Source organism: Mangifera indica, chromosome 19 (genome assembly GCF_011075055.1).
Source record: "Mangifera indica cultivar Alphonso chromosome 19, CATAS_Mindica_2.1, whole genome shotgun sequence".
NCBI lineage: Eukaryota > Viridiplantae > Streptophyta > Magnoliopsida > Sapindales > Anacardiaceae > Mangifera > Mangifera indica.
This window is the reverse complement of record NC_058155.1, coordinates 7,773,440-7,888,926: the sequence shown is the minus strand read 5'-3', so window position 1 is coordinate 7,888,926 and position 115,487 is coordinate 7,773,440. Positions and strand designations below refer to the sequence as shown.

The 115,487-nt window shown below is 30.8% G+C and overlaps 10 protein-coding genes and 1 pseudogene across 12 annotated transcripts in view; 5 read left to right on the top strand and 6 right to left on the bottom strand.

Annotated features, from left to right (window-relative positions):
• Positions 1-13,187: 13,187 nt before the first annotated feature.
• LOC123202884 (metal transporter Nramp5-like) lies at positions 13,188-17,247 on the bottom strand. Its single transcript, XM_044619036.1, has 13 exons — positions 17,098-17,247; positions 16,877-16,955; positions 16,739-16,779; positions 16,562-16,640; positions 16,350-16,454; positions 15,319-15,428; positions 14,791-14,972; positions 14,621-14,690; positions 14,316-14,489; positions 14,094-14,198; positions 13,865-13,996; positions 13,673-13,768; positions 13,188-13,529 (listed from the first exon to the last, which is right to left on the bottom strand). The coding sequence occupies exons 1-13, from the start codon at positions 17,245-17,247 to the stop codon at positions 13,188-13,190; spliced, it is 1,665 nt and encodes a 554-aa protein (XP_044474971.1).
• Positions 17,248-25,429: 8,182 nt separating this feature from the next.
• LOC123203542 (metal transporter Nramp5-like) lies at positions 25,430-29,562 on the bottom strand. Its single transcript, XM_044619940.1, has 13 exons — positions 29,270-29,562; positions 28,938-29,016; positions 28,798-28,838; positions 28,630-28,708; positions 28,415-28,519; positions 28,050-28,159; positions 27,636-27,817; positions 27,474-27,543; positions 27,195-27,368; positions 26,977-27,081; positions 26,742-26,873; positions 26,551-26,646; positions 25,430-25,913 (listed from the first exon to the last, which is right to left on the bottom strand). The coding sequence occupies exons 1-13, from the start codon at positions 29,363-29,365 to the stop codon at positions 25,605-25,607; spliced, it is 1,578 nt and encodes a 525-aa protein (XP_044475875.1). The 5' UTR covers positions 29,366-29,562; the 3' UTR covers positions 25,430-25,604.
• A 12,353-nt stretch (positions 29,563-41,915) lies between these two features.
• LOC123203543 lies at positions 41,916-45,378 on the bottom strand (annotated as a pseudogene).
• Positions 45,379-51,825: 6,447 nt separating this feature from the next.
• Positions 51,826-55,134, bottom strand: LOC123202883 (metal transporter Nramp5-like). The gene is made up of 13 exons (XM_044619035.1): positions 54,982-55,134; positions 54,776-54,854; positions 54,638-54,678; positions 54,474-54,552; positions 54,264-54,368; positions 53,979-54,088; positions 53,428-53,609; positions 53,263-53,332; positions 52,987-53,160; positions 52,781-52,885; positions 52,555-52,686; positions 52,363-52,458; positions 51,826-52,164 (listed from the first exon to the last, which is right to left on the bottom strand). Exons 1-13 carry the CDS (start codon positions 55,132-55,134, stop codon positions 51,826-51,828), a joined length of 1,665 nt encoding a protein of 554 aa, XP_044474970.1.
• A 7,529-nt stretch (positions 55,135-62,663) lies between these two features.
• LOC123203626 lies at positions 62,664-63,507 on the bottom strand. Its single transcript, XM_044620067.1, has one exon. It carries the CDS (start codon positions 63,379-63,381, stop codon positions 62,845-62,847), a length of 537 nt encoding a protein of 178 aa, XP_044476002.1. The 5' UTR covers positions 63,382-63,507; the 3' UTR covers positions 62,664-62,844.
• A 6,074-nt stretch (positions 63,508-69,581) lies between these two features.
• LOC123202882 (cyclin-A1-1-like) lies at positions 69,582-73,710 on the top strand. The gene is made up of 11 exons (XM_044619034.1): positions 69,582-69,608; positions 70,177-70,451; positions 70,635-70,695; positions 70,778-70,867; positions 71,261-71,476; positions 72,098-72,174; positions 72,269-72,294; positions 72,399-72,511; positions 72,857-72,943; positions 73,360-73,509; positions 73,642-73,710. The coding sequence occupies exons 1-11, from the start codon at positions 69,582-69,584 to the stop codon at positions 73,708-73,710; spliced, it is 1,191 nt and encodes a 396-aa protein (XP_044474969.1).
• A 2,881-nt stretch (positions 73,711-76,591) lies between these two features.
• Positions 76,592-80,434, top strand: LOC123203055 (cyclin-A1-1-like). The gene is made up of 11 exons (XM_044619218.1): positions 76,592-76,941; positions 77,432-77,882; positions 77,966-78,102; positions 78,488-78,580; positions 78,682-78,815; positions 78,917-78,992; positions 79,094-79,170; positions 79,261-79,294; positions 79,661-79,810; positions 79,917-80,051; positions 80,133-80,434. The coding sequence occupies exons 1-11, from the start codon at positions 76,735-76,737 to the stop codon at positions 80,196-80,198; spliced, it is 1,560 nt and encodes a 519-aa protein (XP_044475153.1). The 5' UTR covers positions 76,592-76,734; the 3' UTR covers positions 80,199-80,434.
• A 2,277-nt stretch (positions 80,435-82,711) lies between these two features.
• Positions 82,712-88,784, top strand: LOC123202809 (chloroplast processing peptidase-like). Its single transcript, XM_044618952.1, has 7 exons — positions 82,712-83,116; positions 83,866-83,940; positions 86,438-86,500; positions 86,581-86,661; positions 87,597-87,683; positions 88,071-88,138; positions 88,380-88,784. The coding sequence occupies exons 1-7, from the start codon at positions 82,886-82,888 to the stop codon at positions 88,480-88,482; spliced, it is 708 nt and encodes a 235-aa protein (XP_044474887.1). The 5' UTR covers positions 82,712-82,885; the 3' UTR covers positions 88,483-88,784.
• Positions 88,785-98,215: 9,431 nt separating this feature from the next.
• LOC123203596 (amino acid permease 3-like) lies at positions 98,216-101,469 on the top strand. Its single transcript, XM_044620032.1, has 7 exons — positions 98,216-98,370; positions 99,136-99,259; positions 99,399-99,632; positions 99,722-99,815; positions 99,895-100,109; positions 100,256-100,395; positions 100,472-101,469. Exons 1-7 carry the CDS (start codon positions 98,365-98,367, stop codon positions 101,123-101,125), a joined length of 1,467 nt encoding a protein of 488 aa, XP_044475967.1. The 5' UTR covers positions 98,216-98,364; the 3' UTR covers positions 101,126-101,469.
• Positions 101,470-105,057: 3,588 nt separating this feature from the next.
• On the bottom strand, positions 105,058-111,078 carry LOC123202960 (auxilin-related protein 2-like). 3 transcript variants are annotated; one of them, XM_044619108.1, is made up of 9 exons: positions 110,194-111,071; positions 108,941-109,173; positions 108,597-108,769; positions 108,380-108,515; positions 108,191-108,288; positions 107,368-107,433; positions 107,198-107,287; positions 105,980-106,156; positions 105,058-105,536 (listed from the first exon to the last, which is right to left on the bottom strand). In XM_044619108.1, exons 1-9 carry the CDS (start codon positions 110,757-110,759, stop codon positions 105,498-105,500), a joined length of 1,578 nt encoding a protein of 525 aa, XP_044475043.1. In that variant the 5' UTR covers positions 110,760-111,071; the 3' UTR covers positions 105,058-105,497. The 3 variants fall into 3 exon arrangements, with proteins under 3 accessions (XP_044475043.1, XP_044475042.1, XP_044475044.1); XM_044619107.1 differs by having other exon boundaries at positions 108,597-108,841; positions 110,194-111,067; XM_044619109.1 differs by lacking the exon at positions 107,198-107,287 and having other exon boundaries at positions 108,597-108,841; positions 110,194-111,078.
• A 1,852-nt stretch (positions 111,079-112,930) lies between these two features.
• The window catches only part of LOC123203359 (pentatricopeptide repeat-containing protein At1g77360, mitochondrial-like), a 3,272-nt gene continuing 715 nt past the window's right edge, over positions 112,931-115,487 (top strand). The window contains exons 1-2 of the mRNA XM_044619701.1: positions 112,931-113,077; positions 113,922-115,487. The exon at positions 113,922-115,487 is cut by the window's right edge and continues 15 nt beyond it. Coding sequence (XP_044475636.1) covers positions 113,954-115,393 — 1,440 coding nt within the window. The 5' untranslated portion in view covers positions 112,931-113,077; positions 113,922-113,953 and the 3' untranslated portion in view covers positions 115,394-115,487. The remainder of the gene's footprint in view (positions 113,078-113,921) is intronic.

Here is a 115,487-nt window from a genome sequence, read left to right as displayed (position 1 = left end):
AACCACTATCTCTTCTTTTTTATCTTCAAAAACAAAAACAGGAAAGAAAAAACTGAATTCTTTAGATTAAAAATTCTTCAAAGTAAGGATATAAAAAAAAGAACAATTCATAAAAACTCAACCACATCCACTTTATATCTTAAAAAAAATGACGATCAAAGAAGATCATTTAGTATGATTAAACTGAAAAAAAAAATTTATATATAATTGAAAAAAAAAAATGAAAAAAGCTGAGAAATAAGGTTGGCCTGACGCCAACCCTTGCTTTTATATATAAGAAGGGTTAACTTATGTTTTTATATATATATATATATATATATTATAATATTATAATATAATATATTATAATAATATTATAATATAATATATTATAATAATATTATAATATAATATATTATAATATTATTATAATATAATATATTTTATATTATTATATTATATATTATATTATGATATTATTAAAAAAAAAATAAAAAAGGGTTGGCAGGACGCCAACCCTTTTTTAATTTTTTGTTTAAAAAATATGAAGACGCCAATCTTTTTTAATTTTTTTAATTAAATTTTTTTTGTTTAAAAAATATAAATGCCCACCCTTTTTAATTTTTTTAAATTAAATTTTAATTTAATCTAAATTTAAATTAATTTGATTTGATTTGATTAATTTGAAATTTGATCCAAATTTAAATTAATGTAATAAAAAACAGAAGAAAATGATAGTGATAATTTTATAATTTTTTATGTAACTCTCTATCATGATAAGAAAAACAATACACATACGAGCATTGGATTGGAATACGGAAGCATAAAAAATAAAAGAATTGAATGTAATAAAAAAACAAAAAAATAATAAATTCACTGTACCAGGGGGGTTGGCGTTAATGCCAACCTGTTCTTCATCTGGAATTTTTTTTAACTTACATTTTGGTATTTTATAACCATCATTATAACATTAAACAATATTATAACAACTTTAAACAATAGAAACAACATAAAATAATAACATTAAACAATCTAACAATATGAAATCACAATAATAGAGTTACATAATATATATTATATATTATAATAATATATAATATATAAAATATATTATATTATAATAATGTAATAATATATAATATAAATTATATATTATAATATATTATAATTAAAAATATTATAATATAATAATATTAATATTTTAATATTATATATTAATATATAAGGGTTGGCAGACGCCAACCCTTATATAAATATACGCCAACCCTTATTACCTTTTTTTTTGTTTTGTTTTTACTTTTAATATTATAATATATAATATTAATATTATATATATAATATATTTTATATATTATAATATATAATATTATATATAATAATATAATATATAATATATTATAATGTATAATATATTAATATATTAATAAAATGGTGATCAACCATTTATTTTATTTTATTTCATAAAAGGATACGCATGTCAATCCTTGCATTATATCTTTTATAAAGTGATGAGACCCATATCAATAAAAAAACTATAGTATTATATTATAATATATATATATATATATATATATATATAAGAGCAATAAGGGTTGGCGTTGATGTCAACCCTCACTGTTCCCAGCTTTAAGTTTTTTTTTACTTTTTTTTAGTTAAACGTAAATTTTTTTTTTCAGTTCAAATCTTTAAATGTTAATTTTTTTTCTAGTTAAATCCTACTAAATAGTCTTCTTCGATCATCTTTTCTTTCAATATACAAAATGGATATGGTTGAGTTTTTGTGGGATGCTTTTTTTTTTTATATCCTTACTTTAAAGAATTCTTAATATGAAGAATTCAGTTTTTTTCTTTCTTCTTTTGTTTATGAAGATGAGGAAGAAGAGAGAGTGATTCATTTATCATTTTGAAAGAAGAGGAAGAAGAGAGAAAAAAGTTGCAGAGAAGAAGAGAGAAAATTTGTGCATGAAAGATTAAAGAGGGGTATTTTGGGGAAGGTGAGTACTGTTGTGATATATTTGTTAAAGCTTTAGGATATGTGACATTTTTGTATACACGAAATAAAATAGTGGTAAAAATTTCAATATCCCTTTATAATAATAGTGGATAGTCTTCCTTAAGCCGACGTTGTTTAGCTTCAAGACAGCGTAGCAAGCCACCTCTCTCTGCCCTCGTTTACCTTTAGGGGGCGTTTGGTTTGGGTTTTTGAAGATTACCTTGGTAATCTATCTTTTATTCCTTTGTTTGGTTTGTCAATAATAAAAGATTATAGTAATTTTCTATTACTAATGCTGACGTGACAGATAATATAGGTGGTAATCTGATTACCACATTCACCTTATGTATTTAAAGATTACCAAGTTAATCTTGATTTTATTATAATTATATTATTATTTATTAATTTTTTGAGACAAAAATAAATTTATTTTTAATTAATATGAAAAATAATATAAAAAATATTTAAAAATAATTATATTCAAGGACATTTAATTAAAATAATTTACTAGTAATATTTTATTATCTTTAACTAAACAAATTTTATTAAACATAGTAATTACTTATATCCAGTAATATTCTAACTAATCTATCTTTAAGGTAATCTTTTTATTTTGGTAATAAAACATTACCTAAACCAAACGCCCCCTTAAAACCATAATAATATATTTTCTTGAGATTGCTCTAAATATACTATACATACATATTTTTAAGATGGATAACATTTAATTCTATGATTATATATAATTTATATACTCATTTTATACATTCAAAATGTGTAAACTTTTGTTAGAAATAGAGAAAAAATAAGAATACAAAATCTAATTTGATTGTGCTTTTGATTAATATAATATTATTTTATTATAAAAAAATGAAATATTATTATAAAGATAAGCTAACTTGAATATTACTTGATATAAATTATTACTATATTTGATAAAAATGGTAAGAATAAATAATAATTATGTTTGGTTAGATGTAATAATAAAATAATAAAATATTATTTTACTTAAATTTCCTTAGATATAATTTTTTAAAAATATTTTTCATATAAGTTATTATATTAATTAAATATAAAAGTATTTTAGTTCTAAAAATTAATAATTAAATATTGAACTGTTTAAAAATTAAGATTATTTTTCTAATATTTTAAAATCTAAGGTGAAAATAGTTATAAGATTATTTTTTTAATATTTTATATTATTTATTACATTACAATTGTTAATAGAAAATTATTGAAATATTTTATTATTCACAAAATAAATAAAGTAATGTTAATAATAAAAAATAAATTATTAAGATAATATTTTATTAATTCGAACAAAACACCCTCTTAAAACTAATAATTAAAACTATTCCTTTGGAACCATGTTATTAAGTGATGATGATGACAAATTTCAAGTTTTTGTGTAGATAGTTTTGCATATTTTCCTCAGGACAACCAATCATGCGTTTTCTTTTATAAAGCTTTTGGTCGTTGCTTGTTCATCCTTCTCTTGAATTCTATCATTGTAAGAATTTTGATGGATTTTCAAGAGAAGATAACTTTAGCCTTCTTAGTTTATATAAACACAGGTTACTCTTTTTAGTTTGTTCTTCGCTATTCTAGTTTTTCAAGCAAAATGAGCTTATGTTATTTTTGAGTTGCTTTTGTGGCTCGTTGTTTGTTTGTTAATATATTATTTTACTTTAAAAAAAAATTCAAGCATTCAAAAATATGTATGATAGTTTATACAACGTTAACTATAGACTTTCGAATCAATTTTAAACCAAATCATGGTTAGTTATTTTTTTTTAATTCCATTATTTAAATCATATGTTGATGCTGAATAAAACTATTATTTTTTTCTACAAGGCAAAGGACTATTTTTCACCCCAATTTTAGTTCAATTTCAAAAAAATATTTAAATTAGTTGAAAAATCTAAATATTCATCCATAGATTAACTTTTATTAGAATTTTTTATTAGAGTAAAATGTAAAATCATCATTTTATTATTAAATACAAAAACCTTAAACATTTATATAATTTTCTTCTTTTAACTTAAAAAACTTATAATTTTCCCATTAAATTGAATTTTTAAAAACATTAACCGGATGTCGTTCCCACCATCGGCCAATGTTCTCACCATCTTCTTCTCTAGCAATTGACGTTCATCAGACCAATCTTTTTTATTCAATGAAAAGATGAAGATGAATCATTTTCGTTCGATTGACAGAAGACGACATTTATCTCTTTGTCGGATAAGACGAAATCAGTCATGTGGAACATCGGTCAAGGGAGAAGAAAATTTTGGGACATTGATTGATAGCGAAAACGATAATTAGTCATCAAAGATGGAAGAAATTATCTTTAAAAGAGAGGATAATTTTTTAAAGTTTAATAATAAAAAGAAATTATTAATTTTTTAAATTAAAAAAAATAAAATAATATAAATTTTTAGGATTTATAAATAAAATAATAATTTTATTTTTATTTTTAATAAAAATTTTTATCAAAAATTAAAATAATTCTTTCGCCTTTCCATATATTTGGGTTCGGAAAAACTTGCAAGGGGCACGTGCTTCGAGGTTTTACCCCTTTTATTTATATATAAATGAATGACGTCTTGGAAATATACATGTACCGAGACTTCATTCCTGAATATTTTGGTCAATAATTCTCGATAGCGAGAGAAAATGACATAAAGTATTATAAAAATCTAGCTTATTATTAGATAATTGAATACTCTACGGAATTGACATATTGGTAGAATGTAGCATCAATACCAGTTAACCTCATCGTGATTCTGTAAGAATATAAATATGCTACTGCAAATTTTAAATACAATACAAGAATAATTTTGTTAATCATATAATATTAGTCAATGATGTTTGGTATAATAACTAGGCCAAAAGACTTATTCCCACATGCCGATTAATTGAATACAGAGATAATATTTAATTAATAACATATTTTTAATGAATTTGTTTTGTCTAACCGAAGAAATGATAATTAATTTTCCTGCCCCTTGAGGTCCACCAATAATTGAAACAATGAGATTTGGTGTAACTGCAACGCACCTCGTCATCCAATTCCTTAGTTTTCTCATTTTCATGTCCAGGAATCTTTGAAAACCGCACAACCCAGAAGCTAAATAAAAATTTTACAAAGAGATTTGTGATTAATGAAGTTCAATTTCTTTTCGATATTTCTGTTGACCAGCATAATAAATTGTCCAGCATAAGTTACTGTGATGGCGGATCTTTGCCCTGAGCCAAGAAGGGCAATGGCATAAACAGTTGAGCTCGATTTTGCCAACACATTCCGCACAGAAAGAATCTGAGTTCCTGTTAGTATTTACTATATAGATCATGTTTAATGCTACCAGAGTCGATTTCTTTTTTCTTTTTCTTTTTTTGGTTCAAATAATTTAGACCTTAAGGAGGAAAGCAGCAGAGTGGAGTATAATATTATTGCATTGATCCTTGGTATTTTCTGAGAGATTTGGGGCTGAGCAAATTGTGCCTGTTACTGACACCATTACAACATTGGTGAGGAAATATCTACACGCATCCTGGATAAAACAAGACAGATAATGGAGATATTACCACCAAAACATTTATATCTTAAAGATGTCTATATATATTCAATGTTGATAGTATTTTACTATGACTTACGTTTATGCCACGGACAGAACTGAGCACTTTTCTGGAGGGCACAAGAGCTGAGTGCAGAAACAGATTGTGCCTACATATTATTAAATGGGTTTTGTCAGTTTTAATGGTTTTGATGTTCAGAGAATTATGTGAAGTCTAATGGATCATACGGCATGACGGTGGTTCCCAATAGGGCGATGGTGTCGCTTACAGCGCCTTGGCCACTTAGCTTGGGAATAAACAGGCCCTTGAAGACATCAACTACAGGAGGCTTTACATAACCCATTTCTCCAAAGAAACAACCGGCTATTATGAATACAAGTATTGCTATCAATATTTCCAGCTTTCTCATCTATTATATTTAACCATTCAAAAAGAGTGAGATTAAACTTGAGCAACTGCCGTTTTGGTTTTATGAGATTATCTAGTCATGACAAGTTATCCATCAGCTAAGTTGACTTAATTATAATTTTTAAGGCTCCAAAATATAAAAACTATACACAATTGGAAATAAATTAAATCAGTTCAAAGAGGAATAAGGTCATTGATTGAAATATTAAATATGAACTGTTAAATTACCCCATATCTTTGCAGCCCCAGCAACAAGAGAGTTCTGAACCCAGTGAGGAGAACTCCAACCCATACTGAGATGTGAAAGAGCATGTTTAATGCAAAGGCTGTCCCAATCACTAGGAAGAGAAAACAAAAACAATACAATATTAGATTTATTTTGTATAAATTGAATTAAAAAAAAACAATAATAAAACCTCAGGATCTACACATAGATTATAAAATATTGAATTAAATTCTTTAGGGTTATAGGAATACTTGAAACACTAAGCAATTCGAATACGCAAAGCTGCCGAAATTACCTTTTGATATGACTTAATCTTCTATTTTAGAAATCTTTTTCAATGAAATAAGTTATAACACAATTATATTGTATCAAGTCTGAAGAGGGGGACCTAGCCAATATATATAGTAGGTTAATTGCCCTATCAAGGTTCAATAAACCTCAATATCCATAATTATATTATTCACCTAGATTATAACTTTTAAATGTATTAGACTTATATTTATTGATTACTTAAACTCATATGTAAACAGAGATTAGACTTTTTTTAATTATTCAATTTTATTAAATCAAAATCATAATTAATGTTAGTCTATATTAGGAAATTTTTAACATTCTTCCACTTGAGAAATATTAATTATTTTTATTTTATTTTAAGAAAAAAGAAAACAATTTTCAACTCTTGGGTAATCAACATTTTAACTTTAAATGACCATAATTTTAGAAAACAAAATAGTCTAAAAATAAATTATATTATAATAAACAATCTAATTAATATGATCATCAATAACGAACCAAGACATTATTAATGTTCTCTATCGATATAAGATCATTTTTAATAACAATTACTAATAATCAAATCAACACGAATTAGATCTGAGAGTGTGGCAAAAATAGTACCCAATAAGGTCATCATAAGCAATGTTATGTTTTGTCAGTCCTCTTTATGATTTTTTTTAACCTTATGCCTCAAAAGAAAACAAAAGAAATCTCTTTGCTTTCAATAAAACTTATATATTTTAACCTTACTCGAGACTCACGAAACATACATATACAACTGTTATACTTAAAATAAATCTTATCTTGAGACACATGTTATACATTAACCTTATATATACACATACATCCATCGACAAATAAATATACTTATATGATCATGATCAATAATAAATATAAATAAATAACAATATAAAACTACCACTAACCCTAAATATCCAAAAACCTTAAACAACATTATGTTTTTAACATCACTTTATGAACTACAAGTTTTATTCTTTTGGTTAGGGGTTTAAACTTATATTTACTATATATTTTTTTTTTTTGCACTTTACCTGAATGTCTTATCTCTTTATTAGATTCCTAACTGTAAGATATAATAGATTGAGTTGTGATTTAAATTGAATGGATTGATGAATTACTGGAAGGTTATTTTGATTGGATTGTATTCTTTTATCACTGTCTGATAGTGCTTAAAATATTTTGGAGTGGATTACTATGAGGTTTATTGGACAAAAATATGCATAAGATAATGCCTCATTGAATAAATGTGGGAAATTTATGATAAGTTTTTGAAATGTTGTTTATTGATGGTCCAGATTTTTTTTGTGTTGTACTGCTGGAAAATTGTTGATTTGGAGAAATTATTGAGCTGCTAGTTTTTAAGTTGTGGTTAATGTTGATTGATTACAAGAGTTTATTGTTTTAAGGATGATTTTGTTGTGTTTGTGATTAAATTCTTATGCAGATTTTTGGCTTAGTGTTGTTGGATAAAATATCAAATTGGAAGAATTGTTGATATATTGTTTTGATGTTGATTTTCTTGCATTTATAGATATATTTTTTTTGTGCAGATTTGTTGATATTTAGTTGATGTGTCTATTTGAGATTTCATTAATAATATTTAGATTATTTATTTTGGTCTTGGATATTTTAATTCTGTTTGCATACTAAACAAAAATTGAATTGTTCTACAACTATAAGTTTCTTACTGTGCTCATAGTGATATTTGAAATGTCCTTCATCAATTATACCAACATTTGAAAAATCCAATGAGTTCTCACGTGTTCTTGTTGATATTTTATCATTTTATTGTTGAATTTCGAGTAAACATTAAGGATAATATTTGTCTTAAGTATGGGGGGAGTCTGTAGTTTCACTTAAAGTTTGGTTTGCAATTCCTCAATTTAGTCTTTGGATTTCCAATTTATTTTATTCAGTTTTGTTTTTACTTCATGCAATTTTATTTTCAAGTTTTCATTTGACTTTTATGTTACAATTTTACCTATATTAGTTTAAATTAGACCCACATTTTGCCTATGCTTTCTTTGACTTTGGACTAAAAATTTCAAATTCACTTTTTGGCACTTCAAAAGATACATTTATGAAAACTTTTCAGGTGATTTGAATGATTGAATCACCTTTAGCAATTGAACTCATTTTTTGTTCTTAAAAGACAAAAAGTATGAATATATTCATGATTAGTGATGAAATTACAATTGTTACATTTATTGTTCAGATTTTATTGTGTATGCAGTTGTTATTTCGAGATTGTGTTTGCTTACTTAGAGAGAGTTTATCTATATTTAGGTATATTTTCTAGTATTTCACGAGTCCTAGAACTTGTCACTCAATTTTTTGAGATGAAATAAAAGTTGCATGATAAAAAACATAATATAAACATATGTTTGTTTGTTTGTTTAACCTAAAATGGCCTCGTTACTCTAACTAACCTTTTTAAATGTTTCATGTCTTGTAAGCCTTAATTTTACTTGTGTTTTATTTATAATCTTTGCATTTTCTTTGTTTTCAACCCTTAATCACCCACCTAGCCAAAAATATATTAACTGTACCTTTTGCGTGGGTTATATTGTTGATGAAATGAATGATTTTGCATGAGATTTTTGGATCAATTGAAAAGGAAGAATGAAGAAAAATTAGGAAATCAAAATGTTATTTCTCCATGTACACCATCCTATGTATAAAGAAATAAGTGTGAGAGATGTTTGAAAGAAATATATATATATATATATATATATATATATATAATATATATATAATATATATATATATATTATATATATATATATATATGAAAATGAGAAAAAAGAGAAATATGAAAAAAGAAACTAAACCAAAAAAAAAAGAGAAAAAAAAAAAAGCTGTGTACACATTATTAGTGCAATTCACATTCATATTTCTCCCTTGATTGCTATCTTGTGATCATGTAGATCCCCATTTTATTCATTAATAATCTATTCATGTTTATTTGTTAATATTTTTATCCTTTTATTATTTAACTGAAACCTCTAATTACGTTACAACCTAAATAAAGACCTATCGATCTTTATGAAGTAAGTTTCGTCTTTTCTAAATGTCATGAAGACTTCTAGTCTTAACTGGAGATGAACTGCTACTTGGAGAACTCGAATTAGAGTTTGAGTTGCTGCTGCCTGCATGAGAATTGCTATTGCAGTTTGAGTTGTTGCTGCCTGCATGAGAAGATGTGGCTAATGGTGACTGTATTGTAGGAGTAGTTGAGACTGAGTGACCCTTTGCTACAGATTGACCCATTGCTGTATCCTCATGGACTACTGTTATATCTTCAATATTATTTTTACCCTTATCATTGTCACTGCTCCAGTCCCAAGTTGCTACCTCATGAAAAAGAACATCTCTACTCACCACTAATTTTTTGGTTAATGGATTGTAGAGCTTATATGCTTTCGATTCTTCACTATAACCCATAAAAATACATTTCTCACCATGATCATCCAATTTCTTTCTTTTGCTATCAGGTATTTGAGCATATGCGATACACCCAAAAATCCTCAAATGACCAATGCTAGGCTTATGTCCGCTCTATGCTTCTTGCGGTGTCATATTTCAAACACTTTTCGTTGGACATCGATTGAGAAGATAAACCAAACAAGCAACTGCTTCAGCCCAAAATTGTTTTGGTAATCTTCTCTCATTGAGTAGAGTTTTTGTCATGTCAAGTATGGTACGATTCTTCCGTTCTGCAATTCTATTTTGTTATAGGGTGTATACAGTTGTTAGTTGATGTCGTATACCATGTTCCCTGCAAAACTCTTTAAATGCATTTGAAGTATACTCTCCACCTCTATCAGATCTTAATGTCACAATCTTACACTTTCTTTCATTTTCTACAAGAGATTTGAACTGTTTAAATATAACTAATGTAGTACTTTTTTCTTTCAAAAAATAAACCCATACCTTTCGGCTGAAGTCATCAATAAAACTTATGAAGTATTTATTTCCACCAAAAAAATAAGGTTCGATTGGTCCGCAAATGTTTGTGTGTACAAGTTACAAGTGTACATGTGTTCTCCATGAAAACATACTGGGAAAAGGAAGACGAGATTGCTTACCAAGTACACATCCTTCACATACACGATCTGACAGTTCAATGTTTGGCAATCCATGCACCATACCAGTTGAAGATAACAACCTTAGTCCGTTGAAATTAAGGTGCCCAAATCGTAAATGCCATTTCTCTGACTTACTTTCAGTTATTCCAAGAAAACAAGGTTCACTTGTAATATGTAAGTGTAGAGGAAACATACGATTCTTTGGCATTTGTACCTGAGCAATAAATTGTCCATTTGTATCTCTTAGATGGAGTTGATTCTCTTTCATATGGATAATATCACCTTTCTCAAGCAACTGACCAAGACTAAGAATGTTGCTCTTCATACTGGGAATATAGTTGACATCAGAAATATACATGATTTTTCCATTTTTTTGATAAACCTGAATTTTTCCTTTTCCCTCAACTAGTAACTTCGAGCCATCTCCAAGACTTACCGATCCACCAACTTCTTCTTTGAGATCCACGAAGCATTCTTTTTGGCTATACATATGGTTGGTCACTCCAGAATCAAGATACCAGACATCCGTTTGTCCAATAGATTCTTTGTGTACTATCAACAAAGTTGGTTCTTCATCAATATCATTGGAGGCTTCAACTAAGTTGGCATGATCTTCAGATTTGCTGGAACACTTAAAAGAGTAATGTCCAAATTTTCGACAATGAAAACATTGAACATTTGCTTTACCTCTGCCATATCCTCTGCGACCTCTACCTCGTCCACGAGAAGATGCCCCTCCATGTTGAGAAGTATGCCTTCGAATATGTTCACTGTTTGAATTGTCAAAAGTGAGTTTTGATTCCAATGTTTGATCCGTTGAACTTAACTGAGAATTCTTTCATATACGTTGTTCATGAACTCTCAAATAACCTAAAAGTTCCTCTGTACTCATCGTTTCCAAATTCTTTGACTCCTCTATAGCTATTACTACATGCTCAAAATTATGAGTGAGAGATCTCAGTATCTTCTCCATTACACGAACATCTTCAAGCTTTTCTCCATTCCTCTTTATTTGATTGACAATTGCAATAAGTCGTGAGTAATAATCTGAGACTGATTCTCCTTCTGTCATGTGAGCTGCTTCAAACTCACCTCTGAAAGTCTGCAATCTTACCTTATTTACCTTATTTACTTTTTCAACTCTTGTATAAATTGTCTCGAACGTATCATCTTCCAATCCTTGGTACAGCAGAAAAAAAGCCTTTTATTTTTTTTTCGTTGATCTCTTAGAGTATTCTTCTGGTCAATAGTGTAAAGAGCTTCAACTTCTAGACTTGGTTCGACATAACCATTACAAACTATCTCCCACAACTCTTGTGAACCGAACAAGGCTTTAAACTGGATACACCACCTTTCATAGTTTTCTTTTGTTAACTTAGGAACTTGAAGCTAGACCAAGTTTGATGCCATGAGAAAAAAAAAATGAAACAAGGAAGAGATCCTAAAGCTCTGATACCACTTTGTTGATGTTTAATTTTAAAGAAAGAAGTTAAATAGAGAACTTAAGAACTGATGATTTATTACTCAACAAAATACGAACTCATACATCATTATTTGATCAATGACTCTTTTTATAGAAGAGTTGTGCAACTAATAGATGATAACAAACATAATACAAAAACAAGCCTAAATAAATGGTAGAGATAATAGGGAAGTTGGTAGAAAAAACAGAGTAGCCAATTGAAGACTCGGTTTTGCTGTTATTTTGAAGACTTGGTCTTTATCATGTGCACACAAAAAATATCTTTTGATTTGTTACTTCCAACATACACTAGATAAAGACTTGGGAAAAAGGCTTATCGCAATGCGATGAGGGCATCAAGTAATAGGCGGGGGAGAGTATCATGAGTTGCCAGTCGACAGTGCAGTAGGACAATGCTCTAACATAGCTTGCATGCATACATAAGAAGTAATCCATGGGGTAATAACTTGTTTTCAATGTCAAACCTCATTTTGGGTGTGTCCAACCCACATGTTAAGCAACATAGCCTACCCAACCCAAATGCTGGAATGTGCCAACAAATTTTTATGGGGAAGTAGTCTAGAGGTGTATAAAATGTGTTTAAAGAATTTTAGGACTTGTGATATTTATCTTGTATAACTAGTATCTAGACTTTTCTTAGGGTCAGTTGTGCATTATCTTAGCTAGATATTTCTTAGGTTTGTGCCTATATAAAGGGTCAATTGTATAGCATGTGTATCAAGTTGGAACAAGCACAAGAAGTAATAGAACTATTATTTCTAACATTCCTTTTATGTTTTTTTTTATTTGGTGTGCGACATTCTTTTGTATAATAGGGATGAGGAAGGTGGACTTAACTCAAAGATTTAGCTAAATGTCACATAGGAGCAATAGGAAGTGATCAACCTACAATATTGTGCATACAAGACCAATCTTTTTGGCTAGCTTTTTATAAGACTATGAAACACAGATATTTATAGATCATAAAGAGATTACATATATGAGATATTCAAATCTTTTAAAATATATCACGAATATACAAGACAAAACACCTTTCAACATTATAGTTTAATTATTGGCTCTATCACGAACTCATTATTTGCCATTTTCTATAATTAATTACAGAAACCACCTTCCATTAGAAGGTGCAGTCCTCTACGGTGGTGGTAGAGGGATATCGGCTAAATCCTCTATGTAAGGTACATGACCCAATTCCATCTGCCTATTAGGGTATACAAGCCCATTCTCCAAATTGGTTTGGGCAACTGGGTCTTCCTTTGTGGGCTCAATAAACGTCACAACAGTGTCTTTTCTGAAAGCCAAATAGATGATTGCTAATAGATAAATGGCCATAAGAGGAAACACTATGATGCTGATGAACACATTTCCCACTTTGGGCAAGTCGTTGTGGATTAACCAACCTACAAATCCTGTGCTCAAGTAATACACATTGATGCCTATAATTCCCAGGCCCAAGATCCATGAAATTACAATGATCTGCATGCGAATTGTTTCAGAAAAAAGAGAAGAACATCAAAACATGATTCTTAGAAGATTATGTTTTATACAAGCCTCAATACGGTTGGCTTTAATTGGAAAGCTTTACCTAAAAGACAAGAAAACAGAAAAACGAGACTTACATAAATAGAGTTCTTGTGGGGTCCCATCTTGGTGCTACTGCTACTAAATTTGAGAAGAGGGATGAGAGCAAATGGCAGTTCAAATGACAACATCATCTGCAATTCAAACTCAGTAAATATTTACGTTTTGGTATGATACAGAAATAATATTATAATTAATAACCTATTTTAAATGAATTTGTTTTGTCTAACCGAGGCAATAATGATTAATCTTCCTGCCCCTTGAGGTCCACCAATAATTGAAACTATGAGACTTGGTGTAATAGCAATGCTCCTTGTCATCAAATTCCTCAGCCATTTTCTCATTTTCATGTCCAGGAAACCCTGAAAATCACACAACCCAGAAGCTAAATAAAAATTTTACAAAGAAATTTGTGATTCAAGAAGTTTATTTTTTTTGTTTTTCCATATTTCTGTTGACCTGCATAATAAATTGTCCAGCATAAGTTCCCGTGATGGCGGAGCTTTGCCCTGAGGCCAGAAGGGCAATGCCATAAACAATTGAGCTCAATTTTCCCAGCACATTCTGCACAGAAATAATCAAGTTCCTGTTAGTATTGACTATATTGATCATGTTTGACGCTACGAGAATTGATTTTTTCTTTCTTTTCCTCTTTTTTTGTTTTGTCAGAATAATTTAGACCTTGAGGAGGAAAGAAGCGGAGTTGAGTGTAATATTATTGCATTGATCACTGATATTTTCTGAGAGATTTGGGGCTGAGCAAACAGTGCCTGATACCGACACTATCGCAACATTGATTAACAATGCTACAAATAAGGCTATTCCACTCTCTATAAGGAAATATCTACATGCATCCTGTATAAATCAAGACAGAATTAATCAGAATTGGGCACTATTTGTCTTGAGCTATTACCACCAAAACATTTGTATCTTGAAAATGTATGTATTTATTCATTCAATGTTGGTAATATTTTTCTATAGCTTACCTTTATGCCACGGACAGAATTGGGCACTTTTCTGGAAAGCACAAGAGCTGAGTGCAGAAACAGATTGTGCCTGCATAATTAATAAATGGGTTTTTTTTTGTCAGTTTTTAATGATTTTGATGTTCTGAGCGTTAGATTCTGAGAAATATGTGAAGTTTGATGAATCATACGGCATGACGAGGGCGCCCAGTAGGGCGATGGCGTCGCCTGTAGCACTTTGGCCACTAAGCTTGGGAATAAACAGGCCCTTAAGGACATCGACTGCAGGAGGCTTTACATAACTCATTTCTCCAAAGAAACAACCAGCCATTATGATTACAAGTATCGCTATCAACATTTCCAGCTTCCTCACCTACCATATTTAACCATTCAAATAAAAGAGTGAGATTAAACATGAGAAACTACCCTTTTTGTTCTATGAAGATTAACTATAGGCGTGACAAGTTATCCATCAGCTAAGTTGACTTAAAGATAAATTATTTTAAAGCTCCAAAAATATAAAAACAAGGCACAAATGGAAATAAATTAAATCAGTTCAAAGAGGGATAAGGCTAGAATAGTTACAGAATGCATACATACAATAAGTGGAAGGATAAGCTGAAAATTTTATAATATCACCTTATTCAATGTTGATTTTGATGCTTGACCAGTAATAGTAAAGGATTGAGTGAAATACTAAATATGAACTGTTAAATTACCCCATATCTTTGGAGGCTGAGCAACAAGAGAGTGCTGAAGCCAGTGAGGAGAACTCCAACCCATACTGGGATGTGAAAGAGTATATTTAATGCGAAGGCTGTCCCAATCACTGAGAAGAAAGGAAAAAGCAATACAAATGTTAAATGAAATACTCAAAAGGTTGAATTTAAAGTGTTTTCTTTGAATTAATTGTTTTGCTTTTAGAAAACTAATGATAGCATGATATTGTCAGGTTTAGCGCTTCTGTCTGGAAGCCCTACAGAACCACTCCAGAACTCAGAACTTGTAGTAGTTTTTTCTGAAATGAATGTAATATGTATCTAGGGCTGGATTCGAGTCAATCAAACTCGGCTCAAGCAAACTCAAGTCAAAGAATTAAATATTTTCGAATTTGTGCTTGAACTCAAATTTGAGAGATGTTCAGCTTCTCAAACTCGCAAACTTGAAAAATTTTAATACAAATCAATTAAAATTAGGGTTAGATTCGAACCGAGCCTGTTTGAGCTCAAGCTCAAGCTCCGCTCGAACAAGCCAGCCCTAGCCAAGCTTGGTCGAGCTCGAGCTCGAGCTACTCGCCATATTTTCTAATTAAAAATTTTGATACAAAATGACGTCATTTTAACCAATATGTATTAAAATGACGTGGTTTTAATAACGAAAAATGAGTCAAATCGAATTCGAACCAAGTTCAAGTTTGGTTTTCACAAGCTCGATGAGCTCGAGCTCAGCTATATGTGAACCGAGTCTAGCTCGAGCTCAAATGAGCTCGAGCTCGGCTCGGTTCGAATCTAACCTTAATTAAAATGATGTTGTTTTGATAAATTTGTATCAAAATTATGTCATTTTTTAGTTTTTTTTTTCTCTACAAAAGTATTGAGTTGTGTTTAATACTTAGTTTAGCTCGATACTATAACCAAACTTGAGTTTGACTCTTTTCAAAATGAGTTGAGCTATACTTAATTTGAATCAAACCTTAAATATATGAAATGTACGACAAAGAATTTAAAGATGATTTAAGAATTCTGCATGCCTTCTGGGATATCAGCGGCTATGACAGCTAATTCGGCCAGCAACCACAGGCAGTACTTGACAAATCTTGGGTACTCAGCCTTGCATAATTCTGATAAATGTTTGCCTGAGAGTTCAATCAAATAAGTTCTTGTTAATTACTAAAGAAAAAGTAATCAATTAGTTAATATTCATCAACTTAATTTGACTTGTAATTTTGGTTTTGTGACTTACCAGTGCTTACACCAAGATTTGCAGCAAGGGACTGGATTATAAGAGCAAAGATCAATCCGATAAGAACTACCCATAATAGCTGAAAATGACAAACATGTTAGTTTTCTTTTTCCACCTTCAATTTGAAGAAGAGAAAAGCTTCTCTTCTTTATTTTCGAAGAATTTTGTTTCTTATACCTCATATTGGTGACTAGCTCCTGCTTGCAAATCAGTTTCCACTGTAATATGACAGCATAGAAAAGTTTGTTAGTCACAAACAAAGACCCAGAAAGAGAAGCAAACATTCACAGAGACATCAGAAATGTAGGAGCCTACTGTTTCCTGGGTCAAGATAAGCCAATGATACAAGGAAACCAGGGCCTACGAACGCCAAAAACTTTTTCCATCCAGGTTTCTAATCATTATCAAAATCAAGTTCAAGAGAACTTCATCAGGTATTGATATCCTCACAAAGTGTAGGAAAATATCAGTTAATCATCATACATATATCTATATCGTGAATAATGGGTTAAGACAAAATAAACAAACGTAAAGACCTGCTGATCGACAAAACTTTTGTCATCGTTGTTGGTAGTGACATTGGGAGATGGTGTCGTTCCCTCTGCATTGATAGCAGCTATGCGGTTGCTCCCGCTGCCCCATGGTTGAGAAATTTCTGGTTGTTGTTGTTGATTCCGGCTTGCCATCTCTCACTTTCTGCTATTTGTAAGTCTCTTGTTCATTACCAAATTACTACTTAAAAACATACAAGTGCAACTTTGAATGAAACTCGACTCCCATATTTATAGTAAATAATGGTTAGTCTTCCTTAAGCCGCCGTTTGTTTGGAACGGATGACAAAATTCAAACATATATACATAGACATATAATTACTAGGGGCCAATTAGTTTTGTCAATTAGAGTAATTTGGTTCTAGAAATTTAAAGATTATCTTGATAATCTATATTTTATTATTTATATTACCTTATTTGGTTTGTCGTAATAAAAAATTACGATAATATTTTATTACCAATGTTAATGTGACAAATTACCAAATACACATTAGGTATTAAAATATTACTAAGATAATCTTGATTTTATTATAATTATATTATTATTTATTAATTTTTTGAGACAAAAATAAATATATTTTTAATTAATATAAAAAATAATATAAAAATTATTTAAAAATAATTATATTTAAGAGCATTTAAGTAAAATAATTTACTAATATTCTTTTATTACCTTTAACCAAACATAATAATCATTTATACTCAATAATCTTCAAAGTAATTTATCTTCAAGGAAATCTCCTTATTTTGGTAATAAACTATTACCCAAATCAAATACCCCCTTAAGCTCATACCAAGTTCTTTAATTAGAAATGATACTTAATTTGTCATGTTGGTAATGTTGATGCAACTCTTTATTTTCTATACATAATACTTTGTACATAAGTTTATACATAAACAATGATATATCCCTATGTGATTGAGTATTATTTTATCTTTAATTTTTAATTATCTAATTATATGATGACACGTTGTTATTTATGTACAAAAATTATGTATAAGCTTGTACATAAAAATTGTATATATAATATTATTTTTTTTCTTAATATATAGTGGAAAGGTTCATGCTTCACATTTTGTCAGTTTCAATCATTTATCATTTCTTAATATATATGTATGTATGGATGTATAAATATGTATTTATATATTTGAATGTTTATTATTATTGTTGTTGTTAAAAATATTGATGCTAAAGTCCCAACTTAATTTTCAAAGAATTTTAAACATCAATAAACATCATCATGAATGCGATAGAAAATTTGGTTTTAATGGTGATGCAAGTAGTTAGATTAAAAAATAATGCGATAAATAATTTATTATAACTATATGGATAACAATACTAGTGTTATGAATATTTATAATAAGGTCAAAAGACTTATTCCCATCGTATCTATAGTAAAATCTTAAAGTTTCATCATCTAATTATTAAAAACTCAAATATCTATTATAAATAAAATTATGTTAAAATTTTTAGTTAGGGTTATGGATAAAATCATTATTTTAATAATAATATTAAAAAATTATATAATTCATTACATTTTCTTCCTTAAGTTTTAAAAATTAACAATTTTACTCATGTCAAAAGTTTTCAAGTTTTGAAAAGTGATATTTTCACCCCCCCAAACCAAGGGTTTTCCTTTTTTCTCTTTTTGGCTATCATCTCAAATTACCAGTAACTTCCCATTTCTACCCTAAACCAACGCCGACATGATTGCCCATGAGATCTTTATTTCTCCGACACGATTGCTCATCGATGAAGAATCATCTTTATTGATTGTTGATTCCACAAAAATCGATGAAGATATGTCTTCGTTGATGACAAATTGTGTCAGTGAGAAAAAGATCTGATGGTCAAAATTTTGTTTACGGTTTAGGGTTGAAAGCGTCGTCACTAGTGGTTGAAGAGAAGAAGAAAAGAATCTTAAATTGAGGGGGGGAGAGAATATTAATTTTTAAAGTTTAAAAAATTATGATAGAGATAAAATTATTAATTTTTAAAACTAGAAGGATAAATACCCAGTCCAAAATTCATATCACTGCTTCCTGAACCCACTTTAAGACAATTACATGCTGACACATCTCCGAAATTATACGTAGGTTTGATTAATTAAATAACCACGCATGCATGCTCCCTGCTCGCTGGGTAGGGTTAGCCACTCAATCCACATTACTCATCTTCGATTGGTGGCATGCCCCATTTTCTTTGAGAACATTTATTAATTTCTGATTCAGTGAATCCATACATCATCCCGAGCTTTTATATATAATACTTGGTTTCTTGTGGTTTAGCCTTTGGAGTTATTTCTTTCAAGAATTTGTGGCCGGCACTCAAAATCCATACATTGCCATTATTTATTTCTTTGATATTTTGAGCTAAAGGACATCAAAATAAAATTCTGCAGGATGTTACGTGAAACAAGGATACTGTCCAGTCTAGGTTGGGTATTGTTTTATTAATAAAATGAAATATGATTATAAAAGTAAAATTTTTGAAAAATTATTATATATAAATCATAAATTATTACTATATATTTGATAAAAATATGTTAATAATAACTATTATATTTAGTTTAACATAAAATGTCTTCAGCTATAATTATTTTAAAACGTTTTTATGTTACTTATCATATTAATTGAAAATGAGTAAAAATTAATAAATAGGGTAGAATTGTAATAAAATTAAAATTATCTTAACGACTTTTTAATGCTCAAAGTGAAAGTGGTAGTCAAATTACTTCTTAGGATGCGTATGGTTTGAGTAATATTTTATTACTAAATATAAAAAAATTATCTTAAAAATATATTACTTAGAATATTACTGAGTATAAATTATTACTATATTTAATAAAATGTGATAAAAATTGATAGATATAAATAATTATTGTGTTTGATTAAAGATAATAAAAATAATATTAAGATATTATTTTACTTAAATGTCTTTGGGTATAATTATTCTAAAATATTTTTCATATTACTTGTTATATTAATTGAAAATAAGGTTATTTTGTTCTAAAAAATAAATATATAAGACAATAATTATAATAAAATCACGATTATCTTGGAAATCTTTTAATACTTAAGGTGGATGTGGTAATTAAACTACTTCTTATATTACTTGTCATATGATCATTGGCAATAAAAGATTATCGAAATATTTGATTATCTGATAAATCAAACAAAATAATATCGATAATAAAAAATAGATTACCAAAATAGTTTTTTAATACTTGAAGCAAACACCCTTTTATATTATTTGTCACGATACCACTGGTAATAAAAGAATATCAAAATATTTTATTATCTGAAAAACTAAACAAAGTAATAAAAAAATAAATTATTAGAGTAATCTTTAAGGGGTCGTTTGGTTTGCAGTGAAAAAAATTATCTTAGTAGTTTATATTTTATTACTTACATTACATTCTTTGATTTGTTAGTAATAAAATATTATAATAATTTTTTATCATTAATAGTGATGTGACAAGTAATGTAGATGATAATCTGATTATCATTACCAATGTAATGTTATTTTATTATAATTTTATTCTTATTTATTAATTTTTTACACTAAAATACCCTCACTTTTAATAGATATAACAAGAAATATAAAATATATTTTAAAATAATTATATCCAAAGATATTTAAGTAAAATTATATCTTAATATTGTTTTATGAGTAATACTATATATATCAACTTTGTATACATAAATATGTATACACTTATCTACATCATTATATGATTGAATATTATTTTATTACCTTAAATCAAACATAATAATTAGTTATACCAATATATTTTTTTATTAAATCAATAACCAATAATAATTTTTATTAAACATATCGATAATCTTCAAAATAATCTATTTTTATATTAATATTTTATAAAATATTTTCTAAACTAAACACCTAGATGGACTTTCAAATCAATTATAAACCAACCCGTGGTTAGGTATTTTTTCCTCCTCCACATAAAGTATATGCGGATGCTGAGTAAGCCTACCATTTGATTCACATATATTCGGGGTTTGGCAAACTTGCATAGGGCACGTGCAAACTTGCGCAAGGCAGGTGCTTGAGATTACTACCACTTGATTTTATTTATAAATGGTTGACGTCTTTGAAATATACATGCACCATGACTTCGCCTCTCATTATTTTGGTCAACGACTGAATAATACTCTACGGTCGATAACGAGAGAAAATGTATAATAAAATCCATGGATAAGTGTAAATATATTTTGAAGATTTGACTTGCAATTTGTTAATTGAGTACTCTAAAGAATTGACATATTGGTACCGCCCGCAATATGGTATAGGCCCCCCTTTTTGCATGGATGTCACAAAATTGTTGATCATGTCAAGTTTGTGGATCATATCAATCGTGTCAGAAGGTTGGTGAATTAGTTGGATATGATTGGTTAAAAATATTAATAATTAAATATTAATAAAAATTAATAATATTTGAAAATATAATTTAATATATTACTTGTAGAAGTACGTAAGTTGAGCCGGTAAAGCCAACGGTGATATAACCTAAGAAGTCCTAAAGCGTGTTACAAACCCTTTAATCCTAGTAGTATGAATTACTGTCATCTCTAATTAGTATTAACTATTGTTAAAATATATTACTTTTAATTATATTCTTTCTGTTCAAATATAATTTTTAACTGTATGCTTTCCTCTGTATTGGCTCCTAGTAGTGTGTCAATGCACATTCAAGCCTCCTAGAGTCCATATTTTGTGTAAATACCAAGGTATGTCCTTTTCTGTAGGTTCAAAAGAAGTTGCAACAAAGTTTGAAGGTTGTCAAAGTGAAGGAGCTGTTAACATAGGTTAATTTGTATCCAAAATTTTACTCTGTTGTATAATTGTTTATACATATGTATGCATGTATGTTAATTGATTACAAATGAATCCTATAAAGGTTTATGTGGTGTTTCTATGTGCCCAAAAATTTTAAATTGACTTTCGTTGCCCTTTCAACACTCCTCGTAACCCAATAGTGGTATTAAAGTCACATTTGAGTGATTTTCATACAAAATTTATTATGTATGCTTGAATTCAATTGAAATTGTTGTCTTCTTATTTTGGTATTGAATTCTTGTTAACTATGTAACAATTGGTGAGTGCACTGTTGTATGCTCATTCGATATAATCAAGGACACAAATTAAAGTCTCACAAGAGTTGCAACTTTCAAGATAAAGAGAGTTTGACTTTAACAAAGATTTCGAACTAGAAAAGAGCTTTGACCTGGACAACCCAAACTTTTACTAGGGCATAAAAAAACAACATGAAGCAATAGGTTGAGCGTGAACTATAATTACTATCTTGAAGAATTTTTATATTATGAATTATAACCATTTCCAAGGATTCAACAAGCTCCTTTGAAAAACTTTCAAGCACAATTTAAGATAAGGATATTTAAAACTTGGTAATTGAACTGGTTCAAAGAATTTGTAAACCAAATCAAAATTTCGATTTGAAGAAAATTTTGAACTAAAACTGAATTGCTTTTTTATGAAAAACGAATCAATTTAATAGGATAACAAAATTGAATTTTTGGTTATTCGATTTTTGAATGCATATTGTATTATGATAGAAAATACTAGGAGAGACTAACAGAAAATGGAGATTGTTATCCAATATCGGTTGAAATTTTGGCTGAAAAAACTTGACTATCATCGAACATAGACTGAAGAACAGAAGGAAAAAAAATGGAATTAGAGTAGTAGAAGACTCGAAGAAGACAAGATCAAAATGCTAAAATCATTGTCGGTGAACTTGGGAATAGAAATCAATTGTTAAAGGGCCAAAGCACTATTTCCCACCCAAGGTTTAGTGAAAGGGTAGATTCTCATCCGTTAACTTTTAAAAACTTAAATACCCATCTATTAGTTAAAATTTACTGTTGAAATCAAGGGTAAAATGCTCATTTAGCTAAAAATATTTAAAAACTAAAAAATTATCATATTCTGCCCCTTAGGTTTAAAAACTAACATTTCCCCCCACCAAAGGTTTGAAAATTGGCCATTCTCCCCTAAGGTTTGGAACTTTTTCTAGTTTCTTTCGGTGAGCTTCTCTATCACCGTCGCCATCTCCATCTCCGTCAATCTCTTCCTCCTAGCACTCTCTCCCTCACTGACGCTCCCTCTCCCTCCAAACGTCGTCGATTTCCATCATTGATGACTAACAACTTTAAAACCCACGAGTGGGTTTCAACCATAATGACGATCGATGACAACCAACGCTGGAGAGACCAAATGTCGACAGAAGAGACACTGGAGAGATGAATCGCACGACAAAAGAGATGTCGGAGAGACAAATCATGCGATGAAAGAGACACAAGAGAGACGAATCACTCGATATCTCTAGGGAGGCAAATAGAACGATGACAACGCCAAAGAGATGCTTCTACTCGTGGTTGAGATTTGTCGGCCTTCTTCTTTGGCCGTCAACAGAAGATTAATGGGGAAGACCGACTCTACTCATTGGAAGAAATTGGAAAAAAGTTCCAAACCTTAGGGGAAAATGCCAAATTTTCAAACCTTGGGTGGTGGGAAATATTAGTTTTTAAACCTAGGGGGCGAAATGTGATAATTTTTTAGCTAAATAACCATTTTGCCCTTAATTTTAATAGTGAATTTTATTTGATGGGTGGGTGTTTGGGTTTTTGAAAGTTAATGGGTGGGATTTTATCCTTTCACTAAACCTTGGGTAGGAAATAGTCGTTTGGCCTTGTTAAAGAAGGCTCGAAGAGAAATAGATATGGAACAGAGTCGTTGAAAAACTAAGTTTATATCATTTTACTTCCTTAATTTGAAAAACTAAAAATTCCTCCTAAAATTAAGTTTTGAAAAGTGACATTTTTCCCTTATCTAGGATTTCCAATTTCGTTGGCAAATTTTTAGCCAACGATGGCCGATCTCTCTCTCTCCCATTGTCATCTCTTCCTTTGGTACTCAATATCGAACTGACGATGTCTAGATTTAATAGAATTCAAACAAAGAGTTTTAACTTTTCGTCTAGATCTTCATCATCTAGATGAAGTCGACTTTGTCTAGACTACGATGACAATCTAGATGAGGTCGATCTCCTCATGTAGATTGTCGCCATTATCGTTCAAACAAAGTTAACTTTGTCTAGATAACACTCTTTATCTGAATTTTATTAAATTCAGACATCGTTGATCTGATATTGAATATCAGAGAGAGAGAGATGACACCGGGAGGGAGAGAGATCAACCATCATTGGTCAAAAATTTGTCGACGAAATTGGAAACCCTGGGTAGAGGAGAAAATGTTACTTTTCAAAACTTAATTTTAGAAGAAATTGTTAGTTTTTTAAATTAAGAGGTTAAAATGATATAAACTTTAAATATTATTGTTCAAATGACGATTTTACTTTTAACTTTAATTTAATTTTAGAGAAAAATAATTAATATTTTAAATTATGAATAGGTGTTTGAGTTTTTAAAAGCTAGAGGTGAGAATAAGTCTTTTGGCCCAAACACAATAGGGATAAGAGAAAGCTAAATCACGTGGTTTAATTTAAAAAACCAATGGAAAACGTGAAAACCGCATATTTAATGTAAGGAAAATAGTGCCACGTCCACAAAAAAATTTAACGTTTGACTTTTTTTATTGTATGTTAATGGATAATTACTATAAATTACTTTTTATTAATTTTTAAAATTAAAAATCGATTCAATTTAAATAATCAATTTTCAGATTTTAATAAACCGAAAATACAGCCAAATTTTTTATTATTATAATATTTTAACATGATAACCTTATCAATTTTATAGTTATTTTATTTTTCGATTTGGTTTAGCTTTCAGAGTATTTTGAACAACAAAATAAATTATGAATGTAGAATCTGCAAGTAAGGAAATCTTGTATGAAATTGACTTGTGTATATTTTGGTACAAAAATGAAGGCCTTTCATGGTAAAAAATGAGGACATTAGGCTGCAATAAAAACACATCGACGTTGGCCATGAAGAACACTAATGGGTAGCTTTTAAAAATATTATTTAATAATATTAATATTATCATGGAAACTGAATTTAGTGATGTAACTTCTACCACAATGAAAAATCACGTGTTTTAGGTAACCTTCTATTTTGTAAAAGTATAAAAAAATAATTAAATAATGATATATAAAAACAAACTAAACACTATCTTTCTCATGCATAAAGGGATCCACCGAATCACACATGAATTGGGCCAAAAGCCCAATTCCTTTTGTTATCTCTTCATAAGCCGGCGAAACAATGATATTTATAAATTATAAAGAAATTACGTATACGTAAGAGTGAAATCTTTTAAAAACATTTCACATATATACAATACAAAATACATATCATTATGGCTTAATTATTAGTTCTATCAAGAACTTATTATCTATCCCTTTTGATAGTTGATTATTGAAACCATTTTCCATTGGAAGACACAGTTCTCTATTGTGGTAGAGGGATATCGACCAAATCTTCTCTCTAAGGTACACATTCCAGTTCCAATTCTATCTGCTCATTAGGGCATGCAAGCCTATTCTCCATGTTAGTTTGGGCTACTAGGTGTTCCTCTGTTGGTTCAATAAATGTTACAACAGTATTTTTTTTGAAAGCAAAATAGATGATTGCTAATAGATAAACGACCATAAGGGGAAACACTATAATGCCGATGAACACATTTCCCACTCTCGGCAAGTCATTGTGGATTAGCCAACCTACAAATCCTATGCTCAAGTAATACACATTGATGCCTATCATTCCCAAGCTCAAAATCCATGAAATAACAATGATCTGCATGCGAATTGTTTTAGAAAAATTAGAAGAATATCCAAACATGATTCTTAGGGGGCGTTTGGTTTGAGTAATGTTTTATTATCAAAATAAAAAGATTACATTGAAGATAGATTACTTAGAAGATTATTGGGTGTAAATGATTACTATATTTAATAAAATTTGATAGGTATAAATAATTATTGTGTTTGGTTAAAAATAATAAAAGATTACTAGTAAATTATTTTACTTAAATACCCTTGAATATAATTATTTTTAAATATCTTTTATATTATTTGTTATATTAATTAAAAATAAATTTATTTTTGTCTCAAAAAATAATAAATAATAATATAATTATAATAAAATCAAGATTACCTTAATAATCTTTAAATACCTAAGGTGAAGGTGATAATCAGATTACCACCTATATTACTTATCACGTCAGCATTGGTAATAGAAGATTACTGTAATCTTTTATTACTGACAAACCAAACAAGAGAATAAAAGATAGATTGTCAAGGTAATCTTCAAAAACCCAAACCAAACGGCCCTTAAAAGATTTTGTTTTACATAAGCCTCAATATGGTTGACTTCAATTGGAAAGCTTTACCTAGAGGACAAGAAAACGAAAAAAAAAAAAAAACACCAAACTTACATAAATAGAGTTCTTGTGGGGTCCCATCTTGCTACTACTGTTGCTAAATTTTAGAAGAGGGATAAGAGCAAACGGCAGTTCAAATGACAGTATCATCTGCAATTAAAACTTAGTAAATATTTTGTTTTTAATTTGATGCAGAGATAATGATATAATTAATAACATATTTTTATGAATTTGTTTTGTCTAACCGAAGAAATGATGATTAATCTTCCTGCCCCTTGAGGTCCACCAATGATTGAAACAATGAGACTTGGTGTAATTGCAATGCACCTTGTCATCAAATTCCTTAGCCATTTTCTCATTTTCAGGTCCAGGAAACCCTGCAAATCACACCACCCAGAAGCTAAATAAAAATTTTACAAAGAAATTTGTGATTAATGAAGTTCAATGTTTTTCATTTTTTTTCCCCATATTTCTGTTGACCTGCATAATAAATTGTCCAGCATAAGTTCCTGTGATGGCGGAGCTTTGCCCTGAGGCAAGCAGGGCAATGGCATAAACAATCGAGCTCGATTTTCCCAACACATTCTGCACAGAAAGAATCTGAGTTCCTGTTAGTATTACTATATAGATCATGTTTAATGCTACAAAAATCAATTTCTTTTCTCTTTTTTTTTTTTTTTTTGTCAGGCAATTTAGACCTGAAGGAGGAAAGAAGCGGAGTCGAGTGTTATATTGTTGCATTGATCCCTGGTTTGTTCTGAGAGATTTGGGGCTGAGCAAACAGTGCCTGTTATGGACACCATCGCTACATTGATTAACAATGCTACAAATAGGGGTATTGCATTCTCTATAAGGAAATATCTGCACGCATCCTGTATAAAACAAGACAAATAATAGAGAGATATTACCACCAAAACATTTATATCTTAAAGATGTCTATGTATATTCAATGTTGATAGAATTTTACTATGGCTTACGTTTATGCCACGGACAGAATTGGGCACTTTTCTGGAGAGCACAAGAGCTGAGTGCAGAAACAGATTGTGCCTACATATTATTAAATGGGTTTTGTCAGTTTTTATTATTTTGACGTTCTGAGCATTAAATTCTGAGGATTATGTGACTTTAATGGATCATACGGCATGACGGTGGTTCCCAATAGGGCGATGGTGTCGCCTACAGCGCCTTGGCTACTTAGCTTGGGAATAAACAGGCCCTTGAAGACATCAACTGCAGGAGGCTTTACATAAACCATTTCTCCAAAGAAACAAGCAGCTATTATGAATACGAATATTGCTATCAACATTTCCAGCTTTCTCATCTATTATATTTAACCATTCAAAAAGAGTAAGATTAGACATGAGCAACTGCCGTTCTTGTTTTATGAAGATTATCTATAGTCATGACAAGTTATAATCCATATTTAAGTTGACTTGATGATCAATTTTAAAGCTCCAAAATATAAAATAAATACACAAGTGGAAATAAATTAAATCAGTTCAAAGAGGGATAAGACCATTGATCGAAATATTAAATATGAACTGTTAAATTACCCCATATCTTTGCAGGCCGAGCAACAAGAGAGTGCTGAAGCCGGTGAGGAGAACTCCAACCCATACTGGGATGTGAAAGAGTATATTTAATGCGAAGGCTGTCCCAATCACTGGGAAGAAAAAAAAAAACAATACAAATGTTAAATGAAATACTTTAAAGGTTGAATTTAAAGTGTTATCTTGAAATTAATGTTTTTTCTTTTAGAATTCAAATTATAGCATGTTATTGTTAGGTTTAGTGCCTCTGTTTGGAAGCACTTCCTACCCAGACAGTCCCAAACTCAGAATCTCTAGTAGTATTTTCTGAAATTAATGTATCGAATGTAAGACAATGAATTTATAGATGATTTAAGAATTTTGGATGCCTTCTGGGATGTCAGCGTTTATGACAGCTATTTCGGCCAGCAACCACAGGCAGTACTTGACATATTTTGGGTACTCAGCCTTGCATAATTCTGATAAATGTTTGCCTGAGAGTCCAATGAACTAAGTTATTGTTATTTACTAAAGAAAAAGTAATCTAGTAGTTAATATTCATCAACATAATCTGACTTGTAATTTGGTTAGTTTTTTGACTTACCAGAGCATACTCCAAGATTTGCAGCAAGGGACTGGATTATAAGAGCAAAGATTAATGCGACAAGAACTACCCATAATAGCTGAAAATGACATGACAAACATGTTAGTTTTCTTCTCTTCTTTATTTTCGATGTATATTATAATATTTGAAGAATTATGTTTCATATACCTCATATCGGTGATTAGCTCCTGCTTGCAAATCAGTTTCCACTGTAATATGACACCATAGAAGCGTTTGTTAGTCACAAAAACACAGACCCAGAAAGAGAAACAAACGTTCACATCAATAGTAGGAAGAGAGAAGCTTACAGCTTCCAGGGTCGATATAAGCCATTGAGACAAGAAAACCAGGGCCTACAAACGCCACAAACTTTTTCCATCCAGGTTTCTAATCATCCCAAAGTATCCAAATCAAGCTTAGGAGTACTTCATCAGGTATTAATATTCTCACAATTGTAGTAAAACATAGAGAAATATATCTGTCAGACTCTGTTAATTATCATTGGTTATCTCATTTCAGTTCAGGCGCCAATTAAAATGAAAGTTGTGAATTTTATGTCCAGATTTAAAGCCCAAAAATATTATCATATTATCTATGTCGTGAATAGCTGAGTTAAGACAAAATAAACAAACGTAAATACCTGCTGATCGTCAAAATTTTTGTCATCGTTGAGGTTGCTCCCGCCGCCCCATGGTTGAGAAATTTCTGGCTGATGTTGCTGATTCGGGCTTGCCATCTCTCACTTTCTGCAATTTGTAGGTATCTGTTTTACCACCAAATTACTACATAATAACACAGAAGTGCAACTTTGAATGAAACTCGATTCCCATATTTATAATAATAGTGGATAGTCTTCCTTAAGCCGGCGTTGTTTAGCTTGAATACAGCAAAGCAAGGCACCTCTCTCTGCCCTCGTTTACCTTTAAAGCCATAATAACCTATTTTCTTGAGATTGCTCTAAATATACTATACATACATATTTTCAAGGTGAATAACATTTAATTATATAATTATATATAATTTGTATACTCATTTTATGTATTCAAAATGTGTAAACTTTTGTTAGAAATAGAGAAAAAATAAGAATACAAAATCTAATTTGATTGTGCTTTTGATTAATATAATATTATTTTATTACAAAAAATAAAAGATTATTATAAAGATAAGTTAATTTGAATATTACTAGGTATAAATTATTATTATATTTGATAAAAAATGGTAGGAATAAATAATAATTGTGTTTGGTTAGACGTAAAAATAAAAAAATAAAATATTATTTTACTTAAATTTTCTTAGATATAATTTTTTTTAAATATTTTTCATGTTAGTTGATATATTAATTAAATATAAAAGTATTTTAGTCCTAAAAATTAATAATTAAAGATTGAATTGTTAAAAAATTAAGATTATTTTTCTAATATTTTAAAATCTAAGGTAAAAATAGTAATAAAAAACTCTTTATATTATTTATCACATTACAATTATTAATAAAAAAATTATTGAAATATTTTATTATTCACAAAACAAATAAAATAATTAATAATAATAAAAAATTATCAAGATAATATTTTATTAATTCGAACCAAATACCCTCTTAAAACTAATAATTAAAACTGTTCCTTTGGAACCATGTTATTACGTGATGATGATGACAAATTTCAAGTTTTGGTGTAGATAGTTTTGTATATTTTCCTTGGGACAACCAATCATGTGTTTTCTTTTATAAAGCTTTTGATCGTTGTTTGTTTGTCCTTCTCTTAAATCCTATCATTATAAGAATTTTGATGGATTTTCAAGAGAAGATAATTTTAACCTTCTTAGTCTATATAAACACAGGTTAGTCTTTTTAGTTTGTTCTTCGCTATCCTAGTTTTTCAAGCAAAATGAGCTTACGTTGTTTTTGAGTTGCTTTTGTGGCTCGTTGTTTGTTTGTTAATATATTATTTTTACTTAAAAAAAAAATTCAAGCATTCAAAAATATGTATGATAGTTTATACAATGTTAACTACAAACTTTCGAATCAATTTTAAGCCAAACCGTGGTTAGTTATTTTTTTTTTTAATTTCATTACTTAAATCATATGTTGATGTTGAATAAGACTACCATTTTTTCCTATAAGGCAAAAGACTATTTTTCACCCCAATTTTAGTTTAATCTCAAAAATATATTTAAATTAGTTGAAAAATCTAAATATTCATCCATAAATTAATTTATATTAGAATTTTTTATTATAGTGAAAGATAAAATCATCATTTTATTATTAAATACAAAAACCTTAAACATTTATATAATTTTCTTCTTTTAACTTAAAAAACTTATAATTTTCCCATTAAATTGAATTTTAAAAAATATTAATAGGATGTCATTCCCACCATCAGCCAATGTTTCTACCATCTTCTTCTCTAGCAATCGACGTTCATCGGACCAATCTTCTTCATTCAATGAAAAGATGAAGATAAATCGTCTTTGTCCGATTGATGGAAGACGACATCGTCTTCATCTCTTTGTCAAATAAGACGAAATCAGTCATGTGTAATATCAGTTAGGGGAGAAGAAAATTGTGGGAAAATTGATTGATGACAAAAATGATAATCAGTCATCGAAGATGAAAGAAATTATCTTTAAGAGTAAGTGTCGTTTTTTAAAATTTAATAATAAGAAGAAATTATTAGTTTTTTAAATTTAAAAAAATTATAAATTTTTTAAATTAAAAAATAAAATAATATTTTTATTTTTATTTTTATTTTTAATAAAAAATTTTAACAAAAATTAAACCATAAATAAATGTTAATTTGGGTGAAAATAATCCTTTCGCCTTTGCATATATTTGGGTTCGGAAAAACTTGCACGGGGCACGTGCTTCGAGGTTTCTACCCCTTGCATTTATATATAAATGAATGACGTCTTGGAAATATACGTGTACCGAGCCTTCATTCCTGATTATTGTGGTCAATAATTCTCGATAGCGAGATAAAATGACATAAAGTATTATAAAAATAAATGAATGACGTCTTGGAAATATACATGTGCCGAGACTTCATTCCTGAATATTTTGGTCAATATTTCTCGATAGCGAGAGAAAATGACATAAAGTATTATAAAAATCTATAATGAAATACTCTACGGAATTGACATATTGGTAGAATGTAGCATCAAATGCCAGTTAACCTCATCATGATTCTCTAAGAATATAAATATGCTACTGCAAATTTTAAATACAATACAAGAATAATTTTGTTAATCATATAATATTAGTAAATGATGTTTGGTATAATAACTAGGCCAAAAGACTTATTCCCACATGCCGATTAATTGTATACATAGATAATATTTAATTAATAACATATTTTTAATGAATTTGTTTTGTCTAACCGAAGAAATGATAATTAATTTTCCTGCCCCTTGAGGTCCACCAATAATTGAAACAATGAGATTTGGTGTAACTGCAACGCACCTCGTCATCAAATTCCTTAGTTTTCTCATTTTCATGTCCAGAATCTTTGAAAACCGCACAACCCAGAAGCTAAATAAAAATTTTACCAAGAGATTTGTGATTAATGAAGTTCAATTTCTTTTCGATATTTCTGTTGACCAGCATAATAAATTGTCTAGCATAAGTTACTGTGACGGCGGATCTTTGCCCTGAGCCAAGAAGGGCAATGGCACAAACAGTTGAGCTCGATTTTGCCAACACATTCCGCACAGAAAGAATCTGAGTTCCTGTTAGTATTTACTATATAGATCATGTTTAATGCTACCAGAGTCGATTTCTTTTTTCTTTTTCTTTTTTGGTTCAAATAATTTAGACCTTAAGGAGGAAAGCAGCAGAGTGGAGTATAATATTATTGCATTGATCCTTGGTATTTTCTGAGAGATTTGGGGCTGAGCAAATTGTGCCTGTTACTGACACCATTACAACATTGGTGAGGAAATATCTACACGCATCCTGGATAAAACAAGACAGATAATGGAGATATTACCACCAAAACATTTATATCTTAAAGATGTCTATATATATTCAATGTTGATAGTATTTTACTATGACTTACGTTTATGCCACGGACAGAACTGAGCACTTTTCTGGAGAGCACAAGAGCTGAGTGCAGAAACAGATTGTGCCTACATATTATTAAATGGGTTTTGTCAGTTTTAATGGTTTTGATGTTCAGAGAATTATGTGAAGTCTAATGGATCATACGGCATGACGGTGGTTCCCAATAGGGCGATGGTGTCGCTTACAGCGCCTTGGCCACTTAGCTTGGGAATAAACAGGCCCTTGAAGACATCAACTACAGGAGGCTTTACATAACCCATTTCTCCAAAGAAACAACCGGCTATTATGAATACAAGTATTGCTATCAATATTTCCAGCTTTCTCATCTATTATATTTAACCATTCAAAAAGAGTGAGATTAAACTTGAGCAACTGCCGTTTTGGTTTTATGAGATTATCTAGTCATGACAAGTTATCCATCAGCTAAGTTGACTTAATTATAATTTTTAAGGCTCCAAAATATAAAAACCATACACAATTGGAAATAAATTAAATCAGTTCAAAGAGGGATAAGGTCATTGATTGAAATATTAAATATGACCTGTTAAATTACCCCATATCTTTGCAGGCCCAGCAACAAGAGAGTTCTGAAGCCAGTGAGGAGAACTCCAACCCATACTGAGATGTGAAAGAGCATGTTTAATGCAAAGGCTGTCCCAATCACTAGGAAGAGAAAACAAAAACAATACAATATTAGATTTATTTTGTATAAGTTGAATTTAAAAAAACAACAATAAAACCTCATACTCTACGCATAAATTATAAAATACTGAATTAAATTCTTTAGGACTATAGGAATACTTGAAACGCTAAGCAATTCGAATCTGCAAAGCTGCCGAGATTACCTTTTGACATGACTTAATCTTCATTTTATAAATCTTTTTCAATGGAATAAGTTATAACACAATTATATTGTATCAAGTCTGAAGAGGGGACCTAATCAATATATAGAGTAGGTTAATTGACCCCATTAAGGTCCAATAAACTTTAATATCCGTAATTATATTGTTTACCTAAAATATAACTTTTAAATGTATTAGATTTATATTTATTAATCACTCAAACTCATATGTAAACAGAGATTAGACTTTTTAATTATTCGATTTTATTAAATCAAAATCATAATTAATGTTAATCTATATTAGGAAATTTTTAACATTCTTCCACTTGAGAAATATTAATTATTTTTATTTTATTTTAAGAAAAAAGAAAACAATTTTCAACTCTTGGGTAATCAACAATTTAACTATAAATGACTATAATTTTGGAAAACAAAATAACCTAAAAATAAATTATATTATAATAAACAATCTAATTAATATGATCACCAATAACGAACCAAAACATTATTAATGTTCTCTATCGATATAAGATCATTCTTAATAATAATTACTAATAATCAAATCAACACGAATTAGATATGAGAGTATGGTAAAAATAGTACCCAATAAGGTCATCATAAGCAATGTTATGTTTTGTCAGTTCTATTTATGATTTTTTTTAACCTTATGCCTCAAAAGAAAACAAGAGAAATTTCTTTACTTTCAATGAAACCTATATGTTTTAACCTTACTCGAGACTCACGAAACATACACATATAATTGTTATACTCAAGAGAAATTTTATCTTGAGACACATGTTATACATTAACCTTATATATACACATACATCCATCGACAAATAAATATACTTATATGATCATGATCAATAATAAATATAAACAAATAACAATATAAAACTACCACTAACCCTAAATATCCAAAGACCTTAAACGACCTTATGTTTTTAACAGCACTTTATGAACTACAAGTTTTATTGTTTTGGTTAGGGGCTTAAACTTATATTTATTATTAATATTTTTTTTGCACTTTACCTGAATGTCTTATCTCTTTATTAGATTCCTCACTGTAAGATATAATAGAGTGAGTTGTGATTTAAATTGAATGGATTGATGAATTACTTTAGGGTTATTTTGATTGGATTGTATTCTTTTATCACTGTATGATAGTGCTTAAAATATTTTGGAGTGGATTACTATGAGGTTTATTGGACAAAAATATGCATAAGATAATGCCTCATTGAATAAATGTGGAAAATTTATGATAAGTTTTTGAAATGTTGTTTATTGATGGTGCAGATTTTTTTTGTGTTGTACTGCTGGAAAATTGTTGATTTGGAGAAATTATTGAGCTGCTAGTTTTCTTAAGTTGTGGTTAATGTTGATTGATTACAAGAGTTTATTGTTTTAAGGATGATTTTGTTGTGTTTGTGATTAAATTCGTATGCAGATTTTTGGCTTAGTGTTGTTGGATAAAATATCAAATTGGAAGAATTGTTGATATATTGTTTTGATGTTGATTTTCTTGCATTTATAGATATATTTTTTTTGTGCAGATTTGTTGATATTTAGTTGATGTGTCTATTTGAGATTTCATTAATAATATTTAGATTAATTTATTTTGGTCTTGGATATTTTAATTTTGTTTGGATACTCAACAAAAATTGAATTGTTCTACAACTATAAGTTTTTTACTGTGCTCATAGTGATATTTGAAATGTCTTTGATCAATAACACCAACATTTGAAAAATCCAATGAGTTCTCACGTATTCTTGTTGATATTTTGTCATTTTATTGTAGAATTTCGAGTAAACATTAAGGATAATATTTGTCTTAAGTATGGGGGGAGTCTTTAGTTTCACTTGAAGTTTGGTTTGCAATTCTTCAATTTAGTCTTTGGATTTCCAATTTATTTTATTCAGTTTTGTTTTTACTTCATGCAATTTTATTTTCAAGTTTTCATTTGACTTTTATGTTACAATTTTGCCCATATTAGTTTAAATTAGACCCACATTTGCCTATGCTTTCTTTGACTTTGGACTAAAAATTTCAAATTCACTTTTTAGCACTTCAAAAGAAACATTTATGAAAACTTTTCAGGTGATTTGAATGATTTAATCACCTTTAGCAATTGAACTCATTTTTTGTTCTTAAAAGACAAAAAGTATGAATATATTCATAATTAGTGATGAAATTACAATTGTTACATTTATTGTTCAGATGTTGTTGTGTATGCAGTTGTTATTTCAAGATTGTGTTTGCTTACTTAGAGAGAGTTTATCTGTATTTAGGTATATTTTCTAGTGTTTCACAAGTCCTAAAACTTGTCACTCAATTTTTTGAGATGAAATAAAAGTTGCAAGCATTAATAAAAAACATAATATAAACATATGTTTGTTTGCTTGTTTAACCTAAAATGGCCTCATTACTCTAACTAACCTTTTTAAATGTTTAATCTCTTGTAAGCCTTAATTTTACTTGTGTTTTATTTATAATCTTTGCATTTTCTTTGTTTTCAACCATTAATCACCCACCAAACCAAAAATATATTAACTGTACCTTTTGCGTGGGTTATATTGTTAATGAAATGAGTGAATTTGCATGAGATTTTTGGATCAATTTAAAAGGAAGAATAAAGAAAAATTAGGAAATCAAAATGTTATTTCTCCATGTGCACCATCCTATGTATAAAAAAATAAGTGTGAGAGATTTTTGAAAGAAATATATATATATATATATATATATATATATATATATATAAATGAAAATGAAAAAAAAGAGAAATATGAAAAAAGAAACTAAACCCAAAAAAAAAAGAGAAAAAAAGAAGATGAAAAAAATATTAAGTGGAAAAAAAGAAAAGAAAAAAGTTGTGTACACATTATTAGTGCAATTTACATTCATATTTCTCCTTGATTGCTATCTTGTGATCATGTAGATCCCCATTTTATTCATTAATAGTCTATTCATGCTTATTTGTTAATACTTTTATGTTTTTATTATTTAACTGATCCCCCTAATTACATTACAACTTAAATAAAGACCTATTGATCTTTTTGAAATACATTGCATCTTCATTAATGGAGATAAGTTGTTTTATTTTGCTTATGGGGTTTAGTTGATTCCATTTAGAGACTATAGGGGTTGCTAAATACGTATATGTCTATCTGATGTGCAAAAGTTTTGTAGTGATTAATCACTACATGTATTTTTAGTTTGATATTTGTACTTTTGTTTTCTTTGGATCTAGGATTAAGTATTTCTTCCACTTAGAGCTTTTGAGGAGAAAATTTTGGTTTTCAATTGCATAAAGTCATTTTGAGAATTTAATCACCTAAACCTTATTGTTTCTTCTACTTTGCCCTTCGATTTCACTTTGGTTTCATTTTGCTTGGGGACAAGCAAATTTTTAAGTTTGGGGCAGTTTGATGTGTGCATGAAATACACATAAATATGTTTATAATAGTATGTTTTAAAAATGAATTTATGGTTCATTTTATCAAATTCTTTAATTTTATTTAATTTTGATGGCTTGATCTTATTTTTTCATTTTGAGATGTTCAAGTTTTCTTAGAGCGAAAACTGAAGCTTAAAGAATCAAAAGGGAAGAGTTTATAAAAAAAAGATAGTGGTCAATTATGGCTAGTCTTATGGTCATAATAGTTCCCATAATTACGTGACAAAAATAAAATAAAAAACAGAAATCAGGGTTAAGTAGCTTACTATATAAAGCAAGTTTCGTTTTTTCTATTGATCAATCACCAAAATACAGCAGCCCGAGGGATTTTTAGAGAGAGATTGTTTCAAGAAACAAGGAGAATAGTGAAAATTCAAGATTTAAGATTAAAAAAAGAAGACCCAAGAGAATCAAAATTTGAAAACCTTAGAGTTTTTTTAATCTCTCTTAATGTCTTCTTTTACTTACTAAAATGTCTCTGTCTTCAACTTTATCTTGTAATTTGAACTTTATTGTCATGAATAGCTAATTTCCTTCACTAGGGTTTATGATGAATCTATAAATTCTCAAAGATTATATAATAGGTTTTGATTATTGATCAATGGTGATTGTTTGATTCAGTAATTGTGTTTTTCGCTTCTTACTTAGTGTTAAGGTCCAATACTATGCTTGTTTATAGATTGAAGTGTGATATTGAAAAATACATACTTAATTGATTCATGTATTTGCTAAACCTGGGGTTTTACTTAGCGATAAATATAAATATTTTGTGGGTATATTGATTGTCATAGAAATTAATGAGTTTTGATTACATCATATCATAAAAGTAGGTAAACTTAATCTTAACACGCCTAATTAAACTTGAGAGAGAAATTGAGTAAAATAAAATAATCAACCATCAACAATTCATCTTATCGTTGGTTTTAATCTGATTCTTTAGTGATTTTTGAGTAATTGATAGTGAAATCATAAACCCTATGTTTCTCTATATTGGTGTTTTACTTTAATTTTGCTGAGTGTTTATTCATTTTTATCAATTTTGGCTAGTTAGTTTGCATTTCAATTAATTTTAATTCAATTTCTCATTATAGCATTTTATTTTTTTAGCTAATCTTAATTAAAAAAACGAATTAGTACTCAACAACCAATCCCTATAAAGCTGACATCTTTCTATATTACTTGATTGACTCATATATTTGCGAGTCATAGACAACAATTATCTATGTATTTAAATTATATACAAAAAATGTATACACATAATTTTATTAATATTCAATAGTGGATTCCGTACTACAGAGTTAGCACACAATTTTATTATGTTTAAAGGTGATCACAGGCCTTTTTTTCTTCTAACTAAAATTTACCTAGGCATGCACAATCTTGTTTCACATGATTAATGCCATTAGAACACAACTCTTTCTTATATAACATGCTTTCAAAACTTATGATTTCAAGAAGCTAAAACCCATTCACAATTAACATGCAAGCATTCATCATAACTTGTCTAAAAAATCATCAAAGGTCTACCAATCAACATTACATTTGGATAACACTTGAGTCAATCTCTTAAACAACTAAGAGGAAGGCCAACTTACTTGACTTCTAGAGTACAAGCAAATTCTTTGGATGGTTGATGGTTTTTTTATGACCGACAACTCCTTTTTGGTGACGAGAAGTCTCTCCTCTAATTGCTCTCTCGTTTAGGTTTGACTGAGTGTGTGAAAAAAAATATAAAAATTACGCGACACATGAGTTTGTATGAACTCTACAGGGGTGTGTGTCGTGTCACATAATTAAGACAATACCTAATTTTTTCGTGATTCTAATCTTATATGAAAAATTTCAAACTTGTTGATGATACACGATCGTGTATACCTCTATACACAGGTGTGTATCACTTTGAAAAACATTACTTAACTCAATTAAAAGTAAAGAAAAAGACTAAAATACCCTTGAGTTTTTCTATGGGTGTTACAACTTTCAAGTTTAAGATTAGCAAAATAAATTATGAATGTCAAGAGTGTAGGCAAGAAAATCTCTTATGAAATTAAGTTGTGTCAATTTTGGTATAGAAATGAAGACCTTTTATAGTAAAAAATAAGGATGTTAGTCTAAAAAAGACATATGAATGTTGGCTATGATGAATACATTAACAGTTAGCTTTTAAAAATATTATGTAATAATATTAATGTTATTAGTAAAATTAAATTCAACGGTGTAACTTCCACCATGATGAAAAAATCACTTGTTTTAGGTAAGCTTTTATTTTTCATAAATTAAAAAAAAAAATTAAAATGATGATATATAAGAACATACTAGACACAATCTTTCTCACACGTAATAGAGATTTACCCAATAACACATGGATCGGGCTTTTACTAATTCTTGTGTATATAGGTCCAACCGTTTTTCTTATCTCTTTATAAGCCCACAAAGCAATGATGTTTTTAAATTACAAGGAGATTACATATATGTGAGACTCAAATCTTTTTAAAATATTTCAAATACATACAACACAAAATACCTTTCAACATTATAGCTTAATTATTAGTTTTATGAACAACTCATTGTTTGTCCCTTTTGATAGCTAATTATTGAAACCACCTTCCATTAGAAGATGCAGTCCATTACCATAGTAGAAGGATATGAGTCAAATCTTGTAACACTTATAGGTATTTCCATGGGCATTATGTTCTTTTTCTTTATATATTAATGTGGTTTAAGTATGTATTGTAGGGAGTGAACAAATATTTATCTCAAAGGTGGATGCCCGTTCATGCATGGTGAAGGGCAAAAAAGTCTTTTCAGGTTTAGCACACAAAAATAATTAAGTGTAAGGTGATGAACATCATGCACACTAGAGTGTACGTTTGTTTATTAGATGCGTCGAATTTGAATTTGGTCGAGATAAGTTTCTTAGTGACTTCAGGGTGTATTTTAATGGAATAGTAAGATGAATGACCATCCATGGAGAAGGAACAACAATTTGTGTTGTTTAATTCACATAATAAAAAAGGGTGTTGGTTGTTTGACTAACTTTTATATGATATTTCATTCAACCAACTAAATAGAAACCTTGAGAGAGATTTTAGGCAGTCAAAGGGGCAACAAGAGAGAAAAGGAACGTCAAAACCATCTAGCCATGCGAAGAGTTTGCTTGTCAATAGAGGAAAGGTAAGTAGATGACCCTCCCTCTCTAAGCTTTTGAATATGCATTTGGCTATTGTGTTTTTGGCATTTGAGATATTATGAATTCATGAGGAGAAATTGTGGAATTATGGTAATAATCTCTATGATTTGAATTATTGGTGGTGTATGTATTTGTGATTTTTGATAAAGAACGACCGCCTAAGGTGCATGAAGACTGTGTTGGTATATTTTAGATTGTTTGGATTCACTTGGTTAAGCTAAAAAATGTGGAAACTAGTAGGATTATGATTTTTAGACAGTGATAAATGCCCATTTATCTTTAGACAAAAGAAGAATTTCTTGTTCATATGATGAATACCTATTTCAGAGATCTCAGCTTGAAAGATTGCTCAATATGGGATGAACGCCCGTTCATGATAGGTTAAGGTGAATGATGAGGTTAGAAAAGGAATAAGCATTTAGGGCTTAAAGTAATTAGTTAATATACGTCATTAGTAAAAAAAGGGTGAATGCCTATTCATAGCAACTTGTACATATGTTCATGGGCTCAAAAAGATAAGCGAGGAGCAAAGGAAGATGATGCTCTTTCACTAATGCAAGAAAACTATTTTACCCTTGTGTTATGTGTTAAAATGGGGAAAAAAGTTAAAAAGGTTTGCAAGAGGCAAAATTAATAGTTGGCTAATCTGAAGTGCTTAACTATATGAAAGACGACACAAACCCTAATCAAGGTGGATTCAGATAAAAAATAGAGAAAGTTAAGAAAAGTGGTGTACACTAAGATAATTAGTAGTTGTGTATGAAAGTGATAATATATGTGAAAACAATAGGACTGTATGAGAGATATATACCCTTGAGATGTATCATGCGCTCGACATCACAACATATTAGCTACTTATTTTCAATTCATGTTTGCATGGTAAAAGATAGTGGCATAAGTTAATTTCCTTATGTGATCAATAAAATGCATTATATATGGGTATATGGTAAAGGTCATCCTAAGATGATAATTCATATAACAATCTCATAGTTATGTGTATGTGGTAAGGGAGGGACAACGACTAGTTTTCTCATGTGACCAAGTTATCATAACTAGTTAGCCCAATAGTCCAACTGGTATGTGTGTGAGGCAAAAGAGATAGTAGACATATAAGATGTCAATTGCTTTCATGAGGGCATTAGATATGTTGAGTATAATTTAGACTTTAGTTGTTTGTGTGATGTGGCCTATGTATTTAGGGCACGAAGGTGGTGAGAAGAGATAGATGGGCATAGGTAGGTGCCGGGAAACATTCGCTAGTAACCATATAAAGACATATTGATAGAACATTGGGTTTATTAGTTATATTGTATGCATAATGTCGAGATGTCAACTATTTATTGAGTGTTTTTTATTTAAAGATTCCTTTTTTGTGGTTTTACAAGTAGCTAGGCATGTAATAAAGCTAGTGGTCCAATTCAAATCGTTGCATGAGGTTAAGGGGCATTTTTGTCATTTGTAAATTTTATAAGTTTATGTTGATTTTTCTAAATTTCCAATTTGAGACATGGATTGTAATTATGCACTTTATTTTGTGATGTTGGATTTGTTTCAGACACTTGAGACTGTGTGATTGAGTTTATTTTATTTACATATTGAGGTATTTTAGCTTACACCTTTTTGTATGCAAATTTGAGTTAGTATAAACAAACATGCTCTTTATTTTGTCGTAATTGATAAAAGTTCAAGTTGTATATATCTCTTTGGATTATATTTTAGATACGGGTATATGTCATGAGAATTGTGTTACAAATCCTCTTTATAAGGTACAAAACCCAATTCCAACTGCCTATCAGGTTATGCAAGCTCATTCTCCATGTTACCTTCGACTACTGCGTCTTCCGTTACAGGTTCAATATATGTCACAACAGTGTCTTTTCTAAAAGCTAAATAGATAATGGCTAATACATAAATGGCCATCAGAGGAAACACTATAATGCTGATGAACACGTTTCCCACTTTGGGCAAATCGTTGTGGATTAGCCAACCTACAAATCCGGTGCTCAAGAAATACACATTGATGCCCATTATTCCCAGGCCCAAGATCCATGAAAGAACAATTATCTGCATGTGCAGTGTTTCAGAATTATTAGAAGAGGATCCAAACATGATTCTCAGAAGATTATGTTTTACACGAATTGATTCAGAAAAAGAGAACAACATCGAAACATGATTTTTAGAAGTTTAAGTTTTACATAAGCCCCAATATGGTTAACTTCAATTGGAAAACTTTACCTAGAATAGAAGAAAACCAAAAAAAAAAAAAGAACTTACATAAATAGAGTGCTTGTAGGGTCCCATTTTGTCGCTACTGTTGCTAAATTTTAGAAGCGGGATGAGAGCGAACGGCAGTTCAAATGACAATATCATCTATAATTAAAACTCGGTAAATATTTAGATTTTAATTTGATGCAGACATAATATTATAATTAATAACATATTTTTAATGAATTTATTTTATCTAACCGAAGCAATAATGATTAATCTTCCTGCCGCTTGAGGTCCACCGATAATTGAAACAATGAGACTTGGTGTAACTGCAACGCACCTTGTTATCAAATTCCTCAGCCATTTTCTCATTTTCATGTCCAGGAAACCCTGAAAATCACACAACAAGAAGCTATATAAAAATTTTACAAAGAAATTTGTGATTATTGAAGTTCAGTTTTTTTTTTTTTCCTTTTTGTTTTTATATTTCTGTTGACCTGCATAATAAATTGTCCAGCACAAGTTCCTGCGATGGCGGAGCTTTGCCCTGAGGCAAAAAGGGCAACGGCATAAACGATGGAGCTCGATTTTCCCAGCACATTCTACACAGAAAGACTCGAGTTTCTGTTAGTATTTACCATATAGATCAAGTTTAATGCTACCAAAATCGATTACCTTGAGGAGGAAAGAAGCAGTGCCTAGTGTAATATTATTGCATTGCTCAATGGTATTTTCTGAGACATTTGGGGCTGAGCAAACACTGGCGGTTATGGACACCATCGCTACATTAATTAACAATGCTACAAATAGGGGTATAGCATTCTCTATGAGGAAATATCTACACGCATCCTGTATAAAAAAACAAGACAAATAATAGAGATATTACCACCAAAACATTTATATCTAAAAGATGTATATATTTATTCAATGTTGTTAGTGTTTTCCTATGGCTTACGTTTATGGCACGGACAGAATTGGGCACTTTTCTGGTGAGCACAAGAGCTGAGTGCAGAAACAGATTATGCCTGCATTATTATCAGTGGGTTTTGTCAGATTTTTATGATTTTGATGGTCTGAATGTTAAATTTTGAGAATTATGTGAAGTTGGATGGATCATACGGCACGACGGTGGTGCCCAATAGAGCGATGGTGTTGCCTACAGCACCATGGCCACTTAGGTTGGGAATAAACAAGCCCTTGAAGATATCAACTGCAGAAGGCTTTACATAACTCATTTCTCCAAAGAAACAGCCGGCCATAACGAGTACAAGCATTGCTATGAACATTTCCAGCTTCCTTATCTAATTTATTTAACCATTCAAAAAGAGGGAGATTAAATATGAGAAACTACCGTTAAGCTCCAAAATATAAAAACAAAACACAAATGGAAATAAATTAAATCAGTTCAAAGAGGGACAAGAGCAAAAATAAATAAATAAATAAATAAGAAGACAAATACCCTTGAAGAGAAACGTAAAATCTGCATAGATAGTTACAGAATGCATACATTCAATAAGTAAAAGGATAAGCTAATGAAAATTTTATAATTTCACCTTATTCAATGTTTATTTTGATGCTTCACTCGTAATAATAAACGAAGGATTGATTGAAAAAATTAAATATGAACTGTTAAAATACCCCATATCTTTGCAGGCCGAGCGACAAGAGAGTGATGAGGCCAGTGAGGAGAACTCCAACCCATACCGGGACATGAAAGAGTATATTTAACGCGAAGGCTGTCCCAATCACTGAGAAGAGAAAAAAAAAAAAAAGCAATACAAATGTTAAATAAAGTACTTGAAAGGTTGAAAAAGTGTTCTCTTGGAATTAATGGATTTGCTTTCAGAAAACTAGTTATAGCATGTTATTGTCAGGTTTAGGCTTCTGTTTGGAAGCACTTCCTGCAGAATCACTCCCAAACTAAGAACTTCCAGTAGTATTTTCTGAAATGAATTTATCGAATGTAAGGCAATGAATTTTAAGATGATTTAAGAATTATGGCTGCCTTCTGGGATATCAGCGGCTATGACAGCTGCTTCGGCCAGCAACCACAGGCAGTAGTTGACAAATCTTGGGTACTCAGCCTTGCATAATTCTGATAAATGTTTGCCTGAGATTCCAATGAACTAAGTTATTGTTATATACTAAAGAAGAAGTAACCAAGTAGTTAATATTCATCAACATAACTGTACTTGTAATTTTGGTTAGTTTTGTGACTTACCAGTGCACACACCAAGATTTGCGGCAAGGGACTGCATTATAAGAGCAAAGATCATTCCGACAAGAAGCACCCATAATAGCTGAAAATGGCAAACATGTTAGTTTTCTTCTGGCACCTTCAATTTGAAAAAGATAAAAGCTTCTCTTCCTTATTTTCGATATATACAATATATATATATATAGTATTTGAAGAATTTTGTTTCTTATATATACCTCATATTGGTAACTAGCTCCTGCTTGCAAACCAGTTTCCACTGTAATATGACATCATAGAAAGTTTGTTAGTCACAGACACAGACCCAGAAAGAGAAACACACATTCACAGAGACAGCAGAAAGAGAGGAGCTTACAGTTTCCTGGGTCCATATAAGCGATTGAGATAAGGAAACCAGGGCCTACAAACGCCAAAAACTTTTTCCACCCAGGTTTCTAATCATTATCAAAATCAAGTTCAAGAGAACTCCATCAGGCATCGATATCCTCACAAGTGTAGGAAGATATCAGTTAATTAACATGGTTACCTCATTTCAGTTCACACGCCCAATTATAAGAAAATTTGTGAATTTTATGTCCAAAAATATCATCATATGTGGTGAATAATAGTTAAGAGAAAATAAACAAACTTAGAGACCTGCTGATCGTCAAAACTTTTGTCATCGTTGTGACTAGTGCAATTGGGAGATGGTGTCCTTCCCTCTACATTGGTAGCGGCCATGCGGTTGCTCCCGCCGCCCCATGATTGAGAAATCTCTGGTTGTTGTTGCTGATTCAGGCTTGCCATATCTCACTTTCTGCTATTTGTTTGTATCTTGTTTACCACCGAATTTCTACATTAAAACACACAAGTGCAACTTTTAATGAAGCTCAACTCCCGTATTTTTATAACAGTGGGTGGTCTGTCTTAAGCGTTCGTTGTTTACCTTCAAGACACCTCACTTTATTCTCCTAGAGAGAAAATAACTATTATTCAATCGTACGGTACCTCAATAATTATATTTATTTTCAGTCTTGAGATTCTAATTAAGCCTGACAAAAGTTGATACAGTCCGCCAGCTCGATACCATGTGATATAAAAAGAAAATCGAATAGGGTTATAATTTTCAACTTGTAAAATAGTTCAAATTACAATTAGATTAACCCCTAAAAAAATGAATTGTATTTAAGCTAATACAAAATTAACTAAAATAACTCAAACTAATCGAAAAAATAGTGACACTACTATTAAGTTATTATTATCATTGGTAACACTACTATTGAAAATTGATACTTAATATAACTGAAACACTTGTTTGCACTAAAGATTGATTGTTTAGCAAAGAGTAATATTACATATAGACAATTTTTTATACACAATTTAAGTATACATATAATGTGTTATTATATGATTAGATATTACTTTATCTTTAATTCAAAATCATCCAGTTATATATAACAAATCATCTGTGTACCCAAATTATACCCTAAATGTGTGTATGTATAGTTTTATTGTTAGTGAAATTGGTAACTCTATTATTGAATTATTATTATTATTATAGTTTCAAATATGATTTACATATTTATTTTACATAATTTCCTTTTTATGTTAATTCAGAAAATAATGACTTTAATTTAAATGAGTTCACAGAGGATATTATTAATACTAATACAAATAAAAAAAATTCTTCAATCAATAAAGACAATGCTTTTATATTAGGAATTTTTTTATTAGAACTTAATTTTAGTTTTTCCATTAGCTTAATTATGGTAGTTACTTTAAATTTACTTTTAAATCCATAGTTTTACTCTTTAAAACATTATATAGGTTAACTGGATGTTTACTTGGAAAAGCTAGTTTTAGGCCTTTTGATAAAAAATTATCATCCTTTACTAGAGACATTAATTATATTATAATAACTCTTTTTGATAGATTTTTAAAAATTATTTGTAGTTTATTTGTTTTTCTCATTGTTGTGTTGTAAGTATACTAATTTGAACTTATTATATTTGGTGTGTCGTGTTCATATATATATTAATAGTTTTAGTATTTATGAAAATAACATTCATCATATTGATTAAAAATTAAAATTTTTAAATATTTAATAATTAGTTATTAATCTCATTGGTTATTGATAACAATATTTTGAAAATGAAATTGTACATTTATTTGAGTTCTTATATATTTTTTTATCTCTATATTTGATCATATAAAGAGAATAAATAAACTATTAATACTAACCTGAAATACATTAATTTTGTTTTGACAAATTATTATTTTGTGTGGTTTTTTGTAAGAATCATTTTATTCCACGACATATTACAAAGTGTATTATTTCGCAACAAATCATATCATTATATGTTATGTTTTCAGATGACTTTATCTGTTACATAATTTGGGTTAATGTGGATCGGATCAGGTCAAGCTAAAAATATTTAGGTTTGGTTTAGGGTTGAAAAATTTTGACACGGTTCTATATTGATGCACATATTTGTGGTTATAACACAACATATGCCTCAAAAATAATGTTTCTTTTGAGTATAACAATTGTGTGATTTATATTAGTAAAATTTATATGTACAACATGTGTCTCCAAAATAAAGTTTCTCCTGAGTATGACAATTGTATGGTTGATTATATTAAAATAAATGTATACAATGTGTTTCAAGAAGATGGTTTATCTTGAGTCTGACAATTGCATGAGTATGTTTATTTAGATATCTTGAGACTATTTTGGTGAAACATATTGGCTTCATTAGAAGCTATGGATTTCTCTAGCTTTTATATGAAACCTATTGATTAAAGAGAAATTATAATGAGAACCAACAAGTGATAACATATTTTTCTAATCACTTTTATATATTATTCTTGCCACACTTCCAATCAGTAATCCATGTGATATGGTTGTGAGTAATTGTAATCATGGATGTCATATATTGTTGCAAAACATATAGATTGTCTTGGTTCTGTATTAATAATCATATTGATTGGATTGTTTGGCTGAAGTGTTGTTTCTGAATTATGTTTTTTCTTCTTGAAATGAGTGGCCATTTTAAAAATTAAAATTTTGTTTACTTGAGAACAAAAAGTTTTCTTTTCTTAATAAAAAAATTGATAATTAATGTTGTCTATATGGAAGAATGTTGAGATTTCTTATATGTGCATACATTGATTATGTTTTTCTTTTATTAAAATAGAATCATATAAATGTATAGTCTAGAATCAGTTTATTGGGCATTGTCTAATTGAATTGTAAATGTGTATTACACTTTATATAGAGTCTTATAATTTAGGTGACAAATGTAAGTTATTGTAATTTATTGAGTTTTTAATGAAAGGGTCTAATAATTTACTATATAAATACTAAGTTCCCTTCCCAAAATAGTCAAAAACCATATATATTTACCCATCCACAATTATCGCTTTTGGTTCATGGTGTTATTAGAGTGAAAGACTGGTTCCGCAAATTAACAATTGATTAGATTTAAATTGGTTCTATATCAACCACCAGGTTTGCTTGCATCCCTGGAATTTTTAATTTTATAATTCTATAAACTATATGCATATAATGATTTAATATTTGTCATTGATATTAGATTGATTAGATTATATATGAATATATATGTTAGGATTCATTTGAATCAATCGAACAATTAGGTGACGAACATTAACATGCTAAAGTTTCAAATCAATTATAAATTAAATGTTGGTGTTGAGTAAACCTACCATTTGTTTCACACGTATCTGGGTTTTGGAAAACTTGCTTAAGGTACGTGCCTTGAGGTTGCTGCCATTCACATTTGTTTATAAATGAATGACGTCTTTGAAATACGCAAATTGTCTGACTTTGCGTCTGATTATTTTGATCAATAATATTCGTTGATGAGAGAAAATAATATAGTAAACTCCTAGGATGTGTAGATCTTGTTGATGATTTTGATCAATAATATTCGTTGTTGACTTTGTGTAAATAATATAATAATAATATTGTTGATTCTTCTGAAGATCTGATTTGTCGTTGGTTCATTGAGTATTCTAAAGAGTTGACTTGTTGATAGCGTCGCATCGATAACAGTTGGCCTCTCATGATTTTGTACGAATGTAAATATGTTAATGAAAATTTTATTTTAAATCAAATAAAGAAATAATTTTGTTAGTAATGTTCATTAACGATGTCTGCTCTAATTAATACTGTAAGAATATATTTTAAATTATACGGTTTCCTATTTTATGTACGTATATACTTTTCCATTTGTTATTTTATATTATCACTTTATATAAGTTAACGTTTTATATAAATTACGGTATCCCGTCAACACTTTTATATACAAAAAATACAATTATTCAACTATTTTATTATAATATCGTATCGATTTGATGTTAATATAACACTTCATCAAAAAATATTATAACCAAAATGAAACCATTATTACATTTAATCTTTTTAGTATGATTATAACTTGATTTATGAAAAAAAAAACCCTAATTATTGAAATCACTAAAATACCCTTTATTAAAATAGCTTAGCGAAAACAAACAAAGATGTTAAAAATCAAAATGTGAAAATACAATCATCCAATTATAAGAATGTGTTACACCTAAATTATTATAATTTTTTAGAATATTTTTATAATAAAAAAACTTAATATATTCTAAATAGAAAAAAGAGCAAAAATAGTTAGGACAATTTCACTTTGTATACTCGATTAACCAAAAACAAGTGTAATATAAACATGATAAAAGAGACCTTCTACAATATTTACAAGGTCCCTTTTATAGTATTTATATTACACTTATTTTAATTTTTATAATTGGATGATTGTATTTTCACATTTTGATTTATGTAAACTTGAGTTGTTGGTTGTTTCCTTATGATTGTATTGCTAACGTGCTTCTAGATTATTTATTCCTAGTAGCGTATGGAAGCTCAAAGAGAGTGATCATTGTGTTGCTAGAGAACTAATACATTGTATAACTGTATGAAAATCTGTCAAAAGCTCCTTGTCCATTACTTCAATAGGGTTTTTATAATGTCTTTTCTCAAGGTGGAAGTAGACTGTTAGATTGTATCCATATTTGGTCACCACCAAGTTCGCTACTTCTTGATCCGCGTTGATGTTGATGGCTCAGATTCTATTTCCTATTCTTGCTACTACATATCTATATTTTCTAATGCAATTAGGAAACATATCCATTTTTTTCTTCAATTTTGTGTTCTCTCTCTTGATTTTTCCCCTTTTCTCCTAACAACAAATAAAAAAAAAGGAAATAATAAAATATTTTATAAACCTTAATCTCTACCTAAAACGGAAAAAATGATAACTTTAGACATAAGGAATATACTTAATTTCTAAGTGCAACATAGGTCACCTAGTAGTACATCTGTGCACAATCGAGCCTTCTAGAGTTCATGTTTTGTGTGGATATTGAGGTGCTTCCTTTTCTTTAGGTTCAGGAGTGGTTGTAACCAAGTGTGAAGGTTGTCAAAGTGAAGGAGCTACCAACATAGGTTTGTGCTCTATACTTTTTTTGGTTGTATAATTGTTTATACATATGTATGCCTATATGTTAATTGACTATGTTTGAATCCTGTAAGAGGGTGTTTGGTTTGGGTAATGTTTTATTACCAAAATAAAAAGATTACCTTGAAGATAAATTACTTAGAAGATAACTGGGTGTAAATTATTACTATATTTAATAAAATTTGATAGGTATAAATAATTATTATGTTTGGTTAAATATAATAAAAAATTACTAGTAAATTATTTTATTTAAATGCCCTTGAATATAATTATTTTTAAATATTTTTTATATTATTTGTTATATTAATTAAAAATAAATTTATTTTTTTCTTAAAAAACTAATAAATAATAATATAATTATAATAAAATCAATATTACCTTGGTAATCAGATTACCACCTATATTACATGTCACGTCAGCATTGATAATAGAAGATTACTGTAATATTTTATTACTGACAAACCAAATAAAGGAAGGTAATCTATCTTAACTGAAACCAAACAACCCCTAAGGGTTTATAAGGTGTTTCTATGTGCTCAAAAATTTTAAATTGATTTCTACTACCCTTTAAGCACTCCCCATAACCTAACGCTGGTATTAGAGCCACATTTGAGTGATTTTCATATAAAATTTATTATGTATACTTAAATTCAATTGAATAGGTTATCTTCTTATTTTGATTTTGAATTCATGTTAAATATGTAACAATTGGTCAACATATTGTCTTATGTTCATTCGATATAAACAAGGACTAGGACTAGAGCCCCACAAAAGTTGCATGCTATGAGCTAAAGAGAGTTTGATTTTAATAGGGATTTCGAGCTAGACAAGCTAAAGAGAGTTTGATTTTAATAGGGATTTCGAGCTAGAAAAGAGTTTTGACCTAGACAACCCAAACTGCAACTTAGGGCATATAAAAGGATTTCAAACTAGAAAATAGCTTTGACCTAGACAACCTAAACTTCAACCTAGGGCATAAAAAACAAAATGAAACAATAGGTTGAGATGTGAGCTAAAGTCACTATCTTGAAGAATTTTTACTCTATGAATTAAACAAGTGTCGAGGATTCAACAAGCTCCATTGACAAACTTTCAAGTTTAAGATCAACAAAATAGAGTATAAATGTAAAACCTGTAAGGAAATCTTGTATGAAATTAATTTGTATTTATTTTGGAACAAAAATTAAGGCCTTTTATAGTTGAAAATAAGGACACTACGTTGTAATAAAAACACATGAACGTTGACTATGATGAACACATTACTGGTTAGCTTTTAAAAACATTATTTAGTAATATTAACATTTTCATTGAAACTAAATTCAATGGTGTAACTTCTACCATGAAACATCACAAATTTTAGGTAAGCTTTTTTTGCAAAAGTACATAAAAAAAAATTAAAATAGTGATAGATAAAACAAACTAGACACTATATTTTTTGAGCGCAAAGGGATCCACCAAATTACATATGAATTAGGCTTTCGGCCCAGTTTTTGTTTGCACAAAACCAACCCCTTTTATAATTTTTTTATAAGCCCATGAAGCAATGATGTTTATAAATCACAAGGATATTACATATATGTGGAGACTCAAATCTTTTAAGAATATTTCACATGTATACAACACAAATACTTGTCAACATTATAGCTTAATTATTAGTTCTATCAAGAGCTCATTGCTTGTCCCTTTTTATAATTAATTATTGAAACCACCTTCCATTGGACGACGCGGTCCTCTACTGTGGTAGAGGGATATCAACCAAATCATCTCTATAAGGTATACAGTCCAATTCCATCTGTCCATTAGGGTTTGCAAGCTCATTCTCTATGTTAACTTGGGTTACTGGGTGTTGCTCTGTGGGTTGAATAAATGTCACAACAGTGTCTTTTCGGAAAACTAAGTAGATGAGTGCTAATATATAAACGATCATCAGGGGAAACACAACAATGCCGATGAACACATTTCCGACTTTGGGCAAGTCATTGTGGATTAGCCAACCTATAAATCCTGTGCTCAAGAAATACACATTGATGCCTATCATTCCCAAGCTCAAAATCCATGAAATAACGATGATCTGCATGCAAATTGTTCAAGAAAAATTAGAAGAATATCCAAACATGCTAGAAGATTATGTTTTATACTAATTGTTTCAGATTATTAGAACACCGGAACATGATTATTAGAAGATTAAGGTTTACATAAGCCTCGATATGGTTGACTTCAATTGGAAAGCTTTACCTAGAAGACAAGAAAACAAAAAAACCAAACTTACATATATAGAGTTCTTGTGGGGTCCCATCTTGCTACTACTGTTGCTAAATTTTAGAAGAGGGATAAGAGCAAATGGCAGTTCAAATGACAGTATCATCTGCAATTAAAACTCAGTAAATATTTAGTTTTTAGTTTGATACAGAGATAATATTATAATTAATAGCCTATTTTAAATGAATTTGGTTTGGCTAACCGAAGAAATGATGATTAATCTTCCTGCCCCTTGAGGTCCACCAATAATTGAAACAATGAGACTTGGCGTAATTGAAATGCACCTTGTCATCAAATTATTTAGCCATTGTCTCATTTTGATGTCCAGGAAACCCTGAAAGTCACACAACCCAGAAGCTAAATAAAAATTTTACAAAGGAATTTGTGATTAATGAAGTTCAATTTATTTCCCCTATATTTCTATTGACCTGCATGATAAATTGTCCAGCATAAGTTCCTGTGATGGAGGAACTTTGCCCTGAGGCAAGAAGGGCAAGGCCATAAACAATCGAGCTCGATTTTCCCAGCACATTCTACACAGAAAGAATTGAGTTCCTGTTAATATTTACTATATAGCTCAAGTTTAATGCTAACAAAATCGTTTTTCTTTTTTTTTTTAAAGAATAATTTAGACCTTGAGGAGGAAAGAAGCAGAGTCAAGTGTAACATTATTGCACTGCTCAATGGTATTTTCTGAGAGATTTGAGCGAGAGCAAACTGCGCCTGTTACGGACACCATCGCGACATTGATTAACAATGCTATAAACATGGGCACTGCACTCTCTATGAGGAAATATCTACACGCATCCTGTAGAAAACAAGAAAAATAATAGAGATATTACCACCAAAACATTTATATCTTAAGACGCATATATTTATTCAATGTTGGTATTATTTTACTACGGCTTACGTTTATGCCACGGACAGAACTGGGCACTTTTCTGGAAAGCACAAGAGCTGAGTGAAGAAATAGATTGTGCCTGCATTATTATTAGATGGGTTTTGTCAGTTTTTAAAGATTTTGATGTTTTAAGCATTAAATACTGAGAATAATGTGAAGTTTGATGGATCATACGGCATGACGTTGGCGCCCAATAGGGCGATGGTGTCGCTTACAGCGCCTTGGCCACTGAGCTTGGGAATAAACAGACCCTTGAAGACATCAACTGCCGGAGGCTTTACATAACCCATTTCTCCAAAGAAACAACCAGCTATTATGAATACGAATATTGCTATCAACATTTCCAGCTTTCTCATCTATTAGATTTAACCATTCAAAAAGAGTAAGATTAGACATGAGCAACTGCCGTTCTTGTTTTATGAAGATTATCTATAGTCAAAACAAGTTATCCATCAACTAAGTTGACTTAATGATAATTTTAAAAGCTCCAAAATATAAATTAAATCAGTTCAAAGAGAGATAAGGCCGAAAAAAAAAAAGACAAATACCCTTGAAGAGAAACGTAATATCTGTATTGATAGTTACAAAATGCAAACATACAATAAGTAGAAGGATAAACTAAAGAAAATTTTATGATATCACCTTATTCAATGTTGATTTTGATGATTGACCAGAAAAATAAACGAAGGATTGATTGAAATATTAAATATGAGCTGTTAAATTACCCCATATCTTTGCAGGCCGAGCAACAGCATAGTGCTCAAGCCAGTGATGAGAACTCCAACCCATACTGGGATGTGCAAGAGTATGTTTAAAGCGAAGGCTGTCCCAATCACTGAGAAAAAAAAAAAAAAATACAGATGTGAAATGAAATACCTGAAAGGTTGTATTTAAAGTGTTTTATTGGAATTAATGGTTTTGCTTTTAGAATATTAATAGTAGTATTTTCTGAAATGAATGTATCGAATGTAAAATAATGAATCTATAGATGATTTAAGAATTCTGGATGCCTTCTGGGATATCAGCGTTTATGACAGCTATTTCGGCCAGCAAACACAGGCTGTAGTTGACATATTTTGGGTACTCAACCTTGCATAATTCTGATAAATGTTTACCTGAGAGTCCAATGAACTAAGTTATTTACTAAAGAAAAAGCAATCAAGCAGTTAATTTTCATCAACATAATTTGACTTGTAACTTTGGTTAGTTTTTTGACTTACCAGTGCATACACCAAGATTTGCAGCAAGGGACTGGATTATAAGAGCAAAGATCAATCCGATAAGAATTACCCATAATAGCTGAAAATGACAAAACATATTAGTTTTCTTCTCTTCTTTATTTTCGATGTATAGTATAATATTTGAAGAATTTTATTTCTTATACCTCATATTGGTGAATAGATCCTGCTTGCAAACCAGTTTCCACTGTAATATGACACCATAGAAGTGTTTGTTAGCCACAAACACAGACCCAGAAAGAGAAACAAACGTTCACATCAATACTAGAAAGAGAGAAGCTTACAGCTTCCAGGGTCAATATAAGCCATTGAGATAAGAAAACCAGGGCCTATAAACGCCACAAACTTTTTCCATCCAGGTTTCTAATTATCCCAAGTAACAAAATCAAGTTCAGGAGAACTTCATCAGGTATTGATATCCTCAAAAGTATAGGAAAATATCAGTTAGACGCAAATTAATAGTTAAGACAAAATAAACAAACGTAAACACCTGCTGATCGTCAAAACTTTTGTCGTCATTGTTGGTAGTCGTGACAATGGGAGATGGTGTCGTTCCCTCTACATTGATAGCAGCTATGCGGTTGCTCCCGCTGCCCCATCTTTGAGAAATTTCTGGTTGTTGTTGCTGATTCTGGCTTGCCATCTCTCACTTTCTGCAACTTCTAATGAAACTCGACGCCCATATTCAAAATAAATAGTGGAAGGCTTTCCCTGACCCACCGTTATTAGGTGATGATGATGACAACACTTGCATGCATTAGAGTTTCAAATCAATTATAAATTATACGTTGATGTTGAGTAAACCTGCCAGTTATTTCACATATATCTGAGGCTTGGAAAACTTGCTTACGGCACGTGCTTTGAGGTGGTTACCATTTGCATTTGTTTATAAATGACTGACGTCTTTGACATGTTCATGCAGCACGAGTTCCTCTGATTATTGTAATCAATAAGATTCGTTGACCAGAGGAAACATTACAATAAAAACATAGGACTGGAAAATAATATAAAAAATCAAAAGGAGTGTAAATAATAATAATAATATAACGGATTCTTCCAAAAATCTCACTTACTATTGGAAAAATGAATGTTTTAAAGAGTTAGATTCTGGGTAGTTTGCACGTAGCATCAATGACGGTTAACCTCGTCATGATTTTCTAAGAATATAAATATGTTATTGAAAATTTTAACTAAAATAAAAATATATTTTTGTTAGACATCTTCGTTAATGATGTCTGCTTTATTGGCTATTGTAGGAATATATTTTCAATTATACTGTTTCTTATTAGGTATATATATTGACTATTTTAATTTGTTATTTTGTATTATCACTTTATATAGGGTTTAGGTTTTATAAACATGAAATACAACTATTTTGATACGTTAGGGTGACGGGTAATATCTCCTTGCAACTCTTTAGTTTGATTTCTATCTTTCTCACCTCTAATATTAAAGTTCCCATATTATGTTTCTTACAATTGCTTTCTCTTACCTTCGAAAACTTTCAGTCTCACCACTATCTCAAAGGAGATCTTTCTTTCTAGTTATTTAGTTCTTTGGCGCTAATATAACACCCTCTCCAAAAATATTACTATTTGGAGGGATCGAAACATTATTATACTTATTCTTTTTAGCCTAATTATAACTTGACTTGCAGAAAATAAAACTTAATTGTAGAAATTACTAAAATACTTTTTATTAAAACAACTCAACGAAAACGAACAAAAAGAGTCAAAATGTAAAAATACAATCATCCAATCATTAAAAAGTGTGTAGCAACCCAAAATAAAACATATAAATTGTCGAAAAAACATCACAAAAGAACATAAACATAAAAAGACTATCTTGCCCACATGTTGTTTCCATCCTCATTGACCTTGTATCATAGTTGTCAATCTCACCTGATACTTGCAAAATATAAAAGATGGAAAGTGAGTGAAAGTTCATCCAATTAGTAGGAGAACTTAATTTCATGTTTTGATAACTTAATCCACTTACACTTAAATATGTATTCCACCTTAAATTTGGCATCGAAAGTACACCTTTAGATTCCAAACTTGAATGACATGAAACTTACATATCTTAACTTAATTACCTTGAGAATACTTTTGATCAATCCTATTCAATCATCTCGGAAAGCACCTTTAATCTCATAATTACGATGACTTTGCCTTGGTTATCTAGGACACCTTTAGATCCTACACTATGATAACTCTCTATATACAATGCATGTGAAAACCTGGTGATTGCATCTTTAGAACTTTTTTTCATTTTGCAATTTTTTTCTGCTATGTCAATCAATTTTGGTTAAGATAAGGATTTGACACTTTGGTCATATGAGTTATGTATTGCATAATCCTCTTTCTCTACCCACACTAAGACTTTTGTATTTTAACTATGTTCTACTGTGGGCATACATAGAGAGAATCTTACAGGTGTTCCCTTATAATGATCTTCATGAAGATATATATGAAAAACTTATGAAAAATCATGTTTTCATGAGTATTCTAAAAACTATGAGTAGGGAAATTATCCCACGTATATCTACAATATACTAGGTTCTCATGTTTCCTATGGGATTGAGTTCCACACATTCTCTATGGATCTCTTATTACCCATGTGTCTTATAGGACCAATTCCAAATAGGGCTACACCATAACTATGTGAAAACATGCATGCATGGAAAACTAATCTGATTTAAATAACATTGAACTATGATATTCTTTCATGTAACTAATGCGCAGGCACTAGAGTCACTATCATAATTTAGGCTTGTATTGAGATTTCACCCTTAACTTTCTTTGATGCCTTATTTTATAAGTGTACTCTCTTGGCATGACTCAATACTACTATATACTATATATATCCCTACAAACTATCAAACATTACTACGAATGATGGCTATTTACCATGAACATTCATTTATTTTCTATTTAGGTGCACAACCATACATATTGGGTTAATAGGCATGCATCCTTTCCTCTTATGCATGACTTCCTCATTCACAAATTACCTAACCATGGTTTAATGCATGACTCTGCATGTCCTATCATGGTTGGGATTAGTTCCCCTTACCTCTGTTTATTTTGATCAATACTACTCAATAGTCGATATCGAGACAAAGCAATATAATAAAGTCTACAAATAAGTGTAAATAATAACAATATTACTAAGTATTCCAAATATTTGATTTATCATTGGTTAATTGAGTACTCTAAAGAATTGAAATATTGGTAGCATTGATAACAGTTAGCCTGTCATGGTTTTGTAAGAATATAAATATGCTATTGTAATATATATATATATATATATATATATTATTTTGATTTGCTATTTTATATAGGATTTAGTATCATATAAATTTGCATATCATATTAATATTTTAATGTACAAGAAATGAAATTCTTCAACTATTTTGACATGTTATCATAACGAGTAATATCTTTTTACAACCCTTTAGTTTGATTTCTATCATTCTCACCTCTAAACTCTAAGTTCTCATATTATACTTCTTACAACCACCTCCCTTTCACTTTTGAAAATGTTCTATTTGATTGCTATCTCAAAGGAGGCCATTCTTTCTAGTTCACTCGTTTTCATAATAACAATAACTAATATTAATGAGAGAAAAATAACAAACAAATAAATATTCAGTTGTTATAAGTATTATTTTTGTTATTTTAGTGATCAATTATTTATACTCTTATTAAAACTAAATAAATTTTTAATTCTAATAAGAGTACACTGGTTGTTAAAACTTTATTTTATATCATTAAAAAGTTTTAATGACGAGAAAAATTTTATATTTTTAATGGGAGAAGCTATAATGACAAATAACAATTAAATTTTATTCGTCATTAAAACTTTTTAATAACAGGAAATATACTTTGAACAACCTTTTTTTTGGGATATTAATTAAAATATACTATTTGTTTCCCTTGTATACATATATAGCCACTTTTTTTTTATTATACATATATAGCATAAAACATAAAATATTTAAAATACTTTTAGGTTTTGTACTCACTCAATTAAGACTTACTCAACTAAACATAAACTCACATAATCAAGATATAAAACTTACTCATTTACCTAGCCAAGGTTGTGATATGAGGTGAAAATGCAAAATTTTTTAATTACTTTGACAATGGAAAGATTGGCCAGTCAGCCAAACATTCAACCAACCAATTTATTTTTAAAAAATTGGTTGGTCAGGTGGTTGACCAATCGGCCAAACACCCAACCAACTAATTTATTTTTAAAAATTGATTGGTCGACCAACCAACCTATTTGACCAACCCATCTAGTTAATACCAAATCCTAGGATCTTCTCTTTTTTAAGGTAAAGTCAAATTAAAAAGTAGTTATATTTGTATATTGAAAAAGAAAAGTGCTTACATAGCTATAAAAAGGCAAAAAAAAAAACTGACTATTTTTTAATTAATATCCCCATTTTTTCCTTGTTAAAGTCATAAATTTATTTATTTTTTAATGATAATATAAATAATTTGTCGTTAAAATCATAAAAATAATCTTTATAACGGTCATATATTTATCTGCTTATTATTTTCTTCTCGCTAATGCTAGTATTTTTTGTAGTGTTTTTGGTGCTAACAAATGACCTTTTCGACCATAGACAAATAACTGTTTTCTCCTCACACCATCGATGACTTTGTTTTTTATCATTGTTTACAAGTTTTACTTCATTTAACCATCGAAAAAACATTTAAACTTGCATTTGTGTTTTGTTTCTTGTAATAATTAACCTTTGTCGACTAACAACAAAAGACCTTATCATTGTGTCTAGTTGATATGTGTAGACTAACAACCACCCCTAACATTGTGTCTTTTCACCATTCAATTGGTTATCATCTTCGATAGTACAATTTAACCTTGGAGTATCTTTAATTCGGTTGAAATTATTTTGCTTTGATTTGATTTCTTGTAATTGGGTTGATAATTGTTGGATATATTATTGGTATTGGGTCTAGTTAGATTGGATATTAGTGAATCATTATTGGATATAATGTTTGGGCCTATTTAGTTGAATGGGATATTGTTTGAGTTTAGCCTAATCAATTATTTTTTTTTTTAAGTGTATTGAGTCTTCTTTTGGTGGTTAATTTTGGATTAAACTAATTTTTTGAGTTGGGCTCCCATTCATGATTTTGGCCATTGTTTTCATAGTTTGTGATTGTTTTTGGAGTTGTTTGTTTCATGTGAAGATAATTAATGCTACACACTTTTAATACTATCATTAATAGTACCATCTATATTATTTAGGCCCAAAAGGTGTTGGACTTCAATAAATGCCAAAAATTATGGCACTATGTTATTGCTAATGTGTCTAAACTAGTCAAAGGCCAAGACATAAAGATATCTAAATACATTGAGATGTTTGAAGAATGAGACAATACAAATTATCATTTTTAATGATTATGTAATGCTTGTGCTCTTTCCATCAAACTATAATTTAGATGTCTTGGGATAGTAAAATAAATTTGGAATTTGTTTGTTATATGTTATTTTATTATCAATGTCATTAATCGGTTTCAATTTTATAATAATTTTAGTCATGTGCATAAAAAATAAGCTTTATGGTTGGTCATTTTAACTTTTTATGTGATATTTAGTATTCAAAGAATTAGCTATTGTTTATGTTGGGACTTGTCTCTTTTTGATGGTGTTATGATGTAATAAGTTTGGATTAATGGTTTTATCCTTTGCAATGTTCCCACTAGACTTTCACTAACAAGAGGTTATTTTTGAAAATTTTATATAATATGGATGTATGTATGAGATTTATCGAATGTTTTAGTGAATGCATGCCCTGTTAGTTTAGTAAGGTAGCACTTTCCTCTAAAAGATAGTTTTTATGAAGGGGCGTTATAGTTATATAAAGCACCTCCAAATTTGAAGACTTTTACACATGGTTAGTGACCTTGTAGAATGTCATTAATAAACTCCACAAGCATTGTAATGGACAACTCCTCAACATGTTTGAAAAGTGTATTAAATGACTTGATGATATTGGTGGTCACTGTGTTATACCACAAACCTAGAAAATATTCCCTTGCCCATTGCTCATAACCCCTGTAAAAAAGGAGCACAGTTGCATCAAGGTTAATATTATACAATGCCTTTATTGTTTTTTGGAAATTTGACATTATATATGTCTTGGCAATTTTCTAGTATAATCACACAATTTTTGAATTTATCTTGCATTTGGCTCTCAAGTTACTTTGCAGGTGATTGCAGCAACAACAACAACCGTGGTGTATTTGATTCTCATATAGTATAATGCCCTTATTGTCTTCTAGAAATTTAACATCGTATATGTCTTGGTGGTTTTCCAATACAACTATGCAATTTTTGCATTTCTCTTGTATTTGACTCTCATGTTACTCTATAAGTGATGACAACCACCACAAAGTTAATATTAAAATGTTGACATGAAATATTGCCAATTTGATACTTTACTAATGCAATACATTAGCTTCGTGAGGAACCAACTCCAAGACTCATAATCTTCCCTATCTCCACATCGAAAACCACTGGATAAATCTTATTATAACCATTCAATTTTACAACGATAAATAAAGTTTCCATATATCTACCTTTAGGAAGGCACCATCAATGCAGATGATTGGGCAAATGTGTTGTTAGAATGCATAAATATTATAACTCATAGCCATGAAAAAGTATTTTAATCTTCATCTCTTCATTTGTCGACAAAGAGGACAAAGAGACAAATCTTCATCTCTTTGTCAACAAACGAAAGACGAAGATTCGCTTCATCATTTCTTTGATGTCTCTTGGTCTCTCAACGACAAGGGAGAATCGACTAACGATTTGGGTGGATGGGAAGAGGAGGTCGCCAAAGATGCAACAATAGTTGGAGAGAGAAAAGAAAAAACTAGGTGTTGGTGGGGGGGGGGGGGGGGGATTATCACTTTTTAAAATTAGAAAAGTTTAGACATAGATTAAGGTGTTAGTTTTCAAAATACTAGGGGAGATGAGATAAAATTAAATGTTTTTTTTAATAATATTATTAAAATGATGATTTTACCTTTTATATATAACAAAAAATTTTAATAGGTTTTTGAGATCCTATGAGTGTGAATTTGAAAATAGACTAAAACTTCGGTAGGAATAAGTCCTTTTGCCTTTTTTAGAAATTACTCTAATTAGAAAATACGGGAATAAGAAAAAAAATGATGTGCAAATCATATGGTTATAATACTGTAAATAATTAAAAATACGTTTGTAAAAAAAAGCCCCTAAAATTTATATACAAAAAAAGTACGAAAGTGTGTACACAAGTTTAATATGACACATCGATAATAATACGTTTTTTAAAATACGACAATATCATAATAATTTTAATACTTTTCACGAATCTCTTATTGAAAATCAATATAACAATTCAAATATAAAATATTTAATTAACTATTAAACCTAATATAACATAATACATAATCAAAATTTTTTATACAATAAGTAACGTACCAATTAATTGGAATAAAACAAACAAATTAACTAGCTTGAATTTCAAACTTCAAATCAAAGTAAATCTTGTTATAGGCTAAAGGAGAGAAAAACGTAAAATTAAGACTGAGAATTAAGAAAAAAATGTTGTTGGGGTTTTTTTAAATAGTAGTGGTATTTTTGTAAATAATTAATAATAGAAAGAGCGAGTTCGTAATTTAAATTTAGGAAAAAATTTAAAAATACGATAAACATATAATTCGTATTTAAAATGAAAAGAACGTAAAATACATATTTAATACATAAATTATACACATATTTACTAACTAGAGAAATTACAAGGACTTCAATATTCACTGCACATCGTTGATTAACCAGATAATTTACATTAATTCTTTCAAAAGCAGGTTCAAATTCACTCTTAACTTAAAAAAGCAGAGGCCTTTTTACACCAGTAAGTCTGCTTTATCGCTGTTTACACAAATAATGATCACAAATCTATATATAAATAGTAATTTATCATTATATAATTAAATAATTTTAAATTAAAAATAAAATAATATCTAATTATATTATAATATATTATATTTTAAACATAAATTTGTTCTCGTCATTTATATAAATAGTACTACTCAAGATAACTTCAGCTTGGAAAAGTAAAAGAGTTGGGAAAACTCCCTTCACTGCCTCCAATTTGTACAACAAAATATATATATTATGAGCTTTAAAAGTTTTTACACGACAAGAGCAAATTCCGGGCCATAATGGGCTTCTGATCCGACCAAAAACCGCAGTAAAAAGCATCCAACTTCAAAGCGCACTACTATAATTCGCGCCAAATAGCTACACGCTAACTAAACTAGTTTTAAAAAAGTCCGAACCCGGCCCAGTCAGAATCAACCACGTGTTGGGGCGATGACTTACACGACAAGAGAGATGACGAAGCCGGTGAGGCAGTGAACGGTGAAAACGACCTCCGGCTTGAAACCGACCAACGGGGCAATGTTTCAAGGTCTGAAAAGTAACCTTGTTCACCTTTCTTCTTGCTTTCCTTGCGTCTACTAGTCGAGCGAGCCGGGAAACATCCAGGTGAAACGCAATCGGGTCGGCCTCGGGTGGGTTGATGAAGCCGCCAACGCTCGGAATAGACACGTGAGGTGGACCGAAATGACTGGTTCCGGTGCTCGAACGGAGCATAAAACTGGAAGCCGGCTGGTGGGGGCTTAAGCTTTTGCAGTGGAGCCGGTGACGAAAATGTTGAATGTCGGGGTGGGAGTGGCGACGGTGGCGGTGATGGCTTGGGCGTTTGTTTGTGTTGTTGTTGGATCTTGGGGACGCCGGGTCGAATCTCCCACTTGAAGGGAACAGTTCCAGGTTTTCTACAAGAATCATCTATGGCCATTGTAACTGAAAAATCTAACACAGTTTGAAAGGTAAGGATATGTCACATAAGATCAGTCTAGCCTGTGAGCTTGAGCTATATAGGTGGAGGAGGGAGGCGGCTATAGGCGTTTATGGCGAGATTAAAGGCATGAAGGCGGGGAGGGTGGGCCAATTAGTCACGTGTACGTATTTGACTTTTCTTTAATACTGAGACTTTTAATTTCAATAGTTAATGAAAAGGAAATTTTCTTATTTCTAATTATAAAAAATTAAATCTTCTTTGTCTTTAATTCAATCTAATCCCTAATTTTCAGCAAACAAAGCAGCCAAAAAGAGATAATAATATTTTCAGCTGAGAATTTATTTATGGAAGTATATTAAGTTAAAAAAGAATGACATATTTTGACAAAACGTATGCTATGATGGTGTGACAGACAGAGACAGGCCGGTTGCAACGGTAGGATGACCGAAATTAATGGGTAACATTCATAATATGAACGTGAATGACATTTTCAAAATTTGAAGTTAAATGGAAATCATCATGTTTCACTATTATGCTACCAAATCAGTGACTGTAACAATAAATTGTCTAATTATGGGCCAAAGGATAATTTCCACCCAAAGTTTATTGTACTTCCAAATTAATTCTTATTAAGTATGAGTAATTAAAATTAAAAGAATAAATTAAGTTCGGGATAAAACTGTTATTTAATCAATAATCTATTAAAAATAATAAAATATTATTCATTTTTTCTCAGATTTAGAAAACTAACCATTTTTCTTTAAGATTAAACTTTGAAAAGTTATATTTTTCTCCTTAGGGTTTCAATCTTTTTTTCCTTCTCTGATGACTGAACTCCAAGTGAGACTGCCTTCATCTATTCTTCTCTCTTTGTGTCCGACAATGAAGAAACCCCAACGCGAAGAAGTAAACGATGAATTGAAACCCTTAAACGATGAAAGCGCACAATAGATGTCGATTCAATGGAATCGCACCTTCTTTCTCTTCTTTTGAAGCTGAATCAATAGAAGCACTTTTGATTTCTTAGCTTTTGAGCCGATTTGACGAAAACAAAGATGAACTTCGTTTGACAATTTGACTTCTTTGTCCTTCATCGTCGGCGAAAGAGGGAGAAGAATAGAATGATGACGGTCTCAGTTCGAGTCCAGTTATCAAAGAAGGAAAGAAAAGATTGAAATCCTATAAGAGAATATATAACTTTTTGAAATTTAATCTTAAGAGAAAATTATTAATTTTTTAAATATAAAGAAAAAATTGATAATATTAACTGATTCCGTTAAGTTTAACTATTTACAAGTGTTTGAATTTTTAATATTTTATGTGTGTTAATTTAATAGTAAAACAAAATTTAAATGAGAATAAGTCCTTTGGCCTCTAATTCTTCTAGTGAAAGACATTTTCAAAGCAAAGATTTTGAGAAATGATTAAATATGAGTGTCGCTGAATATTCTCCAGTATGAAAGGACACTAATAATTATGAAGGAAATTTATATAAGAAGAAAATGATTAAATTGGTCTTACCAAACAATCTTCACAAAATCTTATGCAATTACATCATACTGGACAAAAAACTAAAGCACCATGGGAACCATCTAACATTGATATTCAACATTTTTTGGTCATCACAGTAATGTCAAAGCAACTACCATCGATTCTTCCTGATGCAATTACATAACAAATGGCCCCAATAGACTCTCTGACCAGGATGATCATTCAATTTTCACATAACAAATGGCCATGCTATCCTAGTGTTGGTTTCCGTGGTGAAGATATTTGTGGGCACAAACTAGGTGGCGACGCTGTTGCACTGTCCACAAGTAACATGTTTTTATCATCACGGTAATTGAATCGTATATCATATTATATATTAAATATTGTATTGTATCATATGATATTATTTTTAAAAAATAAAATAATAATAAAAAATCTAATTGATATATCATCATTTTAAAAAATATCACAAACACCTTTAAAAATTTGAGATTTTTTATATACACTCTTATTATATCATCAATTTCTTTAAAAAATATATTGATTTATATCAATAATATGCATCATATTGTAGGATATATATCATATCATATAATATGTCAATTATATTATATTAATTAAATACACTTAATAGTAGATTTATCAATTAGATTGTAGGATATATATCATATTGTAGGATACGTATCATTTTTTTTTACATCATATCATATTGTAGGATACTGATAATTATATCTATCGTCATCATATGTCTCTTTTATCATTTTTTTAAGTCGATGCTTCACATTTGAATTTCCTATCCTTTAATTTTAAAAGTTATATTAGTCATAATGTATACAAGATAACAAAAAAATAATTACATAGTAACAAAAATATAAAAAAAATTTATGACTTCAAAACAAAAATATATAAATAGAATGGTCATTAATTATAGAAATTTTGCACGTTCACGTCACTAGTCAAATAACAAATATTCTTACTTTTAAAAGAAGTTTGAAAAATCAAAATTTGTTAAATCAATAATATCATAATCATTAACAAAATTTAATTATATATATTTTTTATTATTCTTTAATAAATGTTTAATATAGATCCATCAAATATGTGTGCATATGATACGTAGACAATCAATGACCTTCATATCCATATTTTAGGTGATATTTACAAAATCAAATTTTTACAAAATTTGAAAAATCAAAAGTTCAGATATTATCTCATATTTACAAAATTTTTAGTTTTATAATTAATATCATTAAAATTTTAAATTAGGATATTTAAACCCTAGTCTGAGTGATATTTAAAACTTCATATCCATATTTTTTCATGATTTTATAAATTTTATATTGTAAATGAAATACAATTATCATTATAATATATATATATATATATATATATATATATATATATATATATACACACACAATTTACATTGGGAAAATGATACATATATAATAATAATAATAATAATGTAAAAATATGTAAGTATTACATCCATAATTTGCATTTGCAAATGGGCACAATTATAAATGAAATATAAATATAAATATCTGTAATTTGTTTTTTTGCAAAATAGAAAACAATTATGATATAAGAAAATTAATATAAATGTCCGTAACTGACATTTCACAAAAAAGAAATCATTTATAATAAATAATATGCATAAATTAAACAAATATGATAAATTGAATATTTAATAGTAATAATAATAAAATGTACTTGAAGAATTCGTGAAGATAACTTGTTATATGTGTAATTTGAGGTGAAAAGCTTTGGGAGAAAAGAGAGAGTTGAAGAAAAAATGTTCTCCTTAGCATACTATAATTTGATTCTTTACATTTCAAACCCCGTTTTGGCTTTTTTATTGGCTAAAGGACTATTTCCCACCCAAAATATGCGATTTTCTCAAGTTTTCTCTTATTAACTTTAAAAATCTCATTCACCCACTCATAGACTGTTAAATTTAACGGAACCCTAACTCCTGAAAAATTTATCTCATTTTCTCCCATAAACCATAATAACTAACAATTTTTCTCAACCCAAGTTTTAAAAAACAGTATTTTCCCCCCTAAGATTTTCAATTTTTCGAAGTTAGTTTTTTGGTGTCGTTTCTTCCTCTTCGGCTACCTCTAAGTGATGATTTTTCCTCTTCGATGCGGTTTCCTTCCGATGATTTTCCTGGGCATTGTCGTCTTCGTCTATGACAGTGCCCAAGAAAATCGTCGGAAGGAGGCCGCACCGGAGAGAAAGAATCTTCGCCTGGAGGTCGTCGAAGAGGAAGAAATGACGCTTAAAAACTAACACGCTTAAAATTAAAAATCCTAAAAGGGAAAATACTGTTTTTTAACACTTAAGTTAGGAGAAATTATTAATTTTTAGGGTTTAGGAGGAAAAAAATTAAATTTAAGTTTATTTTTAATAATATAGATAAAATAATAATTTTACTTTCGAAATTATTAATTTTAATCGATTATATATGAGTAAATAAAAATTTCAAAATTAATAAAAAAAACATAAAGAAACAGTATACCTTGGGTGGGAAATAGTCCTCTGGCCTTTTTTATTACATAAACATAAGTTTTAAATTTGTTTTTGGGCAAGTCCACTGATATCCACCTGCCCGTTTTGTCGCTGTCATGTGCAGTCAATGACCGACTCAAGCCATCCCAATGCGAAGGAAGACAGGCACAAAATTACTCTTATTCTTTCGTTCATGTCTGAATCTGATTGGTCATTGATATTAATTCTAATAAGGTCAGAGTGTAACAGCCAGCACATTGAGGCAACAACTCGTGGGCCCAATACAGTATTACAGTTATCATCTCTGAATTAAACAAACGGTTAAGATCACTCCTTAAAACCCAACGGCTGAGATGAATCTTTCTTCCTTTCAAACCTACCCTTTTTCGCGCTCTTTAGTCCTCGAACTATTTCTCTGCCGACCTCCCTCCAAAACCCTCCAAGTATCTTGAAATTTTCTAACTGTAAAATGAAAGATCCAATTTCAAATTAGGCAGTAATTATCCTCCCATTGTCTCAATTTCTCAAATTTTCTTACAACAGTAACGCAATTGATCTAACCGAAACACTTTTTGTTTTCTATAATTTTGCAGGGAATTCTAGTTTGGCTTGAAATGTCGACTCAAAATCTCCGCGGATCAATTTCTTTGTGGTCATTGTAGTCTAGGAGGCTTCCATCTAGTTCCGAATCAAAATAATAGGTGAAAAAAAAATGCAAAGAATGTCATATATATAGATAGAACAAAAATTAAAGTATATGTAAGACGTATAAGAGAATGATGAAATTTGTATCTATTCATTTGTCTCTTATAAGGATCTAAGAAGATGAATTAAGTTCTTCACTTGAAAAATCTCCAAAGGAGTACACCTTCCAAACCAAATCTTAGAGAGAGGAGAGAGTTTTTAGTTTGTTTTGTGAGAGATAATAAAATATAAAAATATTTATGTTAGATCAAAATGAATTAAAATATAGTTTATATAATGGTGGGTCATTTTACAATTTCAAAATTCTTATTTGACCTAACAAATTCATAATTTGAAGTCTTACCATACATGTATATCAAATATATACCTTAGTTACCTTAATTTCATCTCACTAACATCTTAACTTTTAAAATGTTATTTTTTACATCTATATAATATTTTATATGATTTTTATTATCATTCAGAAGGTGTTAGCTATCCTTGGATAATTAATCCTCCTTTTAAAAAGTTTTGTTTATTGGTATAACCCTTTAAATTTACCGTAACATAGTCGTGAGTTCTTTTTTAAATGATCCAAAAGTGCACCGAAAACTTAACGATTATAGTAAACATCTAGCAATATGTTATGGTGCCTAAATCATGATGAAAGAAATACTCTATTAAAGCTAATATCTCCGATCATACCTTCCACGTAGGTAATATCATTTCGTTGTCCAATCTAGATCAATTTCAAACTTATAGATTGTCAAAGTCCTAATTTCAATTCTTTTTGAATCATTGATTTAAATATTCGAAACATGTCATAACGAACATCCTTCATATGACTTACATTATATTTTGGCAAGATATTCAATTTTTAATATTTATTGATGTTCACTTCAGAACTCATATTCGAATTAAAAGCAATAAATATTCAGAACTCAATACTTTATAAGTTAACGAATTCCATCTTGACCATAATTCTTTTTCACATACAAATAACACATTACCAATATAGTTTGTCTTACGAGATGTGGTTAACCTAGTATATATGCACCACATGAATTACACGTATCTATATCGGATTTGACCATGACGTCTTAAGTCAAAGGATTACTTCGAATACTAGTACGATCTTACAATAAGTCATTGACTACGATTTAATGACTATGTGAGTTATCGTTATTTGGTCATATTGAAAAAAAACGGTTCTTTAATTGTTAATTCATACAATATCGTAATGACATGTCATTATCGTTACCAACACTAATATTATCTTATGACATTTAATAGAGGTATTTGATATATTTATTATGTGATATAATTACCCAAGTTATGTCACGTTTGTAGGGAACAATTCGATGACTCAATTTATATATTAAGTGAGTCATCCGGACATTCACATACATACTTTATATCATCACAAACAAAGGAAACAACTTATGCATATGAACGGAAATACTACTTCTTTTATTAATAATTCACATAAATATACATATAAGGTTAAAATGTCCTCAGAATCGATAATAGGAATGGTTAGTAACTGCATCAATAAAATTGCTATATCAAAGCCGTAACTGGCCAAGAAGTGACCGGCTTTCAGTGATATAACTAGCCAGAAAAAAGGGTCTGAAGTCGGATCACGGGTCTTGAAGAGCTTTCCTTCAAAGGCCGTTGTATCATATTAATTTTCTTTCTTTTCTCTTCTGGTTTGTGGACGTTCATTTTGAATTAACATGTATCATATTAATTTTGCAACGCATCTTTTACTAGGTTTTTTTTTGGGTGTGTATTGTTTTGTTTATGTTAATCCTCATGCATTTCTTTGTAACATGTTATAAATTATTTTTACATTTATAACTGTCATGTTGTCCTGAAGACATTGTAGATTTATTATTAAAAAGCTTGAATGTGTGCTTTGAGATGATATCTACCTTGTTTTCAGAGGATTAGGTTTCAACATGGCGCCCTAATGCCCCTAAATCTTTGTGATAGTAATTATTCTGGGTGTTCATTAGCTATATTTTAGCCCATTCTTAGTTTCACTTCTGCATTGATTTATTTTTAACAACAGTTAATAAAATTTTATGCTTCAACTCAAAGGTGACATATTCGGCTAAAATTGCCAAGAAAAAGGAATCTTGTGCTCATGCTTATGATAAAGGGCTCTCTGCAAATACTTTGCCGGCAACCTTAAGTGTATCTTCAAATGATGTATTTTCTCCCACAAGTGATCGACCTACCTTTAAAACCTTCTCGACTCCAAATAGTAGTTTCATTATCATTCCTGCTTCTGATAGTGCAGTTCTAGCACCCAGAATCACAGATGTTTCTCCAAGCAAATCAGTTGGTAATTCTGTTTCTTTGGATGAGACCGTGTCTACTTGCGATTCATAGAGGAGTCCAGAATTTGAATATATAGATAACGAAAGTGATTCAACAACTAAATCTATCGGGATGAGGACAAATTGCTCCCTCAATATTTCAGATCATGCAGAGAGAGAAGGTTTTTTTCTTTCTAAGAATTTGATTGCTATTGATCTAATTTCTTTTTCTATTAGGCTTCTTTATGTGGACAATTCCTATGCTATGGATGTTGCCAATATGGAATTTGACGTCGCAGTTATTTCTCAAAAATTGCAATTGCAGATCGATAGAAATTTTACTTTGCCGTTCTAATGATGTTTTGCTGTATGGATTGTAGGGAAGTCTTGTAAGAGAGATATACGAGGAGAGATTAAATCGGTTGATGATCTTGTTGATATTGATTGCACTGTCAAGGATCCCCAATTTTGTGCGACCATTGCTTCTGACATTTATAAGCACTTGCATACATCTGAGTTCTGGCATCCTTAAGATATTTAAATTGCACTTGCCTTATGAACTTAACCAAAAATGTTTAGTTGTTTTCTCTTATTTGTCAGTTGTTTTAGGCTTTTGCGATTTACTAATGCTAAAGTTACGTAAATTGCCACTGGACCTATATATGTATTTTTTATTTATCTTCTAATTCTGTTCAAGATTGGAAGATACATTTTTTATAATGTTTGTGAGAAGGGTTTCAAGACTAAGAAGGCTATATTATTATATTTCCATTTATTTTGATTTTCTGAGGTTAAGATTGTTATTAAAGTTTTGGCACAAACATAATTGGTAATACTGGTTTTTTTCAATGATGTACTTACAGCAATATGATAAGCATTCTCAAATAATAGATCTTTCCAATGGTGAAGTCTGTGAAATATGGTCTGACAGTTATGGAATGGTCGCCATTTTCTGCATCCAAGTTATTAAATCTTCAAATTTTCAGGCAAAGAAAAGGCCTGTGATGGATTTCTTGGAAAGAGTTCAGAAGGGCATAAATGCCACCATGCGTGCAATACTGACTGATTGGCTAGTTGAGGTAACTTGTTGTGGCCCTTGTGGGCGATGATATTGGCAGGGCAGTCATGTTGCCCAAGAAACTCGCCCTTGATCCGCTTCTCTGTTTCAGGGTTGCGTATATTATGACAACTGCTTATTATGTTGATACGTGCTGTTTTCCCTTGCATTATAAAGTTTCTCTTTCACTAACGAGATCTTTTTATCCTAAACAGCAGGTTGCTGAAGATTAAAAACTTGTAACTGGGACTCTGTTTTTGACAGTCAAGTACGTAGATCGTTATCTTTCTGGCAATGCAGTAAATAGGAAGCAATTACAACTGCTTTGTGTTTCCTGCTTGATGATTGCAGCGTAAGTTTTAAGCACATTTGCTTGTTTCATCTAACTTAGAAGTCATTATATGCATGTGCATGTGCGTAAATATATATTGTGACAAGATTATTGATAACAACTGAAGGTAATACTATTAGCCGAAAACAAGGGGAGATTAGTGCACCCCAGGTGGAGGAATTTTGTTATGTTACTGATAACGCATAAACCAAAGAGGAGGTTAGGATTCTATTTTCCAACTTCTAGATTCTTATTTAAATAGCTTTATTCCTTTCTCATTTCAGAAGTATTATGCGATATCCTTTGCTGCAGGTTCTCCGAATGGAATCTGTAGTACTGAATTTCTTGAAGTTTGAAATGACAGTCCTCACAGCTAACTGTTTTCTGAGGTAAAGTTCATTTTTTTCTGTTCCTAGTGAAATATTAAGTGCTTTTCTTTTATACTTCATTGATACTGACCTGCAATTAATAAAAAATCTTCAGGCGGTTTGTTCATGCTCCTCAAGGAGGTAATGAGATACCTTTTACTGAAATAGATTGTTTTAAAATTGCATTAGCTTGTCTTCTGTTATAAAAAGGGTATATGTTGGAAGGGGAGGATAGCACTTGGCAGCAATCCAAAAGAACCAAGCAAACAAGGAAACTGCAACAAGTCAAATTCTGAAGGAACCAGAGGCTAAGAGCATGCAGCAGATCCTGGGGACCACCATGTCTCCAGAAGATGAGGTGGCACCACATGAGTGGCTGACCAAGTACAAGTAAAGGGGACAGAAGTTTATAAACCTGGAAAGAGGGAGACAGGGGCAGCCAAGCAATTAAGGAAGAGCAGGAAATGCAGGGAGAATTCAGCCTCTCGAAGAGTTGAGGAGTCTGGGAAATTGTTAAGCTTGTTTTTGTTCATTTTGGGAAAACTTTTGTTTTGCTTGTGGAACTGAAATGTAATTGACAGATTGAAAACTATGAACAAGAATCTGTAATTTTCATTCAGTAATTTGATCAATACAAGAGTTTGCATTTGGTTGCTGTTTCTTTACAATATACTGTTACATCAATAGTTCTTGCTTGTGTTAGATTGTTGAACCTGGAGTCTTCATTTGGAGAGCAACCCGGCTCCTGCTGGATTACACATTTCTGGGTAGTGGTGGTGCACAACTCCAGGTCTGTAACATCTTCCTCCACTTATATTCATTTCATTTTCGCTAGACGCATTATAGCACACTTCGAATAATTACTTGAATCAGCTGTGGCCAGTAGTAAACCTTCCAATTGTTAATGCTGTCATGCTGTTTTTATCGACTTCCATATGTTGCCACCTTTACATTTTGTTTCTCCAATCAATAAAATTATACGTATCCATTTTTAGTATAAAAATAAATACACACTTATATGTGTCATCATGTGATTGAGTGATTTTTAATTAAAAATAAAGTAACACTCAATCAAATAATAACACATATAAACATATACTTATTTATGTATTTAAAATGGATAAGCATAATATTGCTCTTTCCCCCTAATGGCTGACATTGGGACAATGTTTTTCAATGGTTTTAGTATTGGCTTGCCTTTTGCAGGTCTTATCACTGCAGCTGGAGTGCTTGGCCAACTACATGGTGGAATTATCCCTTCTGCTGTATATCATGCTTAAATATGCCCCCACTCTAGCAGCTGCATCTGCTACTTTCTTAGCCAATTTTATTCTTTTTCGTTCCAAGAAACCTTGGGTATGCATTATCTTCTCAGTCTTCCCCATAATTTTCAAGTAAAACATAGTAAAATTTTGCATTTCCTGTGATGCAGAACTCTACCCTGGGTCATTACACACTATAACCACCCCCTGATTTGTCTGTGTCAAGGCACTGCATCGCCCCTTTTGTAAGGGTAGTCACCCGAATTTGTCCGCAATCAGGGAGAAGTACAGTTAACATTAGGTGAGTTGAATCTCTCTTTTGGGGACAGGATGGCCAGAGAAAACCTTTATGATGTGGAATTATCACTAAATTGAAGGCATAAACACAAACTTTTTTGAACTTCCTTCTGTTCCCCTTCCATATATATGTAATTCCTTGTTAATCACCAAACATTTTTGCGCAGTCTGCAAAATATTTCAAAATATATAATATAAATTACTAAAATTCATGTTGATTTATGAATGTATTGACATCAATAAAACTATACGTACTCATTTTGAGTATACAAATAAATAAATAAATATATATATATATATATATATATATATATATATATATATATATATATATATATGTGATTTGATGATTTTACATTAACGATAAAGTAATATTTAATCACATAATCATATATAAAAGTATGTAATTATGTGTGTACTCAAATGAGACGTTTGATTTGTGGAATGTTTTATTATCGAAATTAGAAGATTATCTTGAGAATTACTGAGTATAAATTATTACTCTGCTTAATAAAATTTAATAAAAATAAGTATTATAAATAATTATTGTGTTTAGAGAAAAAAATGCTAGTATATTATTTTACTAAAATATTCTTATTAAAAAATATTTTTTATATTATTTATTATATTAATTGAAAATAAGATTATTTTTTCTTAAAAAAATTAATAAATAAAGATATAACTATAATAAAATTATATTATCCCCGATAAAATATTATCATAATTTTTTATTATTTATAAACCAAAATTAAAAAAATATATAATAAAACATAAATTACCAAATCTTTAATCCCCCCTCAACCAAATGCCTACAAATATGTGGCCAAAACAAGCTGCCCAAATTCAATGCCCGCCGAGATATTTCAAGATATGAGTGAGTGGCTGTCAATAATACCAATTGGTAGTTGTTGGCTTACGTTCCAATTTATGCATGAGCTATAACTCTCTGTAGCTTAGCTTAGGTTGCTGATTCTTATTAGGTAATTTCTGAATCTATAGCTATGAATTAATGCCCCCCTTTGCACAGAAGATTTCCAGCTAAGTATCAAGTTTTTGAAGATCTGCTTTCGTATATGTATTTAAAGCAAATTATGAAATTATCACATGCTGAATTTAAAAATTTCTCAAGATATATAATATGATCGTAATACTCATGCATTTTCTTATTCTAGTATGGGTCAATTATGCCAGAAAGACCGAAAGACTTATTTTCTCCTCAGGTTTAGTGTAAATCAAATTAATATTCACTGATTTTCAAAAATCTAAATACTTTTTTTATTGGTAACTGTTAAATTATTATTTTAAAATTTTATTTAAACTCATATTTTATTGTGACATTTAAATTTTAAAATTTTTATTTATGTCCCTTAATTTCATATTTTTTAAATTTAAAATTGACTTTTGCCTCCCAAGTCTAGGGTTGCAAACTTTTATATTATTTTATATACAATTGACCCCTATATTTATAGAAAATTTCAGTTTCATCCTTTTTTCTCTCTCAGTTTCCAATTCTCTTTCTCTTTAATGATTATTCATTGTCTCTGTCCATTAGCTCTCTCCCTCCTACCATCTTGCTCCCTTTTAGATAACTTATCTTTCTTCTTTGATCATCTTTGTCTCAGATAAAGTGTTCATCTAAGATGAAAATGATCGAAAAGGGAAGGGAGAGTGATCGAGAGGGAGAGAGCCAACGGCCTAAAACAACGAATAGTCATTAGAGAGAAAGAGAAAAAGATCCCACGGAGAAATGATCATTTTTCAAAATTTTGGTAAAAAAAAATTATAAGATTTTTAGATCAAGGAGATAAATATGATAAAATTTTAGTTTTTTAAAAGAGCAATGCTATGTGTATCCATTTTTGGTACACAATTCATGTACACAATGATGTGTCATCATGTAATTAAATGATTTTAAAATATGTCATCATATGATAAAAAAATATTCAATCACATGATAACACCTCATCTGTGTATACAAATTATGTACCAAAAATAGATACATATAGTTTTATTGTTTTTAAAAATATTTTTAACTAAATGATAATTTTATTCTTGACAATAATAATAAAATTTAACAAATAAATTGATATTTATGTATTTAAAAATGAACAAATATAAATTTAAGTCAACACTAAATTTTGGGTGGCAATAAGTTTTTTTAGCCTATTTGAAATTAAGGAGATTCGCTTGCATAGAAATTAGAAATAGAATCCGAGATTGAATTTAAATTAGGCATTGTGGGCTGGCTCATCACTTTGACTTGCCTTGCCTACTATGGTTTAATTTGTTTGTATTATTTTTAAAAACAAATCAATACATATTCATTTTAATTATATAAATAAATATATATTTTATAATATTATTATATAATTATATAATTTTAAATTAAAAATAAATAAATATTTAATTATATAATAATATATATAAATATATTCCTATTTATATAATTAAAATAAATTGTTATAATATTTCATTTCTATTCTTATTTTATTTCACAAGCTTGTTTTTCACTTTTTCTCTGCTCAAGAGTAAAGACGGATCCAGTGGCAGTGACCGTTTGAATTTCAAATTCAAAACGATGAAACATCACCTGACAGCCCGTTACCTTTTAGTGATAACAAACCAACTCCCAAGTGCACCACGTGTCACATCGTCCTCCCGTGGTACCTTTTCATTAGACTTTGAGAAACGCAACAAACTCAAACAGTCCCTACAACTAGTGTGGCACCCACGCCACGCTCCCTAACGTTTGTCGAACTGAATCAACGGTCACGATGTTATCAACAGTTCAAATCACCTCCTTCCCCGCCTCAAAAGTACAATTTTTTAAATATAATGTTTTTTTTTAAAATTAAATATCACTTTTCCATAAACAGCTATTCAAAATCTTTCAAAAAACTCTCCGAATTCTCTGTTAAAGACTCCTGAAAAGCTTCTGTCTTTCTCCCACATTCTCTTTTTTGAATTTACTTTCTTGTTCTTACAAGAACAAGAAGAACAAGAAAGATTAATTCATTTCGAAATGTCGACGCAGAACCGGCGTTCATCCTTTTCGTCGTCCACGACGTCGTCTTTAGCGAAGCGACATGCGTCGTCATCGGAGAATTTGAAGAAGTTCACGGCGGTCCCACCGCATTTAGCGAAGAAGCGAGCGCCGCTCGGTAACATTACCAATCAAAGGAATGCCACTCAAAGTGGTTCAAAAAGCTCAATCTCCTCGTCTTCTTTGGTGGGTATTTTTTAGTTTTCAACTATTTTTTCGGCTTCTGAGAAAATGAGGAATAATTGATAGAATTATGTTTTGGAAAGAAACTTTTCTCTTGATTTGTGGGTTTTCAAATTTTTGTTTCTGGATTATTGTTCTGTTAAAAAGAATCACCAGTCTGGTTGCTGACAAAATGGAAATAAAAAAAAAAAGAGAATGAATAAATAAACGGCTAAATATGTAAGTCGTCTTTTACTAGCTGTTTGTATTAGGATTTCTAGATGATGAAAAGATAAGTAAGATTTGAGAGAAGAATTTCACTTGATTATGGGGAAAACTTGCCCTAATTTTAATTTAACAGAGTGAAAAATCATCAGAACATTGGTGAAATTTCAACACAACTCATTTATAAGTTTTTAATCTCACAGTAGTCCCATTTAACTTTCAAAATTTTAGCATTATGGTAAATGCAAATGCTAATTTCGGTTTGATTTACGGAATTTCATGCTTGAAGGTACCATGCTCAAGTAAAGTTGCCAAAGCAAAGAAGGCAAATCCTGCCAGCAATGCCAACACAGGCTTATCTGGGAACCTTTTACCTGCATCATTAAGTTCAAAATCAAGCACAGCTGTTCTTTCTAAGGTTACATCTTTACCAAGAAATGACGAACCTGAGAGAAGTATTGTAAAATCAAGCAATGTTCTTCCTTCTGAAGTCACATCTTTACCCAGAAGTGATAAAATTGTACCTAGTATTGCTGCAGTTCCTGCTTCTCATAGCATGGACGTTTCTCCTACTAGATCAGATGCAAATTCAGTTTCCATGGATGAGACAATGTCTGCTTGTGATTCTTTCAAGAGCCCTGATGTCGAATATATAGATAACAATGATGCTCGGGCACTTGATTCTATTGACAGAAATTCATTTAGAAATCTCTATATTTCAGACCATCCAGAAACAAAAGGTAATTTAGTCATTTAAAAGTATAGTTCTTTTTTCTATGTTTATGTTGTCAGTTGAACTTATCATCAATGAATTTGCTTGTAGGGAATGGTTGCAGTAGAGACATACTTGTGGAGATGGAAATGGATGATAAAATTGTTAATCTTGATGATAACATCAAAGATCCACAGCTTTGTGCAACTTTTGCTTGCGATATCTACAAGCACTTGCGTGCATCTGAGGTAAGTTTCGCCTTTCTGTTCTGCAATAACTTTCACTTTAAAATTTTTTTACCTCGCCTCGAAGGGTTTTATTGTGTTCAGTTAGAATTGTTTGCTTAAATTTTCGGGTTTAATTAATAAGAAATTTATGATAGTTAATTATTATAATGCTCTTGACAGGCTATGTAAACATCTAATTCCATACTCCTAATGCTGTGAATGGAAAGAGGGTACATTTAAGGTTGAGATTATATGGGGACAGATTCTGTAGTTGTTTTCCATGACATAAATCAACTGCTATTTATTTATGCATAGGACCTAACCTGGAAATGAATTTGATTCCAGAATTTATAATTTATTGCTTCTATAATTATTTCTTATTATCTTCCTTTATGGGGATGTTTAGGCCAAAAAAAGGCCTGCAACTGACTTCATGGAAAGAATTCAGAAAGATATAAATTGCAGTATGCGCGCAATACTGATTGATTGGCTTGTGGAGGTAATTTATGAATTCTTCCCTTTACATTTGCTTTTTATTTGTAATACTGCCCGTTTCTTGTGTGAGACAGTGCTAAGTTGTGATGCTAATTCCAACTGCAGGTGGCTGAAGAGTACAGGCTTGTACCTGATACATTGTATTTGACTGTAAACTATATAGATCGGTATCTTTCAGGGAACGCAATGAATAGGCAACGTCTCCAGTTGCTTGGTGTTGCCTGCATGATGATTGCAGCGTAAGAAAGAATCTTCCCCTTGCCTTTTTTATTCTTCCGATCAATGACATCCCAATTTTACATGGTTATTGTCTTAACAAGAAATATGACTAAATTGCCAGAAAATATGAAGAAATTTGTGCACCACAGGTGGAGGAATTCTGTTATATAACTGATAACACGTATTTCAAGGAAGAGGTACCAATTCTAATTTTAACCTCTGCATTACTGATAATTTTACTTAAATTGTTGCTAATTTACCTGGCCTGCAAAATAATTTAATATCACAATTGGTTCAGGTTCTTGAAATGGAATCTGCAGTTTTGAATTACTTGAAGTTTGAAATGACAGCTGCCACAGCCAAATGTTTCTTACGGTAAAAAGCTTATATTCAATGATCTTATAATTTTCCCAATCATTTTGTATGCTCTGCTTTCTGACTTGTGATCGTCGAAATGATTTGTAGGCGATTTGTTCGTGCTGCTCAAGGGATAAATGAGGTATTTGTCGGGACTCTCAGTTCTCACTATGCTTGTTTTACGTTTATATTCTAATGCAATGTTCAAATGGCAGATAGTCAAGATGGTTGTCACCATATTAGTGTAAAATTAAGTAATATTTTTGTTTGAATCAAATAAAATTGAGGGTAATTCACAGTTTACTTTTTTAATCAGATTTCTTTGCACTTAAAATAGTGTGTAGATACTAAACATACAGATTATCATTAGGATCACATAAATCTGTCCCTTGAGAGACTCTTTCCTCTATAGTTTTTTCTCACATATTTCTTTTATGTCAAGGAGCAAATTTCTTTTGCTTCTTGTTTAGGATCACCAATTTCCCTAATGTTTTATTTCTTTGACCAGGCACCGTCGATGCAATTGGAATGCTTAGCAAACTACATTGCAGAATTGTCCCTTCCAGAGTACAGTATGCTCTGTTTTGCTCCGTCGCTCATAGCCGCTTCAGCAATTTTCTTGGCAAAGTACATACTTTTCCCGTCAAAGAGACCCTGGGTATATTTCACAAACATTAGCCACCCTTTTAATCTTCTTCTGGTAACTCATATATCATTGCTGGTCAGTGTTATTTACCAAAGTTTGATCGTTGTTTTTGGCGCAGAGTTCCACGTTGCAGCATTACACACTTTACCAGCCATTGGACTTGATGGACTGTGTTAAAGAGCTCCATCGCCTATGCTGTAATAGCAATAGTTCAAGTCTGCCAGCAATAAGGGAAAAATACAGTCAGCACAAGGTAAGAAAGGATTCTCTTCTCAGGATCAATCCTACTCAGAACTCATAGAATAGAAACTAACTGGTGATGTTTATATTTCAGTACAAATATGTTGCGAAGAAGTTGTGTCCTCCATCAATTCCTCCAGAGTTCTTCCACGGCAACTAGATATTTGCAGACTGTTCCAATACCCCGTTGGATAGACTTCTTCTGGTGACTTTCCTGCTACTTCTGGTTCCATGGAATGGATTATCATTCTCCTTTCAATGTTGATGTAGCAGGCTAACAGCTTTGTGGTTCTTGTATGATACATATATTCTTGTTTATCACTTTTACTCCACACAGCTGTTTTATATCGTCTTTCAAATGCAAAATCTTTCAAATGGATTATCATTCTTTTTTCATCTCATCGTATGCTTGCTACAAATTGCTCATGTCATGCTTGACATTGACCATAGCTGTAAGGCATCATTTGAAGAGTGAGTCGAACCGGAAGAAGAGGAAAGTGACTCTGTTCTTTGTATTGATACTAATGAAGATGGAGGATGTCAACATGAAAGTACTCCCACGTGGTAAAGTTTTTGTCAATTTACGGTTTTTCTTTCTTTTATAAGCTAAAAAAGCCACCTCCCCAATACTAAATTTATTTAAAATGTATTATTATTATAATAGAAAATCCACCTCCGAAATACTAATTTTTTGATGAAAATTATTCTTATATTTAATAAAAATTAATAAATATAAATAATTATTGTGTTTTGTATAATTGAATTTAATAAAAAAAATGCTAAAATATGATTTTATTTAAATGTTCATGGGTGTAACTATTATAAACTATATTTCATATTATTTTTTATATTAATTAAAATTTTAGATATTAATAAATAAAAATAGAATGACAACAAAATTTGATTATTAATATTTTATTATCTATAAATCAAACAAAATAATATTAATACAATAATAAAAAATTACCATTTATTATATCACTATTAGTAATAAAAAGTTATTAAGAATATTTTATATTATCTATAAATCAAGTAAAATAATATTAATAATAAAAGATAAATTATTTAATAATACATAATTATTAATAATCAAATGATTCATTATATTATCTGTCATATCACGATTAATAATAAAAATAATATTATAATAAGATAAATCACTAAAGTGATATTTAAATATCTCAACCAAATATCACCTTTGTGGGTGATACGTATTTAGTAATTGCTCGAAGAACTTTCCACTATTTTAGAATACTATTATGTCTACATATAATTGCTTAATATGTTAAAATAATAATTCTATACATACCTAATTTTTAATATTTAATTACATTCTTGGATTTGAATCTAAACTTTTAACTCGAGAAAAAGTTTGAATTATTTGAATGATAAACAATATCGTGGGATCACGACGATTTAACAGATATTTGGATGAGGATCAACAACTTCTTGTTCTTCTACTGGGCTATTTGAAGCTCACAACTCTTCTTGCCGACAAGTGGGAGGGAGCCTCCATAATCAAGTGGCTGGACAACTTCAAAAGCATAATCAAATGCGACAGTTGAAGCACATGGGCAAAACATTTTAAGCCATCAAAGAAAGTTTTCGATATCTAAAAACATTTACTTTCCACTAAGATTAGACAATAATTGAGCCTGTTTAAACTCGATTTAAATGAGTTTGGAAGGAGTCAATTCTCTACGAGTTTGAGTTCGAATTCGAGTTACTCATTAAATTTTTTAATTAAAAATTTTGGTACAAAACGATATCGTTTTGATCAATATATATTAAAATGATGTAATTTTAATAACAAAAAATAAATCGAACCGAATTCAAATTGAATTTAAGTTTGACTTTCACGAGTTTAACTCAATTCGAATCTAATCTTACTTTCCACTAACACAATATATCAAAAGAATTACCATTAGAATCCTCTTAATCCTCATCCAACCAAACATAATTTAAAACTGATTGGAACACATATTAGGATAAACTTAGTTACCGGACAATACGATAGAAAGTGTAATTGTTGATTGCTCTTTAGAATAAAACTATATTAGTATATATTTTTAAAAATACAATTTAAATAAATAGATAATATATTATTATATAATTAGATAATTTCAAATTAAAAATAAATTAATATTTAATTATATTATTATATATTATCTGTATACTTAAATTATATATAACAAATATATACATATAATATTATTATATTGTTTATTGTGCACATGATCATACATGAAAGTTGAAGCACACAACCAAAACATTTTAAGCCATCAAAGAAAGTTTTCAATATCTAAACACATTTACTTTTCACTAACATGATATATCAAAAGAATTGTTATTAGAATCATCTCGATTCTCATTCGATGAGACATAATCTAAAACTGAATAAAATATGTATTCGAAGGAATTTAGTTATTAAACAATAAAATAAAAAAGTATAATTATTAGTTTTATGTTTATATATATCATTTTTATATATAATTTAAATATATAATAATATATTTTTATATAATTAAATAATTTTAAATTAAACTGAAGTATTATTCACCGTTAACTTTTAATGTTTTTACTATTTACTCTCAAAATCTAAGAAGGATACTTTGATGCAATTATTATTTATGACGGGAATTTTTCTTTGCTTACTAAACTTCAACAGTAAAATGTCACTCTCTCTCTCTCTCTCTCTATGGAAACTTAATCCCCAAGGCAAAGACCCCGTCAAAAGCATATTCATTTCCATCTTCTCCTCCCCTTCTCTTGTCTCAACACTTTGTTTCAGAGCCAACTCTTGAGCTTCTACGCGTACTTAGTTCTTCTTTTTGTCGTTTGCATGCGATGAGTTTCTTGAGACCAACAGCATTGTATCAGTCCCTGTTGACCTCCCTTTCACTCAGATGGATGCCTTGTCAAAGCTGGGTCTTTCTTCTTCGCTGGCCCGGTCTTGATGGCTTCTTTAAGATACTTATTGGTTTTCTTTTGTGGTCAACCTTTTCTGAGATTCGCTTCATACCTTCCTCTTCTATGTTCCCAACTCTTCGTGTTGGTGATCGCATCTTGATTGAAAAGGTAAACTATTTTCACTTTCTTTTACCTTATTTACTTGTCTTTCTTTAAGTGAATTCTGAGTGTAATTGGTGGGTGTGAAATTGTGATTGAATTAGACTGATCATTGCTTTATTAGTAGAGTTCATGTTTGCTTTGTAATTCTCTGTCGCTTTGGAGTTCTAAATGAGTGATCAAAGATGCTTAACCGGTTCCTTAAGTTTAGTGAATTTGTCATTTTGATCATTCAACCAATTTTCTTTATTTGGAATTTAAATGTCGCAAATTTTGATTGAATTCACTTTCTAGGCTAGCAGTGATAAAATTTGTCACATATAATGATGCTGCTTTCTCTAACAATTCTCTTCCTTTGTGTAGTGTATTTATCAGGCATGTCTCATTTTTAACCTTAATTCATATATGGATATACATTGCAAGAGATACTTTACAGCAATATGTTCCTATTAGTCTCTTTTCTATAATAGACTGTGTAGGCAGTCCCTTTCTTAATCATTTTATTAACAATATAAAATCCAGAGGGACAGGTTTTGAGTTGGATTTCTTGTATTAAATCCAATGTACAAAGTTGTGGAATAGTATTTTCTTTTATAATCTGGCTTCTTATTTGTTGGCCTTAACAGACAATAATGATGAGTCTCGTAATCTAGACTATACTGAACTCAAACTTAGCTATACTTTCAAAAGCCTTATCTAATGTTACAAATCTGATTTTCTCGACAATATTCTTCTTAAGATGTTATACTAAAGAGTAGATATGCTTTATTGGAAATTCTAGCCCGTTCCCCACCAATTTCAGCTTGATTGATCTAGACATGAAGAATTTTCAGGCAATGTTTCCACATTCTAAGCAGTGCTGCCTTTTTTTTTCTTTTTAATTTTGTTGAAAGCAGAGGACTCAATTACATATTGTAATTTATCTCCATTGAGCTTCACCTTTTTCAGGGGGAGTTCTATCCACTTGTCTGGAAGGACAAGTGCTAGCTGTCTGATAATTCGAATATGTGAAGAGCTTTTCCAAAATTTTTAGTCATTCATTTTTTAGCAGTGTCTCTTCAGGAGAAAATAATCTATCCTGAAATTTTATGAATTTTTCTCTTCTCATAGTAATTTTCACGACGAATCGAAACCTTTTATCTGAAAGTTCTCATATTTCCAAATACCTAGCCAGCAATATCTGAAATGTCTGTAATCCAGAAATGTGAAGATTTGCCTCCCAAACTCTTTAAGTTTAAGTTTTTACCGTCCTGTGTCAAAAGAACTTTTATATTGTTATTCTTTGAATTTCCCTTCAATTTTGTAGTAATAATCGTTTAGATAGATAAAGTGGAGGTCAAACCATGAAAGAGTGAGTGGGACAAGGGGATCTCAATTCATCAAAACTCAAAATATGTGAAGATTCCTACTAAAGGGGTCTGTAGTTTGATTATCGTTAGAGATAGGAATTACTTCAAATTAGCAGTCAGTGCAGTTCTTATGTGAAACCAAATTTGGACTACTTGAGCAAAGAAGGTTTGCATCATCCTTCGAACTTTAAATATATCATATTCTTCCATCATTTAGTCACTGGCAGAGACTGGTTTTTTTCGCTTAATGAGATATTGAAAGAAGTTACAATCTCCACTTTTTCATTTTATTCTGTAGGATTTTCGGGTAAAGATTTTGACAGTTAATCCCTAACCTCTGAGGAACAAAGGTCCATGAAGAGAGTGCATTCTATATTCTTGTGTTATTCAAGACTGAGGATTGAGGAGTATTTTGATTATTTGAATGTCAATTATCTAGCTGCATCTATTTTGGGGTTCTTGTTTTCCTTTATGTTACTTAGCAATTTATTCTTCAGTAAATAAAGATACTCGTGGATATCTTTAGGTCCTTATTCGTGATTATGGCTAACTGGTTGCTATCTTATTTGTGTCTCTGTCACTTTTATCTGAAAACTAATTATCTGTCTGCACTAAAACTGAAAGTTTCTGTAAAATAACCAGTAGCATCAGCTATCTCACAAGTAAGTGATGCAAGGAATTAGGATCTTGACTCTTAGATTTGGTTTTGACCATCATTCTTGCAAAAGTTTGAATATCAGTATAACAATTGATAGATATCCAGGTGCCTTATCTGAATCATGTTTCTGTTAAAGTTGAAATCGAATGTAAGGTGAGAATGTCCTTTGCTGATTTACCAAAATTCTGTTATTTTGCTAGCTGTGATATTAGACTAGATTTGCTATACTGAAACATGGTATAGGTCAGGGACCATATTGTCAACTCTTGCAAGTAGTGGGAGAGAAGAGGGGACAATTAGTTATGGATTTTGTTAGACCTCTCAAGGTGTATGCTAGGAGAAATAGAGTAACACGTGTCAAGGAAAATATGACGAGGGCTGTAACGGATTTGGAAAATGCATGAAAAAGGTGAGCAAACAGCATGGCAGCAGCAGATTGATAGAAAGAGAGAGATATGAGAGTGGGGATTTAATTGGAAAGAGGGCTGGTCAGTTAGAGTATGAATTTTGCTTGCTTAGCTTGGTGCTAGGGAGGTCTCTAGCTCCTTGAATTGTCAGAACTATCCATCTTTCCATTTCAGTTTTGTTCTCTGTATCCATCTGGTTATAGCAGTTGAGTGTAAATGTTGGGATTCTCCTGCTGAGTTGATAAATAAACCAGACTTCTCACAACCGTCTTCTGTTTGTGTGTTTTTCCGTGATTGACTGAAAATTGTTGGTTGAAACCTATCAGATATGGACTGCAGAGATACAATAGGAATGCTCCTTTTCAGTCCTGGTAGAAAGTTAATCATACAACAGAATAATAAGCCTAGGAGTTGTTATTTGTATGTGGCCAAGAAAAAAGGCTCAAAGAGGAAGCTAGATTATTGCTTTAATGAATTCACTCTATAAATTACAACTTTCAGTTATAACAGACACAGTGTGATTGTATTGCATATGCGTTTTAGTATCCAAAGTCAAATATCATCTACAGCAACTTCTGTTCTATCATAAGAACAGAAATGCAAATCTGTCTTTATACTGCTGATGTATATCAGTCATTTAGAATAAGGATACAGGATGATTAACATTTAATTTGAGACCCACTAAATTGTAATAAATCACTATACCTGTTTGCTATGATCTTTATATAAATTGAGTGAAGAGATTTCTGATTGAGCTTGTTTTAGCATTAGAAGATATGATGAGAAAAATGAGCAATTATGACTGTTTTGTGCAAACAATTTCTCAGTGACAATTTTGTGTAGGAACACTTTCATTATTTCTGTTCCTGTTGGTTTCTTCAAATTTTGAGTAACATAGTGTTTATAACTTCTTCAGGCCTCCTATTACTTCAGAAATCCAGCTGTAAATGATGTCATAACATTTCAAGCTCCAATTCAGGTTTGCAGATGCAAGGAAGAATTTTCTCAAATTAACATGCTTTATGGTTAGTTTTTTATTGAAGTTCTACTGTGTTGTAGGCTCATTTACAGCACCCTGGATTAGGGGAGGAAGATGTTTTTATTAAAAGAGTTGTTGCAAAAGCAGGAGACTTGGTTCAGGTATTTCTTTCACCCTTTATGGGTTAATGAATTTACTTGGACCTGAACTCTGGAATTTATGAGATAAAAAGAACTTAGTTGCACCATTTTTCTATCATTATTGTTGTTTAAACTATGTTATTTCCTTGTTTGGTACCTGATTTTGAAAATGAAGAAAGCAATTGTTTTCCTGTCATTTTTTTATGGGGTCATCGGACGGTTCTTTTGAGTCCTTCCTATCTTTTGCTTAGATGAGTTGCTGCAATGTGTAAATTCATCCTCCGGGACATCAATTGAAATTTGTTAGGTACCTGGTTATTTCTCTGCTGGAATTCACTCCTACAGTTCTTTGCCTGTGTAAAACCTGCACTCTTCATCAACTACCCATCTCTCCCCAGCAATATAATTATCAATCCAACACACACAACAATCAAACAATATATAACAAAGGATACTGAAAATATGACTTGTATTTCATATGGAGTCTGCTTACAATAAATTCAGATTACAATTTCTCTAAAAACCAGTAAGATTCCAGTGACAACTGATTACATCAACCTTCCTAACATAAATTCTATGGTTGTCGGACATTTGAGAGGCTAGCACTCTCCTCCGGTCCCTCTCCACGCTTTTTTGAATTTTTGGCTGCTTTTTCCCTTCTCTCTTTACTGCTTTTATCTCCCATAACAGCCAAGCTCTCCCTTGGAACGCCATGTCCCCTTTCCAAATCTAGTGGTCCATGTGCCTGTGAATTTGCCAACTGCTCCATTCTCTTGCTACCATGTGTCTTGCATATATTTCCCTTACTTTGATTGTTCTTCTTGCGGGAAACATATATGTGGGTTCTAACAAAATTCTATCCAAATATATTAATATCTTGTCAATTTAATATACAAATATAAGCAATAATTCCCGTTTAGTCCTATAATAAAGTGCTTTCATCTAACACATTGCAGGTTCGTAATGGTTTGCTCTTTGTCAATGGGATTGTGCAGAATGAAGATTTCATAGCAGAGCAGCCAAGATACACGTCAAACTTAATAGTGTGGCTCTCATCAATTACTTTTATGTCTTTCCATTTTACTTCACTAATCTGCAACATTTTGCTACCTGCTCTTGAACAATAATATGGAGTAGTAACTAAATGGCAAATAACCACAAGTAGCCAATAATGCTCCATGATATATTTGCACCTTCTCACTAGTTGAGGTAGATAAACATGAGCATGACTCATGAAGAAGCCAAGTTGACTCCATGTTTTTGACATCTGAAGGTTTCATGATCCCAGACATTAGTATCTGCGGGTATATCATGGGCCTTGGATGATACACCATATGTTTGGTGTGCCCCCCTCTTTACTTTTCTTAGTTTCTGTTGGGCTATTATCCACAGTTGTTTCATACTAATTTCACCTTTCTTTTCACCTCCAGTGTGTGCCAAAAGATCATGTTTATGTGTTGGGGGACAATCGCAACAACAGCTTTGATTCCCATGTCTGGTAGTATTCTCAAGCACTCTAATTACCATTTATATTATTGATTTATTGGCCATTTATTTTTTTTTCCAAGGTTGAGGTATTTCCTTGGATTATTCTTGACTCTATCACGTTAAAATTTTGAAAAATCTCGTTGTGTCTCTCTGTTGGCATATCAAAAGTGCTTTGTACTGTAAATATCTTCGAAATATTTCTTCTACATCATAAAAAGTTTATTTGTTTTTCAAATGTTCATTGATGATAGGGGACCCCTGCCTGCAAAAAATATTCTTGGCAGATATGTCACATGCTGCTTCAGACCGTCAAACAGCAGACCTGAAAACCATCAGAGAAGTGAACAGAGATAGCAGTTCACATGCATGGTGTTGCTTCTTTGCTGCCTAACACATTTTTTATGCAGATCCATCAAACAGCTGAGCTGAAAACCACTGGAGAAGTGAATAGAGACAGTAAAACCCCCTCCCACCCTCCGCAGTATCATGGGAACATTTCTGTATAGCAATTCACATGCATGGAGTTGCTCCTTTGCTGCCTTTAACTCATTGTTTTATGCACATTGATTGAATTGTAAGCTATTCATATATGCATGTGCCTGGGAAATCGTAATCACAGGAAACAGAATACCATAAACATTGAGTTTGTTTTTGCACATCTTTGCCATTTGTGACGTCGTTTTCGGGTCACTTTTTGGGTAGCATTGTACATATTTTGAATTTATGCATATTTGCATTCTGCATAATAGAGTCTGAATCCCACATAAATTTTACTTATGAGATGCATATTTGTGATAATGCATTTACCTAATTAGATGGCTGATAAGCTTCACAAACTGGATGTTACTTTAGAGACATATAGTAGTGTCCACTCAATAGTCAATCAAATTTAGGTGCAAAGGCTCTTTGATCTTTACATCTTCAACTTTTTGGAAGGTAAAACCTGCAATTGCTGGATCCTACTTAGAAGGGAAACTCCAAAAATATCTTCCCAATCCAATTCCATCTTCATTCAGTTATTCCCACTACTTCAAGCTCTACCTCTACGGTCAAACTTGGCTTGCCCGAAACTCAATTGTAAGAGGAGTGTGGTGTGCTCATACTTGCCAAATCAAACCAAATTTTTAGCGTCCCTTATAAACTTTACTTTACAGGGTTTTCTTAATTATTATGTTATTGAAATTGATAGTAATTAAAGTATGTACAAGTATCCGTACAAGCTTTTCCACTTGATAAGTCTCAATATATATAAATGTATTGAAAATTGAATAATATCTATATAATTTATAAATAAAATTATACGTACGAACAAACGTACAAACTTATCTTTATAAATTAAGATAAAAGTTTGTGATTGAATAATATGATTATTATTATTTTTTTAATTTCAAAATCATCCAATAAAAAATTATTACTTTAGTTGGTATATATAAATTTGTATAATTTATCTGTACATAGAATATTACTTTTAATTTATCTTTATCTATCTCCAAATTGTTGGTCTATCTCAATAAAGAATCAAAGCAAAGTGGCCACGATCGGTAAGCCCATAACATCAAATTGCTCTTATCTTTTGATGATAATTGGATTCTTGATTGTAATGAATCAAATGATGCTGATAATGTGTATCACAATCATTTAAGATGGAAAAAAAATAGAGCTAATTTGGTCATGAGTGCACACTTTTCATATTATCTCAACATAATTTATGAATTCTTGCAAAAAAAATTAAAAAATATATGTATATTAATATGAATTCTTGCAAAAAATATATATATATTTATTTATTTATTTATTTATCCCTTATTTTGTTATTTCATTAGTATATTTTATTTTATTTTTTTATAATTTCCTAAGACTTTCAGGCAACCAATTGCTCCAGTTAACATATGAAAAAATATATTATCTTATAATCATGGTTATGTAGTAAGCTTCAAAATATGTCAAGAATGGAGATAATAATGGCGCTTGTGTGTCACAAGTCATCAGGTCTGTCACTTCCATTCCAACTTCATTGAATTCTTCTGACCTTCAACTTGAAAACCTGAAACACATTCTAGCTCAGCTTTTTTAATCTCAATGTGAGTCCCGAGTCAGGACTCATTGACATGAAACCGAGTCTCCTCCACTCTCTTTTCCACTCAAGCTTCCACTCTTCAACGAGTCGCCGCATGGCCAGGTGGGTTAACCACTGTCCCCTCAGGTCATCTTCCACGACAAAACCACAAGAATTACACCGAGTGAATGTAGTCAACAGACAACAACACATGCCCATTTTGTCAACATTCCCTTCACATACAACGCAAGAGTCGGCAGTGAGCATGATTTTCTTAAAACGACAGCGCGCCCAATAATTTCAATTTTCCGCAACCTTAGTTGACGCCAATGAGTGAGACTGAGCGTGCTTATTATTTGTTCATCAGAATGATTAAAAAAAGCATGTGATGCGGAAAAAAATCGCGATGATTTATTTGTGTAGGCGCCCAAAGTTGACCCGCTTATCAGGATCTCCTCCAAAGTCTTATTACGGGACCCGTTCCCTTTCCGTCATGTGTTGATTTATTGTAAATTTAATATAAGGTGGGTATATTTTTTTAATATATAATTATATATTAAATTTATTTTTAATTTAAAATATCTAATCATTCGATATATTAAATATGTATTTTATTGTATATCTAAAAATTGTATATATAATTGATATATTTGTCGTAAAGAATGCATTATTTTTTGGCCAGAAGACTTACTCTCACCTAAAGTTTAGTCCAATCTCAAACTTTCATCCGTTAAATTTTAAAAATTTAAATATTCACTTATGAGTTATAAAAATTAACAAAATTCATTAGTTTTAGGGGATGAAATTATCATTTAACTAGTGATAATTTCATCCGTTAAATCCTAAAAACAAATTTTTTTCAAACTTAAATTTTGAAAAGTTACATTTCCCCCATAGGGTTTAAATTTTAGTGACAATTTTCTAGTACTCTCCTGGTGATGTCTATCCTTTCAAGCTATCTCTCTAGGTGTCTCACTGAATTGTCTTCAAATGAATCGTTCGTTTGGAGATGTCTTCGTCTGGACTGATTCGTCGTCCAGACAAAGAAGAAGATGAATTATTGTGTACTTAAGATTCGTCGAATTGTCAACTTTTGAAATAAAATGAGCAACGAAGAGGGTTCATTGTTGAATGATGGATATCAGATCAAATCGATGATGAACCCATCTTCAATTTTTTCATTCAACTTGAATCAAATGATGGAGCTCGAAAGAGATGTCAATTTGAGGGAGAGAGAACATTGAAAGGGAAAGACAAAACCGATCCTTGCTTGAGCGACAAAGATGCCAACGGATTCCATTCGTTGACATAGATGAAGAAAAAAATAAAACTCTAAGGGGTAATAGGTAAGTTTTCAAAATTTTAGTTAAAAGAAATTATTGGTTTTTTAAATTATGATGAGAGAAATGACCTTTTCACTCTTAAATTTAATAAATTTTATTAACTTTGACGATTAATAAATGTTTAGTTAGGTTTGACTGTAAAAATTTGAAAATAAATTAAAACTCAGATGAAGATAATCTTTTCTTCTTATATATATATTTTTTAGGGTAGAGCATCAACGACTAAGACTCCTAACGAAGACCTGTAATGCCTAGAAATTTTTATAAATAAATTAATGATGTCGTCTTAGTCCTTTACCAAACATATATAAATTGTGTATATAATATATGGTATGCTACAACTAATACTTCATACTTTAATTATTGATTTTGTTCTAATGCCAATTGTTTAGGATTAATTAAAATGAAATTTCGTAGATTATTGACCTTAACTTTTATAGGAGATTTGAAATTTGGGCATTAGGTATGTAGTTTAACTTATCGTGAAGGTTGTAATAGTACAACAATTAATTGTCGATTGCTTGCACGATATTATGAGCATTTTTACCCTAATATTTTATATATTTCAAACGTCTTCATTTTGTATTCAATAATTAGTGTTATTTAAAATCTTATTGGGTGATTTTATGTGTATATATATTTTATATATAAGTTAATTATATTAATAATATGTCATCATATAATTGAATCTTAATTAATAAATGCGAAAACGGAAAAAATGTATATAAATTATACGGATATAATATGACGAATAATAAAAAATGCATTTGTAAAAAAAGATCTATAAAATTTGCATATAGAAAAAGTATAGAACGTGTTTATAGGGGTTAATATGACATATTGTTAGTAATATGTTTTTAAAAATACGGCAATATCATAATAATTTTAGTATTTTTTATAAATCTCTTATTAAAAATTAATATAACAATTCAAATGTAAAATATTTTAATTAACTATTAAACATAATATAACATAATACATAATCAAAATTTTTTGTATAATAAATAACATACTAGTCAGTTAAAAAAAATAAACAAATTAATCAACTTGAATATTAAATTTCAGATCAGAGTGAATCTTTGTACAACCCGCAAGGGAGAAAAATACAAAATTAGGATTAAGAATTAAGAAAAAAAATTGTTAGGTATTTTTTAAATGACAATAACATTTTCGTAAATAATTAAAAATAGAAAAAACAAATTTATAGTTTAAATTTAGTCAAAAAATTAAAAATATAGCAAACGTAAAATACGACGTATAACTTACTATTAATAAAAGAAAAATATAAAATTTGAGTTTAATATATTTTAGGTTTAAAAATTCTTTTAAATGTATTTAATATGCAAATAATACAAGAATATAAATAATACACAAATTTATTAATTAAAAATTGAATGTTATTTTATTTTTAATTTAAAATTATCTAATTATTTAAAAATATATTACTTTATAAAAATAAATTACTTATATACTTAAATTATATATAAAAAATATGTCAATATAATTTTATCCAACCTTATTTAAATTGTATTTTAATTAAGATTTGATAAAGAAAGTTGTATGTAGGACCTCATAAAGTTGCTCAAATGTATCAACAGTCAACTTTAAGAGTCAAGATGATGTAAGAGAGCAGTTGCTCAAGGAAAAAAGTCAAAATAATATAAACCCTTTTTTAAACTAAAATTAATAAAATAAAATTATGCATATAACAATCACTCTTATGATTATCATGTAATTAAAAAATTATATTATTTATGATCATCCATCATTATTCATTAATCAAAATTTGATAAATATATTTTAATTATTTAATTTTTTACAATTACTTAAAACAAGAATAATACTAAGTTTACCTTATTAAGATCACATATTAGATAATATATAATTCATAAAATTAATTATTTTTTTTATTAGTTTGGTGCTTCTATTTATCTTATGCATGGTGATCCTCTACTATGTAACATTACAAAATTCATCTTATTATATGATCGACGTATTACTTTAAATTATATATAAAAACTTTAATATAATAAAGTTTATTCCATTCACATTTCGCAATACTACAAAAACAACAAAATTCAAGAGTAGTTCTACCTTACATCTTTTAATGATATTCACTAAATAGAAAGTCAGAAAACAACACACACAACCTTTTCTTCTTCAATACCGACATAAACATACATATATCTTATTCTCTTTATGGCCTTAATTTCAAGAGCTAGCTAGCTCACCTCCTTGGACAAAGACTTACCCAAGAGCTTCAAATTTTTCATTACATCATGGGTGACATCCTCTTTTTTTTTTTTCCATACAAACAAATATAATATTATAAAATAGTAAAGTTGCATGATTTTAAATTAAAGATAAAATAACACTTAATCACGTGATGATACATATAAATGTGGATTTATAATATTCCTCATAAAACTATGTCTATAAGAAACACAAAATTATACATAAATAATGATATATCATTATGAGATTCAGTGATTTTGAATTAGAAAAGTAACATCCAATTATATGATAACATATCACTATTTGTATATAAATTTATACTTATTATCTATGAACAAATTTATGTTCATTATTTATATATATAGTATTACCCATAGTAAAATTCATACATACATAAATGAATGATTTGATAATTATTAATGTAGTCAATTAAATTAGGTAGATGTGAAGGCAACTAATGGGTGTGGGCGTTACCCTTCTTAGTAAAGAAGAATATAAACATAAAAATATCTTAAGTTTATCCATGCATAGAATTTATCCTCCTAAGTCGTGAGCTAATTTACTTTTACATTTTTCAATAAAGTTATGCAGATATTATACTCGATGATGAACATGCAAAGATAAGAAAGTGACTCAGTGAATGCAACAGAACAATGTTCTTCATCTATCTTCGTAAAATGGTTTTTAAATTTCATTCTTTAAAAGCTTGTTCATTATTATACTTCTTTTAATGTAAATTTGGTGTCATTATTCATGCATTTATATCAAAATATATATATATATATATATATATATATATATATATATATATATATATATATATATATATATATATATATATATATATATATATATATATATATATATATATTAATTATTATTGAAGCATATGGGATGGGATTAAAGAGATATTTAAGTAGTTATTCATTGATGTCACTTTAAGAACCAACAAAGGAGAACCAGGGTGGTGACCATGGAACACAGCTTTGAAAATACTTTCAAGAGAGAGAAAAGGATTTGGAGCTATCAAAGAGGAAAAGTGCTTGTTATTATTGACAATGAAGTCCATTTGTAGGTGCTTTACAGGCGCTTTTATGGAGATTGAGACAATCTTTTTAAATCTTAATTTGTGCTTACAGGGAAACGATGGGAAATAGAAGAATCTGGAGCAGTCCATTTTGACTAATTGTCCTGGATGTGTTCTATTATCTTCTTTGTAATATCACCAGCAGGGCATTTGATTCATGATAATCTGTTTTTATCATCCCAATTATCTTATTTAGTTTATCAAATAATTTTGTTACCAGTTGTACTTCAAGTTTTAGAAAATTATTATTTAGTTAATTTATTTATGTATCCAATCATATAATGATACATATAAATATATATCTATTTATATATTCAAAATGGGTACACGTAATATTATTCGTTTCAAAATCAAGTTAATTACAAGTATCTTTCCAAATTTCTCTGTCCATTAATGTCCACATCAACACAAGAACATGCTGAAATATCTAAACAATTTCCTCCACGTAAATGCTAAGTTGGGCGTAAAAAAATGTGCTAATTCCATTCCACGCACGTTACGTTAGGTCTTCATCACGAGCTTCTAATTTTGTTTATAAGATATGACAGAAAGTGTTCGATATTTATTTAAAAAAAAAAATTTTAATGAGAAGAAACGTGACGCAATAATATAGTTTTTGTCTTTTTTATATGCGAAGTAAAGAATAATGGTATCTCTACATCAGTCCTTGTTGCTAAACTAATCAACAGTTTTAATCTTTTGTGTTATTTTTGGTGTTCGGTTGAAATTATGGACTAACACCAATGACTAGCTTTTGTTGTGTGGTAGTTTGCTAACAGTAGAGTCTCTCATACAGAAGCGACCATTTGTAGAAGTTATGGCTTGTGCCTTGATTAGTGAATAGACATCTCTCATCTACAAAATATAATCTATTAGTTGATATTCTTCTTTGTCATCTGCGTACCATAAAAAATAATAATTTTTTATTTAATGAGTATTCATCATTATCTTATCTATAATGTATCCTTTTAAGAAATTAATAGTTTAAAAAATTAAATTATAAGTGTACTCAATAGTGTTATTTAAGAGAGAGGGGAGAGACAAAAACACGGATACAAATCAATCATCTCATCAATACTTAGGATTTGTTTCACTTTATCTTAAGGTAGGCAATAAAAATTCTCTTAAAAGCTTATATCTAAAGTTGAGTTCTTCTCTGGACATTTCTCTATAATATTTATGCTTGCTCTATTAGAGCATTCTTCCAAAGTTACTAATACTATAATTGTGGGCATATACGCTTAAGCAACGAGTCAAACGATGTTAAAAACATATTTTCACTCAATTATTTACTTACATCTACTTTGCATTATAGTCGATATTATAATTCATTATCAAAACCTTAATGATGCTATTGATTTATATCTTGGGTAAAACTTTGAATTGCGTACAATAATTGGTGACAAAAATCTCATTAATAGTTTGACACTGAAGGAAAGGTCTGTCAACGAACATGCTAGCATGCCGTCAATCTATAATGTATTGCTCCTCCAAGCACCTACCAAAGGTGGATAAATTCTCCTAATAACCTTAAGCAGAACATTTTTTCTGAAATTCTCTATAGAAGGATCCCAAGGTGGAACTCACACATACAAATATAACCTATAAAAGACATACACCTTGAAAAGGTCAAAACTCTCAACTTGGGTGTTTCTCAAGACCTGCAGTTAATTCACTAAAGACAAGTGACATTAGCATTCCTCCAACTCCTTAGAGTAAAGTCCCTTAACCTCGAGCAGTTTTGCTTCTTTTTCCCACAAGTTATCCTTTAAGTGTGAGTCTATTCTCATCATGACTTCAAATGAGAATGTATAGCTCATGTTATAAGCTAACAACTTGCGATGTTAATTATCGATGGTTCATCCTTGACACACACGTCGAAAATATACATCACCCTAATGGATAAATTAGCGACTTCAATTCCTCTAATCATATTAAAAGAGCCCTAGTTATTAAAATGACTAGCAGTGGATCCTATCCATGATGCAACATTGAACTTATAGTAAACATGCATGATATCTCTTCAATATTTCAATGATATTATCTATTCAACACCTAATGCATTGACACCCTAATCAGTCAACTAGACAATCAAGAATTATTGACTCTATCGACTAGAATGATAAATTACGGATACTATTTTTGACGTAAAAAGTTTTCGTCTTTTTGATGGTAATATAAGAGGAGTGGGATGATGAAATTTTTTGAGGCAGAGGTTGTTGAGCAAGAAGAAAAAGATAAGATTTTAAAGAAGGTTGGTGAGCGAGAAGAAAATAACAAGAAATGAAGGAAGCTTGGAAAAGAGAGGAAGTTGAGAAGAGTGCAAGAGAGGCTCTTAAATGGACTTAAATAGCAGAGCGAGAAACATTGGAAATGGAGGTGATCCGTGTTGAAGGTTTGTGACATAGTGGTGGGGGCTAAAAACTTTGGCAAAGCACAAAGAAGACAGGTGGTGAGAATGGTTAGAAGTTGCTAATAAACCATGTCAATATTCAGGCGAAAATAGTCAGCAGTGACGTTTGAGATATTTCTCAATTGAGAGGAAAAAATTATAAACTTTTGGGGGGAAATTGTTATATAACTTTAGTAAATATAAATGTATTTTTGTGTTTTTCATCAATTTTAAAAAAAATTAATAAATTTAATAAATGGTCTTAAAATGAAATTATCAAACCTTCAACGTGGGAAATCTTGTTTCATCAAAATTTGAATTCGAGTAAAAAATAGTTATACCACAATACAAATAATTATAAATTAAATTAGTGTATAATCCAAAATAATTATTAATTAAATAAAGATTAATTAAGAGCATCTTAGGGAAAAGGAACAGTAATCACTTTTTCAAAAGAAGAGAGGTGCAGAAAATACGAAATTTTTTTAATTAAATTTAAACAAACTGCATCCAAATAAATGAGATTAAATTAAAAAGAAAAAAAAGAAGAAGAAAGAAGTGAAATTATTGAATTAAAATTAAAAGATGTCTTTAGCTAATGGCCTTTCTTTCCTCAGTTATTGGTAACCAGTGAAGAGAATTGGATACTGCATGCCCACCTATCAATGGCAATGATCTTATTAGCACATAATCATCAAGAAAGACACCATTTTTGTTCACTGGAGAAGATTATTAAAGGTTTGACTGGTAAAAAATATTAATTAATTAATTAATTAATAATGCCGTGTCCTTTCTCCATTGCTGGTTTTCTTCTTTCTTGTTTATGGGGATGAATGATGAAAGGAACATATTCGACCACAATAACGATGGTTGAGAAACCATACACGTGAGAATTCTGATTCACAAATGATCCTTTTCAAGAGATAAGCATAATAATATTAATTTCTTCTCCTGCTACTATAAAAGCAATGGAGCTAGCTCAAAGATATGGCAAGACACAACTAAGTTTACAGCAATCCCCTTCTTTGTTTCTTCATTTAGAGTTGTTACTGTGCCCCCCTTTCTATAAAGGGGAGTTTCTGAAAGCTCTTTAGACCCATTCTACACGAAGAAAGAAGTCGATATGAAGGTATGAGTTTACAAAAAAGTTTTGCTTTTGAAATGACTTTTCATCGCATTCATTAACTTCCCATTCAGGATGAGATTCATATGTCTGGTCGTTTAAAATATACAATCCAAGCTTGCTTTTCGCAGATTAGTGTCTAGTCATTTACAAGTTCTAGTTTAGATATTGCCAACCTCTACCTAATAGCAATTTCAGTGGGCTGAAAAACAGAGGTGTTTTGATGTGGATATTGACTGTAGAAGCAATTCCAGTTGTTATCACTGTAGAAAAATGAAAAGGGGAGCAGTGAGAAAGTGAATATGTGGGGTAGAGTCAAATGGTGGGAAAGATTTGCTAAACCTTCCATTACAGAGAGAAAGAAACTTCTATCGGGAGGTGAAGTTTTGGGGTCAAACTGGTGGTTGGCACATACGCGTCTAGTATGTGTTGCTTTAACCACGTGGCTCTGCGCTTTTCCTTCTCATCAGTAATACTTATTTATACACCAGAGTTCCATGCCTCGTTTTGTACGCAAATTCAATACCCTTGTCTGGTTTTGTTTCTCCTTCAAGCTATAGAAAGAGCCCTGAATCCTTTTAGTTTTTGTAACGCTTAGAAAGGTGTGGAAGTGAAAATCTCAGTGTCGGTTTTTTTTCAAGTTCTTCCCAGAAGCTAGCCGCTAACCTTTGTTTTCATTAGCAGTAGACAAACTTTGAGTTACATAATATTTTTTTTTCACTAAGTTGCTTAAAGAAAGGTTTTTCTATTTCTCTCTTTGTGATAACGAAGATGGGTGAGAGCACTGCCAACAAGAACTACCTTCCTCATAACCAAGTGTTTGATCTTTCCCTTGACGTGCATACTCAAGGCGGCTCCAAGTGCTTCGATGATGATGGCCGCCTCAAGCGAACTGGTAATTTACGTTACTTTCTTTCTTTCACAAACTTTCTTCAAGCGAAAACTAATACATGTTCTGCTTTTGGCAAGTAAAAATCAGTACTTCAATTCCCTTGTTTATTAATGATTCTTTTCATCTTTCTGTTTTGAAACAGGGACTGTTTGGACTGCAAGTGCTCACATAATAACAGCTGTTATAGGGTCCGGAGTTTTGTCCCTTGCATGGGCCACAGCTCAGCTGGGATGGATTGCAGGGCCAACTGTCATGTTCTTGTTTTCTTTTGTCACCTACTACACTTCTACACTTCTGGCTGCTTGTTACCGTACAGGGGACTCTGTCAATGGCAAGAGAAATTATACTTACATGGACGCTGTTCGATCCAGCCTTGGTAAATTTCACCACTGTCAAAATATCAATCAATTTAGCAACTGGGTTTCTCTCATATTTCTTGCTTTGCCCTTTTGTTTTCTCTCTCAGGTGGAGTTCAATTTATGATATGTGGGCTTGTTCAATACCTGAATCTTTTTGGTGTTTCCATTGGCTATACGATTGCCTCATCTATAAGCATGATGTAAGTTTTACTATATATTCGTTTCATTAATTGAAAAAAAGAAGAAGCAAATTTAGTATTCTGGTTTTTGATCAATCAGGGCTATAGGAAGGTCAAACTGTTTCCACAAGAGTGGTGGCAAGAATCCATGCCTTATGAATAGCAACCCATATATGATCGGTTTTGGGGTGGCACAAATTATTTTCTCTCAAATTCCTGACTTCGATCAGTTATGGTGGCTCTCCATTGTTGCTGCAGTCATGTCCTTCACTTACTCAACAATTGGTCTCGGTCTTGGCATTGCTAAAGTTGCAGGTAACTTGGCTACCTGTATCTCTAGTTGCATGTTGAAAATTACACACCACGCTTAACTGGAACTATCAGGGGAAATTTTTTGTTACAGGAATGGTAATTCAGAGTCTTTTTTTTTTTTTTTTTTTTTCTTTTTGTTTAAATACCAGAAACTGGAACTATCAGGGGAAGCTTAACTGGAATAAGTATTGGCACTGTCACTGAAACCCAAAAGATATGGAGGAGCTTCCAAGCGCTGGGAGACATAGCCTTTGCCTATTCTTACTCCATCATCCTCATTGAAATTCAGGTATATAAACTGCTTGATATTTTTTCTTTTGGGAATTTCATGCTGATATAGACTAATGAATAATTGATATGTACAGGACACAGTAAAAGCCCCACCATCAGAGGAAAAGACAATGAAGAAGGCATCACTACTTAGTGTTGCAGTAACAACTCTATTCTACATGCTTTGTGGCTGCTTTGGCTATGCCGCCTTTGGAGACTCATCACCTGGAAATCTCCTCACTGGTTTTGGTTTCTATAACCCTTACTGGCTGCTTGACATAGCCAATGCAGCCATTGTTATCCACCTTGTTGGTGCATACCAAGTTTACTGCCAACCCCTCTTCGCATTCATTGAGAAACAAGCTGCTGCAAGATTCCCAGACAGTGACTTTATCACCAAAGAGATTAAAATTCCAATTCCAGGATTTAGACCCTTCAGTCTCAACCTCTTCCGATTGGTTTGGAGGACAATTTTCGTAATCGTAACCACTGTGATTTCGATGCTTCTTCCATTTTTTAATGATGTAGTTGGTCTCCTTGGAGCTCTGGGATTTTGGCCACTCACAGTGTACTACCCTGTTCAGATGTACATAGAACAAATGAAGATAGAAAAGTGGAGCCTAAAATGGCTTTGCCTCCAAGTCCTAAGTTTCGCTTGCCTTGTTATCACCATTGCTGCAGCTGCTGGGTCTATTGCAGGCATTGTTCTTGATCTTAAGGCTTATAAGCCCTTCTCCACCACCTACTAATTCTTCCAAAGACAAGGAAGAATTATGATTATTAGGATTTTCAGTTCTTGTTCTTGTTCATGTTCAATGTTCAATGTTCATATCCACCTAAACAGCCATGTCACTGGTATTGCTCTTAGTTTACTGTTGTTTCTTTTTCATCTTTCAAACAAAGACAGAACGAATGTACCCATGGACGTAGAATCGAATAATTCCTGCGTCCTCATTTAAGCTATATGTAACGATGTCTATTTCTCAAATGAAAAAACACAGTGAGCTAGGCCACTTACTGCTATTATCTCTGTGTCCATTCATTTATTGTACATCTATTAGCCATCAAAGTAATACCATAAAAGTTATCGGCAGGATAGTGTCATGCATGGCACCATATGCTTTCCTAGAACCATTCAAAGTGCCACCTTAATTACACTCTTAAATGGCCCAAAAAAAAAAAAAAAAAAGCATATGGGTCATTCGGCAGGACTATTAAATGCCATGTTCTCCAACTCAGCTAGTCCTTTCTATTGGAGAATGGTAAAGACAACATTTTAAGTACAAATGGGGGAAGATTCAGAATGGCTTGAGTTATAACAGTTGAAAGGAGTGAGCATTGCTCTAAATTATGATCTTCACCCACCAAAACAACATCACAGCTGTTCCCACCATATCAATCAATATGAGAAATGGAAGGTGACAGTGGGAGTAATTAAAGATAAGAGTGATAGATTCTCCTCTCCTTTGCACCTTTGAAGAGTGAAAAGTATTGGCTATAATATGGGGAATATAAAGCTGTTCCATTACTTGAAACAACGTTTTGTTTGAACTCAGCTGGAGACTCAGGAACCCTTAGCAGAAAAGTAAAGCAAGAACTCTAAAAAGAATCTGCCGACAGAGTAATGCTACAGATACAAACAAACTTATTCATATAATTTTTCATGGCGATATCTAATTACTTGATTTTGAAGTGAGTGAAAAAATGAACAATCACATCACCCAATCAAAAAGCTGTTAGTTAGATTTGTTAGTATGTATAGTTTTATTCTCGCTGATAAATGAGGAAAATTTCTCCCAGTGGCTAACCAGCTTTAAATGTATGGCCATAAGATGTCTTTGCAGACAAATGGAGTAAAACTGGAAGGAAATTTGTACAACAAACTTGGGAAAGCTTTTATGTTTTTTGTTATTGGCTGTAAATAAACCTCCTGTCTCTTCATACACTGTCAGTCTTCTCACCAAGAACATCAATCAGTAATGTGTTGAAACTGATTCTTGCTTGAAATCAAGGCAAACATTACTGTTAGCATTATTGTAGTACTGAATTATAATGAGTCAAAAATGTTCATGATATTATGTACAGGAGGCAAGTTTGATATCATCCTGGAATATAATATGGATCTTTGGATTATCCCACAGAAATCTGACAAAATAAAATAAAAATAAAAATAATTTGTTTTGTTTGATCATAAATTCATAATTGTTGTGGGGACTGATTAAGAGAAGAATCTCCAAGAATTAAGGCAGTTTATTCCCTTCATATTTTAACTAATCACCTTGCAAATTAATTTGTTGCCAGTTTCTAGAAAAATGGATGATCCATCAATTCAAAATCCTTGATGCATGAGTAGGAGTTAATTACCTAATAATAAGCTAATTAGAGATGGTAATAGCCAATACTTTTCATAGGGAAAATCTCGGTTTGTCTTCGTCTCATTTTTGATATGGGATGATAGGAAATTTCCATTCCTTTCATTGTAGGAAAATTTCTCTTTCGTTCACTTCCATCCTTGCAAAGAAAAATTTTCACAGTTTTCCTACTATCCCTATTAAAAATATACATATATTGAAAATGTTTAGAGAATACATAAAAGAAAACCAAATCAAAGAGAAGACAAATCAGAGATAGATTTATTCTCATTTTCTGATTATGAGATTTTAGTCATCCTATCTCCATCTCTATTTTTATCAAAAAAATCCCCAATGAAGGGCAGGCCAAAGAGTTTTATAACTTAAATTGTTATCTCTAAAGCTAATGTGTTTATTGACTTATAAATTAATGCTCTAAAAACAAAAAAATTCCTAATTAATTTCCACCAACTTTTTTTTTTTTAAATTTTGGGTCTCACTTGCTTTATTTGATATTGAAATTGTATGTCCTTGTTCAGACAATGTTCTTGGGAATTCTTATTAGTTATTATGATTTTTTATATGGTATTTGTAAATTTTCTTCAGATTTGTGAACAAAGTCATAAATTAATTATTAATGTACCTTGAAATTAAAAAAAGCTCAACATTATTTTTTTTGTATTTATGTCTCAATTTTCTTTGCTTCATAATTTGTATTCTCTCCTTTCCTTGCGCTCTTGTGCTACAAAGAATGTGACAAATTCTTTGTGCCAAATAATTTCATTAAGCATGAAAAGCAAGTTTTCCCTTTTTCTTACATGAAGATATGGGGCTACAGTCCCATCAAAATTTTCCTGACAAAGAAAATTGAGTTCAAATACAATGTAAAACTCTTCATATTTTTGTTTTGGTAATTTTAATTTAGAAAAACTAAAATAAGAAAATAATCTTTATTTTACAGAGGTGAAAATAATTTATTTACTAATACAAAGTTAACAATTCTAGAGTAAGTTTTTACATATATATTTTTTTAATTGGGGATCGCACCTATATTTATTAGATGGATAAGTCTGAAGTACATTCATTATAAAAGCATGTATTATATATCCGAAAAGATTTGATCACTGGAATTTCTAAAAGCATGTATTATACCAATGTAATGAAAATCAAAACATTCATTACAAAATAAGTAGGAAATAAAATTTTATTGTAAAACATGTAAAATGTGTTTATTATAAATAAAACCATAAATACATAAAATCCATCATATGGTAAATGAGGATAAGAAGTCATTTGAAAATACAATAACAAACTCAAGAAATACATAAAGTCATAATATAAAAACATTCTCTCAGATCTTTTTCTCATGCAAATCATCTCAATTGACTCGCATTTCTCTCACAACCTCACCAAACTCATTTATTATCTGTAAAATAATCAAAAAGAAAAAAAACATAAGTGCTAAAATACTCATTAAATTATCTATCAGATACTTTTATATACATACAACTAATAACATAATTTAGCGTTTCACTATTCTTATTCTAGTATAGTATTGCATGTAGTTTACATCATCTCATCAGTGTATTATTGCACACTACTACATCATTAAGATTGTCCACTCAATCCATCTCTCCAAGGCAAGTATTCAAGCACTTCTCTAAGAGCATCGTAATGGCTTTCCCTAACCTTATAGCCTTGAATAATTGGTGTATAACGGGGGCACAACTAAAACTGCATCTGCAGAAGCCAAGACAATGAAGGTATCAATCATTATTAGTGAAGTGTTGGGAGTAACCGCACTATTCTGAATGCTCTTTTGGTTGCTTTTGAAGACTGATCACCAGGAAACCTCATCACTGGTTTTGATTTCTATAACCCATATTTGCCACTTCAAATAGCCCATGTACCCATTGTTATCAATTATCATCAACCATCCTGTGTGTGCATACCAAGTTAACTGCCGGTTCCTCTTCACATTCATAAGTTGGTAACAATGGGATTGGTAATAGCAATCTCAACCAGGACGTTATAATCATCCACCATGTAGTCCATTTTTAAAATGCTTATATTTGTATACTTTATTTCCCAATTATTGTACTTCTTGGAGCTTCTCATGCTTCAGCCTGCTAGCAAATTAATAACAGCCAAAGAGTTGGTGGGATGTTTTGTTTGTATTGGAATCTTCTTTTTTGGTGCCAAGTAAAACCATGAATATCAACCAATTTAAATTACTCTTGCAGTCGCTTTGACAATATTAATGGAGTTAACTACGGTTAAAAAATCTAAAGGAACACCAAATGAACAATGAAAAGATCAGAGAACCAAACTTGCAACCCAAGAATCATGAAAGAATGCAATTCAATAAATATGACAACATTTCTGATTATTCCAATTTATGGAAAAAAGAAAAATAATTACACCGACAGCCTAACTACTAGAAAAAAAAATCACTAACAAGGCTATTGATATGGCTATTCAAATTTTTCCTTGGGAAGATGCTTTCTGATTTTCTGTGTACAAAACAAATATATTCTATGAAACAGAATAATTTACACAATCACAAAAAGGTAAAAAGAGTTTCTTTACTATGATTGTCATGGGTATCGACTGAATTTTTTCTCACTTTTCACTGAAGACAAATTCATGTTGGGTCCATTGCTTCACAAGCAAGCACAGGACTTGCAGCTTCATCCCAAAATTGTATATCACTGACAAATGATGTGACCGTGGTGACTTGTGATACAGAGGTTTGAAATATCAACGGTTTCTAAGAAAGTTCTTCCTTGTTGAACTTGCTCCACGCTTCCTGTTTTAATGCATATCAACTAAAACATTAAAATCAATACAACCGAACAATACTTGTCATGTTCAAGCACCGACTGAGAAATGAGAAAAAAGAGATACTTGTCACAAAAATGAACTTAGAAAAACCTTAACAATGGATGTATAGAAGAAAGTATATGATACTATATAGAGTAAATAGCTACCTGCAGGACAATTATACTTTCCTATCTGGGTTTATCAAGAAACTATTGGTATTGCTCAAGCCTCCCACTTTACCACAGAGAAAAAGCATTTCCTAAGTTTGTATTGACCAAGCGTAACTATGTCCATGACTTAACGGTAGCATAATGATATTCAGTGACTTATGGCTAAGGACAATAAAAAGTAAAAATCAAATTGCAGATAATGAGAATAAAAAAAGGTTTGGAAACCTTGAAGTACAAAAACATACTTGAGCTACATTACCTTGAGAATATCAAAAACCTTCTCCGCAGTATATTTTTGTTTAATAGTAGCACCTCTCTGTTGAACCTTATCAGGATGAACACATAATGTTGCCTTTCTATAAACTTTCTTAACAGAGTTAGAGGTAATGAGATCTGTCAGTGAAACTGGCTCCCAACCACATTCTGGCCAAAGGACCTGTTTTAATTTGGCAGATATTCAGGATTTGTTTGTACAGAAAATAGAGACAATAGAAGGCTCATTTTGTGCAGCTTGAGAAAGATCACAAATCTAAAACTTTTTTAATGGTAGTTTAACAAAGAAAAACACTAGTTTCAGCTAATGTGCAATTCAATGACTCCATATTACTACCAAAAATGAAGTCTAAGTAGCATGCTATATATGGGAAACATTATAAGCGTTTTACTTGGAAACATAACAGTCTTCAGAATTATTGAATCCCATTAAAGGATATCAAATTAAAAACCATCAACTTAAATTGTTTCCCTCAAACCAAAATTACAACAAACATGTGATTTCTAGAGACTAAACTCTCCGTGCTTAACAGACAAATACAAACACATGACCAAAGATGTATGAACTGGTAGTGCTGTCCATTGTTTGCACAGTAGCTACTCATACTGCTAATCACATTCCACTTTGATAAAAAACATTTTATACAAAATTTGGCATAGATCACAGTAGAATCCATGAATCATCATATATAGGTAAGCACAAAACATTCACTTTTGTTCTGTTTCACTAGGCCAAAATGAGAAGCAACATAGAAGCACAATGAAAATGTTGCAAAAGACGAGTATTATTTAACAAGGGCCTGCTAACAAATATATTAACACATGTATATTTTGTGTGTGCACAAGTATGTGTTTTTTTCCTTCACCTTTTTTCATTTTAAAATTTTTTATCAAGATGATAGCAGAATGCAAGCATGTAATGTAAGACCTTTCATTTCATCTGCTATAAGGATCAAATGATCTAGCATTATGCTTTTGGCTTCAAAGTTGTAGTTCCAAAATACTGGACCAAAATCACCTTTAAATATATGTTGCCTTAGACTCTCTTCAGTGGAGAAAAACAGCTAACAAAAAAAATGCAAAACAAGCAACTCCAAAAAACTATTATACATCTGACATTATCTTGCAATTCAAAGCCCAAGATGTTTAATGCAAAGCAAAAGAATTTTCTCTTTCTAGATAATTAAAATAATGAAGAACGCACATATTGCAATGATGATAAAAGTGCACGCATATTGCCTTCTTTCCCTGCAGCCCAATGCTTTATCTCAACATCCAACACATCAGCAATCCTCTGTAGCACGTTTAAAATAACAACTATATTAAAATCATTTGAGCATCACAAATTTCATATGGGACACTGGATGTACTTACACTCCTTTCTTCTTGTTCCTGCTGAGTTTGAAGGTCACGTTGGTTCATATCAGCAACTGCTTTAGCCTGTGTGAAGATAAATACATATATAAAATGAAATTCGATAAAATGTTCAGATATATACAGTCTAGAAGGAACTTTAGCCTTGAATTGTTAATCTATCAACACGCATAGTTAAGGCTCAAGGACTAAAAAAACATTTATCATATTCTTAGCCACTGTTTTGGCCCCCAAAAAAAAAAGTTCAGGTTGTGCAAGGAAACAAATCAAGCAAAAAGAAACTGGAATCACATCACACACACAGAACAAAACAGACGTACATAATTCAGCTAATTATATCTATGTCTACGGATGCACTAGGTTTTCTTATTAACTTTAGGATTACAGAATGCAAAAAATATAACCACATTTATATAGGAATTTAGGACAACACAATTACAAATAAGCCTCTCATTAAATTTACGTTTCAGGGACGTTGTCCCTCTAATCCCTGGTCGCTAAACACGGCGAGACCCCTTGACCCTCAATTGCAAGGCTAGACCCCACAATGACACCCGGCCAACCCTGTGAAGATGTCATTCAGGTATGATCAAACTTCACTCAAGTAAAACAAGTTAATGAAGCATCAATTTTCAGACTGCTATCTGAGTAGTTCTATTTCTTTGTCCTGCTCCTATATCAATTCAGGAGTAGATTTTGTTTTGCCATTAAACCAACGAAGCTTCCCTCAACATTCATATCCTTTAGACCAAGAATAATTGCAAACTCAACCATCCTAGAAAATAAATCTAACTGTAATTAGAAAATCAAAGCAAACTCATACCACACGATCATTTGTCCTTTGATGACGTCCCAATCTCGCTCTTCGTCTTTCGTTGGTTTCCCCTTCATATTCCTCAAATTCTCCGAATAATGGTGCAGCTGCTGGGAACAAAAAGGTTACTATAGAAAAGACATCTTTCTAAAGATAAACTTATTATGTAAATTAAAGTTCATTTTAGCAATCAATTACCATCAAACATTGAAGCAAGGCCATCAAACATATTTGTTGCAGGAGGAACCTTCTTTACATTGTGTGAGCTCCTCGAAGATGTCCTCTGTGCCACATAAGGCCCTCTCATGTTAATTTTCGCATCAAAGACAGGGTCCTGGGAAGTACAACAGATAACAGATAATTAAATCTTCAGTGTTATAGAATGGCAGACTTTTAAATTATCAATAATGCTTACTGAAGTTGTAGCCCTTGACCTTGGTGTGCTACTTGATTGAGAAGTCATGCTAAAAAAGGATTCTAGATCATCCTTGCTCTCTTTCTGGGTTCTTTGTGCAGCATCTTCAGCTTCCTTAAAATTCTTAGCTTTGGCACTAAGTTGATCCTTGCTTCCCTTAGCATGGTGTACACCTGAGCTTGCATCAGCATTATTTCGTACCCTACCCATGGCAAAATCTTCAAGTTCATCAATTGAAGATATGCCTGGATTTATAATTAAGTCATAAAACATATTTAGTACATTAAAGTCACAGGGCACTGATGGAACATTAAGTTCTCATGTTATATAGCAAAGAAAATAACCTTGATCTGTCTTCAAAATTTGAGATGGTTTTGGAGGGGGTTTCAGTATTGGTGAACCTTTTGGTGATGAAACAACAGGCTTTCTGCCTCCAGATTGAGTGAGCTTACCAAGCTCTTCTAGAGGATGAGTGAATGAATCTGAGGAATTATGTGCTGCCGTTGAAGTTCCTTCCAGCACAACAAAAGGGTCATCTGCTGACATGAAGGCTGATTTGGAGGCCCCTACATTCGTTCTGCACAAAAAGATAAGAAACAAGAATAGAAACATTGATTTTATATATTACAACTTATCGAATTGAAATTCATAACATCAATTCAAGAAATCATTAGAAAAAATATCCATCTTTGAATATTACAATAGCAGAATCTGACTGGTAATTTTGCAGATAAACTTTGAAATATATTTAATTCATACAGGGGAAAAAACATAGAAGACAATGACATATCAGTTGCAAAAAAAAATAAAAAAATCAATGGCCATGCATTCAAAGTTTAGACCATGAACTTAAGTCTAAGGTGTACTTTTAGCATACATCAACAATAAGAAAACTATTTTAGTAGCTAGCGATCAACCTGACTTTCTTTCTCATCTCAGAAGACTTGTTACGACCCATTTGTATTACTACTATATTCTATTTCTAGTATCCAGACCCCCATCAGGATCAGCAATCCTACAACTTAACTGCCAAACCGAAAAAGCATGTGGTCTTTGATACTGCATTTTTGGCTCATCTATATCCCTAAATGCTGGCGCGTGTGTAACACCATTATGCCAGTGCACTCAGTACTGTGAATGCCAATATACACTAACATAAAATCAACAAAAAATACAGAATAAAGATCCAAAGTTCACTAACTCCAGGGGAGTAAAAGCTGCGATGTTTTTAGTCCAAGCAAATAATTCCACCAGAACAGAAAGCAGTGCATATAGCAAAGCATAAGCACATTCAAAATTCCATCTCTCCCTCACACTGCTAGAAACATACTACTCACCCAAACAAAAACACAAAATAATCATTGAAAGGAAAGAACTAAAAGGACCTAACACTCTCATCATGCATTACATTTCCATTATTACCATAACTATTAATTTTTAAGTGCAGACACCTGGTATCATTTCATCTATAAATATATTTTAGTAAAAGCTAGTTAAAGTGAACAAATTAATCCACTAGGACATTGTCTTTCAACTAATGAATAAAAAATAAAATCATTTTACCAATCAAGTACATTTTATAAGTTTAAACAAATACCTATTATTTTGAGAACTACTGGCACCAAACCCAGGCATCAAATCATCAAAACCACCAACATTTTGCTTCGAATTATTCGATCTCGTTTCAGCTCCACCAAACCCACCACCCAACAAGTCATCAACTAAATCATTCCGCTTTGGCGGAGAACTAAACGTCCCAAAAGCTTCGTTTTTGGTCTTATTCAACCCGAAAACATCATCATCATACGCATAAGATTTCGAACCAGAATTACTTGATGCCTTGAACATAGAATCGAAATCCAACAGAGACGCTTTACTTAATTTAGTCGCCGAGTTTTGAAATTGGCCAAAAACGTCTTCGTTGAAGGCGCTAAAACTTTTGTTATTGGTCTTTGATTGAAAGAGAATGTCATCAGGAATCTCCCCACTAAAGGAATTTGAATTGGATAAAGAAGGTTTCCTATTGAGACCCGAACTGAATGAAAAACTTCGGGCCTGACCATTCGTGGTGGGTACGGCGGATCGCTTCGATGCAGCCATTGGAGCAGCTTTGCCTTGCGGCTTCAGACCGAAACGCTCCGTTAACACACCGAACTCATCCATTTTCACAACTTCAAGAAATTGAGAAGGAAAAAAAATAACAATTCGATTTTTTGTGAATTTTTACAAAATAATTTGATTGAAAAAAAAAAAAAACTGATAATCGAAAGAGAGTTTGTGCTGCGTATATACGGCGGAGACAAATTGGCGGGAATTGAGTGATGAGGAAAAATCGGAGGTGAAGAGAAAATTATTCAGAAAATAATTTAGAAATTGAAAGGAGAAACTAATTTGTGAAAATCAACAAAAAAGAAGACCCCTGTCTGTCTCTTTGCCTCGGTGTTGGGTGCGTGTAGAGTAGAATAAATTCGTGTATAACGGTGGGCCATTGTTTTATTTTGCCGACAAAATTATCATATTTCTAATAATAATATATGTTTATTTAGAAAAATGTCATACTGGAAGACGCCTAAGCGCGGCACCTGTCATTTTTTAGGCAAATTATTTATCATCGGAATGAACAGAGATGAAAATGACCTCCCGCAGAATGTGAGCCGGCCACAGGCACCGGCCACTGCTTGTCCTTCATTTGGTGAAGGGTTGAAGTTTTCAAACTACACATTCTGACGTTTACTACTACTTCCGCCGGCTCTGTTTGAGACATCTACTGGGAGGGAGGCAAATAGATGGCCCATCTTCATTATCTTACAATCATATCATGTCAAGTTACTTGGGTCCATTTTCCAACTTCTTTAACAAGCAAAAGCTATGCAAAGAGAAACTTCGTATCTCACATCAAACTTTGCACAAAACAAAAACTCTTGGTAGGAAAAAGTGCAGCCTAAACAAGCAAAAAGACATTTTGATCATCATCATCAATTATTGGCTATTTACCCACGATCCTTCCTTGTTTCTGTCTTTTACTGCTTGAATGTTCATCGAAATTATTTGAAACAACCAACTTAAATTATCAAGATATAAAATTAGTAAGTGAAATCATTGATGCATTCAGCTGTTTCTTGGTAAATTGCATCAGTATGTTTGCTCAATTAATTCTTAACTTTGCAAGCAAACAAATGTTACTAATAACTTTGTTTATATAGTCGTAGCTTTATTTTAAAAAATTATTTGTCATTAAGTAAAACTAGTCAAGCATCAAGTAAAAATGGCAAGCACAATCTGTGAGGTGTTGTCAGCCTCTCCCTTTCCAGTGGTTTCTTGACGTGAAAATTACGCTGAAAAATAGCTAAAATCGAGCAAGAGATTTGGCTTGATTTTCAACCAATTTTGCATTATTTTTTATCTCTCAATCGATGTCGATGTCGATGCCAAATAGGAGAAAAGGGATGGTTGTGTTGTCATTGACTACTGAAGGAGATGATGTCAACAACACAAAATCAATTGAAATCGAGCTAAATTTTTTGCTCTATTTTAACCAATTTCAACATTGTTTCTGTATTAGGAAACCACTGAAAATGGAGAGGGTGACATAACTTAGATCTTGGGGAGAGAGACAACCAATGACAGAGGGATATGATGATGTCAAAGAAAGGACAACAAATTGGGAATGTATGAGAGGGTGAAATGATATTTCACAAAATTGAGGAATGGTTGCAAGATAGATGTTTTGAAAACTATGAAATCTAAAGTCAAGAGTAATTTTTAAAATTCGGGTGAAAAAATAAAATAAAATTATATATTTTTAATATTAATAATAAAATAATATTTTTAATTTTATTAAAATATTTTAATAAAAATTAGACAATATAGATAAATGTTAGGGGCATTTGATTTAGATAATATTTTATTATCAAAATAGAAAGATTATCTTGAAGATAGATTACTTAGAAGATTACGAGGTATAAATGATTACTATGTTTGATAAAATTTGGTAGGTATAAATAATTATTGTGTTTGGTTAAAGATAATAAAAGATTACTAATAAATTATTTTACTTAAATGCCCTTAAATATAATTATTTTTAAATATTTTTTATATTATTTGTTATATTAATTAAAAATAAATTTATTTTTATCTCAAAAAATTAATAAATTATAATATAATTATAGGTATTTTAAATTATCTCAGTAATCTTTAAATACCTAATGTGAAAGTGATAATCAGATTACCACTTATATAACCAAGATAATTTTAAAGACGCTAACCACACACTCCCTTCAAGTTTAAAAAAAAAATATTAAATATCAGCTAACTATTTAAAATTTCTAAAGAAATTGAACTCTAGGGTATATTGATTTCCTCCTCTTATTTAAATGTCAATTTTTGCTGAAAGAGTGCATTTCAGGGCTCCACTCTTGGTCATCCTCCGAAAAATTCGATAGGCTCAATTCCCAAAACGAAGAACTTGGCCGTCATTTAAGGTAATACATGTAACTTTCTGATTTAAATTAGTTCCTTTTTTTGGTTATTCTTATTCATTTGGTTGTCTGAATCTCTGGTTAACACAAAACATGATTCAAAACGTGGATTCTTGTATAGTTTTCCGTAACACTGGCAATTTTTTCATTATGTGTATAGCAGATTTTACTTTTTTAATTTTTCAATTTTGTTTCGTATTAACTGTGCTCTCACATTTCCATAGTCATGAATAAATATAAGAGCTTTTTTAAGAGGTTTACACTTCGTTTTATCGGCATATGGATTTTGGAAATTTGTTTTGTTTACTGTATATTTGCTCGCTTTTAGTATTCTATTTTATGAGATGTTTTCTTTTTTCCCTTTTATATTTATCTAGTTTTATAAGGGTATCTGAGGAATGGATGATTTATTATATATGACCAGTGGGTTGCAATGCAATTTAATGGATTGATAGCCTATTCTATGGATTTTTACTGCTTGGTTGTGTTCTATCTTCTACAACAGTTTCAGATATCAATCTAAGTTATGTTGTTATACTCTTATATTCATTGAATATGTGTGTTGCTTCCTAGGTACAATTAAGTTGAGGGCAGAACTTGTGAGCTTGAGAGGAAATGATAATTGAGGCACTAGACTTACATTGCTGAATATATGGGATTCAGGCTTTAATTTCTATTGGGAAGCTTTCCTGTTAATGCTTGGGGATTTTTATTTATTTATTTTTTTTGCCATAGCATCTTTTAATTGTTTATTATATAGTCTTTTTAATCAAATTTAGAGAATTTTTTAGGTGGATGCATTAGTTTCAATCATGATGTTTGAATTTCTTTTGTTTTCCATGTTCAGATAAATTGTAGTACTCAGTTTGCTACAACAACATGATCAAAGTTTACAATCTTCAGAGCAAATATATATCAGGATGTATTTGGTTAATCAGGAGATATTCCAGTGAGCCAAAAACAGAGATTGCAGATGCTGCAAAATGTATTAGTAAAGTACTGCTATCTTCTCCACCCATAGTCCTTGACACTGCCCTTGATCAAAGTGGCATTAGGGTATCACCCAAAATGGTTGAAGATATCCTCAATAAATTTGCGAATGCTGTTATGTTGGCATATCGTTTCTTTAAATGGGCTGAAAAGCAACAGAGCTATGAGCACAGTATTCGGGCTTACCACACTATGATTGAATCTCTGGCCAAGACAAGGCAGTACCAGATCATGTGGGATCTTGTGAATGCTATGAGGAACAAGAGAATGCTAAATGTTGAGACATTTTGCATTATTATGAGAAAGTATGCTAGGGCTCAAAAGGTGGAGGAAGCACTTTATACATTTAATATGATGGGAAAATATGATGTGCCCCCAAATTTAGCAGCATTCAATGGCCTATTAAGTGCTTTATGCAAGTCTAAGAATGTGAGGAAGGCTCAGGAGATATTTGAAAGCATGAAGGATCGTTTCATTCCTGACTCGAAAACTTATAGTATACTTATTGAGGGATGGGGAAAGGCTCCAAATCTGCCCAAGGCAAGAGAAATATTCAGAGAAATGGTTGACATGGGTTGCAATCCTGATATAGTGACCTACGGTATAATGGTTGACATTCTTTGCAAGGCAGGGAGGGTTGATGAAGCTCTCGGGATTGTCAAGGGAATGGATTCTAGGATTTGTCAGCCAACGTCTTTCATTTATAGTGTTCTGGTCCATACATATGGGGTAGAGAACAGGATTGAGGATGCTGTTGATACATTCATTGAAATGGAAAGGAATGGAATTCAGGCTGATGTTGCGGTGTATAATGCCTTGATTGGTGCTTTCTGTAAAGCAAACAAATTCAAAAATGTTGACAGGGTTTTGAATGAGATGGAATGCAAGGGTGTGCCATGTAATTCAAGGACATGCAATATAATTCTGAATGGCCTGATAGGTCGTGGAGAAACTGATGAGGCTTATAAGGTATTCCGGAGGATGATAAAGGTGTGTGAGCCAGATTCAGATACATACACAATGATGATAAAAATGTTTTGTGAGAGGGATGAATTAAAGAGAGCTTTTAAAGTGTGGAAATTCATGAAGTTGAAGCAGTTCATCCCTAGCATGCATACCTTTTCGGTACTTATAAATGGATTATGTGACAGAAGAAATGTCACTGAAGCTTGTGTCTTATTTGAAGATATGATAGAAAAAGGAATCCGGCCTTCTAGTGCAACTTTTGGGAGGTTAAGACAATTACTTTTGAAGGAAGGTAGAGATGATGTTCTTGAATTTCTTCAGGAGAAAATGAATCTCCTGGCAAAGGAGCCTTTATGTGATTGAGGAACCATTTCTGGTTGAGCTAGAAGCTGCTGGCGATCGGTGATCCAGAATAGGAGCTCTGTAATCAAAATGCCTGGATTTTATTAAGAGCAAA

Coding starts and splice junctions, on each gene's coding strand:
- LOC123202884 (XM_044619036.1), bottom strand. CDS start 17,247: ATGGCAAGCCGGAATCAACAACAACAACCAGAAATTTCTCAACCATGG. Junction 16,455..16,561: donor AAATCTTGGTGTAAGCACTG/GTAAGTCACAAA, acceptor TTGAACTCTCAG/GCAAACATTTATCAGAATTA. Junction 13,997..14,093: donor CTGGACAATTTATTATGCAG/GTCAACAGAAAT, acceptor TGTGATTTTCAG/GGTTTCCTGGACATGAAAAT.
- LOC123203542 (XM_044619940.1), bottom strand. CDS start 29,365: ATGGCAAGCCCGAATCAGCAACATCAGCCAGAAATTTCTCAACCATGG. Junction 27,818..28,049: donor TCGGCCTGCAAAGATATGGG/GTAATTTAACAG, acceptor TAAATATAATAG/ATGAGAAAGCTGGAAATGTT. Junction 25,914..26,550: donor CCCACAAGAACTCTATTTAT/GTAAGTTTGGTG, acceptor ATTCGCATGCAG/ATCATTGTTATTTCATGGAT.
- LOC123202883 (XM_044619035.1), bottom strand. CDS start 55,134: ATGGCAAGCCAGAATCAGCAACAACAACCAGAAATTTCTCAAAGATGG. Junction 54,089..54,263: donor AAACGCTGATATCCCAGAAG/GCATCCAGAATT, acceptor TTTTTTTCTCAG/TGATTGGGACAGCCTTCGCT. Junction 53,610..53,978: donor TCGGCCTGCAAAGATATGGG/GTAATTTAACAG, acceptor TAAATCTAATAG/ATGAGAAAGCTGGAAATGTT.
- LOC123203626 (XM_044620067.1), bottom strand. CDS start 63,381: ATGGCCATAGATGATTCTTGTAGAAAACCTGGAACTGTTCCCTTCAAG.
- LOC123202882 (XM_044619034.1), top strand. CDS start 69,582: ATGTCCTCAGAATCGATAATAGGAATG. Junction 70,696..70,777: donor ATATGGAATTTGACGTCGCA/GTTATTTCTCAA, acceptor TATGGATTGTAG/GGAAGTCTTGTAAGAGAGAT. Junction 73,510..73,641: donor TTCGTTCCAAGAAACCTTGG/GTATGCATTATC, acceptor GTCTGTGTCAAG/GCACTGCATCGCCCCTTTTG.
- LOC123203055 (XM_044619218.1), top strand. CDS start 76,735: ATGTCGACGCAGAACCGGCGTTCATCCTTTTCGTCGTCCACGACGTCG. Junction 79,171..79,260: donor ACAGCCAAATGTTTCTTACG/GTAAAAAGCTTA, acceptor AATGATTTGTAG/GCGATTTGTTCGTGCTGCTC. Junction 79,295..79,660: donor CTGCTCAAGGGATAAATGAG/GTATTTGTCGGG, acceptor TTCTTTGACCAG/GCACCGTCGATGCAATTGGA.
- LOC123202809 (XM_044618952.1), top strand. CDS start 82,886: ATGAGTTTCTTGAGACCAACAGCATTGTATCAGTCCCTGTTGACCTCC. Junction 83,941..86,437: donor TAGACATGAAGAATTTTCAG/GCAATGTTTCCA, acceptor TAACTTCTTCAG/GCCTCCTATTACTTCAGAAA. Junction 88,139..88,379: donor AGCTTTGATTCCCATGTCTG/GTAGTATTCTCA, acceptor CATTGATGATAG/GGGACCCCTGCCTGCAAAAA.
- LOC123203596 (XM_044620032.1), top strand. Junction 99,633..99,721: donor CGCTGTTCGATCCAGCCTTG/GTAAATTTCACC, acceptor TTTCTCTCTCAG/GTGGAGTTCAATTTATGATA. Junction 100,110..100,255: donor TGGCATTGCTAAAGTTGCAG/GTAACTTGGCTA, acceptor TTTAAATACCAG/AAACTGGAACTATCAGGGGA.
- LOC123202960 (XM_044619107.1), bottom strand. CDS start 110,759: ATGGATGAGTTCGGTGTGTTAACGGAGCGTTTCGGTCTGAAGCCGCAA. Junction 108,516..108,596: donor GGTCAAGGGCTACAACTTCA/GTAAGCATTATT, acceptor TGTACTTCCCAG/GACCCTGTCTTTGATGCGAA. Junction 105,537..105,979: donor AGGTTTTTGATATTCTCAAG/GTAATGTAGCTC, acceptor GCATTAAAACAG/GAAGCGTGGAGCAAGTTCAA.